The sequence below is a fragment of the Epinephelus fuscoguttatus genome, linkage group LG9, assembly GCF_011397635.1.
Source record: "Epinephelus fuscoguttatus linkage group LG9, E.fuscoguttatus.final_Chr_v1".
Classification (NCBI taxonomy): domain Eukaryota; kingdom Metazoa; phylum Chordata; class Actinopteri; order Perciformes; family Serranidae; genus Epinephelus; species Epinephelus fuscoguttatus.
This window is the reverse complement of record NC_064760.1, coordinates 23,586,824-23,731,002: the sequence shown is the minus strand read 5'-3', so window position 1 is coordinate 23,731,002 and position 144,179 is coordinate 23,586,824. Positions and strand designations below refer to the sequence as shown.

Here is a 144,179-nt window from a genome sequence, read left to right as displayed (position 1 = left end):
GTGTGCGCGCTCTCAGAGGTCGGACACGCTGTGAATGTGCAGCGCCTCAGACATGCAGACTCTGACACAGAGGCATGTCGACAACTCAGCGCCATGGCGACAGGTGTTGCCGCGGAAATGGTGCAGCTGCTGCATGGATATTTCAGGCTAATAAGCGTGCACCATCAAGCTCCTCTCGTCTCCCCTTCCCCTCCCCACCACTCTTCCCCTCTCTGTTCCCTGAACCAACACACCCCTGCCTGATACTGATGGCAGGAATGCAAACTCTGAGGGGAGTCCATCTTGAACATACAACTGTGTGTTTACACTGTGGTATTACATATTCAGCTGGCTGTTTGATATTATGAACCAGGTGCAGAGGCTGGGATAATGAAGTTTTTTTTAAATAAAAGCAAGGTAATGACAAACACATAGTAAGACTTGTAATTCCAGAAACACATTTTAGACTGTGCAGCTATCAGATCAATGCACTTTTAATCACCTTAAACTTGATTTAATATCATAAAGAAACTACGACATTTTTGGAAATACACTAATTTCCAAATACACTTATTTATGAGTTATACCCCCATAATGTGATTAAAGGGAAACTTCTGTAGTTTTCATCCTTGTCCCTGTTTTCTCATGTTTTTATGTCTATGTGCCCAGTGGAGACAGCAAGTTTTGAAACTGGTCCACTAAAGAGGAAGATGAGCTGCAATGTAATCCTCACCGTCAGTGTACATCCACTGAAAGTGCATGTTTTGTCTGTGTGTTTAATGTTTACACATGGACTGTCAACTGTCAATGTAGTGCTGACACTATGCAGAGTCGAACCGGAAAGAACGAGCTGACTGTTGCCTTCCTGATCTGACGGCTGTCACTCAGAGTAGGCCCACATTCCTTACCTTTTGCTTGGCAGCCGAACGCTCACTCTCCGGAAATATATGTATGAGCAGCCAAGCCCTGAAAGCCCTAACAAATTTTATCCCGAAGTAATAGTATCAAGTACTCAGCATTGTGTTTCCTGTGACATAAGTCCGTTCTCAGAACATGTTTTTATCGTCTGTACCCAGGAAACATACAGAGTTTGGCAAGTGTGTATTTACGTATACAGCTCCTTATATGTGGAATCTTCTGCAGAAGGACTTAAAGTTGCGCTCATTGGTGCCTCTCAGCCATTTCAAATTGTACACAATTTGCCTTATGTTTGATCCAGTCCATTTACTATTGTTTTCCTGCAACAACTCATCTCATGAGACTTCAGAATGAGACCTCTCCTTGAGTGAAACTAGGTTAGACACGGAGCCTGTCAGTGGCAAAAACACACATGTTTAGTGGATGTACATTGTACAGTGATCTTGGATTACGTTGCAGCGAGTTTCATGGCTTCCAGCTGTAGAACACTCACTCGGTGCTGGACCAATTTAAAGAAAATTTGTTCCCATTAGTCACTTAGATATAAAAACATGGGGGGGAAGGGTCGAGGTTGAAAAACACCCAAGTTTCCCCTCAAGCATGGAGCTGGAACCAGGAGGAGATTAGCCTAGCTTAGCTTAAAGACTGAAAGCAGGAGGAAACAGCTCTCCAGCTTCTGTTCAAAGTTCAAAAAAAAAAAAAAAAACCCCTACTAACACCTCTAAAGCCCTCTTATACTATCTGTTAAGTCTGTACATAAACAGAAATGTACAAACTACAAGTTGTGATTTAGGGAGTTGTGGTATAACAGTTTCTTGGAGGACAGTTGCTTGGCAACCTCATAGTGACAATATTTATATGAAAAAACAAAGATATGACTGAGAATTACAATTCTGCAGTCATTGAAAAGGTCCTTAATGAAAGACAATAAACAAATGCTTTTTAAAAAGTTTGAATAGTGTATCAGCCACCATCCATTCAAACACACCCTAAGAGGCTAAAAAGAGTGCACCCCAAGAGCACCTGAACGGACACCATCCCTTTATTTCTAGCATTGTTTGGTGTAACCCTCCAACATCGCAGCTCCAGTGAGATTGGGGCTGTGTCATACCCCATAGCTCCCACAGGATCAAAGAGAGTGTTACAGCATCATTTAATAGCCTTGCCTAGATCCAACTCCATACCTCATGCACAAACATCAAAGTGGTATCAAGCTTGGAAAGAAGCAAATAACTGTATTTCCCAAAATGTTGATCTAATCATTTGAGTATTTTCCAGCAGATCCACGCCCACCTGAATCAAGTGAGGAGAGCACAGACAAAAGACAAATACAAATATGCTGTATTTTCTCATGTGGAATAATCACTATTGTTCTACTTTTGGCAGAACATATGTTCATGTAAGACCACACTGATCCTGGTGAGAAATTAATGAGAGAAAACATGTTTTCAGGGCCTTTTAATGTTAAAGCATGTACACACCCAGAAACTCAGATGCTAAGTAACAATAACCTGATCAGAAATATGATGTCTCTATGGTGAATCAAAAATCCCAAAAAGGAAAATATTCTTGAAAGAGTGAAGTCACATTTATCAACAGCAAAATATGTCAAATATCTGTTAACAAACTCTCACACAACACACACAGTATAATTTAAGTGTCAATTGTCCAGGTGTATGTTCAGTACATCCCAAACAGACAGTGTTTTCCAAAAGGGAACTAAAATCAAAGTGAAACTGACCTATGCTCTTTTCAAAGCCAGACTCCATTGAAAAAAAACAGTAATTTTACCTCACTAAATACTGGAGCCGCTGGTCTACCACCGCCTTGATCAGTTGGTTTGTATGTGTTATTGTGTGACTTTGGTGAATCTGACGTAACCCTTTAAAACACAATGTCACACACAGTTACAAAATAACAAACTGATCTAGGCGGCAGTACACCAGTGTCTCTTGTGTTAAGTAAGGTAAAATTAGTGTTTTTGTCAATGGAGTCTGGCCTTGAAAAATGCATAGATTAATTTCACTTTTAGTTCAGGTCCCCGTTTGAATGAGTTGTCTGTTTGGGAAGTACTGAGCACACAGCTGGATAAATGAGACTTTGATTATACTGCACAAGTTGTGCAAGTTTGGAAAAAATGTTTTAATGTAGTTCTGCTGTTGTTGAACACAGTCCTCTATGACTTCAGTTAATCAAGAAATGTCTGGATTCTTCCTTCACCAGAGGCATGCAACAGTTTTCTTCATGAATTTAAGACACGGGATGAGTAACTGATACATAAATGGTCATTTGGGGGGTGAACTGAGACTGACATCAAAATCCACAGTGACCACAAAGCAGAATCATGCAGTAATGGGTCCAGGCACAACAACTGGAGATTATATGAGAAAGCTGCATATTTGTGGAACTCCAGGGAATAACAAACTGGGCATAAACACATCTGAATTCAACAAGGGGGACCATGGGAATATTTTCAGAGCCATATCTCACATTCTGACAGTGGTCAGCAGTGTTGGTTGGAGGGATACGAGGGACTCTGCTGCACATCAGGACCTCTGGGACAGGTGTTAAACCCATCAGCAGTGGAGGACGCTCACAAGGCTGGGAAGTTACTCTTGGACCATGGGAAATACTCAGATACAAGACATACCACAGGTTTAAGCTGATCATTATAACACAAAGATGTGGAGGGAAAGATACACACATTTCTTGGCCCACTCCTGCATCCATTATATAAACTACATGTATTCTAAGAGTGCATGAAAATCCATACGAAGTCTCATGACACAGAGCTGTGAGCCGCTGAGGATACAAACACATGAGCCATATTTGTTCTAGTTTCTGTGCTTTTTGACGCAGTGCAGTCAGACTGTGCACAATTAAACTTCCCAAGTCACTTCACAGTCTCATTTGGAAATCTGCATGCATCATGACTAACTTGTTTGCATGAATGTGTGAATGTGTGTGTGTGTGTGTGTGTGTGTGTGTGTGTGTGTGTGTGTGTATCAACAGCAGGCAGAGGAAACAACCCTCTGAGAGGATTAATTAGAAAATACTGCAGGACGTTCTGAGAAACGAGGAGAAAAAAGGAGGAGGGAAGAGAGAGGAAAAACAAGCTCCAGTGCCCCAATTTACTGCTCTCATGGCACGTCACCCACCCTCCCTCCATCCTTCTCTTTGTTCTCCCCCCTCCCATCACCTACTCCGCATCTCTGTCAGCACACACAACTCGTGGTCAAAATCCTCTCATTTCTTACATTTTTTTTTTCTATTCTTGTCTCCACATCCATTTCCTCATCTCTCTTTTACTAACCCAGATAGCCAAACACTCCCTGCCCTAGATAAAATGGAGGTCTGTCAGTCTCCCTTTGTGACCCCGCCTTTCCTCTAACCATCCCTTCCCTGACTCCCCACTTCTCCCCCCTTCAGTGACCTCTCTGTACTCTCCATCAGAGGTGGCGGTGAAGGTCCAGAGAGCAGTTTGTGTCATTCGTCTGTCCATGTCCATAAAGCTCAAATATTCATGTGCCCGCTCCGCACCGAGCAACAACAGATGATGTCGGCCGGCAACAGACTCCCAGTTTCCATGGCAACCTCCACCATCCATACCCCCTCCCCTCCTCTCCTCTCCTCTCCTTTCCCCTCCTCTCCTCTCCTCTCCTCTCCTCTCCTCTCTCTGACTCAGTTGGGTGGTAGAGAGGGATGGTGGCAGCGGTGATTGCCTCCCTGGTCACATGTAACAAAGAGAGGGAGACATGTTGGCATCACAGGGAGTAGATCACTTGGAGGTGAGGAGGGGGAGGAAAAGGGAAAGACTGCAATAATGTATGTTGATTGGAGAGAAGCAGACGAGAAAGGTCTGGCTATGCATTGCAAGAAAGACAAAAAACAAGCATCTCTCAACAGAGGGGGACACCAAGACAAGACTCCCTGTCCTCTTGCCCTCCCTGTCCTCGTCTCTTCCTCTGTGTTGCCTCTTTGTCTTTTCCCTGCCCCCCCCCCCAACACACACACACACACACACACACACACACACACACACACACACACACACACACACACACACACACACACACGAAGAAGCAGCCTGACACAGGGACTGTAAGCTGCTTACTGTAATACAGCTTCACAATGCCTCTTAATACTCCTCTTTTACCCCCCACCCACACAGCCTGTCTGCAAAATGGACTGTAATGCAGTGCACTACCCCCTATCCTCATGTACTCCTTTACAGTGGGATGTAGCTTTTCTGAACGGGAAGTCGCAGCACTTTACCCTTTCTTTCGGCACAGCTATAGCTCTGGAGTAGATTCTAATGCAGCACTTGACCCATCTGTCCTTTACCTTATCAGTATAGAGCGGACTCATACAGCCTGCGCGGTCCAGCTGTAACTGTCCACCAATCTCAGTTCAGTCATTGTTTACAGGCTTGATCTTTTCTTCTCATCGCCTCGGCTGCAATTCCTATTTTATGCCTGACTGAGTAACATTCATTGTGTTATTGCCCTGTGTGTAAGATGCACTGCCTTTACAGCTGCAGCTATAGCATGTTCACATCTGCGTTCCCTTTGTCTATGTAGGTCATCTCTACCTCTGCATTCGTCTCTGTTTTAATTCCCTATATCTTTCCTGCGGTAATGCCACCTCAGCCTCCATTTTACCGTAAAACAGAGGAGGAGGAAACCATAGGAGCTTGAAGACATGATACATTAAGCCCAGCATGCTGTGAGAAGAGCAAGCAGTATGGAACAGACGGGAAGGACATGAAAGAGAAGAGGGGGTTGAAAAAGAAAAGAAATATGAAGGGGAAAAGATGAGAGGAGAGAAAGAGACATGAAAGAGGAAACAAAGTGAGCTGGAGCAGACAGAGAGGTGAGGAAAGCAGCAGACAGGCAGGGAGGAGGAGAATAAAAGAAAAATCAGGGGAAGTCGGGTATGGGTGCTGATTTTTACCAGCAGGAGGTAAGTGTAACCATGGTTACCAGGCAAAAGAATGATGTCATTGCCTCTAATAGGTGCTTGGCATGGTGGGGTTATTTTTTGGGGGGGTGGGGGGCTGGCAGTGCGAGACTGTTCCCCACCCTCAGCAGTTTATTATCACACATCAGGAGAAAAAAAGGTGATAATCCTGTGACTGAGTTTGTGTTTTTGGAAATTTAGAGTTTCATTTAGCTTTCACAGATAATAAAAGATGTGCTCTGGCTAGGTACCAGACACTCCCAGCGTGTGCCAGCTTCATCATTACCTTGCACTTTCTCCCCTAAACTCCTTTTCTCAATCCTTTCCTCCAAGTTTGTTTCTTATCCCTCACATACAGAAGAAGCTGGAAGATTTGCCCTGATATTAGTGGCAAGTTTTTAATTTCTGTTGTTGTACTGAGAAAGATATTTAAATGGGCTGTTTTGTAGCAAATCCTCACATTCAAGAGGTGGAAACCCAAAAGACAGATTGGGATGTATAGACTCATACAAAAGTAATACCTCTCAATCATCACTTATGATCTACTAGACGTGTTTGGCAGTGACTCCTCCTGCAGAGACTCTGCCCTCTGTCTGGATTTTCTTACTTTCTTCTTATTTTCTGTTTTTGGGACATCCATTGGCATGTATCTCCACAGTGCTCAGGTGAGGTCAGGGCTTTATATATCAGTAGCGACCAGGTGCCAGACCATGAACAGCAGGCATCCACAAGACGCAGCACAAAAAATAACGCAAATACAGCGAGAGAAAACCAAGCAACAACCTCCGGGGCTGAAAAATTAAGCCAATACAAAAGCGCCAAGAACTGTAGTTCACTTAACGGCCACTTGAGGCTGGCTCCAGAAGCCAGTCAATGCCCATAGACCCCCATGTTAACACGCCCAACTTCACATAACAAATAAACGTGTACAGCCTGGTACAAAAATGGTTTCAGTCTCTTTATGATTCAAGTTTTTATTGGTTTGACAGGCTTGGCACATGGCATAAATATTATTTTCCAGGCATACAAGAATATAAGGCATGTATGTTTTACTATATTGAGGTGGACTCCAGTACATAAAGAAAAAATAACAAATAAGTTAAGAAGGAAAGAGAAGAAATCAAACATGTCGTCATACATCACTCTACAGGGTCACATAATCACAGAGCAAGTTTATAATTATGTAGGCTTATCTTCCATTTTGATATGAGTCCATAACCAGTCCCAGGGAGATACTTCTCTCTCCTGATTGCCAATTATTCTACTGAGTATACATTCATAAGATGCTATTTCCACCATTGCAATGACCGATTCTTTCAGTTCTGGGGCCTTTGTTGTCTTTCAGTGTCTTAGAATAACTCGACAGTTATTAGACCCACAATAACAACAGAAAATGCAAATTTGGATACATTTGGTATTTGCAAACGATCTCCGAATAAACACAGCTATGGACTCAGTCAGATCCACCCCTCGTTCCTCCACAGCTCCAGCCTCTCAGCCAAATATCATCACATCCGCTCCAAAAAAACAAGATAGCAACAGCTATAATGCTAAAATCAAGGCTTCAAAGTGTGAGTCCACAAACCAGTGGTTGATATCATGCTAGCTATGTCCATTATTGTCTATGGACAAATGAGAGTGAATCTGAGGTTGTTGTCTACTTCCACTTGAACTGGCGAGTGTGTTACAGTTACTGACAATCCATAATATACCTTTAATAATTAATCTGTTATTTAAATGGCTGTCCTGAGGATTTATTGAAGGGGTATTTGTGTGTCCATGTTGGTTTTCATGTAGATCACAAAGGTCAGCATGAAAAATGTGGACACCTACACTAATTTCTACATAATATTCGGCAAGAAACAGAGATTGTCAATAAAAAAGGCACACGAAAAGAATCCCGACTCAGATTCATCTGCAAAAAAAATTTGCAACAAAAAGCTTTTTGTGAGCTTTAAATGTCTGTTTCTGTTAGAATCTGCTCTGTTTAACCTCTAAATGTCACTGTGGATATAGGCTTGTTGTCTTCACCTCACATTCACCCTCATAAAACAGGGTTATAGCTTATATAGGACACACACATGCACGCAGACACAAATGAAGCCATGCTTGCAAGACATGCGTGCACGCACATCACACGCACGCACACACATACAGTAAAGACCACACCCAGATATTTAATGCTCCCAAAGGAAATCAGACTGCTGCAGGCTCAGCTAATGTAGGTCAATTGACTGACAACTGCTCTACCTTCAACAATCTGTATGGACAGATAGGGGGCAGGAGGGAACAGTACACACACACACACACACACACACACACACACACCTAAAGACAGAAAAAGAAACTCTTGATCTCTATCCCTCTGTCCACAAAGACATCAGAATGTCACCAATAACAACAAAATGAACCTACAAACAGAACGCATGTGTGTGAATGTGTGTGCACATGGACACACAAACAAACACACAAACAGTGACAGACACATGCACAAATGGGTCAGGGGCTCAGACCCCATGTGATTAGAGCCTGACGTAAGTCAACACAGACCCACCAGCCTCAGGGGTTCCACGTGGAAACCAGCATCACTTAGACGCCTTCACATCAGTGATATCATTCACTGTCTACTGCACCATCACAGTTTGTACCAGTTTTTGTCTCATCAATGGACTCTTATATCTGTCCATCTAAAAAGGCCCTGTTAGAATGTGGTTTATCACAACACAACGAAGCACCTTCAGGAGCAGTGATGAAGTCCACAAACAGGGCAGCATTATGATTTCATGGATGTTGAAGAACAAATCTGCTTCTTTTCTCTGAGTGTACACAGGGACAGAATCACTACTGTCTTTTCTATGAACCACAAACCGCACCAGGATCATCTATCTTCTGTTAGATCAGTAAGTGTATTTTTCTCTTCCATTTCAGTAACTGGTTGCTAAATACAGCCTGATAAAAGTTTAGCTATGATACTGTAACCTCCTTTATTCTGCCCCTCCCTACCTGGACCCATGTTGCCTTTTATAGGTTGGACAGGGGATCTTTAGGAGGCAATAGCAGGTAAACAGTATATGCTACATAGAGAGAATTCATTAGAACTGCCTGTGACTGCACAAACATTGTGTTTTGATTAGGTGCCTAAACAAACTTCCAAAGGTTTAGAGTGCATCAGGGCTTAAAACATTATGATGGAAGTGCATGATGGCTGTTACCATGTTTAATGTCATATGTCGTTACAGCAAATTTTTGGGTTGATACCATTTGTTACACAGATTTGGTGCTAAATGTAACTATATTTGACCACTCAAGAATTAAATGGTCAAAACTCCAATCCAAAAATGACCTTAACGAACACCACAAAGCATGTATGCTGTGATTTGTTATTAAAAGCTTTTCAGATTTTTCAGCAGTTAGATTGTTAACACTTCTGTTTTGGAAACTGCAAAAATATCCCCTGTTTTTAATATCTATCTATCTATCTATGAAAGCCATTCATCCTCGGAATGCCCCAGGTCTCTAATTTGCGGTTGTGAAGCTGTAAGCTGTGATTATTCTAGAGGTCACAAAAGGTGAGTTTGTACAGGGATGTCTGTTTCAAAACAATGGTCTCACTGCAATGAAATGACAACTATGGGGGCTGACATCATCACACATGAACAAAACTGGGCTCACTGAATCCACAAGAGTCTCAGCTTTACGGTCATACCAGATTTATGCAACTCCAAGACTGTTTAGTGACTCCAGTGCGCAGAAATATTAACAAATTTGTACTGCATGAGAAAAACTGCATGGTTTTTGCCTGAAACTGCATAAGGCTATAAAAGTTGGGAGGTAAAGGGACTAAAAAAATGAAGGTAAAAAGGTAAAAAAAAAAAAATTGCCATGCCAGTTTTTCCCTTTCCAAATTAAGTCTAACTTCGAAGCGTTATTTAACACCCTTCCTGACATGCTGGCTTGGCACTGTTGGTACCAGTGGATTCCTTCACCCTAGCTATAAAACTCAGCCCACAACAGCCTCTTCAATAATGTCAGCTGAGGATGCTGGCATCCTCGAGGAGCAGAAGAGGCTAATAAAAGATTTAGAATTGGACAGTACTGACAAACAGCTGAATGAGTATGGCTGGAGACAGAAAGATATGGCTGCATGTCTTAGGTTTTAACCCTGCACACTTACATGCACACACTGTGGTCACAGAAACAATCTGTCACAACCATCAACAGCTTCAGAACCACAGCTCACACGGGTCAACACTCGAGTGTGAGATTATGACACTAAACATGGCTACGGCTTGTCAACTTGTCACCATAAACTGGAGTGTCAAGTTTGTTGCTCCATCATTAGTAATTGTTTACTATACATGTGAGGACTCTGTAGAGGTGTTTCTGTGTGCATATGAAAGAAGGAAAAAGGGAGCGTGGTATGGAGAGAGAGAAAAATGGTCATGCATGTGGCTGTGCAACCCCTCGGTGCTTATTGATATTCTGTGTGCATCAGCCTTCAGCACAGCCTGCAGAGTACACAGACCCTCCTCTCTCTAAACCTCGCTCATATTTAGGGGAGAAATTCATCCCCAGAGAGACGATGATCCGCCGGGATGAGCCATGACATCATGGATTAGGGGTAGAAAATGCTCAAAAATGAAAATTGCAGGTGGTGGCAGAATTCGTGTGTATTTGTGTGTGTTGAAGTGGTTTAAGGATTGTCGGGTTCATGGGGAATTTGGGCAGAGGGAGATCAGCATATCTTAAAAATGTAAAGGCATTTGCAAAGTAAATAGATAAACAAAAGAAATGGTGACATAAACAAGTCTGTTGGTGCGTAAATACACGTTGGATATGATGTTTCTCGCAGTTTCATCATGCAACTCGACTGCAGAAACAAAAGCTAGTTTGCAAGGCGATGGATGATGACGAGGAGAGACAAGTGAATGAAAGGGAGGCAAGAAAAGGTGAGCAGGTCGAGGCAAAGAGATGAGAACAGGCCTAAATTTTTCAGTCTCGTGAAGTGCCGTCAAACTTTTGTACATAGCCTCAAAAAGTCACACAGAAGTCTGAGTCGTCTGATGCACAATTCTCTTAACAAAAGCCCCATCTGCTCTTTAATGGGATTTAATGCTTAGGTTGTCTCTCTATGTTGGACGTCTTCAGATCTGACACACACAGCGACACACACAAACCAAAGCACTTTGGAAAAGCAAGTCACATAAGTTCATGCTGACATGCAGGACGTGCTGACTGCGTTCTCAGCAGACACATCACATTGTTTTAGTGCAGAATATACTTCACTTCCAGATGAACAGACACACAAACGAGACGCAAACTGAGGACAAATAGGCAGAAAAATCAGATGACAGGCAGATGTGGGATGGAGAGATAATCAGAAACAAAAGGGATGGAGGAAGCCAGAAAGAAGAGGAAGCAAGACATAAAAACAAGTATTTATGGGCGTATAAGGAGAAACAGAATCTTATATACTGAAGCAACTCAACAGACAGGGATGTGTCTATATGGAGACAGAGAGCCAGACAGACTGACACAGATTTCTGCCCGAGACAGGCAGACAGTGTTTTTATCTCTGCACCCTGCTGCTTCAGGGTGATTCGGTCAGCTCTGTGATGATGGAGATGTCACTCAGCGGTGTGATGGCACAGCCAATCGGTTGACACTCAGTGGCCCATGTTAATTGTCCGCTAATTGTGTGTCACATGAAGAGTGTTATACAAGCAGCCGAGTAATTTGATCAAGGGGATATTATTAAGATATCATGACCGATGCAGGCAGAGACACATTTACACACCAAGAAGCAGGCGTGTGAATTCATGCACTCACTTGCAGGCAAATTCAAAAAGATGCAAATAAGCGCAGACACACATTCGGCACATATTCAAATAAAGATGCAGTCACACACACACACACACTAACATTCACAAACAGTTAAAGCTGTTCTTTTGGATTCTTCAGGAGTCACTCAAACCCTGTTTCTCTGGAGTTTAAATGCCACAGTAGTGTGTATTTCTCTCCTGAAGCAGCGGGGAAGTTGAGAAATGGCCAATCTAAACAAATGAAGTGAGGCTTTAATCCACAGTTCTCAGAAATGGAGACTGAGAGAAGCTGTGGAGTGTACAGCCAAGTTAAAGACAAATGAAACACATTTATTTCAGAGCCCTGGCAATGTGGATGCTAATAGCAGCCAGAAAAAATGCACACTCACACAAAAAGACTTCTGGGTCTGAGGAAAAGAGAAAAGAGAGAGTTCGATGTAGAAGAGAGCAGGGGAAAGGAAACATATACAAAAATGTAAAAGATAATATGTCGTGCATGTAAATCAACTGTTTTCCTCTCTCCACAGAGGTCACATCTCCTCTTCAATATCTACCACTCCCTCCCTCCTCCGGGAGGCAGAGGGGTGGCAGATACGCTCCGAGGTTCACTTTGCTACCTGGAGACCGACAGCCTCCCTCGGCCAGCCAATCAGAGGCTGTGAAAAACAGACTCCTGCTCCGCCATTGGTCCGCTGCTCCCGGGAACTCATTCCACTATCAATGGCTGTGTCATTGTGTCGTCTGGCAGTGCTGAAGCCAATTATACTGCCCCCTTTCTTTGTTCAGACCTCTTTTCTCCAGCAGACCCCCTTCACGCATATAAGGGCATAGACACACACACACACACACACACACACACACACACACACATGCATGCAAATCTCCTCTGGCTCCCCAGAATGTCACAACAAGAGACTGAGGGAGTCTGGGAATCAGGAGGACCTGAAACTCATAGTAATGAGACATCATTATAAATAAATCCACCCTATCTTTGACCTGACCTTAACCTCAACCACCCTGAAAAATAGACAGAAGCATTTTAAACTGTTCAATAAATTAACCTACAAACCTTAATCCTTGGCATAGTAGTTCTACTACTAGCTCAGGTGGCAATTATGCAACCTACAGGCTACAAATTATGTTCATAGCATACTTCTGTGGAGCTCCAATATTTAGCAAGAAGTGAAATGTAAGGTATAGAGTCTGATGCAGTTTGCCTTCAGCACTTGTTGCTTGCGTCCTGCTTCATATTAGTTGTCAGACGTTTTTATTATTTAATCCAAATCTGTTTTTGACTTTAATCAAGAGGTTTTATCCATCCACTTTCAACTGCTTATTCAAAGCCGGTTTGCGGTGGCAGCAGGCTGAACAAAGTATTCCAGGCGCCCCTCTCCCCAGCAAAGCTTTCCAGCTCCTCCTGGGGGGTCCTAAAGCATTCCCAGGCCAGACCAGATATGTAATCCCTCCAGCATGTTCTGGAACTACCCCAGGGCCTTCTACCAGTTGGACGTGCCCAGAACACATCTAATGGGAGGCGCCCAAGAGGCATCCTGATCAGATACCCGGACCACTTCAACTGACTCCTTTCGACACAAGGGAGCAGCAGCTCGACTCCGAGCTCCCTCTGGATGCCTGTGCTCCTCACCCTATCTCTAAGACTGAGCCCAGCCACCCCACAGAGGAAACTCATTTCAGCAGCTTGCATCCGGGACCTCATTCTTTCGGTCACTACACAGAGCTCATGACCATAGGTGAGGGTTGGGACGTAGATGGACCAGTAAATTGAAAGCTTTGCCTTCAGGCTCAGCTCCCTCTTCACCACAACGCCCGCATCACTGCAGATGCCGCACCAAACTGCCGATCCATCTCAAGCTCCATTCTATCATCACTCGTGAACAAGACCCAGAGATACTTGAACTCCTTTGCTTTGGGCAGTAACTTTCTCCCAACCTGGAGGGGGCCATCCACTTCTGGCATACTTTGTAAGGGTATCTGCAGAGCGTACTGATAAGTATGTCCAAAAAAAAAAGTATTTGGAAGGAAAGATAACAGAAAATGTTGGAAACAAGTATAGTGTTTTGGACAAAAGTCACAAAACCTGATGTGGTTGAAATGGGCTTGGTTCGTCATAGTGTGCAAGATGACGTCTGTAGTCCATGTGCCTGATCTTTACCATCTTTGACTTTTTTAACAATTTCACCCTGTTGAAACACTGCTAGCAGGATGATACAACAAAGTTTACCAAGCAACATGAATAAGTAAACTAAGGGGGTCTAATCAGCCATAATAAGTGTGTGGGAGTGAAGGACCTTCAATAAACAGATATAGAGGAACAGTCAGTGACCAAGAAGACATGCCTCTGTCTTGCTTACAGACACAAACATGAACTTTGGTACACTCTTCTACCCAAAATACGTTAAACTAACGTTAGACTGCTTTCTGCCTTCTTACAGCTCCCGGCCACAACAGCAAGTGTAACAGAGTTTTAACAAACACGTTCAGACACACCCACATTACACACCTGCAGGCATCTAGACATCTACTCAGGGATGCAAATGTGCAAACAAACTCAACAGAGACAACAAAAACACAGACACATGTAGAAACACAGTTTGCTCTCAGGCGCTGATGGCGTGAACAAAGTCCTCAAGTTTTTAATCCAGACACCTCCACTTTTGTTTGTCAGTTAATCACGTCATCACAGCCAGCCTTCTCTCCCATCTACTCTCTCTCGTTTCAGTCCCTCAGCCTCTTTCATTTGCTCCACTACAGTAAATGATCATTCCATTCATTCTCAAACCTTCCCACTGGGTTTAATTGCAACCCTCACCCTCTCCCTCCCTACTATAGTAGTCACTCAAGCTCTCTTATTCAGGATTAAGGAGACCTCTTTATGATAGTTTCCATTTACTTTGTAAATCATGTGATCCTCCTCTCTTTCTCATCAAGACATTTCCTCCCTTCACAGTGGACATAAGATCAAAAGGTTCATGTTTGTCTGCTGACAGAAGTTCCTCTTTGTGTGGAGAGATGTTGAGTGAAGAAAGACGATGTGAAGCAGGCTACAAACAACTGTGCCCAGAGGTGAAAGGGAAGAAAACAAATGTAAGAATCTGCATATGCATGTTAAAACCGGTTTGTGGTTAACATTCCTACATTTATCCTGTTAACGTTGGCAAAAACTCAAAAATTAAGTGAACACTCCTTTGAAAGACAACAGCTTTTGCAGTTGAGAATGAATGGCCTATGAAATTACTGCTTAAAGTCTAATTTCAACTTGGGCTGGGTCAATATCCCTTAGGTAATACCAATACCGATAGAGTACTTCATCTGATACCTTTTCTTCCCTTCTTAATTTAATAACCATCATGCCACCAGACGTCACAGTCATGTCGAATGTTTTGGTGGCATTTCAGGACGCAGAGCTACCATCTCCGTAAAACACACTGTGCTCGACTTCACCACACCACAGACTGTATGGGTTGTAGCTGCTGCAGCAGTGGGCCAGTCGTACGTCACATTAAATCAAAGAGCGCTTGTGGTGATTGGCTGCGAGCAAAACCATACAAGTCGTCGTTTGTTTCTAGATCAGGGATTTAAAAAAAGATTGAATGCAGGTATTGTTTGACTGGAAAAGTTTTGATACTGCTTGGTTCTGGGTTATTTCAGTCAACACCTTTAAGCCAAGTCTAATTTCAACTGCTGACAGAATTCTCTTTTACTGGTTGGTGCCATCACTCAATATTTGTTTATTTATAGGTCTCTAAATTGTAAAAAAAAAAAAAAAACTAATTCATGGAAGCACTTTCATCCAAGAAGCTTCTTCAGTTCTTCTTGGATGAGAGGCGAAACGTCTTCAAGAAACACAAGCAAGTCCAGTTGCCTACGATATAACACTTATGATTACCATGACCTGGATGAATGAGAATCTTCACCGACATAGTGCAAAAGCATTTAACAGTTAACCTTAAAACACAATTAAGTGATTAAGGTGAAATGTTATGCAAAAAACACATGTGAATTTGTTCCATAAGAGGCCCACCACTTTATTTGAGTACATTTAAAGGTATACCTGTGCCTGTATTTTATTATTTTCTACTTATTTTCTGTGTCTGGGACATTTATGTGCGTGCTCCCTGACAGCGCTCGGGTGAGGTCATGCCAGACTGTAGCAGCAGGCATCCAAGAGACATAACACTGAAAAAATGCAAATCAAGTGCAAATCACTTCCCTCTCGGTGACAGCTTAGCGGCTCTGAACTGTAGTTGGGAACACACTGGCTTATTTATGTTTAATTTATCTTGGCTCGTTATTAGCTGGTAACTAGCTTATAGCAGTCCGGACCACTCTGCAGAGGGAGGGATGGTGTCCACAACAATGGCTTTATTGCAGTCTTTAAAGCAAAACACCAAACATGGCCTTCTAATGAGGTTTAACAGCCCCGAGAGCTGCTACCCTCCACATACACTCTGAAGTACACGTCACACCTTCACAGGTTACCCACAAAGCCAACGCCCTAAGGGGGAAAAGGGTGTGTCAGTAACACTGGAAAGCGTGTTTACAAACAGTAACCGACAATCCTGCGTATTATACCATTAAAGCATGAAACAAGGGTTTGTTTAGATTTAAATATGTCATTCAAAGTCTCAAGAGTTTATGAATATTTATTATTTTTAATATTTATTTAGTCAAACAGAAACTTACACAGCACAGCTATAAAAGGACATCATCAGTGCAGCTCCTACACACAGAGACACACACAGCTCACTACAGGACGCCTTATGTGGATAACATAAGGAACACACGTGCACACAAATACTAGTGAGAGCCAAAGAGCTACTGGCCCCTCTATAGTTTCACTGATTAGGATCAGATGCTCCAGAACAACTGCTTATGATGATTATTTCTGTCTTCAAAGAGACACAGGAAAAGTGACGAGGACACACACATGGATACAAAGACATTAAATAATGCGCAGACATTTTGATTCAGTGTCAAACCAGAGCCATAACTGCTCTGTGGTCTACATATGAGGGTATGTGTGTGTGTGTGTGTGTGTGCCCAAACAATGATCGTAAACGATGAAAGGAAGTCGGAGCTTTCTGGTTAAATTAACAGGGCAGTTAATGAGGTGAAAGGACGGCAGTATAGCAGCTCGGGTTCAGTAAGAGCAGAGGCCTTCGTTCACAGCGCACAGGGAAGCTGGTGGGAAATGGATTCCTTATTCTCCAGGTGTTTGGCATGAAATGACTTCCAAAAACAGAACTCATTATTTCCTCTGTGACAACAGAGATGAGAGAACATTAGTAAATGCTCCATTTAAAATGAAGAGGAATCCAATTTTGTGCACTGACGGTATGTTTGAACATTTGGACACTTAGTTAAAAATTATTGCTGGCATGAAAACAAAACCTGAAATTAGAATGTAGTCAGAATTATTATCGTACCACCACACACAGAGCAGTGAATATCAGGTAACATGCTTGAAACCCTCAAACCATGCTTATGCTGGGGTGTATTTATCCATACACTGAGTGCTCCATTCAGCTTTCCCTGCAGAGTTCACTACCCAATAAACATCTTTCTTGGCTCTAACTGTGGCTGAAGTTTATAATCTTCACTAACATAAACTGACCCGCACACAGAGAAAGGGAGGCTTCACTTTTCAGGTGGATTCAACTTAACAGTACCAACAGAGAATAAAGGACATGATTGATGCTTCTCTTTTTCCGATTTAAACAAAAAGCAGATGCAGAAGTTTCAGTCTGAAGGAACAGCAGCCAGCGAGGATATCAGAAAGAGGATATGGAAGGAAAGATGATAAAAGACAGGAAGCAACTCACCTTACATAACAAAGCTGAGGCCAGGGAAACTTCTCCAGCTATTTTTGGGCCTGCATCCACGTGGCTGGTATGACACAGCGTATGGGGTATTCCCAGGACACGCTGGTAATGGTTCGACTGACCACTACAGGAAGGAGATTAGTGCAAGTCATGACTTATCATAGTTCATGTTAGGAAACATTTCTGAGTCAGTGCTGTGAAAGAGAGGAGAAGGAGTTACAAGAAAGGTGTGTTTCCTCTGCGTGAGCACAACATCTAAAGTGGGATAGCAGCACTCTGAAGGTGCAGGGAATCTCAAAGGCCTCAGTTAAACATTTTATTTCTTTGGGTGGCTTGAGGGTCGTTTGCTGAAACACATGTCAAGGTAGGAAATAACTAAAATGAGCACCTCGTAGTTGCATTCCTCTGTGAACCAGTCAAGTTGCAGTTTGCGTTCATGTCTTTCCAGACTCATCTGTAGCAATCACACTACACAATGCTTTAAACGTGGGTGTTGCTACAAAGAAGCTGCATATTCTAAAATGTAGATGCTTCACACACAACTTCAGCCTGGCAGCACAGATCTAATCATCAGTTTTATGGTGGACACCTCAGATTAGAGTCATCAATTCAGTATCTGACCAAATGTCTCCCCTTCTGTTCCTGAGATATGATGCTGAGTGATGCTGTGCGTTCCAATACCCATACTACCATACTTTATAGTTTGCCAAGAAAAGATTTAGTATGTCCTAATACATAGTATGTCAAATCAGGTAGAAATAATAGGAATATTGATTAAGTGAACAAAATAATCCCAAATATAACAAACAACAACATGGCATAACTGTAAAATAACACTGACTGCAGATTTAATTTCACTGGCAAATATAATATGTTTGAATTTACAATCTGTGCAGTTATAACTTTAAAATTAAGATACATACTTTGCAAAGTAACAACAGCAGAGCTCCACAGGTTGATCTCAGTCTCTGGGGAACTCAGAAAGCAGTGTTTGTCTTATCTCCAAGGTAACGGATACAAAAGCGAGAGGGTCAAAGTTCAGGGCGTAATGTTATGAGAAAGTAGATTGTGTGCATACTGCATGCAACAGTAAGTACTTTTTAAGGGAAGCTGCAGTACATACTAAAAGTTAAAAAAAAAGAAAAAAGGATGCGATTCCGAATGGCCAGAAGTGTTTTTGCAGAACACTGTGATGTCACAGTGAAGTTGGCCTTTGACCTTGTGGATATAACATGTCATCACTTCATCATTTTATTCTATCAGACATATTTGTGAAGTTTTGTCATAATCAGCACATGAATTCTTGAATTATGGCCAAAAACATGTTTTGTGAGGTCACAGTGACCTTGACCCATGACCACCAAATTCTTATCAGTTCATCATTGAGTCCGAGTGGATGTTTGTGCCAAATTTGAAAGAATGCCCTATGCTCACGAGAATAAGACGGACCAGGGATCTCATTTATAAAACAGTGTGTAAGATCCATAATAAAAATGTACATACCAACAAAAACCAAAAAATGGCATGCGCCAAAAAATGTTCTACAATTTCTACAACCAGGCTTCCACCTCACCATCTGCATCGCCAATTTCCCATCTCCAAAATGTTGGTAAGCACGTGTCAAAGTTTCTCCCATCAAGTCTGTTTTTATACATCACAACTTTTGCGTGGAAGGTAGCGTATGCCTCTTTCAGGCCTCATTTTGTGCATACACAATGTTTATAAATGAGACCCCAGGTCACAGTGACTTTGACCTTTGACCACCAAAATCTAATCAGTTCATTCTCGAGTCCGAGTGGATGTTTGTGCCAAATTTAAAGAAATTCCCTACAGGTGTTCTTGAGATGTTACAGTCATGAGAGTGCGACAGATGGACAGACAACCTGAAAACATAACGCTTCTGACCAACGCCATAGACGGCGTAGAGGCATGACAAGTAAGTTGAAGCCAAATTCGAAAACTTCCTATTTTAGTTTAGATATTAGTTATTGCATATGTAGAAATAGAGATGGCGGAGCAAAGAAGGAGGTCATACAGTATTAATGACAGCAACAGAAGGGTTGGGACAGAGATGGAGAGGTGACAAATAATGAGGAAAAAACAAGATCAGTGTGAGGCACAAAGTGTTCTCTCTCTCTCTCTCACACACACACACACACACACACACACACACACACGCACAGAGTTTATTGTGAGGGATCATGTTGTACACTGGCAATCAATGCTGGAAAATATCTCTGGAAAACCTGGAGCTGTGGAAAAAACCCTGGAATTTCTCTGTAAGAATATCTAACAAAACTGTTTATTCATTCTTCTGCTGTCCTCTGGCAATAAAAATATAGTTTGACTGCAGAGTGCACAAACTATCTGCTATTTTACTGCACCATGTGTTTACATGACGGAGAGGGGACGAGCGGGGAAGAGAGTGAGAAGTTTGGAGAAATGTGCTTCAAAAGGAATTTACTTTGGCAGAAATACAGGAATACAACTGCGCCAGAAACTCCCCCCCCACACACACACACACACACACACACACACACACACACACACACACACACACACACACAGACATCTGACCACACCGACAGACGACATGCACACTTTTCAGCGTGAAACAACGAGCCGGCCACATCATTAAATTACTTAAGACATTTTTAATAGTTCTGTGTAGCAAACAGAATGACTGTGTGCATTATTCTGTATACATCGAGCAAAGAAAAAAACAAAATCTTGTTTCCATTCAAATACATTAAAATAAATCAACCATAAAAATTCACATAGAAAACAATCTCTTAAAAAAAAAATTACTGAACATAAGGAATGCCTCAAATTAGAAAACAATTATTCCAGTGATGTTCTGATATCCTTTTTTAAACCTTTCTCTTGTTAACGTTGAAATCAGTTTGCAGTATCTGGTACACACAATCACCTGGAACTGTCCACCAGGGTAATAAATCAGCAGTTGTGTCTCAGGTTTTACAGCTACGACATATTTTGTGCTGGAGAGCAGGCGCAGCAGTCATTATTCTCAATGTTACTGGATTAAATTGCAGCACCAGCACCTCTACACCTACTGTACTTGACGAACCTCATTTCTTTTTAAGTGTCAGTGACTCCATGTACGAAAGCATTTAAATTTTAATTGAAGTTAATGAATAAATGCTGGTGTTGTTGAGAAAAGATGTGACTTTTTTAAATTCCTGAAAAGCTAAACTTTAGGGAGCTTTACAGATTTTCTAGCGTGGTAAGACCATCTTGATGACGTGAGCTCAACATTTTCTTTCTCTCTCTATCAGTCAGGACTCGGTGCCGCCCCAAACATTCCAGAAATTAAAATCCAATCAAGAGTCCGCACTATAGTTGACAATATAACTATATATAACCGTCCAGGCACTGTGTTGTATTCGATGACATAAAATGGAGGCTGCAGCTTGCAGAGCAGTGATGGCGGTTCCTGAAGCAACAGGCGCCACCTCTGACATTAGTGGAGCAGACACAGCAATATGGAGAAATAGAGTCAATGACGTCAATTAAACGGGAAAAGACGTTTTTGCTGTTCTTCCATCTGGATTTGGGAAAGCTTGATTTATCAACTGGCTACGTTGGTGATGAAGATGATGTTTCCCAGTGTTTTGTTCTGCTGATTGGCAGACAGAGGTTGTCTGTCAAGGTGAGTGCTCCTGCCCACTCAAAGTGTTTGGGGTGGCACAGAGTCCAGACTGATACAGAGAGCGAAACAGAATATTGACCGTCTCTCCAGGCCAAAGATTTTCCTCAATCACAGGCAAAATGAAGCACTGATCTCTAATCAGCGGGTTTACAAAGACCGCTGGAGTCCACCCAGTAGTTTTTACATCCTGAGGCTGGCTGGGTGTCAGAGCTGGAGTACACACACTACAGTATTGTGTTTGCATAGTTATAAATATTGCGTGGTACGGCTGACATCACCTCTCAGGATTCCTGTCAGATATTACACCACAACATCATGGCAACATGTTTGCTGATTGCTACTGAATACAAGTAAGAGCAAGGCCAGACATTCAGAAACTACTGCTGCAGTTCAGTGGGAGGGAAAGTGGGTGAAAACACACTCAAACACACACACACACACACACACACACACATACTTGTCTCAGCAGTTTTTGGGCAGTTTTCCAGTGTGCTATATCCTCAGCAGAAAGACCACAAAGCTGTTTATGAAACCTAGGATTTATGACAGCATGGTCGGTACCGTACAGTAATTACAGATGGTAACATACACGCATGCACTCAAACCTACACGCACAAACACACACACAGATATGTAGGAAGTTGAGCGTGCACATTAAACTAAATATAGGCGGCTTACTTCACACAGTCATTCTCATACACATCAACACACAGGCATGTAAACTGCTCATGTACAGAAACACCCTTTCAAAAAGTTTTTTTTGGTTTGACTGTGGAAGAACTTTCTCCTCCAATTTATCTCTACGTCCCTCTGAGGTTTATAGGAATGTTCGTGGATGTAAGCAGGTTGTCTTCATATAACTTTTGTGGGCACGTGTGGTAGCTTGGACAAGTTTTTGTTAATTATCTCCATTTATATATGTGAAATTTAACATATGCATGCACACCAGTGAACTAAATCCCTTCTCAGAAAACAAAACACACTGTAACACCCAGGTGATGACTACTGTTGGACTGGTCTGCACACAGCATCCCAGTGCAAACTGACTGGACTAAACCTGGGAGTGAAATGACAAGACTGGATTTCTATTGGTTGGCACTTTTTTTCAATAACACAGCAACAATGATTAACACTTACAAACAGTAACATACAGTATATCAGACAAATACAAATCAATATGTTTCATGAGTTAAAAAAAAAAAAAAATGTGAAAAAGCGCAAAGTGGTCTTGGCCTGGAACATCCAGAGAAAACTCTACGAAGCACCCGCAGGAGGTGCCGAATTCCAGACATTCCCAGTTCAAATTTGGGATTTGGAAATAACCGCTATAAAGGGGTGGATCCCTCCTGAGTAAGTCTTTGGAATCGTTTAAGATGCCCTTTGATGAGTGACAGGTGAAGCAAGTGAAACAGACAAAAATACATGAACTGATATGTGCACATGCCGAGGAAAGCAAATCTTTATGACACCGGCAAAGATCCAAAGGTTGACGAGAGATGTGCAGGGTTTGTGGCTGAGGTGACAGCCCCGCACTCATCCTCTGCCACTCCCTGTCCTCCCAGAAGACACAGACAATGCTACCCTAAAAGATGCTAAGACAAGGGTAGGAGACACAGGGCTTTTTTTGTCTTTGAGCTAATCTCAGGTTGATATTGGCCCCTGGAATGGCTATGAAATACATCTGCATTTGGATATCACTGACTCTGTGAGTAAAAAAACTTTCTGCCCTGGATGCCTAATTGGACCGAGAAGGAGCAGCGTCCAGTAACTCCTCTAATGACTCCGCTCCTTCTATTTTAGGCTCCTCTGTCTCCTCTAACTTTTTCTTCTTAATCTGCACTTTGCTGGATGAAGGCGTCTCTTCCTGCATCAGCTCTTTGGCCAGGATGTTGGTCACTGCATGACCAGCTCGTCGGTGGTTGGCTGAGAAAGAGACAGAAACAGACTGAGTAAGATAAACATATAAAGGGGACATTATAAATGTGTACACCATAACATAATCTATTCAGATATGTCAGTGCATGCCATGAAAAGACATATCTGATTGTGCAAAAAAAGGATGCAAAAATATATCAGTCAAACAACACATCAACAGGTTGATACTTAAAGGGACAGTTCACCCCAACATCAAAAATACATGTTTTCCCTCTTACCTGTAGTGCTATTTATTATTCGAGATTGTTTTCGTGTGAAATGCAGTGTTGAAGATATCGGTTGTAGACATGTCTGCCTTCTCTCAAATATAATGGAACTAGATAGCACTCAGTTTGTGGTGCTCAAAGCACCAAACACTACATCTGATAAACTCAACAGCAATGTCTCTTTCCAGAAATCATGACTTGGTTACTCAAGATAATCCACAGACCTTGTTGTGAGCAGTTTCATGTAGGAACTATTTACTTTCTACTGAACTACACACTGCCATCTGTATCACCACGCAGAAAGAAGTGTGCATCTACTCATGGACGAGAGGCATGGAGGAGATTCCACCTCCTGCCTAAAGCTCTGTAGCTGCCTTTCTGGCCTTCACGGCTCTTCACGACATTTATGCCTCCTGTCTAAACCCAGCATTCTCACCCAGATGTGCTCTCAGACACATACATTCAGAATGCATGTAACATTAATCGGTAGTACTGACATTATTCGGTCAGTACCCTTAACAGTACCGAGATCAGTACCCAACTCTGCTGATCTGTGGATTATCTTGAGCAAGCAGGTCATGATTAGGGTTGGGTGTCATTTGTATTTTTTCCGATACTGGTGCTAAACTCTTGGCACACTATTAACAAATTTACATACACAATCACATAATATATTTCACACTAAATGTCAGATACAGTACTAGGGCTGCCCCTTGAAAGTCAGAGAATCGAACCATCAGTTGGAGAGCAGTCGACTGAGATTGCTTCGAGTTGAGCAGTGTTGCTTTTTTTGGTTTGTTTTTTTAGCAGTTGTTTCAGTTTCAGTTTTCTAGTTTGTGTGCTGTGCAGTGTTCTTCTAGAGACGTTTTGAAACCCAGATTTTGCTGTGGAGTGAGCACTCTTAACTTTCACACTACTTTTTGGTACAGGCTGCTGCAGACATGATGCAGCAGCCTCACTGTAACAGAGACACACACGCTCCCCCTCTGTCTCTCAGCTGCACACTTGTTACGCACAAAATCTGGCACTGAAATCTGCGTTATAATTAGGTCCCAAAGGTATTGTCATAAAGGGATAGCACAGGGTTTCGGTATCCAACCCTAATCATGACTTCTGAAAAGAAACATTACTGTTGAGTTATTCCAATGTATTTTTTTGGCACTTTGAGCACCACAAGCAGAGTGCCATCTAGTTCCATTATATTCGAGAAAGGGCAGACATCTCTTCAGCTGACATCACCAACACTCAACAACTCACACCAAAACAATCAAGACAGATAAATAGCACTACAGGTGAGAGGTAAAATATGTATTTTTGGGGAGGTGAACTGTCCCTTTAACATTTTCATTGACTGAACACACGGCCACAATATGTGCCTTCAAGGACACCATAGACTTGTGCTTTGAATGATAAAACACAAAATGGATGCTCCCTTCATTTCCAACATACACATACATGCATTACCATGACACACAAATGGCTTAATGGTGTGTGTGTGTGTGGCTTAGTGTGACATCTGGAGCCACTCACTGCTGATGTCAGATTAGACTCAACTTGATCTTGACGAAGTGGGAAACATTAGGAAAAGGGGAGAGCAAAACGAGGCATGAGAGACATTTAGAGGAAGTGGGGCTGATGTGATGGAGGAATAGTGAGTGTGTAAAGCAGCAGAAAGAAGGGGTGAGACACCAGGAGGAGCGGGATGATTCACGCTGTGGGAAGATTACAGAGGCAGGGATGAATGAAAATGAGACGAACATGGGTGGAGAGATTGAGTAAGAGGAGGAAGGAGCTGTAGGGAATGACGGAAGGAAGTAGTAAAATAGATTGCACACAAACAGTGGATGCAGTGAGGAAGGGTAAGAGATGCACGGGGACGCAGAGAAGCAGAGCGAGTGTGACAGATTGTGCCCTGAGGATGCTGTCGTCTTTATTCTTCTACCTGCTTACTCTGTTATTTCCATCTCCTCCCACACACACACACACACACACACACACACACACACACACACACACACACACACACACACACACACACACACACACACACACCAGCAGCAACAGTCTTGCCTTTATCTCTCAATCCCTCCCTCCATCCTTTACCATTCTTCATTCTCCTGTGTGGGAGGACAGCTGTGCAGCAGCGGCCATTTTGAATTATATAGGTCAGTGGGAGATTGTGTTTGTGTGTATGTTAAGAGCTCAGGGGCTATGAATAAAAGGTTAACATCAGTACAGGACACATTTGTTATCATACACACACACATTGACGTAATGTGTTCCTGTGGCTACTGATGAGAAACAAAAAACAGATCAATCCGACAATGTCATGATGCAAACCAGTAGCAATACACATGCAAATGAACCATGGTAACACAAACAACAAACCAAGACCTGACACATGGTTCTGACGGAGAAGAAACAGACACACAAAAACACAAGTTACCGAACACGTTTCCAGAACTAGCTGTGACAAAGACACAATTGAGTCTGGGGAGAGAGAGGAGAGGGAGGATTTTGAGATTTCGAGTCATCTTCACAGTTGACTTGTGAGCCTCAGCTGGACTGATCAGCACAGACAGCTGGGGTGTCAAATAATCATTTCACACACTTTCCTTGGAGAGACACACAGATCACTCGTCATCTCTTATGAACACCAATATCTCTCTCTCTCAGTCAACTCTCAAATATGTCCTCCATGTCTATTTCTGTCCCCTTTCCAAACCTCTCTCCCTTACTCATAAACTTACTAATTAGAAATTATGCAAATGACCCAAAAACCGAGAGAAACAGTGCACGTCAGTGTGGGTGTTATTCTATGTGTATGTGTACTGTGCTGAGCTTGTCCTAAAAAAAATCCAACCTGCAGAGAAAAGCTCTTCAAAGGCTGTCAACCCAGCTCCTCTCTCATCCTCCTCCACTCCCTCTGAGAGAGAGAAGACGACGAGGAGGAAGGGGGAGAAGAGTCAGGATCAGAGGGTTGTGTCACTGGAGGCAGCATGGGAAAAGATGAATTTAGACAGAAACCTGCAGATTAAAGTTAACGAGCAGAAAATTCTTGGAGAAGATGTGCAAAGTTTCACTGGCTTTAAATATAGTTAAATTATGTGAACTAAAACAGCCTCAGAAGCAAATACATCACTGACAGACAGGTTTCAATGAGCATATCAAGTTACATTTAAATAGAACCTCATATAACCTCACCAGGAGAAGGCTGGCGATATAAACCCGTGGCCATAAACCTGTACAGCTTATCATGCACATAACTGTCCATATTTCTTATGTTTAATCTCATTCTATTCGTGTTTATTCTATTGATGTATATACTGTAGTTACGTTTCGCACTTACAGCATCAGCACAGTGACAATATATATTTTATTCTTTAATATTTTCATAGCTTACAATGCACATTTCTATTTCTATTTAATGTTACTGCTTTATATTTACGTACTTTTATTTCATACTTTTATTCTTACAACTCTCTGTTCTTAACATCGGAGCGACTGTAGCGAATCACAATTTCCCCTCTGGTATCAGTAAAGTATTTCTGATTCTGATATTCTATTTTTATTGTTAACGAGTCCCATGAAAAGACCCAAACAAACCACATGCAAGTCAGTCTCTCAGATGTTCCCTCAGGTCTAATTGTATTTGTTCCTACTACATATCTAAATCAGGTCAACAGGAAGATGTATTTTCATTTATAAAAAAGGCATAATTAGTTTTCTAAAACAGCCGGGCACTTCTGCACATCAGGTCTGAATTTTTAATCACACTAACTGTGAAACATTTGTCCGTCATTCCATTTTCTGCATTTTCACATCCATCAAAATCCTTGAGAGAGTTGTTTGACTGTGAGGTAGTGAAGAAAATGTGGCGTAACCTACATTCCCAACAAGAGAGGAACGAGGCGTACAGTATCATTTCATAACTGATGATGATAATGATGAGGAGGATGCAACAGCGGATAGGACTACACTCAGAGAGAGTGACAGTGTGGAGACAGAAAAGGGAGGACAGCTCAGCACTTTCAGCCAAAGTGCCAATTACCAGATGTGGGTAGAGAGTGGCGAAAGCCAGGGAGTTATTTTATTAAGAGACAGATTTAGATTTTAAAAAAGCGCACACTGAAAACATAAATATTTGGGGACAAATAAGAAAACTATAGAATATAACCAGACTTATACTTCAATGAATTACTCTGGGTTACAGCTCCAGCAGCCAAGTTACCTTTCACCAAAAATGAAGTGGAATGATCCTGCAGCTTGTAGCTTTCAGGTGAAACTAACGCAGCAAAGAAATAATCTTCTGTCCTACACAGTCAGATTGAAAACAGTTGTTAAATGTCATATGTGGCTCTGGAAGAAGTCGTCTAAAGCCTGAAAAAAAAACCAAAAAAAAAAAAACTGATGATGAAACGTAGGAGCCAGGGTTTTTGGAACTTGACCCACACTAGGGACTGAAACTCAGGATATCTCTGCCTCTGCTGCCTCGATTTTCAGCACTTGTGGAGTGCAATACTGAAAAAGCTGGAGTACCTCTTTAACACGTGGCACTACAAACATAGGAAATTCTCAGCATGTGTATCCTATCCAGAAACTTGCTGTGATGCTGTCTAAATGATCCATGCACTTGGCATGGAGCCTGGTGTGTGCAGCAGTAGGAAGTCAGACGTCGGGACTCACAACAAAGACTGCTTTTGGGTTTGTTTACTGGTGGGCGTGAGATTCAATGAGTGTGTTTGCACATCGAGGGGCAATCAGTCGCAGAAAGAGTGAAGTGAAAAGATCATCTGTAACACATTACACTCCAGGAGACTAAATAATGACTGCCTGATGAGGGAAGGAACGCTTTGTTGTACAGTATGTGTGTGTGCTGACCTTATGAGGGGAAAATACAGAAACAGGGAGAGCAGTGAGGAGATTATTTGCAACCATGCCGGTGTAGGGCAGCGTGAGATAGGAAGCTAAGCTTTGTCGAGGTTTACTGAGAATACCCACTTCCTCTGTGATCACAGTTAATGCCTACCCTATAACTTTATTAGGACAGTTTCTGCATGGTGTGATGCCAACGGCTGACAAGGAAGCAGCCATCTTTATTCTCTTAGTTTACTGTCAGTACGGCAGCTGCAGCAAAGCCACAGTCACGTGACAGCATGGTAGCAGTGCCACGACTAGCATGATGTTGTATTTGCAGATGTAGACTGAACCTCCATCAGTGTCTCCAGCTTAGCAGGGACTCATATCGCCCTCCTCAGGCCACACTGCGTAACACACTGCTGCTCTGCACTAAAGGACTGTGGGAAAGAGTGATGTCATCTAGCACCCCTATTGGCTTGTGTGTGTGTGGGTTAGTACTGATGTCCAGGCATGTCTTCCATGACACCGACTGGGCTCAACTGGTGTCTATGTGTGGCTTGCTGGCATATATTGTCACAGTGGGTGTTTAGTATGCATGTGACATCACCGCCACTTCAGTAATGACTTGATTGATGAGTGCACTCCTATTGGTCTAAATTATCACCTCCTGTGTGTTTGTGTGAACATCTGTGACATCACAAATCTCTATAGGGGTAGTTTCTTTTTTTTGTAGGAGCAGACTGTCTGCAGAGGCAGCGTGTGCCTCTATTGTTGCTATCCCCTTTATCTCCGTCTCTCTGTTGTGATTGGTGCTTTGTCAACTTGTTGCTACTGTGATTGGTTGCTCTGGCAAGGGTCGTGACCCAGCAGATGGGTCTATAGTGAGTGTTTAGGCACGTCATTCCTCTACACACGAGTGCCTTTGAATTGCTTTAAACACATACTCACAAATTAGGCTAATAAAATTAGCCTAAGCCGAGCTGACAAAAGGTAGATAGACCATACCTTACTATCTAAAACTGTGATAGTGTCTAAAAAACTATGCAAGGGTGTCTGTCCTCTGGAACGCAACACATCTGTTTGGGTGCATCTATTGGTATGAAAACATCCATGTGTTTCTTTGTATCAGTATGCAAGCATCTGGTGTGTGTGTGTTTTGTCTCTGTGTGTTTTTAAAGGGGGTGGCATGTGGGGGGGTAGACAGACGGAGGGCAGACAGCTGAGGATGCCCCATGCAGTCTGCCCATTCTACACAACCAGCAGCACAAACACACACACACACACACACACACACACACACACACACACACACACACACACACACACACACACACACACACACACACACACACAGAGCCGAGCTACAGGTCAAAGGTGAGGTGGTGTATAGCCTCTGCAGCCTCGTGGCTTTCCATTCTATCACAATGCTATGACACAATAAGCATGACAACACACTCAATAGGCCCTTAGAAGTCTCTAAACACAGAGTTGGTGACATCAGAAGTCGCCACAGCTGTGAGAAGACCAAAGAAAGAGGAGGGGAGGGGACTGACACACTTCACGTAATCAAGATGAAAACAAGCACAATGGAGGTCTGTAGCTCCAAACACAAACAGAATGTATGTGCCGTTTTACCATTTTATATCAACATATGGTAGATGGAAAAATGTATATATATAAAGTTGATAGCGGTTATAGTTCTGACAACTGACATTTTCAATCTAAAAAGGTTTTGAATGCTGTATGTGTGGCTACTAAATGTATGGCATGGACTGTGTAAGGCTCTAAACGAATTGCCCTTTTGGACTAATAAAGTTGAACTGAACTGAACTTTGTTGAGCTATTATTACAATGTCTGACAACAAAATAGATAAAAACATTGAAACTTTGTAATTACACCTCAAGCCAAGTTAAATCTACACCCACCACTCTGCTGTGAGAGGGTTGTTGTGTTCTCATTTATCTGCTCTGATCTTATCTGGACCAGCTGACTGTTATCAAACATGTTTGATAACGTCCTCAACAAACAGCAATTGAACAAGCTGAATTCTTACACTTGAGACATTACGTATGTCGGCACAGACCGTAATGTGAGATGTCCTCTGATGAAACAGCGTCTGGGTGCCCAGCTTAATAGAGTAACGGATCTGATTACATGTTACATGCTGCAGTGGCCTGATGCATACATTTGCATTTTGTTAAACAATTTCCCTGAACATACAATACCTTACATTGTCATTAAAGCTACTGCATGCTTTAAGAACTCCACCAAAATAATCATTACAAAAATCTCCATTCCATTCAGCATTTGCAGCTTAGCTCTGTATTGTTATTTCTGACTCTTAGAACTTGAAACTTAGAAATAGGAAGCTATGAGCAGAGCCTTAAAGGAGCTATTTACGACATTCAGAGCATATTGATCATTTAGAGTCTGATTCAGGTTTTCTGCACACAGCTTTTGACATGGAGGTGGCTAAGAGGCAGCTAGCAGCTAACGGCACTAACATCACTAATAACAGTAAAAGTGTTGAAGGGGTCAACGCTGCTAGCATGGGGTGGAACCGCAGGGTGGGCACTATGCATCTGCAATGACACCGTGAGCCAGGCTGGGCTTATCAGCTGTAACTGCTGCATGAGCAAAGTGCAAAGCTGTAGGAATTAGCCAGCCAGTGGGACACACACACAGGACTTAGATGCACTAACATGCACTTGCTGCCAGACTGTCTACTAAGAAAATGAACAGAGAAGCTCAGGTACAACACACAGATAGGGAGTGTGACTACATTCTCTGCTCAGGAGGCCATTACTCCACTATATCTTAGTAAATAGTTGTTTGCTGCTGTATTAATGCTCTGAATGTTGTATACAGAACCTTTAAGGCAGCAAGATTCTTCTACCAGATCAAAAATATGGTTGGGAGTGGCTCTTGGAGTGACTCTAGGCACTGGGTTATGTAGCACAACTTGTTTGAAATGAGTTTATGAAAAGTTTTACATTTCTGCAAGTAAAAGAAAATACTTGTAAAAGTAACTTCAAGTGTAGTGCATATTTATTCATGGCTTGATAGGAGCAGATACAGATACATTTGCAACACCTGTCTTAAAAAATAAAGTACAAACTTCACTGATGTTTTGACTGACATTAGAATAAGTAAATCATTTTTTCCCATTTGGGTAAACTCTGATGGAGTGCTTTATTTACCCCAGATCTATATCATGTGGAAAAAAAATGTGTCTTGACACCAACATTCTTCCTGATTATTACTACTGCTATCTCAAATGCAAACCTCATTATATATAATCTATTTTAAGGTGACCATAATACCAAGGTATTAAGGTGACTCTGTAGCTGTCACTAAGATGAGGGAGCAAAAACGTATAAAGCACTTTCACCACAAAGTGCAGGTTCAAGGAGTGATGTACATAAGTTGACCGTATAACCCAAGCTACTGCTTTAGGAGTCAGTAGAGAAAGTAAATGAGAAAGCAGATGTACCAGTGTTCCATTATACAGCTATATAAAAGACACATACTAACTTCAGGAACCACTTGCAGTGCAGCATGGTACACTGAAAACTGAAAAAGTACCTCAAAACTGTAGACTGAGTAGATGTACTTAGTTATATTCCACCTCTGGTTATTATATAACAGGCACGGAACAAATTAAGTGATTTATCCTCCTCCTGTACACAGTAAATTGTATAGCTATATTACACAGTATAGAGTAAACACTAAAATACTCTCCATGCCTACATAATCTGGATAGAGGAGTGTTTTTTGCCTGCTCATACAGGCTGTCTGTGGCCCCATTGGTGCCAGATATATATCAGCAGAGCCAGAGTCAGGATGTGCCTCCTCCCACTTCAGCTCCACTAAATTAAGACCTCTGACTCAACCAACCAGTCAAATACACACTCCCATTGTGTGTGGGTGAAAGACTTCCCGGGTGTATGAAACAAAGTGGGTAACTGGAAAGGAGCAGTCTTTAAACATGAAGAAAATTTAAACTAACAAAGATGAGATTGCCTAAAAGCCACAGCAGGGCTTCACACTCTCCACATCAGCCATGGAAAACCCTGAACTTTGGCAAAAGAAAACAAAAATGACAAGACGGAGGGAAAAGTGGAGACAGGGAGGAGGCACTGAGTAGAGATGTGATACACACAGACACTTATATTTTCCTTCTTCTGTCCTACCACAGACAAGTGTGCGTAGGGAGGAAGGCTCTGACTCTCCTCTCTCTCCCTCTGTGTCTCAAACACACATGTGAAGGTATTTCCTGTTAGGAGTGTGAGGTGGCCAAACAGTATTATGGGTGACTGACTAAGCCCTCGAGTGGGCCCCATTTTCTCTCATACAGTGCTCTTTTCCCCTGCTCCCGCTTCTCTCCCTCCATTTCCTCCTTTCACTGTTGTCTCTGCCAGTTTAGTGGTGATGAGCGCGAGCTGTTTGTGATTAGAGAGAGCTCGCTGCACTTAGCGATTTTCTCAGCGTGACTTAGAGGACCACTTGTTACAACCCCTGTTTAATTGCTGTGGACAATTACTGCTAGCAGGCTATATAAATGCATTTGGTAATTGAAAGTAAAAAGGATGAAAGTAAGATAAAAGACAGAGAAAGAAAGAGAGACATAAAAAAGAAAGAAAGAGTGCAGTCTGCCCGCCGGCTCTGAGCTATTCCACTCTGGAGCACCGCTTCACATCTGGCTTCTATTGAGGGAGGTATTGGGTTGCACACACTCTTCCCCTGCCTCTCTTATGTGTGAATACTCGACCCACACATGAGTGCATGTGAACAAACACACATACAGGCTCGCCCTCTCTCTCTCTCTCCCTCTCTCGGTTAATGGGCACTGGACACTTTCCCACTCACATAGTTACACACAACTCAAGGAATCATATTACAAAGTTACTATCCCGACTGCTCACACTGCCCCATTTTCATTTGCATGGTCTTACCATGACATATTAGCCACAGCATGTGGTATGAGTACAAGTTTAAAAACAGACAACAGAAAAGAGGGAGAAAAATACTTTAGTCTCCAATAAGTGAATGTAACTGGATTGGGCAGAGGGACACACAGCAGAATAAGTAGCTAACCAGATTACTGGCCTGAGCTTAAAGACTGAACAACATGGCCTGAATGAAAGTCAATACAGACTGGATTAGTGCTCAGGAGTATGTCCTCATATACAGGACATGGACCCAATAATGACTAAAACAGTGTTCCTACTTTTTGTTCAAAGAAAAATGGAAAAAAGATTTTGAGTTCTTACACTATAAATTTTATGATTGAATTTCGTGTATTCATACCAACCAGTCATGGTACAGGGGTCACAGTACGGTGAACACAGCTGCAAGCAGAATACACAGTTTGTACATTAATGCATGTAATGTGGAACCGAAGTCCACAAGCGCAAGTTCAGCCCGCAAATTTTCAGCCGTACGCTGTTAGCAACATGTGCTGAAGTTAGCACAACAAACTGATAGTCAGTCACACTACAGCGAGTGCAAATGAAACACCAGGACTGGAAGACCCGACTGCGGGTTCCTGGTCAGCATAAACTGCACCAGAGGGAGACAAGTGTAAAAGACAAGGACCATGTGTTGACACTTGTAGGAGAAATGAATAGAAACACATCAAACACCTATTTATGGCATCATGATGCGCCAATCATGGGGATGACAAATGTTTGGATATACAGTGGAACTAACTGAAACAATTCTCCGAAAGCACAAGTTTTACTTTTTAGTATTCTATGTACACTGGTAATTTCAATGTCATGGCCAAGTCTAATGAGTTTAGAATTGAAGTCTACCTTAAATATGCACTGTGGCCATGACAGGGCAGGAAAATGACAGCACCTATGTATGACCAAGGATCAGACTAATTGTGAGACAGGTGGAAATGATTAGATTTGTTAAGAAGCCACGACAGATGCTTTTACAGCCTGTGGTCATCTATTGCATTTTGGGAAAGTGTTCAGTGTTTATACAGTGTAATACAGATGTGGTGGGTGGAGGATTTGTCTGTCTTTGGCACTTGCACTACTGTCTGCTAAAAAAGAAAAAAGGAACTATCTTTTCATATGTATTTTTCTTTGTGTGTGAACCAAACTCTCACCAAACCCTGACTTCTGTGTACCACCCTAGTGTCTACAACTTCCATTTTCAGCATACTGTGTGTTTTTCAATTTGCACTTGTGTAAGTTGCATACTGGACCATGACTGGCTTCCCAACAGGTTGTAATGTCCACTCATACTTATATGTAAATGTCTTAAAAACTTAGATTAAGACTGAGCAGAAAAACATTCCTTCTTCAGCAGATACATTTGAAACAATGATATGCAAAACACATTTTTACGTGGAGGGGGGACTTAAAGTGAAAACAGACAACTTTACAAACCAGTTGGTATTATGGTTGGCTCTGCTGGGGCAAAGACAACTGAACAGCATTTTGTTTTCCTCAGAGCCTAGCAACTACCAACAACACAGGGCAAACTGCAATTTGTTTTCTAAAGTTACCACTGTTGTTCCACCGTCCGCCAGTACCACTACTGCGGATAGTAACTGCAAATAACTTACAATGATAAGGTTTGGTAACTTAAGTTAGCTACAGATAGCTACTGGGGAAAACAAAAGCAGTAGGCTCTTCCTCTTTTGTTTGTGCAATGGTTAACACAGTTTCTTTGTGTTGTAAATTGAGCCTTTATGTTCCTGGGAGATCATAACAGGTGGCAGTCAGCATTACAAAGTGAAAGCGAGGCTTACAGAGAACCAATCTAATCACTGGTGATGTCATTACTCTATAGACATTACATTGTGCAATCAAGGTTTACCTCATAATGATAAGTTAAAGCTAAAAACAACTTGTCTATTTCCACTTTATTTGTATTTTGTTCATACTTTTTAAAATAAATTGTGCCTATCATCCATGCACCCACTTCCTTTAACTTTCTACTCACACACTGGTTTATCCTCCTTAGCTCTACATTCATATTCCTCTTACATTTTCCTACAACCACACCCTCACCAGTTGTTCCTCTCTTAAGTATCCTGCTGTCCACACCCACCCCTTGGCACCCTGCCTCTTCTTTTGTTGTTGTGCCAACCATTGGTGGAATTGGCTTTGCCCCCCCTGCAGCCGTGGCCAGAGAATACAACCACAACCCACAGTCTCTGAGCCATGCAACAGATGGAACAGAGACATGGGGAACACAAACAAATCTGTTGTTGTGTATTGACAGAAACATAGAGACAGAGAGGGAGAGAGATGGAACAAATGTGTCTCATATGCTCCACATGTTTCAGTATAGTATGCATACCACAAATGTCGGTGAGTGGAAACAGAAATCTGTAAATCAAGTAAGACATGACACTTTGAAACATCTGCATGTTTGATGAAGATTTATGGCGCTGCTGGTGTGTGAGTACCTGCTTGCCGTGGTCCTCTCTTTCTCCTGAAAGCAGCGCCGGACTGCAGCGCTTCCAACAGGCCGTCCATGATACCAGTTTCATCACCCTCTGTAAACATCAAAATATAACATCAGCATCATCAAACACTGGATTGAATCAACAAGTGGAGTCACATTTTAACTTTTATTTATGTCTCACACACACACACACACACACACACACACACACACACACACGACTCCATAACCACAACCATGTTATTTTAAATCAATACAACCTTAAAATACACACTAATTTTGCTTCCCACCAACAGGGGAGTGATTGGTGGTTTTTCTAAACCCTCTACCTATCACTGTTTCTCTCAGACACGCCAACACACACGTGGGCAGAGAGGTTATTTACCAGCCACGTGGCCACGTTGGTAAATTAGCTACATTAACCTAGATAGCCAGTGACCTAGTTCAGATACTGTCTCTGCTGGGGGCTACACACCACGTTCTGGGAGATAACCTCTATAACACAAACACAGCCTTACTGGACAGACACACCCACTGAAACCAAACCTCCTCATAAACATTAAAATACTACAGAATGAATGAGTAATTGCAGGTTGCAGTTAAAAAGGTGCTGACTGGAAAAGGAACCTTGGATCTGTGCGTGCGTGTGTGTGTGTGTGTGTGTGTGTGTGTGTACAGGTACAGTTAGTACGGGTGGTCATATTGTTTGTGTTTGTTTACATCCACATTCTCTGCACAGACTCTGGTGGTCTGAAAAATAAGGGATCAGGGAAGGAGGGGGGTACTCCATGGTGACGCTGCTGTGTGTACAAGTGTGTGAGTGTTGTCATGATTGTTTTGTGGGCAGGATTCAGTGGCATAGCTCAGCGCTCAGGCAGATGGTTTTAATTATTTCTATTTGAACCTGAATGGAGACAGAGGGGTCTGGCAAAGGGGGCAGTGAGGTTGGGGGTTAAAGGTTTATGTCGTCACCTCCCCAACCCCCCAAACACCAACACACACAGCTCTGCTCACACAAACACACATACACACATACACACTACACCTAATCCTGCAGTAAGCCATGAAGCAGATGGCCTGTGGTCTTGCCTGTCACGTCAGAGAAACTCTCCCTCATACACTCCACAGGCCTTCCACAGCTCACATACACCCCTCAATGTTCATGTCGTGGAACTGCACAGACAGATCAGGATGATGCAGGCCTTGTTTTTCTCCTTCCGGGGAAACACATCTGGCACATTTCCACTCACACTAATCACATGGTTGGCTTAAACCACTGATGGAGGCACAGAAACACACAAACCTATATGTGAGTATGTACTGGAGGCTTGAGTGGGACCAAACAATGACATGGCTGTGTATAAAACAGGCGCGTTGATGACCGAGTGAACTCTCATCTAAAACTAGAATGTCCTAGGGCCACTGTACTGTGTAGCCTTATACATACAGCTCTGAAGTGCTTCTGTGTGAGTGTGGTGAAGGGTAACACTATTTCATGAAGCCATATGTGAGTCTTCTTTCTCAAAAGGAAATTTTACAATGTGTGGTTTGTTAGCGACTAGTAATGGGGCTCATTTTAGGGGAAAAACCCTGGTGTTTAAACACTTGTTGATGATCATGTGCTTCTGTTAAATGACATGATTTTTCTGTGAAACACATCTGACTAGTGGTGTCATTGAGAATCAATAGAGAATCAATACTGAAATGGTGTAAAAAAAACTGGGGTGGCAAAATCAGTATGATAGTGGCATGGACTGGGAGCAGCACAAGCACGCATACACACTTCACACAGACACAGCTATCGTGCATGATGATACAAACAGAATGGTACTGCTTGAAGCAAGTAAGAACATAAGAAGGATTAATTAGTGTGATAGCATTAGATCATGAGCTCTTAAAGATGTCTCTTTGGATCTGATTTACACTGGATGCACACACACATTGACAGATTCTATCTGGCACACAAACCCCCGCACACACACACACACACACACACACACACACACACACAGAGGGAGGACGGCATCTCGTGTGGAGCAGTAGCACCCCTAATGGACGTTCACACAACAACAGATGTGGACTTGAATGGAAAAATTTACAGAGAAGAGAGAAGCAACAACTAACACAGAGAAAAACATTAAAGGGGGAAAAGATGATGAGAAAGAAAGACAATATTCAAGAGGGAGACATAATTTCTATATTCCTAATGTGCCATAATCATGCCCCTCTTTCACAGTGGACCAGGGTGAGACAGACTACCCAGGCTTATCCCATCTCATCCCTTCTATCATCATGTGCTTTTCTCCTCTGCTCCTCTTACCTCCTTTTCTCAGAGACAACACTGTCTAATCCTTAACAGAGCATCTGCTGCCCTACTACCCTCTATCCCTACCCATCCCCCACACCACTCTCTCACTTGCTCACTGTGTGGAGCACGAGCACTCCTAGTGGCAGTTCCCAAGCCAGCATCTGAGTGGGTGTGTAAACCACACATGCGCACACCCTTTTGACTCATACATAAAAAACCCACAGCCTCACACAATCTTTTACAGGCAGTACTGACACCTAGCTGTGGAAATAAGAAAATATCAGCAGCTAAGTACTCTGGCATGTTTCCAAAGATGAGTGTATAACAGCCAGGGATGGATTTTTCATTACAGTAGTAGACAGTGTTTATCAGATGAAATTACTTTAAGCACAGATGGTGAATGTGGATATTTGGGTGTGGCAGTCTGGCTCCCTGAATCCTGAGCTTCCATTTTTTATGAGAGCCAAATAAAGCCAAGTAAAAGCACTTACTGATTAGATTATGAAAAAAAAATAAAACAAGTATTGATCTACAAAGAGTCTCTCAAGGATCAGTTATTCACTACAACCGACATCACATGCTTAGCACATGTGTAAACTGAGGCTCCACTGAGTGAGCGTCTGTCTGTCTGACTCACAGGGGAATGACAAGGCCACAAAATGCAAACACACACTGACCTTCCAGGATTTAACCACCAACTGGGATATTATGTTTACAGAGGGAGAAGAGGAACATTCAGAGAATTCATGAGATAGTGAGGGTATGTGAGCTGATGGGTGGGGAATTGAGAGAGAAAAGGGAACAAGGAAGATATGAGCGTGCGAAAGTGTCGCTGCTGAAAACAACCTTTGTGTAGAAAGCCATCCAGTATGATGGTTATAAGCAAATATGGAACAAAGACCAGGTGTGTGTATGCTAGATTTGTGTGTGGTTGAATTTAAATAGGGGGGTGTTGAATGACGCCGGGCTACAGGGGCAGTCAAATATGCCACCTGTATGTAAATGATCTCTAGCCCACTAGTGCACGCACACACACATCTTAGAAGCACTATTATGTTCCATTCACGCATGCCTCTAGAGGCTGAACATGAAATTTGACTACCTTACTTTCTACCACAAATGCCTGCTCTGTACTTTAAACACAGACACAAAATATTCCAAGTGGAGCCTCAGTGCTGGCTGTGCCTTTAAGTGCCCTTTAAATGATTTGACGGGGGGGAGGGAAAGAAAAAAAAAGAGGAGGCAGTGATGGAACAAAAGCAAGAAAGAGAGGAGAGGAGAAGCCAGCTGGAACTTGGAGCACTAGCAGAAAGGCCAGAGAGACTTTTTGTAAAAGAGGCTCACAGAATAGACACAAATACACATTCGTATACACACAGAGTGCAGAAACACTTTGGCCAAAACAAGCGTTTTCCAACTCATGGGGAAAGTAAAACACAAACATTCAAACGAAGAAAGAAGTAATACTGTAACACACATGCATGCAAACATACACAGACTGCATCGAGGCTGAAGCAAATTTTGACTGTGGAACTGTGGAGTCCCAGGAGAACATGACTGGAGCCAGAGAGAGGAGGAATGTACTGAAACTAGGTCAGTCTGAGAGAAGGAGGAGAAAAAAAAGTGCCTGTGCATAAATGTGTGTCTGCAAGGCAGGATTTGAGTGTTAACTGTGTGTATACGAGGATGAGCGAGCAAGAATGTATGTGTGTGTGCTACGCAGGACAATATGCTGCAAGCATTTCTCAAAGTATAACAGCATCTTATAGAAGAGTGGAAATATGTTTTTGGTGATAAAGAGATTTAGGAGCTCTTTCCGTCCTCTTTTATGGAAGCAAATCCCCCCGTTCACGAGAGGAGTGAAAAGAGGTCGAGCAGTTCCTTATATACATCCCACTGGTTCTCAGTTTCTGTGAAGCTTATTATTATTCTTCAAAACACAGGTCATCAACATTAGATTAACTCTAAATACTGATGGGTTGTTCTTTCTCTCTCACACACACACACACACACACACACAAATGTTCCACAGAAGCGTGGACTCTGACTGCCCCCAACTGGAGTCTGAAGGAAATACAAACTGAGACAAGTGGAGTGTTTCTCTCTCTTTCAGTCACACACAGGTAAACAGACATGATCCAGCAATTATGACCTGCGTTGATGTCGAGGAGCTGGCTCTTCTTGAGCTTCTCCTCCTTCTCCTTCTCTGCCTTTTCCCTGGCCAGCTTGGCCCTCTTTATCTTCTCCTCAGCCTCCTTCCTCTTCTGATTCTCCTTCACTGCTTGCTGGTGGGGGAAGAAAGAGAAAATGATATTAGACTGTGTGTGTTTGCAGATTAAATGTGAGCGTTTGGTGTGGATAACTTAGTGTGAAAAGTACCAAAGTGATTCTTAGACAGGTGCATGATGGATGTGATGGATATCTATGTATGTAAACATAACTTCAACACCAGTGGATGGCAGTTATGCTCAATAACTGGTAAAACAAGTTATCTCCTGTGGGAGCCCTCCCAAACGGCACATTGGCAGTTGATATATAAACTTAAAATATAATGGAGTCACTTTCATTCGTTATTATGTCAATACAAGCAGGTGTGAGGCCTTTTGTCTTTTTCCAGGTTTGACATTTGTCTTTCATCTTTCCCTCTTTCAGCTACTTCACTTTTTTCAACTCCACTTGTGTGTATGTCTTTATGCTGTATGTGTAAGAGTTTGATTTGGTTGGTGGGTTAAAACTGAAAACCACACCTGCAGATAAGACTCAAGTCAGTTCATTCACGTGCACAAAAACACACCTGGAACATGTTTTTAAAGTTGTTGATGTCCCCAAAGAATTCCTCTATTGACATCTTTTTCGGGTCAAAGACAAAGTACTCTCCCAGGTCATTATATTGCTTCTCCATATTCTTATGTAGCAGATCCAGTTTCTCATGCTGCTCACGAGCGGTACCAATAAAACTGTGGAAACATGGTGTTAAGGAACACAGGGCACACATAATTTTGTACCTTAACAAGGCATAAAAATGTAATTCATGATGGCAAGAGCTGTTGCTTGAATTTTCATATAAACAGACTGTTTCAGGCAATTGCTTAATAATTAATTAAACATATAACTGAATAAAAAGGATATGGACATTTTCTCAGCAAACAGGTCCTTGTCATTTTGTGGAGGTGGGAAAGTTTCCAGATCTTTTTCCAGGGTCTTGATCTGACGGCCCATCAGCTCAAGGTTCTTCTGAATGGTCTCTGCAGAAACTGCAGGGGGAAGAAAAATGATGCCGAGCACTTACATACACAGCCTATAATGGACTGTTGTTCTGTCACATGACTATAACAATGAGAGCACACTGTATCAATAAGAACCAGAGGGTTCTAACGGGTGATACTATTTAGGGATGGATATGTATAGAGATCAGTCAGATGTCCCTTGTACCTCTGCTGGCCTTTTCCACATGGATGAGCTCATCTGGGAAGCCCATGATATCAGGATACTGCTCCTGGCACACATCAGCGAGGAAATGGAGCAGCGTCTGCTTCAGATCAGCTGATTTGGTGTCTCGCAGCTGATTGGGAGAAGAATTGATTTCAAAATGGTACACTGAGATGGCAATCAATCAAAGTATTTAATGTCTGCATGCACTGTCAGTGTTTTGCACTTCTGTGTTTAAAGATATGTAAAAACAGCTGTTCAAGCCAGCTTATCAGAATCCAAAATTCCAGCATCTATGCACTCATTGTGTGTCCATGGTGGCTTTTCAACAGGTAAGAATACCATAAAATGAACAGTATAGTGTAGACATCACTGTGGTTATACTTATGATGTAGCATCACCGTACTGATGAGGGATTTATGAGACCATCTGTGCATGTTTATATCTGTGTTACTGCACACCTAAAGCTAATATTGAAAAGGCCTTGGGGAAAGCCTTTGCATGTTATTGTCTATGTACATGTGTTTCATGTCATTTAGTTGTGTAAAAATAAATACTATGGCACAGGCACAGATTCTGCTTTGTTTTCGTTAAGTATGACGCCATAATTCAGTGTTAAAAATATGTGAAGCTATAGACATGGGCAGTGAATTGATTTAGTGCTTTCTGTGATATTGACCACACTGCAGGTAGGGCACTGTTACAAAGACAGGCTACTGCAAACCAAAATTGCTTTTTTTTTTTTTCTACCTGTAGTGCTACCTCGACTTTTTTAGTGTGAGTTACTGAGTCTTGGAGGTATCGGCCTTAGAGATGTCTGCCTTCTCTCGAATATAACAGAACTAGATGGCACTCCACTTGCAGTGCTCAAAGTGCCAAAAAATACATTTTTAAAAATCAACAGCAATGCCTCCTTCCAGAAATCATAACCAAGTTACTCAAGATAATCCACAGATGTTGTTGTGAGCAGTTTCATGTAGGAACTATTTTCTTTCTACCAAACTACACCCACCTACTGTATCCCCACAAAGAAGGAAGCCTCTACTCACAGTGTTAGGGTATAACTAGTTACATGTAATAGATTACAAGATAAATGTAAATTACAAGAGAAATGTAATTGTGACACTGTTAAAGTTACTGAAAAAATATGGAATTAGATTACAGTCATTAATCAAAATGTTGGTGATTACGAAGGGGTTAAATCTGAATATATTTGTTTTGGTAAAAGCTGATAATGTAGAATATAACATTATATATACTTCATTACACTGAAGGGCCTTCAATAAACGTTTGACAGTAATCAGTGTTGAGTACCGTTGTGAGGTTCACACTGCCTGGTTTAAGAGTTACGTTTTAAGGACTTTTCAACTTCATTGTCCAGTTTAAAACAAATGTATGAAAGTAACTGCATCTCTTAAATTACATTACTTTGATGAAGTAATTAAAATAGTTATATTAATCTGTAATCAATTTTATTTAAAAAGTAACCTTCCCAACACTGTCTACTCACGGACAAAAGGCTTGTGCTTGTGACAGTACAAGATGTAAACATTGCTTATGTACTCCCCGGCTGAACTGTAACATTAGTTAGCTCATTGATGCTAAGTGAGCTGGCACTAGGTGCACGCTTCCTTCTGCCTGGTGACACAGTTGACAGGTATAGTTCAATAGGGAGAAAATAGTCCCTACATGAAACTGCTAACAGGTCTGTGGATTATTCTGGAGAGAGACATTGCTGTTGAGTTTTTTAAAAATGTATTTTTAGGCAATCTAAGCACCAGACGAGTGCCATCTACTTCCATTATATTCAAGAGAAGGCTCTCTAGGGCTGATATCTTCAACACTCAGGAACTCACAACAAAACAATCTAGACTGATAAATAGCACCACAGGTAAGAGGACAAATATGTACTTTAGATTTTGGGTTAAACTGCCCCTTTAAGGTGAGAGCTTTACTCTTGTGGGGCCCAGTTTAATGTAATTTATTATATATCAGCATTTCCACCCTTGACCTCAAAGATATATACAAAAGGTTAAGAGTAAAGGCTGCTCCAGTGCACTGATTCAGTTTTTACTGTGTATGTGTGTGTACATCACGTCTACACTTTATTTTACCTTGCACAGGTATGATATGGAGAAGCCGAATGCCTTTCCATTGCGGGAGCCCGCATTCATGTAATTCCCGACAAGTAGGATGATCTCTAGCAGCTTGGCAAAGTTCTGGCTTTTACTGAGCTCCTCACAGGCTGCAGTCACAGACACCACATCTGGCTTGATGTTGTTCAGCTGCTCCTCAAACTGCAGCTTGAACAGGATGGCCTGAAGCCGAGGCATCAGCCGCTTCACGCCGGACATCTGGAGAGAGAAAAGAGGGACCCATTCCTGGTATATCTGATGCCACATAGATTGTGTGTGTGTGTGTGTGTGTGTGTGTGTGTGTGTGTGCGTGTGTGTGCAGTTGTGTGTGATAAAAAAGGGGATTTCATTCATTACTCACATCTTCCACAGTTGAACAACGCAGTCTGTGTTTAACAGCAGGAGGATTTTCTGTGTCTAATATGTTGACAACGGTATGACCCTATCTCAGTGCTTCGACATTTTCTATGCCTCATTTGCCATTAAAGTGATTTTCCCGCTATGTTTGTGGTTAGTCATGTCCAAGTCAGCTGACAATTTGAACTGCACACATTTTACAAAAGCAATTGTTTTGTGTTTGTTGGTGTGTATGTTGGCTCACCACTACTCCAAACTGCTCCGACTCAGCCAGGTCATCATATTCATCCTTCATCTCTCCGAGGGTGCTCAGCTGCTCTGCTGGTGGCAGCAGTTTGATCAGGTTCTATGTGACAATGAGAGCAAAATATAAAGAACTATCAGGATGTGGAGACATTTGTGTGATGGAACCTTTAACAGAAAATCTTCTGTGGGTTATTCCACTGTGAAGGACAATCAGTGTGCAGGGTCAGTAGCTCTGAAGATTCAGTGTGAAGAACCTTAAAGCACATGTCTTCTTATGCAGTTATATGACGCCCATCTTAAAATGCCCAGTCTGTCTTGTAAGAGGGACAATGTATCTCAAAGGACTTCCTGGTTAACTAAAATAAAATTTAATATGTGCTAAAGGACACAGAAGCTTGCTGTCACTAGAATATACTATGAACTCAATACATTTTCTCCTTCTCGTTACAGTTGCTCATTATTCTAAAAAAACGAACAACTTTTCAGCTTATCCCCCCCCCCCCCGGTATTTCCAAGAAGTATTATTGTTAGTGTTGCTGACGCAAAGACAGCCGGATCGCTTCCCATTTTCCTAAGAGCCTGGCAACTACCAATAACACATTTTGTTTTCCACAGTTTGAGTTTCTTCGGTTGTTCCACCATCTGCCATTTCTGCTACTGCAGACAGTAATTGCAAAGAACTTGCATTGAAATTATTTGGTAACTGGGGGGATAGTTACTGATGGCTACTGGGAAAACCAAAAGTGCCATTCTCTCCCTGTTCTGACTGTGAAAGGGCTGACACACTTCTTCTGTGCCATAAATTGAACCTTCATTTTTTGGGAGACCGTACCAAGTGGAAGACAGAATTGCATGATGGAAGCAAGGCTTATGGGGTGTAATGATTCTACAGCCAATTCATTGTTCAATCAATATTTACTTCACAATTGTATGTTAAAGCAAAAAACTTGTTTGTTGCCATTTTAAACCAATCTACTCTGAAAGACACAAGAGAAAACAATACAAATAAAACTAACTTTTCACACCCAACACTATACTGTTAAAACATGCATGAGTAGTTGCATACATAGAACCTTGTACACCAACAGTCGGGCAGATCTGAGCTCTGTACCTGAACCATGGACTCTGTGATGACCTTGTCATTAACCTCCAGGATGGCACTCTTGATGTCTTCATAAGGGAGACGGAATGATCCCAGGAAAATGGCTGTATGAGCAAACACAATTAAGAGCGCTTATTGCAAGCCAGTGAGGATATAGTTGAACACTTTAGTGTGTTGGTGTTTACTGAAGGTATGTAAAAAGCAGTGTCATTAGTACATGGGTATCAGTGTGGACTTACAAAGGTTCTGTGAAGACTTGGAGTCAAGAATCTTCAGCTCCTTCACCTTCTTCTTCTGCGTCTGCTTCTTCTCATCTCCACCGTCCTGTTCCTTTTTGGCTGGAGAGGTGGATAGAAAAATGTGGGGATCAGGGTGGGGGGTGGGATGGGAATATTCGGAGGATAGAAGACAGGAGAGACTTTGTTAGAAAGTGCATTTCTTGGTAATTTTCTTAACAAGAGGTGACTGGTACAGCTAGATAATAGAAAAAATGTTGGAAAGGACGGTGGTAAATTCAGTGGGTTCTTTAACAGAGAGAGAAGTGGACAAGAGGGATGGATAGAGGGCCTTTGTGACGGCTATGAAAACTGACAGACTTGGCACGGCCTTCACTTTTTTCATTCCCTCCCAACTGTATGGTGTCACGGAGGTGTTAGGATTATTGTATCACTGGCCTTGGGTATGATGGAACTGCTATGAAATGGCTGTAACACTGGGGGTAAGACATCCCTGGCGTGTGTGGGCCTGGTAAATACGGTCAGACGTTTTTCAGCTGTAAGGCATTTAAAGTTTTCAATCAGCTTACACATATGCACGTACAGTACATTTCATCACACATACACACACACACACACACACGCACTTGACAGGAACACTTCACATAAACTTGTTCTGACAAGGTCAGGATTCTGACTGTAAGGATGTGTCAGTGTGTGGGGGGGAACGTGCGCTGGATGAGAATTAGGAGTGAAAGATGAACAAGCACATGGGTTTGACCACATGATAGCCCACTGTACGCAGGCACATCAGACCTGAGGTCAGCAGAGTACATGATGTCACAGCTGTTCATTGTTTCTGCCAATATTATCTAACCACTCTTACTCAATTTAACATTCATGTGATAGTGCAGTACAAAAGTCTTGTATCATGATTAGTGCTGGAGTCATTAGTCCATCAACCAAACATGTTCTCTTTGTCAAAACTCATCAGCTTTTCCTGCTACAGATTCTCAAATGCGAGGAGCTCCTTTTATTTAGGACATGCCTTATAACTGTGGGTCAAAATAAGTAATTTTGTCAGACAGTTCTGGCCTGAGGTAACTTGAGATGAGCATTTGGCATGCTTATGGACATTTCATCAAGAAAATCTGAATATTAATTCATGATTAAAACAATTGCTAGTGGGGGCTAGGCCTAAGTATCAGTACTTGATACCCATATAAGGCATATTGTGATGTGGTGAAGAAGAGTGCAGTGTATTTGATGGAGTTGGCAGCTCAGCGTGCCGAGATGCCATCTAAACATTTGAAAATATGGCTATACTACATGCATGTGGCATTTACGCAACTAAATTCTTGTATTCAATTTATGAGTATCAAAGAAAGTAGAATTAAAAGGCATCAACTGAATTTCTCTATTGGTATCGATTCCACTTTAAGGCTACTGGTAATGGCACTAGTATTGTCACTTTTTAAACAATACCCTGCCATAGTGGGTGCCTTGGCTTTAATTAAAATAACAATGTAACAGGTACTGGAAAATGCCGAGGAGTATATCTTGGTGTCAATACCACAAATATTCCAAATTTTCACTCAACGGCCTCAACCATTTCTCATTTTTACGTACTTTCTGTATAGTGATAAGTCGATAAAAAACTGGAGGATCCGCTCACTTTTTCCTCTGCCACTCCTCAGTGTGGCCTTGCCTGTACTTTATCTTTGTAAAACCCAGACAGTAACAGGAAGCAAGAATCACTGTCTGGAAAACAGCCAGGAGTACTGGCACAGAATGTACAGTACAAGCATGCTGTATCTCTTTGTCACTTTCTGTCTGAAACACACAGACAAACAATACAAATAAAAAATAGCCCCATGTGCGATGAGCAGCCCACCTGCTTCCACTGCCTGGTAATTGCCTCATGTTATGACATCAGAAGCTAAAATTAAATGTTCACGACAACAGACAAGGCTATCAGGACTGAACCTCTGTAACCATTGTAAAATAATGACTTGATGTTGTGGAGACAGACCTCCCTACAGCTGACTGTTACTAACATTTATTATCGATTGTAATTTAGGTTAACCTAACACCTAGCTTCCTCAATTCAACCATCATTTCCCACAGTCTGTCGCTATTTGACTGCAGTTTATCAAAAAATAGTCTCATTCAAACAGCAACACTGTAAGTATTCTCCACACAGACACAGAGACAGCCACAGCATAACAACTCATTCATCCATCTGCCCATCTTTCCATATGTCCAGTCAAACAGTGCTTTGTCTCTATGTGAGAGACCAATCAGTCGGACAGTCTGTCAACAAGCCCAGGCCTCTTAATGAGCTCCTCATTTCTCCATTTAGAACACACACGTACACACATAACAGTGAGTCAGTCAGTCAGTGGACTGTGGCCTCAATAAGTCCCATTGTTTCATTCAGCTTCAGCTGTATTAAACTCCTCTCTCAGAATCTACCATGACTTGTGTCTAAAGTTTGACTCAGACTTTAGGGCAATCTGATCTGTTTCAACTCTGTTCTTCTACCACTTGCATACAGTACACCGTATATCAGTATAATCAGCTGTGTATCTCTACCATGAATCAATAATACTATTGCGGGTCCAACACTCCAGCTATAGTCCCTGCTGTGAGCAGGAAACCAAAGCAGGAAGTCAACCATTACCCACATACACAGTAGGAAAATCCACCCGGACATCTGAGAGGAAAAAACATAAATATCTTCACACAAGCACATAAACACAGCTGAAAGGTTAGGAAGAAACTCGAAGGAAGTGACAAGCATCTACAAATAAACATCCTGGGACAAGGACACAAACAGGGAGACGAATGACCTAGAACAATACACAGATAATGAGAGAAATAAGATAATGTGGAGAGAAAGAGAGATCAAAATATCAGTAAAAGGTTGGACCTTGGAATACTGTGTGTGCACATGCAGACTTGTACAAAGACAGAAGTAAACATGCCACAGTGCAGTCTGATCTCAATAGCATATAATCTTAAGCAGCGACAATCCAGTTAGTCTGGGACAAGACTAGTGACGGCATCATGTCACTAGGTCAGTGGGCGCCTCTGTGTGTGTGCATCTCATAGAGATGGAGAGCCGATGAGAGTGCGTGCGTGTGTGTGTGTGTGTGTGTACATCCGTGCTATAATAGCTACAGTGCCAGCTGCGCTCCAGCCAATGGAATCAGGCTGAGCAATGTTGACATCATGGCTGATTCATAAAATGGGGTATGGTGTGCAGATTGTAAAATGGCTGCTCTGTGGTTTCCACATGCACAGCCGGCTCATTTCATTTATGAGCCGATGGCACCCCTAGTGGTGGCTATGGAGCACTGCACCATGTTACACTTAGTCATTGTGGGGGAGGAGAGGAGATGACAGAGGCAGAACACATGTGTGGCTACTCACAAACATACACACCCATACACAAACACACCAGTGGAGCACAGGCATCTTAACATCCACATGTTTTATCGCCCCAGCTGCCTTTTTGTTACAGCGGCAGACAAAGTGGGCCCTCTTTTTGTGGAAACAAATCACTACCACCCCGACTACCAAACACACACACACGCACACACTTTCCTGGAACACTTCCCCCTCGTCTCCCCAACAGCTGCTTGGCATGGAGAGATGATGTGTGTGTGTGTGTGTGTGTGTGTGTGGGGGGGGTGTTAGGTCTGTGTGTGTGTGTTCCTGAGCACGCAACCATGCATGTGTGCGTCATGAAAGAAAAACTAAATTCTTCCATTTCTGACTTCTGTTTTTAATTAAGTGGAGAGACAGAAGAAAGCAGAGCGATGGAGGGGAAGAGGAGGCTCAGGAGGGGTGCACAGAATCATGAGGAGCCAAGTCATGCAGAGGTCTCTGTCAATATATAACTAAGCGTGTGCGTGTGTGTGTGTGTGTGTGTGTCTGCCTCCATCTGCACAAAGAGGAGTCTGTTTATCAGTCAGCAGACCTGAGTGTGTCCTTCAACCCCCCTCCCTCCTATTCCCTTCCTCTCTCATTCCCTCTCTCCTTAAAAGGAGAAAATGTGTGGTAGAGAAGGCGATGAGTAGTCAGGCTTGGAGAAAGGAAAGAAAATAGAAAAAAGATGAATGCAAAGAAAGAGGAAGAGATGTATAGGACACTTTGATCCTGGACCACTCTGAACTAACTCAAATAATAGTTTCAGTCTCCTCCATGAAAACATAGCCTCTTTTCTTTTCAATCCCTTCTCCTGTCTTTTCATGTGGTCTATTCATCCTCTCATCACCACTCCCTGTTTGTGGAGCGCTGCAGTTTATTTTTAACCCACTAAAAGCTTTCAGATGATGTGCCCTATTGTATATCTGTGGCGCCCAATGTGTTTTTCCATGGGCCCTCTGGTGGCGAGATAGGAGTAGAGCACAACATTAACTTTATATAACTTCAGACTAACTTTTTTCCATTCAGCATTCCACGGCTGGAGATTGCCTAAACTGGAACAGAGGAGAGGGTTTATAGTTTCAACATCAATATCTCCGGGGTAAGCTGTTCTGTGGAAAATGTTGCTGAGGTTGCCCAATTGAAAGAACCACACAGAGACACAAACAAATCTTTTGCCAACTTTCAAAGTCATCGTAGACCAAACACATTTCAGGGAAACTTAATAAGAACATCTTGTGTTTTTGGTTTAAGAAGGCTTGCTTAAGAATACTAATGTATTAGTACTAGAAGGGAATGAGACAAAGAGAAAAAGAAAGGGGAGGGGGGCATAAAGTTCTTTGTCCAAACTAAACAGGAGGCCAAAACTATGGCAGACAGAAGGACAGCTGTAGCCTTGGTCCCTTTAAACTTTAAATGTCCAACATTCTGTCACTCTCTCTATGTGTGTGTGTGTGTGTGTTACAATGTAAGCAAGTTTGACAGAAGAAGAATAAGGGGGTTTCCACGGTAACCTCGAGTCTGAAAGAGCCCCTTCATCCTGTTTTTCACTGTGAAAGGAAATGAGGAGAGAAAAAAATTCCTGAGTGTGTGTGTATGTGCGTGTGTGAGTGTGTGTGTGTCTGTGATTGTGTGAAAAGGACCAGATGGCAGGGTGGGGCAGTGGGGAGGGGGGACGGGGGCAGGATGTGGGAGGGCCAGGATGCAGGGGGAGGGCTTGTGGGAGGGGCTTGGGCTGTGCTCACTTGCGCACCCCTGGCGCATGAACAGTGTAACTGCAGCACAGATTTTCTGCACTAAACTAAGTTGGATATAAACAGACTACATTCGCTTTAGAAACATAAATCAAATTAGTATTTATAACTAAAAACATCTAGATGATCTCAACTGCATAATTTGTTCTGCTTTACCATCTACTCTTCAGACTTAAACTAATAAACGTTTAATAAAGACTGAAGGGCACCACACTTCTGAAATTTTGTTTTCCAAAGGTATCAAATATTTTTTAATCTCAAGACTATAAGAAAAAGCTTGTTAGCATCTATTAAAAAAATATTATTTGCTTATTTAATGGTCTTACACAATGCACAATTACAAGTGTAATAACTTGTATATATTCTATTTGATAACATTTAAAATTAACTTTAAATAGCTGTTTTGTGTTGTTAAATATTGGTGACATGGCATCTTGTACGACTCATTTAAGTTTCAATAAGTGATGTTTTAACATATAAACTGAAGGCATATTTGAGAATTAGATTGACTGTTAAATTGTTAGTGTATTAAATGGCTTGTCAGTTAATCTCGTGGTGACAGGAGGTTGCAGTTGGCACTCTGAATTTTAATTATTTTCTTTATATTTGGATGAAACACAACTTCAATACTTTTAAATGACAGAACTCTATACTTACAATAATCTACCACAAATGTTCAGTGTTAACTCCTTGGAAATTAATTTTTCCATATCAGCCTTAAATCGCAATTTGAGATATATTTGAGATATTTAATCTTTCACTTCTTAAAAAGTATTCAAGTGCAGTATAATATAGAGTGGCATGTTTTTTTTCTATCTAAATGTATTGACAGGAGCCACAAAGTGTGGGTCCTTCAGTGAAGTGACTGTTTATGTGTGGAGTCACAGTGCCCTCCACTGGAGAAACCAGTGTACTGCAGCTACATAGCATAAGCCTGGCAAGCCCCTACACCTGGATGCACTGTTTATTACCTTCACACTCCATCTCACTCACCATCCAAGTTGTGTGTGTGTGTTTGTGAAAGTGAGAGACGACAAAAGCCAAAAGAAATAACTTTCGATTGTGTGTGTGTGTGCATGTTTGTGACAGTTTAGGGGGGTACAAACGGCAGAGACAGAGGTGGAAGTGAAAGAGCGAGCGGACAGAGGTTTGGAAACAGTGGGTCTGTGTGTGTGTGGGTGTGTCAGTGTTGTTCTCCCAGGGCCATTCTGACCTCTCTATGCTCTTCTGGCCATGAAGGTCTTCAGCGATGACGCACACACGGCACGTAACGGCATCGCTGATGAGACACACATACACACACACACAAAGTATGCTGCCTGCATTGCTGATAAGGTGCACTACTGTCGACACACCGACACAGCACTACCTTGAACTCGAATTCACACTTGCTGAAACCACACAAACAGCCCATAAATCCCCATAGCAAATAACAGAGGACACAGACAAACCCCCCCACCACACTCACTTACACACACACACACACACACACACACACACGCACACACAGGGAGAGGTGAGCTGCTGGTGTGCTTATTAAATCAGTCCTATATCAGCCAGTCTCCTTGGGACAGCAGAAAAGATTTACTACAGCAATTACACTGGCTAATTACAAGGAGGAGAGAAAGAGGGAGTGCGGGAGAGCTACAGAGTGTAAAGGAGAGAAAGGAAATCAAATCAAAAGGAGTGAGAGCAAATAAAGGTGTGAAAACTGAGACGATGAGAGAGCAAATAAAAGGGAGAGAGAGATAGAGAGAAGTTAGTTTAAAGGACAGAGATGATAAGGATGTGACCTTGGAGCCAGCCACAACACCTGAGCCTTGAATGGGGTGTGTGGAGACAACGCAAAAACACAATGCCTCAGTGTTCAAACTCACAAAGTAGCTGTGTATGTGTGTGTGTGTGTGTGTATGTGTGCCTCACTGACTAACTGAGTGACTCACTGAGTATGTAAGTAGTTTTTCTGTGGTACTCTGGTAGTCTGTATGGCGCTCTGGTGTTTGTTATTCACAGTGCGAATGTCCTTGACGCCGCACTGGCCTTCACAGCACAGTGCTCCCTCTACGGGAAGGAGAGTGAATTACATCATTAAGCAGGATCGCTCACTGTTATGCTGGGTATCAATCAACCCTGATCCTTGCTCCTGGTGCTGTGGCTGACATGCAGTGACATTTGCAGACACTTGCATGCTTCACGTATGTGTGCGAGTGTGAGACTGACTGATGAGATTAGTGTTCTTACAGACAGCCATCTGTGAAGGTCTGACAATCTCTCATATTTGAATGCAGCCTCGGAGAGAAGCAATTAAGAACAGCTAATAACTTGATACTTCATCATTCCCATTTGAGAAAGATGAGTTACCACCCCCGTGTTACCTTCATTAAACAGGAGGGGGGGTTCACAAGCTTTTGATCATGGACACTTCATCCTGTCAGATACATGAACTCAGGTCATGCAGCTGAATGCTACCCGCTCTATGTACAGTGCCAGCTGCCTGCCAAATGTACTGACATTTCCCTGCTTGTCAAGTGTACTGCCCATCCTGACCGCTTCTATGACATATGCACCACCATGCAGAAAGTCTCATTTACATGAGCACAGAGGTAGAAATGAAAACTTAGAAATTGGGTTTCTATCTCAATTAAAAAGTTAGATGAACTGTAACACACATGCACCCCATGAGGCCCATTTTGCCCAGGGCAAAAAGGATTAGGTACTGCGCTCCTGTCAGCCCTCAAATATTCATTATTACCTTATGGAAAGATAGCAGACAGAGAGCGAGTGGGAGCAAGAAGGAGCAAGAAAAAGGGAGAGTGCAAAAAAAGAGCATGAGTAAGTGATAGAGAGGCACTTTATGAATACAAGCAGTTCTGACTTATGCAAAGCAAAATAGATGAAAGGAGGACAGAGAAAAATGGAGGTCTACACGGTGTCATGCCATGGAGGACAGTTAAAAGCTCGTTGCAGGGCTGGAGCACACACTCATCCTCTGTTAATCCCTCAGTTTCTGTCCTCTCGTCTCCAACCATCCATCCCTTCACTCGTCTTTATCTCTGCTTCAGTGATGAGGACAAAAGAAAGCACTCACTCATTTGCTCCCTCCCTCCCCAGTCCTCTCCCCCCCTCCTTCCTTTTCTCCTTTTCTTGGTCTCTTCAGGCAAGGCTCGCAGGCCTGATTAGCAATTGTGACTTGACCGCATGGTGGAAAGATTGGCACGCATGCACAGGCACACACAGGAGCATGTACACACACATATGTACACGCATACACACATATGTGGCAAAGAGGAGGACAAGGGCCAGTTTTGCTAGGTCTAATTACCCCTCCAGTGAGGCCCTGAGACAATGAGCAGGCTGGAGAGGAGGAGGGAGTTTTGCCTTTTCTAATGTCAGCCATCGCTCGCAGGACATGTACACTCAGACACTTGAAAAAGTGTATCTGACTCCAGGCAAAAAGATTGGGCTGTTTTCTGGTGCTTGTCACTATGGGTTTTTTTCAGCCAACACGTTAATATGACCAAGCCAAGGAAACTAGGGAGGGGAGGAGAGGAAAAATAAAAGGAAAAAGATATGTGGAGAGCAATGCTGGAAGAGAGATACAGGGGATGAGTAGCAAAGTGGAGACACTGTGAGGGGGAGCAGTATGGTGAGGGAGAGGCCGTGGTGCAAAAGTGATGAGACGAGGCTGAGGAGAAAGACAGTGTGATATCATCAACAGAGTAAGAAGAGAAAGGTTATGAGAGCCCAGTGTCAGAAAGAGTTCGCTTCAATCATGATGATTAACACACCAGACAGACACGTAGTCATTTCCATATACATACAAACCCAAAGCTCCCTCTTTGAACTAGAGTTTAGTGTATTTTATTTACCGCTTTGAAGCATTGCAAAACTGGGAAGTATACCGATCCTGCAATCCACACCGCTGAGAACACAGCAAGCACTTCTTTGCATTTGTGTATTGTGAACCTTTCTCTTTGTTGCAAAAGCTTTGGGAAAACTACTGCAGGTGTTTGAAATACATCAATAACGCTGGATCATAGTCAAGCTAAGTAGCTGGAGGGGGATGACAACCATGATCTGGCAACCTCCACCTCTGCGTGGGAACCTGGGGAAAAGTCTCTCTCATCAAAGATCCGTTGGGGTGCTGTAGGGTTTCCAGTTTGTGAAATCAGCTTTACCCCCCTCCCCAAAAACAGAGAAAAAACAACCCAACCCCCCTCCAATCAACTAAACTAGAGAAACGGATATTTAAACAGAGAGATAGACCTGCAAATCCTCTCCCAGAACATCTGTCTGCTGGCCTCTCTCAGGAATTGGCTGTAGTTGGGGCTAGACAAAAAAGACACACATGCATGCACACAAATACACAAACAAACAGCACACATACACACAAAAGTACACACCTAATCCCACCATGTGCTTAGTGAGCCATCAGGGGACGTGTTGCCAATCAGACAGCTATGTGAGGCTGGGCGAATGAAAACAATCAAGGAACAACACACAATATGGCAGAGAGTGTTTGTGCGAGCGACGAGAGTGTGCGTGTGTCTGCGTGTTTGTGTGATTGAGTTCACAGATTCATACACACATAATGCCAACCAGAGACCAGCCTCTGTGCTCACCCAATGCATTCCTAGAGGGACTATGTGTGGAGAGACTTTCTGGGTCTTCTGTAACTAAACATGGTTGATTGTAAGACTGGCAGGGGAAGAATCACTGTTTTAGGATTCACTGCTGCTGTGCACATATCTGTGGACAAATGCGTCTGCAGGATGAATCTAATGTGAGGAATATCTTTGCACTGCAGAGCTGCTTTGTTTGACCTGCAGGCTGACCTTGATGCGATTTGTTTACTACTGGACAGTAGAGCACTCGTATCCTCAATTTTTACAATGGTAGCGAGTGCACTATTATGCTTTAAAGTCTGGGTAAAGCAAAATCTCTGGTTTCTTTTAAAGCACATTATGCATGATAGAAAAAACTTGTTGAAAACGTGACAAGACTGGGGGCTGTGTAGTACAGAAATGTGGAGTTAGACCGTAAAACTGTATTTCACTATTTCTGTGTCAGAGATTTTACTGGCAAGACTAAAAGCATGGCTTGATGACACACTGGAGCCATCCTTATCACACCCCCCTTCCCTAATATATACATACTACTGACGTTAGAGTGCAAAGCATCAGTGTCATTTAATTTGCCCCCTAGTGAGATCGCTATGTCCCTTGAGCTCTCTTAGCTCTTTCAGTCTTATGAATACATGCAGAACAACTCTGTTACATGCCGCAATCATATGAACACAAGCAAAATAGCCATCACTACCATACCTGTTTTTGCTCTGTGCTAACGTTAGCTGCTGTTAGCAGCTGAACAAGAGGCTATCGCCGTGCTGCAGCTCTAATTCCCTGGTTCACTGGGTGTGTGCTGTGCAACCATGGATTGGCTTTGCTCCCGAGTTAGCTGCTAACGAGAGTCTGTCGCTACACTCGAGGGTCATGTATGTTACTGTGCTACTGGGTTAGCTGCTAAGGATAGTCTGTCTTGTTTTAGCTCCTTCAATGGACACACCCCCAGCGTCTCTGAGCAGAGAATACTGCTCGTTTTTTTTCAGAGTTTTGAAACCTAATTTTATGTTGGCAATTTTTTTATTCATTCAAATTCAGTGGGTGGTGAATAACACATTTTCTGTGATGTGAAAACATCACACATAAACATACACATACACATAAACATACACATATTTATTTCTGCTTTTCCCAGACTATAAATATAGTAGTGGTATGACATGAGAAACAAGTTGTAAAAACACTAGAATTTGAATTTTAAGGTTTGACAGTAAGTCAGTGGAATGCCCCCCCATATACTGTAACACAAGCCTGTGTGGTATTTTCTTTACTCTACCTGTTGTTTGTGCTGTGGACTTGTTAGCTAGCATGTGTGTGTGTGTGTGTGTCTTGCAAGCTATTGCTCCTCTTTCTGTCTTGTCTTTTCTCACGGCTCAGTGAGTATGTCAGACTGCATTGGCCCTCTTTCAGAAGCTACTGAGAGATGGCAGCACCATTAAAATTTAACCCACTATCTCACCACTCACCACACACTGACAAGAGAGGAGGGGGAGAATGGCAGAGATAGCCAGGCAGGCATACAAGGATATACAGGCATGTATCTAACCACAGATATGCACACACACAAAACCGCACACACGCGCTCATCCAAAGGAGTGTGTGTGAGATGTGATAGCACAAGATGGGGAGCGACGGAGCGAAAGATCCTATACAGATGGAAAGTAAAGAATAAGATGGAACAGATTACGGCTAGGAAACCACACACGTACACACACATATCTGATGCATAGACGACTGTGGAAATGAGTGACATCAATTCAGCAGGGGAAATGGAGAATGTGTACGGGCCTTGTGTCCTACCAGCCTACACTATCCCTCTCTCTAAATCCACATTTCCACACTTTCTATTACTTTCTCCCTCATCAGCTCTGGCTTCTCACTCCTTCACAGGCAATCCTTCTTTTACTTTCCCTCCCCTTCTTTCTAAATCTATCACTCTTTCTGTTCAATATTTTTTGACACATAGCTTTTTCATTTTTCTGTCCTCACTCTCCGTCCCCGCTCTCTCTCTCCCGTTCTGTTCCTGTCCTTTTCTGCCCCAGTGGAGTGTGGGATAGCAGGCAGTGCTGGGAGGCCTACGGTCCCTTAATTAAGAAGCAAGGCGGAACGAGGCCACAGTTAACAAGGACACACACACACAGACGTTTGCAGTGCTTTACTTGTAAGGACCTGCATTGTCTACAGTTAATCATCAGCGCTACATGCATGACCTGAGCCTGTACTTCACCGATTCAAATCAGTGAAGTCCTAACCTTAAATTTGTACCTTGAAAAAACTAAGGAATAGACTAAATGTCCTCTCTTTACGATACCGTCTTCAGTCCTAAGGTCTTAAACTCCAATTCTGCCTAAAAAAGGACAGAAACACAGGAACAGACATAAACAAGCACTCAGTACATGCTCTCTAAGAAACAGACCAACAGACACTGTTACAGACCACTGAGCTTAGGTCACACACACTCACACGCACACACACACACACGTGATTTCCTCTTTCACACATCACAACACCTAATCAGAGGCTGAGGACCAGGGTTGAAATCTGCGGGGCTAGGACTCAATCAGCCAGTGCAATCAGACACAGGACACACACTCACCCACGTTCATTCACAGACACACACACAGAGCTACAATTACACACGGGGACGACACACACGTAATAAGCCCTGAGCTGACGGACGAGAGGAAGGCCATTACATTATTCAGTCTACCTCATCACCACTGTAACCAACACACATACACACACAGAGGAGGCGGGATGGAAGTAGCTATTTTGAGAGCACGTGCGTCCGTTCTCTGCGAAGGTGACTTTGGGCTGGCTGGAGTGGTAATTGGGTACACATACAAATGCCTTTTTCTTTCTCTTCCCCACGTTCGCTTCAAAGTCTCTCTTTTTTCCCCCTCTTTTCCTTCCACCATGATCCCCCTCTTTCCCCTCACCGCAGCCCCGAACGTGATTACATTTCCGACATGAGTGAGGGGTGAAGAGAGAGAGCAGTGGAATGAAGAAAAAGTGAGAGAGACAGATGATTGACTTGGAAAAACAAAGAGAGGGTAGGAAACAGCTTTTGCACTGGATGGAAGAATTTAAAAAAAGCAAATGCGTAGACACACACGCACATACATTAGCATTTGCCCTCTGCACGCAAATACGTACACCTATATACATATATATCATTTACTCGGCAGGGGAGCGAGGAAAAGCGGAGGAAAAATACACGAAATGTCAGTCAGACTGTCATCCTGATCTTTTCTGTTAAGACGCACACAGACACACACACAGTGCAATGGCCATCTCATTTCCTCAGACGAGTGACATTTTCTCTCCCTCTCTTTTTCTATCCCTTCTCCTGCTCTCCGTCGCTGTGGTGATAAAATTAGCATTCCTTTCCCTCCTCTGCTTCTCCCTCCCTCGACGGCCGGACAAGAGGTGAGGACCACAGGGACGAAAGAAAGGAGAGAGAGAGACAGAGAAACAAAAAGAAAGATGGGAACAAAAGAAGACATTAAGAGAAAGAAGGGGAAAAAACGCCTGAGCGAGACGTGAAGACAAAGGAACAAACAGAGAGCAGAGTGTGACAGACAGAGAGAGACAAGTGATAGTAAGACAAAAACGGCGAGATGCAATGAGAGAGAGCAAAAAGAAAAATACAGCAAGTGGACAGAGAGTGTGGAGAGAATGAGGGGGGAAATATACCCTCAAGGGATTCTTATCACCATGACAACCCTCTCCTGTCTCCTTTGCTGTCCAGTTGCATGATGAACTCCTGCTACTTTCACAGACCTTGGCACGGACAAAATATCCAGTCACTATTGCAGCCCGATAATCAACTTGTGGTTATAATTACCTGCAATAAGTTCAATCATACTCTTAATAACTAACTTCAACCCAGATGTGTGTTTGAAGTAATGACAGCCGGACAATCATGGTTGAGCTTACTTTATTTACTCTGTGCAAGTCTTCTCCTCGTCCGCTTGTGTGGGAGGGTGCATAAACCCGCATGTGTGCATGTTTCTACAGGGGACAGGGTAGAGGGCCCACAGAGTATAATTAAAAGCCAGAGACACGGAGTCCTTGGGAGCGACTGCAGCAATAACTTTATGGGGAGAAGGGGGGAAAAAAAATGAGGCAGGGAGAAACGGAAAAAAAGAAAAGGAAAACTGACCTTTAAAAACACAGAGTGAGATGGAGAGAAACGGTGAGAGATGAGAGAGGTGTAATGGAAGATGGGATAGTAGGAGATGGACTGAATTAGATTATGCTGAATTGAATGCGGCAAAGAAAGACAGAAAAAAGTGAATGCAGGAAAGGAAACATTATTGGACTGAGTTGTTTGTGGGGAGGGAGGGCTGGAGGAAGAAGAGACAGACAAAGAGAGGGAGAGGGACCGAGACCGAGAGAAAGAGAGGGAATCCTAATCAGAAACCTGAAGAACAAAATAATAAGGCTGCCTGACAGCAAATGTCAGCTCAGGGAGGGTAGCAGATGGAGGGAGAGAGAGAGAGAGAAAGCGCGAGACAGAGAGAGATGCAGGAGGAAGGGAAGAGGGAGGAGAGGTAAAGAGGAGAAACATTCAAAAGGAGACAGGTGGGGCTGGAGTGATGGAGACACTTCCCCATCATTGCTCCCTCCAGGAGGAAGGAATACAATCTTTCTGATGCTAAGAAGCAACACATCGCTAGGAAAGATATTCCCCATCTCCCACTGGAGGGAAACAGAGCCGCCAGGTCAGGCGGGTGAATCCTCATATGATGCCGTATACGTGTGTGCGTAAATGTGTGTGCTTGTACACTAACACATTCACTGCCTGGCTGAAAATGTTGCCCTTGAGCCAACCTTGACTGCTGTTTCACTCTCGCTAAGCTTTGCTTTAATTCCCAAATCAAAAGCCATCTATTCCTCTCTCCCATGTTACTTCATCACGTCTTGATGGTGAGACAGGATCCCGACGGTCTCTTGCTATTCTATTGTAGCTTTCCTCTTTAGCTGTTCTGTAATAGTACTTCAGCTTTTTTTATCCTCAGAGATGCAGAGAAAAAAACAGGAGGAAACAGACCCATGGATGTATCAAGTATCTCCAATTAAAAGGAAACAATGCCTGTTAAAGGCGCTTCTTTTGTTTCCCACCCAAATTAGTGGACAAGACAGTTTAATAAATATGACAACAAAACTGAAAAGAACACACTCGGTTAATTTAACTTCACAACAACAGCTACTGCCAGGAGTACACACACGGCAGCAACGAAGAAGTGGTAATATAACCAACCATTAACGTTGACTAAAATAAAAAACAGAAATATATTATGCGTTTCTCATCTACATTTCTATAATTCTACGATTAAAGTGTTGAACTTTGGCCACAGTCTTTAAAATTTAAACACTCAACAGTGTCAAAAAGCCAGGCAAATGTCAGTGGCAAATCAGATAATATATGCATTCTGTCAGGGTGTATATGAGCAATGTGAATCTTAAAGGGAAATCAAACTTTAATGAGTTAAACAGTTCTTTGAAGTTAACCTAAGGTCAGTGGGGTTGAGCCAGTTATTCAGATGCAAGAATCACAGACTCCACTACAGTGAAACAGATACTGCACAACATGAAGTTTTAGCCATGCACTGGTCAAAGATGTAATGTACCTGTTGTAAAACAGAACTGGCCGAGTATTATCAATTGCTATGCCAACTCTGTTATAGATGAGTCACTTTTAGATAGCAGCTATTAAGGTAATAGCAAAGTGCAAATGACCAACAGGTGGCAGATAATGAATGGTAATACTTTAAAGCATGTCAAACTAATGCTTAAAATGGAACTGTGTTCTCCAGGATTCAGAGCTGTGAAGCAGCTTGTCCTGTCAGACCATGCAGCTAATGTTATCTCATCCTGTAAGAGTTTAGATCTGTCAAAATCATTTACCGTCTGTCAGTCATCATTAGCGATTACTTACCAGTCATTTGTTACTATCAGGGGAGAACATATGTAGTTGTCACACATAAACTTTTGAATGACACGATGGTATTTTCTCTTTGAAGTCGAGTAGAATTACACAACAGGCTTATACTGGCTTTATAATTTTCTATATAATAATCTTCTGCAGTTTTTTCCTGTTTGAAAATAACAACCATGGGAGCTGGTTCCCTTGTTTTGTCTTTAGAATAATGAATGTATTCCAGTGGGCCAAATAAGCATAACAAAGTATGTTTATTTGTTTCATGTTTAATGATGTTAATAAAAAAAATACACCCACAAATTCTGGAGTTTCCTCACGTTGCATGGAGAAAACAAAAATCAGTAATTACACAGATAGGTGTAAACACGATAAAAGTGCTGGGGAGTCTGAGAGGAAACAACATGATGTTTGAGGATAGGTTAAAGAGATTTTACTGGGCTCTGCATACAAAGTTTGTATGTAAATGTCGAGTTAGTTAACTGGTACATCTGCTATTTCAAACACCACCATCACAATGTGCATGCCATTGCATTACCATTAGAAACTGAAATGTCTGAAGAGCCACAGCACTCACATTTCGTTTATATCTGTATTGACATATTATAAAACCTATTTTGATTTAAAATTAAGAACTGTAAATATGAGGAAGATCTGGTTGTCTTAATCCAAATATGAAAACGGTGCAGTATATGTTCACATTTGGATTATGCTTTAAGGATTAAATATCTACAGGTATTGCAAATTTCAACTAGGGATGGAAATCTTGACAATTATCTCAACTTCCCCTGGGATAATAGCAGGCATTCATCCCTGAGCTATATCTATATAAGAAGGTCAAAAAGAGATAGAGGTTATCATCGACTTAAAAAGCTGTCCCTGCATTCCCCCATAAACCACGGTTTCACCATCGCACCTAAACCGTCCTCCTCAGTAAGGACATCTTCCCAATCACTTGTTCTCCCGTTCTCTCCCTCCCCTCATCTCTCTCTCTCTCGCTAGCTACACCCAGTGAGTAATGGCGGGAGCAAAGGATAGTGGCAGAGAGCTATAAAAGTGTAATTTGCTCCATTTTCCTTGGGAAACCAAATTCACTTTCTGTCCCGCGTTACAATCTGTTAACATTCAGATGGCCAGCATTGCAGACAGCGCATTACCCGCCTACACTCGCTACTAATGACCCTCACACAGAGTGCACACATACACACGCTCGCAAGCAAGGAGAGCAAGGACACACAAGCAATGAGGGTATAAAAAGTACAAAGTGTATACGCGTACACTTGCGTGTGCACACACCAAGACACAAAGACTCATATTCTGGTTGTAATGGACTGAGAGAGGGCAAAAAGGGGAGGGAGAAGGGAAAGAGAGAGGGATTATAAAGAGGAAAGGTAGATGGGATGAAACTCTGCGTGGAGACTAAGTATGTTTCTCTGAATTAAATTAAATAACTTGTTCCAGCTCACTTTTTGCTCCTAGAGGAAGAAAAAAGAGCTCTCTGTGCTGCCCTATAAGCTTTTCTCCTCCTGTAATCTGTCTCTCCTCCTCTAATTCTCCCAAAGACTTGTTCACATGTTCTTTCTCTAGCTTTTCCTCCCCTTCTTTCTCCTCCTCGGTGTAAATCTCCCAAACTCTCGTTCTCTAACTCCATCCCTTTGTCTCCTTGTTCACTTCCTCCATGCCTGTCTCTCTCCTTCCCTCACTTGTTCGCCAATTCGCTCTCACACTCTCATCTCATCATCCCACCCTCACAGCAATCCTTTCTCTCCTTCTCTATCCCTCTCCTCCATTTCCACCACTCCTCTCTCAGGGAGCTAATAGCCTCCTCCTTTGTTCTTGGAGAACAGCGGGGAACAATGGCGGAGTGGGGCTTGTCGTTGTGGCAACAGGCATGAGACAAGAGAGAGAGAGGGAGGGAGACAAAGAAGAAAGGCAGAGAGAGAAAGAGCAAGCACAGAGGGGATGCTGGTTGTTAGCCGGGCGGCAGGGAAGCGAGCGCTGGCTAATTACACTCGTTTCTATGCACACCGCAATTAAACTCTGATGCACACACATACGCCGCCCGCGCTCAGAATATCCACAGCCAGCCACACATACACATCCATACACACACACACACTCGCTCTGCAACATCAGAGAGAAAGAGCAAGCAAGAGAGGAGGTGGCAGAGAGGCAGAAAGGGGGAGTCTGGGAAGGAAAAGAAAAGGAGTGACAAGAAAAGACTGAGGCTATTTTAAATCAATGCTACTGTTCTCTCAAGTAGCACAGTAAAAGTTCATTAAACTTGGAGCTCAGCTTCATCAAATCTATTTAAATACTGCAAATTGACATAAGGTTATGAGATGGCTCAGAGACCCCTTCACACCTAGACATTCTCTACCTCCTATCTATCTAATCGTCTAACACCACACACCGGCTAACCAACAGTTGCTGTACTGTCACCAGCTGGCCTCAGCTTCAACACTCCTATCATATTAATCCCCCCCCATCAGTTGTATTCCTCCCACTCTTCATCTACCCTCAGTTAATCAGCTCATCTGGCTCCATCTCTCCACAGGATGATCTCGCTCTCTCCAGAGATGAAGAGCTTTAACTTCACACAAATTAACAAAGCAGGAATAGTTGAAGGAGTGAAGGAGAGGTTGGCATAAATGTGAGAGAGAAAGAGTGAGAGAGAGATGGAAATTGGGGGGGGGGGGGCGGCTTACATCCAGGTCACAGCACCCTGTAGGGTGGAACTTATCCTGTGTCTCATAAACACCCCTTCCCAGCTTCCTTCATCCTTCAATCCGATGCCCTAACACTCTTTTCCATTAACGTACGTCTCGGAGAAACATGTGTTCCACGCTGTCTGCCTGTCTATTCTATTATTCATGCAGTTTAATGCTTGCCCAAAGTGTGTGCATGTGTGCATTAAAGAGCAGGAACGTGTCACTACATGTCTGAAGACCAGCTGATGTGTTGGTCACATTGAGCTTTCGGTGTTAACGGTGAAAAAAAAAAGAGCAGCCAAAAGAATGTGCGTGTGTGCGAACACACGCATACCAATGTGCACACAAAAAGCACAACTTCACACAGCAGCATGAACACACACACACACACACACACACACACACACACACACACAAATGCAGGGTGCCAATGAGGCAGATGAGGAGTGAAAGGAGTCACATTAAACAGCCAAACTTGTCCTGTTTCGCTTTCATAGCCCCAGTCCATTTTCATAATGCATTAAAACCACCGCTGAGAAGAGAGGGGGACATGGAAAGGAGAGGGGAAAGATGAGGAGGGGGGTAGAGAGGGATGGAGACACAGAAAGAGAAATGGAAAAGAGGAGAGAGGGGACAAGAAACATTCTCAAAGTAATCTAAAGCTGGTGGATGTATGGGGGTGCGAGGAAACAAGATAAGGATGAAGGGAGTGGAGGAGTAAGAAAAGAGAGCTCGTCTCAGAGGCAAGATATGGGAATAGAAAGTGTCTGATAGAGGCACAGACAGATTAGGGAGGTGGATAAAAGAAGATGGGATGCACTGATAAAACAAGTAAGGATGACGGCGAGAGATGGGGAAGAAGATTTAGTCACAAACTTTGATTGTGTGTGTTATGAATGCTAGTGGGTTTCTTTATGTGTGCATGTGTTTGTAGTGCTCCTAATGTGCGTGTGTGTGGTTGTACAGTGGCAAGGGGCAGAAGGTTCTCTGTTTCAGCACCAGCAGGCTGATGAGAGTTTGGGGCCAAACAGCCTGGAGGCAGAGCTGGCCTTGTTACTCACTCTCCCTCTCTCTCTTTCACACAAACAAACACACAATCTCGAATTTACCACAGCTACAGCCACTGTAAGAAGCTGAGCATTTTGAACGTTGAACCTCAGATAATAACAATGTGGCTAACACATGAAAACAGATGTTAAAATATTTACAATGAATATCCACTTGTTTTATGAATACACTCCATTTTAGTTAAATATGTCTTTACATACCTACAACCAATTACTATACCAGTTGATTCCCATATACATGGGTTTGCATGTTTTAGCCTGTTAAAGGAACAGTTCACCCCAAAATCAAGATTGCATATTTTTCCTCTTACCTGCAGTGCTATTTATTAATCTAGATTATTTTGGTGTGAGTTGTTGAGTGTTGGCGATATCAGCTGTAGTGATATCTGCCTTCTCCTGAATTTAATAAAATTAGATGGTACAGATGTCAATTATTAGCCGGTTAATTAAAACAATAACAAAAGGTATTATGGCGTGAAATACAAAAGGCACTTTCCTTTTGGTCCAGCGCTTCATTGACTCAGTGAGAATTTGTGCCACATTTCAAAGTGCTATCCATTTGGAATTGGTTAAATTTTTATGTTTTGGGATGTAAATGTCTTGCCTATTTTATTTTCTGTTGGCGCTGACAGGCAGCTTGCTGTGTTAACATGTAGAAACATGATGCCAAGTGCCCACACTCTGGTCTCCACTGGTTAGTTAGCTGCTCTGCAGTGTGCACCAACTGGGTAGGACCTGGCTATCATTTGGCGATTAGTGCTGGTCACACCGTCCTGAGCCATGGTGGCAAGATGGCATTGCCAGAGAAACATGGCGCCCACCATCCAATCTCCCTCTCAGTCGCCAGTGAGTAAGCAGCTTCATTTTGAGCCGCAAAAGTCCTTTAGAGTTGTTGTCGGTTAAGTTCAGAACTGAAGAAGCCTCTTGGATGAGAAGTGAAATGTCTTCAAGAAACTCAAGAAAGTCCAGTTGCCTACCATATAGCACTTATGATCTCTACTGTTGATAACCACATAAACACCATTAGCCTTGCTGACCCTGCACACCATGCTAGCTGAGCAAACAAGAGCTAACAAAGTTAATTATGGTAACCATGCTAAAGGTGTGTTGTGGCTCAAAATTAAGGCGCTTACTCACCAGGGCAACCTGGGGAACAACCGTGGGGTGGGGACAATGTTTCTGCAGCAACACCATCGACACCACCATGTGCTGGGACCGCTTTACCAGCAGTAATTTTGTCATAGTCAGGAATAGCACAATTAGACTGTTCACCAGCATGCATAACTGGTCAAAAATACTCTGAAATCCCTATTCAACAGCGATGTCTCTTTCTACAACTCAATCACAGGCCTTGTGAGCAGTTTCATGTGGGAACCACATTCTACCTAACTACAACTACGAACTGTATCAACGTGCAGAGGGAAGCGTGCATCTACTCATAGAGATTCGTTTATAGCAAACTAATACTGCTAGCTCAACTAGCACCACTGAGCTAGCTCACGTTACTGCTCAGCCAAGGAGGATACCATTAGTGTCTACATTTTTTAGGCGCTTTGAGCACCTCAAGCTGTGTGCCACTTTGTTCAATTATTTTCGAGAGAGGGCAGACATCTCTACGGCCTACATCTCCAATACTGGCAACTCACACCACAACAATCTGTACTGATAAATTGCTCTACAGGTTAGAGGAAAAATATGTGTTCTTGATTTGATGGTGAACTGTCCTTTAAAGCTCTATTGCATCAGATTTGAAACATTAATACTGAATCACATGATCAAAGGTTTTCAGGTACTGCTGATCCAACATAGAGTTGCAAGACGCTGCTTTCAGCTCATTGTTGTGGTTTACTGGGTTGCACCAATGTGTCCTAAAAGCTCTCAGTTTAAACTGCGGGCAGCTTGCTTATAAAACAAACTACGAAAAGGCAGTTGTATAGTATCAGGTCATTGACAATATATGATTGATTGATACAATAGGTTCATTTTTGGAGTAAGTGGTCCTGGGGAAAAAGGTGAGTACATTTATAACATACACACATCCGGTAGCCAGAAATGTGACTCCAATAAAATTCCTGGGTCTCTCTGAGTTTTCTGCATATGGAAATATATGCAACTGTTTATCAACCCCTCAGCTGTAAGAACTTGATAAGCTGATGGTACAACAAGGTTTGCAGCTCTGAGTTGGTCTTGGAAACTTTTTTGATTCAGTACAGAATGAACGTCAACTTGCTAAAACTTGAAACTTGCTTGAGGTACATAATCCATCACAGCTAACTCTATGCCTGCTTTTTTCCCTCTTTGACAAAGTTTCTTTATTGTCATCAGTGAAACTGCCATGAAACTGCAAGTGTAATGTGTTTATCACCTAGAGAGAAGTTATCTAACTCACATTAACTCAAATAATCCTTACATTATGCTTATTGCTGTCTCAGAAGTTTGACTTTCTGACAACCTCACATATGTCATGAATATATTAATGTGTAGCAGCTAACTCTCAAACCATCTTTCTTTACATTATTATACAAAGGCAACTTTGGAAAAAACTAAAAAAAAAAGTTCATCAAGTTTACTGATGGATTACTTATCTAAACTACGTTTAAAATCTTTACAAATTGATTTTATACCATGCTGAAATGGGCAGAAACAGATGCCTGGAGGGTAAGAAAAAAGCAATCAAACATTTAAAAAAAAAAGAAAGAAAAAACACGGACAATTGATGGTGGCAATTTATGTTACATGATTTGCAGTGGGCTAAAACAAGCAGTGCCCCCAGTAGGATCTATTAAATGTCTAATAACCTTCAATCAAATCTACAGAGACTGACAAGAACAAGTGATTTCTTCTTATCGGTTGGGAAGGGAAGAGTTAAGGAACGAGTCGAATTGGGGCTGAGGCATCCAAAAGCCTATCTCCTCCAAGTCAATGGCGTGAAGGCTATCTCACACGCACCTGACAGAGACAGAGTGCTGCCAATAGTGCCAGAGGGAACAAGAGAGAGGGAGGGTGGCAGACAGTGAGAAAGAAAAAGGGAAGGAGGGAGCAGAGGAAAGCTAAAGAAAGGAGACAAAGAAAGAGAGCATAAAACAAAGGCATTAAAAGAGAGATGGGTGGACAATGGTGAGCACAGTGGTCAGTGGATGACTATGGCTTGTTTTGATCTGAATGCTTGTTTTTTATTATTTATGGGGAAAAACTGACAGACAGAGCGTTGGAGAGGCAGCATTTTGTATTTGTGTGTTAAGAGGACTGACGACTGATAGAGGCACTGTGTTATAAAAGCACTAAGAGCCCCAGCAGCCACACGCTAAAACTTTAATCAGGCATTAATAAAAACAATATCATTACTGTCTGCCTGAGGAAGTATCAACACACACCTCAATGAATCTGGCAGGCAGGCAGGCAGGCAGGCACACACACACAAAATTATAGTCTAGGAAACATGCAGACATAAACAACCTCATCTCTCATCGCATTTTTCTTGTTTTTACGTCGTCTCCATTCCCCTCCTCTTCATCCTCCCGCTTTTTTATTGCCTTTCATCTATCAATCTACCTTTAAAATCATTGTGTAAGATGAAGCACAAACAGAGTATGGGCATACAAGTGCACATACATCCACAAATGAGCATCTAGAGGGGTGGAGGAGTGAGAAAGCAGGAAGACTGAAAGCATCGTCTCAAGGACAAAGGTAAGCCACTCAACTCTTGTCTGAAAGCAGAGCTGCTTCATGCAGCAAAGGACTGAGACTTGAGTCAAGCAATTGTAAGTAGTGCGGCTCCCCAGTCGCACTATTCACCACGGAAATAAAGACAAACTATGAAAAATGGGAAGCCAGACACAAAATGGACATCCAGAGAGGCACACCTGAATGCCGTAGCCTTCTTGAAAGAGCAGCAGAGCTATAGAGATCTCTCTCACACTCTTTTTCTCTTTGACAAAGCTAGGCTGGAAGGATGAAAGCACTGAATGAAAGCCTACACAGGACCTTAAGGGACAGCATAATGGTGGCACAGAAAGCAAAAAGGAGTAGCAAAAAACAAGGACGAAGAGAAGACTGATAAAGTCATTTTATGGATGTTCCTAGAACATATGATGGGAAGGAAGTTGAAGGGAAAAGAGTGTGAGGATGGATGAATTGTAGGGGAGGGTAATAAGTAACAGAGGATAATAAGTAAGGCAGTGAGAGAGGGCGGTAGAGAGGGTGGAGAGAAAGTGAAAAGAGAGGAAAACTGAAGTAATAAAGTCAGAAAAATCCTTAAAAAAATACTTTACTTTTCTTTCTCAGTTCTGAATGATCCTTGGCCTATATACACACTCAAACAGCATGAGATATGTGTATGTGCACAGACGTGCACGCATGTGAACGGATCACGCACCGATAACATTACACTCCTTAATTCCTAATTAATCCTTCTAAACTGGATTACGGCGCAGAGCATGACAAGCCCAGGATTCCACCCTTCACCCTGATGACTGTGTGTGTGTGTGTGTGTGTGTGTGTGTGTGTGTGTGATGTCACTTTACTGTTTTTCAGCCTGAAGTCTCAGAAGGCCGGCCTGTCCTCGGTTACATGATGTTGGGAAATGAAGCTGACAGTGTCTGCGGTCCCCTATGACACAAACACACTCACATACCCTCTTTCTCACACACATACAATGCCTCTCGTGCACACACACAAGTGTACACACACACACACACACACACACACACACACACACACACACACACACACACACACACACACTAACACACAAGGAGTCCCTTGACAACAGGTCTTGAAACGCTTATGAATTATTGTAGTGAGTGGCAAGAACTCAAAGCATTACTTTACACATTTTAAGTGAGGACTCATGGGGGATATGTGCTTACTCACATAACAGACACAGGTCCCCTGACACACACACTTGTCCTGGTTTGAAAGCTGTCACACAAACTGTCCCATGTGATGTATTCTGCATTACACTAAAGTCTGAAATAAAACCAGAGGGCTTTATAGACACCAGTACTAATGAATTCATTTCATGTTCCATAGCACTTTGTAGACGAGCTGAGAACTGTTTTATAGCAGAAAAAGCTTCCATTTCTATTCATTCCTGTCTGTTTGGGGGGAAAGACTTGAGTTACATACCACCAAGAGCAGACTCTATGAGGTTCATGTCATAAATATATGGAAAGTAGGGCATGTACACAGTTTTTTGATAGTAAAGGGGATGTAAGGCTGGGCAATACATTAAAAATCATGATACGTGATACGAGACTAGATACTGTCTCAGATTTTGGATATCGTAATATCGCAAGTATATTTTTTTTCTGGTTTTACAGGCTGCATTACAGCGAAGTGATGTAATTTTCTGAGCCTACCCGACTGTTCCAGCTGTTCAATTATTTGCCTTTCCCCACTTAGTATATCCACATATCGTCTACCCATAAGTGGATTTCATAATGACTGCAGCAAAATGTCCTAATGTGTGGTACTAACACTAGAGTACACAACATATGTCATGACATAAGCCATTTAACCACAACATAGTTATGGAGTTTGAATCTGGCCTGGGCCTTTGGCCTTTTTCTTACTGACAGCCCAAATCATGTTGTCAGCATCCATATTTTATCCCAGTTGATTTTAGGAAGTCTGGACAAATGTGGAGGTGGTTTGAAATGCGATTCCTATCAGATTTCTACAGATGTGCCTCAGTTCAGATGCTCTGGCTGCTCACATCTGATTTCAAAGTATCTTTGAACACAACACACAACGATGAAGAGCCAGAGTGACGGAAGTACTGAGCAGATCCATGCTGCTACTAGCAAAGCGCTAAAGAGGACAACATGAGGAGCAACAGTCCATGGACAAATGTCAAAATATGTAGTCTGAAGGGCAGAATGACGAAGCTCTGTTTTTCCATACTTCCCATCGCTCTCCACAACCAAATCTGGACTACTACTATCATCTTAGGCAGAAAAAAAAAACAAACAAAAAAAAAAACAAACCTAAAAATTCAACAGCAAAATTCCACAGCTTTCAAAATCCTGTGTGACAGGACGGGCAGAGTTATAAGAAATCAAACACTATGCAACAAATATGCACCAGTGCATTTTGTTCCTCTTAAATAACCAATAATACACATTTAATAAATGAATAGGCTAAAACGTTCGGCTTTGGTGTACTGTAGCTATTTGATGATGTCATAAATCTAAACTCTAACCTTTACCAAACGGTACCAACAGTTTTGCTGTAACATACAATAACCCATTAACTTATTGTAAACCAGCTACTATAATGTTCCGACCTAATGATATTACTGTAACTGTGGTCAGCTCTTAAGGTAGTGGAGGACACTTAGGTGGAGAACACGGCTGTAAAATGCAAACAGTGACCAAGCTGTTAAATCTGTTAACTTAAATGGACTATCCTCTACACATAACAGATAACTGTATTTATCTTTATGTAGCCACTGATGGAATTTCATCATATAACAAATCAAGAAATGTGAACTTCAGCACAGTAGAAACATAATAGCCTACAGAAAGTGCGAGTTGATTATGAATGTGTTGAGAGAAACGAGCTACATTTGGACCCCAGTATGAATTAATAACATGCAACATATTGCATTCCGTGTTACTGTGCGCAGTACTGTGTTCTCCGTGCTCATTAAACCATGCTGGCAAAGGAGAGGATTGGGGGTAGAGAGGGGAAGTAGTGTGATGGATGGATGGAGAGGGGGGTCACAAAGGGATAGATGGAGTGAGTTGGGGGGGAATTAGCATGCTTTCATGCGTTCTTCACCTCAGTGGAGCACCATGGGGCTTGTTGATGCCTCTAAGTGCTATGCAGTATTAAGCAGACAATCTCTAAGGAAGCCTGTTGGCGAAGTGCGTGTGTATGTGGTGTGTGCTGACTGACCGCTAACTGTGTACAGTGAAGTACTAAGCCCTAAATAACCTATTTGGAGAACAGAAAGACGGAAGGGAAGTGGAGAGATTCAGTGGAGAGCCAAACATTGTCAGAAGAGCGAGGCATTAAAATGCTCGCTGTGACGTTGTTCCACTCCTGAGAGGGGAAAAGCAGAGAGGAGAAGAGAAATATTAAGAAGGCAGGGAAAGGTCTCTGTCCATCTGTTCTCTCACATTGTGTATGCTGATGGAGAAAAAGGCAGGACGCACATGTTGATTGAGTCACCTTTTGTTAAGAGCAGCAGAGTCATCTCTCCTGCAGCGTTCACAGCAGCCAGCAGAGCAGTACGTCACAATGACCAACCTAAACACCTTAACTCTCTGCCTGGCTCTCTCATTTCACCTTTTCTCCCTCACATGCTCTCGCAGCTACCCTTACTCGGCTTCCTCATTTTACCTCACCTCAATCTCCATCTCCTCAATCACTCTGGTCGCTTCATGTCTCTTCACCTTTTGATCATTCGTCATTCCTTCATTCCCTCCCTCAGTGCTCTCTTCAGTCGTACACAGATCACTCCTGCCTCCATTCGTCCTTCTCCGAGCCTCATTCATTCTGTGCCTCTCTCCTTCACTCTAACTTCAATAACGCCATCCGTCTTCTCGTCTACTGAACCAAGATTAGTCTCCATCCATCTGCATCTTTGACAGTAATCTCTCCTCCTCCTCCTTTTTTTTGAATAGTACCTGCAGCTTTCGAACATCATATTAATATTATGAAGAATAAACTTGTGAATAATTCAACAAATACACAAAAGAAAGAAAGGAGAGCTGACAACCTTATTACTGACCCTTACTATTTAGAAATACTAATATATATTGGGTTCTCATAGAAGTCTTGACTTTCAGAATTCAGGTTTAAACCTGCTACTCTCATCCATCATTGTATATAACATTTTTGTTTTTTTCCTGGCAAACAATGCAGTGGCCTTCATGTTTGTTTCCTTCAACTGGCTTCAATCAAGCAGCATACTTGTTATCATCAATCCAGCTCCCCAAAATTTGCACTTTTCCCATAGTGGTGGCAAGCTTTTATCTTTCTTGGGTTAGCCAGCTACCTCGTGAGCCAACAAACAACAACGTTTTTAGTAACTTTCTCCCATAAAAGCTGCAGTGCTGCATCAAGTGCTACTCACATTTTTCAGAGTCTGGAAGAAAGGGAAAGCAGCATGTTTGTAGTTTCACGCAGACAGCTTTACAACTCTGAATATCCTTAAAACTTAACTGCCAATAATACTGTGTAAATTTAGGTTTTTATCACAATGAAATTCCCTAGATAAGAAACCTGTCTTCATACAGAGAATACATCACTTTAATGACTGAGAACTGTTTTCAAGATCCGCCAATATCTGATGTATGGTTATTTTATTATTAGTATTATTTGCAATGCTGTTGTGGTCTGTAGCTCTTGCCGTTTTTAAACTGTTATATCCTTTGAGGCTAGATACAAAAAAACAGGGAGAAGGTAAAGCTTTCAGAGCAAAAATCAACATGAAACTTTGAAAGGAAAAAAACTCTCTGGGTTCTTCAAAAACTTTGCAGAACAGACTTTAAAAAAACATTCTTGGAGAGATCTTTAGAAGTCTCTGGCGTACCACTCCATTCACCCAAACAGACTTGAGTTGCTGCTGATGCCATGTGCATGCACAACAAGTCCTGAAAGGTTCACTCTGCTCGCTGCGCATCTACAGTGTAACAGTTCTCGCAGACAAAGCACTTCCAAGTACAATACATCGAAAACAAAAGACAGAGAGAGTACACATGCAAAACATGGGACTGGCATTAGTTATGGGGGCCGCATGTCTCGTGTACTGTAGCTTGTTATAGGAGGTGTAATTTAATCTCGGATGAAATGACACTGCTTCAAGTCGTCCTTCTGACTACTTTCTGCCATCACTGCACATCAAAGCTGTACTGTGTCTACACTGATATTTCACATACATGCCCCAGTGACACAGGCGGATCTGGGATGGTTTTGTCTCTGAAAGTGGTCAAAAACAAGTAGAGAAATTATTAAACAATTCAATTGAGTTTTTTTACTCGCACCACAGCCTTTGTTTGAGCTGAGATAGAACTTTGGGTGAAGTCTGACTCCAATTTTCAGGCCCAGTCAAGCTCTACAGCCCCACTGAAATAGTACAACTTCAAAGCCCACTCACTCAGATCAATACTTAAAGTGGTAACTCCATTCACACGATGACAAATTACTCATCTGCCTTCCCTCTCTCTTTCTTTTACTGTTAGTCCCTGATGCCCTGCTACCATCACCCTGCTTTGCCAGTCTCAGTTTCACCCTGCAGTTAATCTGCTGGGTGGAGTGACGAGCGCTTGGGGAACCAACGAGAGGAAGATGAAGGAGATGAAGGAAGAGGGGAATGAGAGGAGGGGGGAAGGGTAGTGAGCGATGGCCATGCATTATTGAGCATACAGAGTGGAGTTTTTAGGGGATAAATGTGAAAGCATGTTTAGGGACAACCTTTTCCCTTCTGCTTCCCCCGCCTTCTCCCTTCCTTCATTTCTTGCCCTCCCTCCAACTTTCCTTTCCCCACGAGGATGGCCACATCTCTTATTCAGTGGGGAGGTTAAAAATTCAAAGCTAGGAGGGAGGAGGTGCGGGGAGGAAAGAGAGTACCTGAAAATGGTCAAAATGAAGGAATGTCTTTAGGGAGTTTTCTCAAGTGCTAATCTAGAGAGCTCCTTGCTTTGATTAGGCGCGCGTGTGTGTGGTGAGGGGTGGGTGGTGGCTGTGGTGGGAGAGTATGAGGACGGGGGAGGTAGATGAAGAGAGTGAGAGAGAGAGGAAGAGAGAGCAGGAGAGGGTGTAGATGTACACTTTCATGCAGTGCAGTGTAGTGTAGCACACAGCGTGGTGAAAAATTAAGGTGCCTGCGGGGCGAAGCAGAACCCACGTCTCGCAGAACACGACACATGCAGATACTGAGTAATGGAGCAAGGGCTTCAGCATGCAAACACACATACAAAACAGGCATCTATGAGCACAGACACACACCAACTGTGACTGACCAAGGAGCACATACACAGCGTTATTTTGCTCACATTAACTATGCGTACAAGTCTGAATTCTTGTGCATCCATGACACATAAATTTTAGTCCGCACACACACAGTCGCACAGTTACTGGTAGCAAATTAAGGTCAGAAAGTGGAGCATGTCCTGGTCCACCAACCCTTGTAAATACCATCGGTGTCAGGTGTAAATGCCACTGGGTTATCCACATTATACACAGCCTCCACAGATAGAGACCAGGGGCCATGCTACACCAGCGGCAATAAAAAATGGGCAGGTTACAACACAGACCACACATACACCCTTGCCGAAGTGCACGCACAGACACATTTGCGTACACACACATGGAAATAAACAAGATAATGTGTGAGTTAAGAAAGTTGGTGAAAGTGTGGGCAAAGTTTGGGTGAAATTGATAGTTTTAATATGTGCGATTGTGCGAGAACCCCGAAGACATGGTCTAAGCCATCAGCATAATGGGGAAGATAGTCTAATAGCACCCTAATAACTCACTAGCCTGCTAACACCACATCAGTAGCAGCTTAAGGCTACTGTTAAACAATTCGACTGAGATACGGGCTCTGGACTTTAAAGGACACTTTCAAATGCCTCTGTTTCTGCCATCTATCTTGCCTTTTCTCATTTTACAGCTTGCTTTATCTTCACCCCCCCACCAGTCCTCCATCATTTTTCTGGTTCCATCCCTCGTTCATTGTCTCTTTTCATAAGAACCCCTTTATCAGGCAGAGATAAGAGAAGAGAGATGAGGAAATCAGGAGAGAGAAGAGGAAGAGGAAAAGGAGGAAGGGAGATGGGGGTTAATGCTCCTATCTTGTCAACTCCATCTTTGAAGTTGTTGCACTTTACCGCTGCATTTTTTTTATGTATGCTATCAGTGACATCAAAGTGGGCTAAGTCTCCTGCATGTGTGTATGTGTGTGTGTGTGTGTCACTGCCCTCAGGGATAGGTAGCTAATATTGCAAAAAATAAACAGATAGGGAGTTGCTGAGGCGGGGAAGCGCAGCCATCCACAGTCAATCTGCACTTTTAGCAGCACTGCACTTTGACTCTTTCTTCTCTTCTCTTTATCGCTGCCTTTCCTCATGATTAACATGCTTTCTAATCATAGCTGCAGCCTCGGTATGACTTCCCTTCCTCCTCCAGCCATCAATACAAAAATTAAAGCACCTCTACCTTCACAAACACTTTGACACCTCAGAGGCGCAGGCACGCGCCCATGTAAGTCTGCACATAGACACACACAAAGCATACATATATAAGAAATACAGAGGGGGAGGAAAAAGAGTATGCTGCTGTTACCAACAGGAGCAAAACAGGAAGGAAGAGTGGGTGGAAGGAGTGTAGGTGTGCATACATATATCCCTTCATCCCCACATCCTTCCATCTCTGTTCATGTTTTTTTCCCTCTTGGCCTGGGTGAAAAGAGACAGAATCATGAACACTGGGGATACTTAGCATCTGTAACAAGCTTTTGAGCTTATCAGCCAATCCCTCAATTAAAGAAACACACTCAAAAAGGTTACGTACGTACTCACAGGCACATACACACACAGAGAGGTTCTCTCAGTCCCTGCACAGCTGTCATATCACTAGGAACATTTAAATGGTAATAGTGTTGGGATGAGACATTGGAACGCTGGCTGGCTGGCTGGCTGGCCGACTGGCTGGCTGGTTGGGAGAGAGCCGAGTGAAGCGAAGAAAGCCTATTCCGTTTAAAAACAGGATAATCTCCAGGAAAGAGAAAAGGCAGCAAGGAGATTAGGCACACACAGCGGTAATGCTCCGGCATGAGTACACTTAGCTCATTTGCATGTAAAACAGAGGAGAGAGATATAACGAGGGAGGGATGGAGTGAGGGATGGAATGAAGAGAATGAGTGGGACAAAAGCGTGTGTGAGTGTGTGTGTGTGTGTGTGTGTGTGTGTGTGTGAGATCCCGCTTACATGTGTATGCATAAGAGTATGTGAGTGAGCTGTTGCAGTTGGCAATGAGAGCCAATGTGAGCACACACAGATGTGTTTGAACCTGATAAGGCCTGATGAATGAGCGGCGTTTTGCGGCTGTTCCTCAACCATAAAGAGATGGTGAATGAGGGAGCGCTTGCTATTGCCGCACTGAGAATACACACCGAGGCTTAGAGCGCGAGCAGAGCCAACCTAATGCACCGCTACTGTTGAGGGCTTAAGAGGTATAGTTAGGATTTCAACTTAAGCACTGGTGCACATAAACGTACACGCAAACACAACCTATAAACATCAAATCTTTCATTTACAGGTCATACCTGCATACTGAAAAGCTAGTCTATATGTGGGCTATAGGTGCCGTTTCGATTTATGCCTCTCACAGACACGACTGTGCACAGACCCATAGTTATCCAATCGTGTGGTCATTTGTTGTTGGCAAAAGGTGGTGGGGAGAGAAAATAGGGATTACAGATATGAGTGGAGAAATGGCTGCATCCAGAAATGGAACGAATAAGAGAGAATAGAAGGAAAGAATAGTGTGATATTTTTCCCAGCTCTTTCTACAGCATTAGTGACCCTTGCATTAACCTGCTTCTCTTTCTGCAGCCCCAGCCTGAACACTGCATGATTTATTAACAAGGCCGGCTTCTGTGGGCTACACAAGTACAAACATACACACTGAGATATACACACGCACACACACACCCTCAACAGAGAACTTAAAACACATTACACACAAGCTTTTCAAAGCCAATACTAATTTAGCACAATCGCGCACAAACACTCTTATGGCTTAATAAAGTGTGCCCGTTCCTCATTTAGTCATCTAAGTGCTTTATTAGTACATATTTTAAACAGTCTCGGGAGACTGCAGCTCCGAGTCTACACTCCCCATAAACTGTTATCTAAAACTCTCCCTAATTATACACAATCATACACACAAATGTACGCGCTAACACACACAACTCGCAAATGTTTCTTGGCTGTGACCTAGAGGGGATCCAACAGTGGAAAAACAAACATCTTGGAGAAGTGGGTTGTGTGGGGATTATGAAACTGGGATGGAGGAGGAGGAGGAGGAGGAGATGGAGGAAGGCAGGAAAGGAGACCACTGAAGTGAAAAGCAGGGTCTTCACCTTCTCACCTGTAGCCATTTTCAGCAAAAACTTGCAGGTAATTTATCAGGCCTGTCAAATGTGGAGCAGCAACTGTGCAATCATTGGGTACAGAATCCGAAGAGACATTAAACTAGGGGTGGGCGAGAAATCGATTCTTAGATGCATTATGATTCTTTTTGGAAGATGCAGAAAAGTCAATAATCAGCAATTTAAAACCCATTTCTCAACATTATGATCGGCTATTCCAATTTTGTAATGACAGGCTGTTTCTTACGGCTGAACCAATTGGATGCTAAAATGAATCGGATGTAAGCCTGTGTTGCGTTTACGTCCTTCCAATTCTAACTACTATTGTGTTTAGGGTTTCAGCGGTGGGTCATTGTCACTGCTAGTACTACTACTACAACTAGTACTACTACTACTACAAGTACTACTAGTCCTACTACTACTACAAGTACTACTACTTCTACTACTACTAGTACTACTACGACTACGGGTACTACTAGTACTACTACGACTACTACTAGTACTACTACTACGAAGACTACTAGTACTATCATTGCTACGACTACTACTAGTACTACTACAAGTATTACTACTTCTACTACTACTAGTACTACTACTACTACAAGTATTACTACTTCTACTACTACTAGTACTACTACTACTACTACTACTACGACTACTAATAACAAAAATAGTGTAATACCATATGACGTAACACTGTGATATTTGCTGAGATACTTATCGTACTGTGAAAATTTCATAGTAAATTCATCTATTTATTTTTAATACAAATATGGATCATTACAAATACGCTATATTTTTAAAAGTTACAGTAAGGAAACATTTTTTGATGCATTACGATGCATCAATAATCACACTGTGGCCCAGTGAATTGGAACAGAATCATGTGGTGTCTAGAATCTCATTGTAAATGAACTGTGCCTCATGAATGACCAAAGGGTAAATCTACAGTGTCAATATATCACACAGCTGACATTTCAACAGCCATACAATCAGTCTGCTGTAACGTAAAAATTAAAACAGTGCCAGGAGACATGTGTTTGCTTAAGTTATTTCATTAGTATTAAAATGTTCCTTTGGTTGACAATGACCTTGAGCCAGTGCACTGCAACAAAAACAAGTCACCAAATGTTGCGATCTCTGTTTAGCAGCAGATGTAATGACCTAATCAACAACACAGCGCAATAATTCTCCATGCCTCTTGGTCTTTTATTGCTAATATATGACATATCTCATCCCTTTAACTGATTGTTTTACAACCTGACAGAGGCCCCAGGCAAATATGAGCGCACACACACACACACACACACACACACACACACACACTTCCTTGTTGATTGGTGGCTCATTAAGGTGAAAAGTGAATGGAACAGACCTAAGAGGAAACTCAGCAACACTAATACACACACACCTACAGAGAAGGAAATTGATTTCTTCAGAACACAGGGAGATCAAAAGGCTTATTATAATTGGTTTGTAAATGTGGTTGAGCTCACCACCCACTCTCTCGAGCACGTACACCAGCATACAGGCATCCTTGCGCTAACAAACACACATTCGTCTGCAATAAACTTGTCGGGATTTTATAGGAGGCATGTGTGATGCGGAAAGGTGCTGTTGCATGTGTAGGTGTGCAATGCAGCGATATATATATATACAGTGGATGGCATCACAACGTGACTCCTCGGTCTGGAGTTGAGGGGGAATCTCCACTGGAATAAAAAAAACAAGGTCGCCGTACTACAACAGACCACGGAAACACAGCAACAGAGACTGAGACACAGAAGAAGAAGAAAGGGTGTAAAGGCTGGAGAATTGGGATATGAAAATGATCCTCACATTATGAGGATTAATAATCATATATGCTCCTGGCCCTTTTCTCTCCTTTTCTCTCCCGAATCAAATTAATCACCAACGTTCCCCCTAGCCCTGCCTTTCCCTCTGCTCACTCTTCTCTTTACACCCACCTCCTCCTCCTCTTCTCTCCATCTCTCACTCTCTCTCTCATTCTTTTGCTAATTGGGCTATCTGAGGTGCCGACTTCAAAAGGCACCTGCTATCAAACACATACTAAAAAAAAAAAAAAGTGAGAAAAGGACAGTTCAGTATATCTATACCCATATTAGATGAGCAGTGTTTGAATTCTAGCTGTGACACTGTCCTGCACTTCCCAAAAAATGGGTAAACGCATAAAAATACTGTTTGGATTCTGTTCACTCATTAATATATAATTATTATTATTATTATTATTATTATTATTATTATTACTATCATTAAAAGAAAACAAGGAGAAAACCAATACTAAAAAGCAGAAAACAGACACAAGCACTTCAAAGTAAGTAACTGAGAACCAGTAGCTTAAGGGAGAATGTGGGGATAAGCTTTGCTGTCCGAATCCTTATACACTCCACTAACTGCTCTACAGCCACACATACTTGCTCATCTAAACAACCTGGCTTTTTGCAATTGCAAATAGTCATATCAGGTTTTTATATACAGGGCTTTATTATAAGCCCTTACACTTGCAAAGCACAATAATGGCAGGAAATAATAACAGGCTTTTTCCAGACGTCTACAGGAGGAAGATGGCAGTATACTCGTACAGTTTCTCTGCTACAAATATTGCAGTGGAATTTGGCTAGTTTCATCATAATAAATTCTTGTGAATACCGAGCTGTACCATCGTCATCAAGCTGTACAGATGTACAGTGTAACAGCTTGCTATTATCTCAGACTGGGCATCAGTTCAACCACATTCAAAAGCTCAGTTACGTAACAAAAATGCAGCATGTAGTCTTATTAAGAATATATCTTCCCATATTTTCTTCCATAAAGTGGTGCTTAGGTAAAACAAAGCCACCCACCACTTAAAATGTAGCTGAACCGCAGCGAGAAAGCCAGCAGGAAGCCTGCAGCTCCCAAAGGTGGTGTACTTTCTGAAAACTTTGACAGTCTGCATCCTCAAAAAGCCAGACCTCACTCGATTTATTGACTTACTATATAATGTATACTTCTCATTTCCCATGTTGACAGCTTAATGTTGTACTTCAATCCTGGTGAAAAAGATATTGAGCAGCACAGCACTGCTAACGGTGGCCTTGGCTGCAACGGCTGTTCGCAAGGCAAGTTAAGTAGTTTGAGAGGAGAAAGGTGAAAAGTCTTGAGGTAAATAAGCCTCGACTGGAATAAATCCAGTAAGAGGAGCTTTTCTCACATAGTAGTCTGGACATGTTGTGCTCTTGCCTGACCTCAGACCCACTACCGAAAACATGTAGCCAAGTAGGCTCAACGCTGAAGTACAAATTCATCAGGCAAAAAAAGGTCTGTGAGTGTATGTTAAGTCAAAAGCAGCTAAATGAGATCAGATGCATTACTACAAAAAAAAAACCTATGAAACACCACACAATATAGAAAACATTTAGAAAATGCTCTGTGATGGATTTGCTGTAGATGCTAATAGATTCATCACACATACATAAACAAACTAGGGATAACTGATGCTCAGAGTCTGACAGCAGCTTCTGTGGCTTATGGGGATGCCAACTATAAATAGGATTTAAAACAATCTGCTCTTGTTAGGGCAAAACTCATCTTAACATAACAAAAGTAATATCACATTGACTAATACAAACAAAAGGTTTTAATTATCATCTCTGCAGTTTCCGAGACTGTTTCAAGATTTGTTTAGTCAAATTCTGACATGCTCAGCAGCAGGAGGGAGACAGGAGGAGGAAGGATACCTGGCCTGAGCTTAACTACTGAACTTGACCTTATTTTCAATGAGAGATAAGGCAGATCGAGATACATGGATGGATATATACAGACTGAAAATGGAAATAACCACAGATAAAGAGCTAAAGATAAAAAAAAAAAACATGCACACTTGAGTGTGTGTCAAAGTGTGGAATTGTGTCCATGAGAGGCATATGCAGCCAGAAGGCGTGTCTCCCACCATCAACTCTCTGCTCTTCCACCAAGCCTCAGAGGTCAACACCCCTGACCCTGCCCTGAGCGCACTATCCCCACCCCCCCGCACGTCTGTTTTCTGTGTGGGTGTGTGCGTGCGCGCAACCCCTGGCAGCACTGCTGGGCAACTGATGGAGAGGAGGAAGAAAGGTCAGAAAGGGTCAGCGGTGGCTCGGTGTGGTGTCGGTCTGTTTGCTGGGTAACGAGGAATGGGGGGTGCAGGAGGAGGAACAGGAGGATGAGGAAGAGTGAAGTCGAGCTTCCAGAGGTGAGGGATTAAGAGAAGGATAGGGAGGTCAGGAGGAATGTATTACGCCTTGAGCGGTGTGTTTAAGCAAGAGAATGAAGGACAAGGGGTGAAAGGTCAATGTGCATAAGCAGAGCTGGTTGTTTATTGGGTGTGTGTGCATGCACAGACACACAGACATGTATACACAATACGGACACGGTGTGGATTAAATCATAAGTGCGTGCTCACAAAAACATACGATGCTTACAAAAAAGCTCCAAAAAAATCTAAAATTTATTTTAAAGAATGTTTCATTCTGAGCTACCAAACTTCAACAGATCTAAACAGACTGGGCCTGGTCTCTCTCTCTCTCTCTCTCTCTCTCTCACTCTCACACACACACACACACACACACACACACACAGAGTACATCTGCACAGGCAGACATACAGACAGGTGTGGGGCTATGAAAAGGCCACGGTGTCTTTATAGTCAGCTCTCAGAAAAGGTTATTAGACATCAACCGGAACAGGCGGCTGTCTCAGCCAATAAAAAGTGGAGGCGTGGGTGTACGGGCCAAGGGGGTGGAGGGGTCAAATCAAGGAGTGACAGGCGGACGTTAGGACTTGCCATACAGGTGAATGCAGATGGGACAGCTGCCAACACTGACATTTAACTGACATCAACAGCTAGCATCAGCCATGTGTGCATGCGCACTCCTGTTTATGTATATGACATGGGCAAGAGTCGGTGTGTGTATGTGTACCGAGACTGAATCTGAAGGTCAGGTAGAATTATATACACACCCACACACACTGTCTGTCTGTGATTTCCTGGTGTCCTGGTTATGATATGAATATGGAGGAGTTAGAGCAGAAGGCTCAGTGACACTGGGACAAGGTGATAGGAGTGGACAGGTGTGCGTGCTTGAGCGTACGCCTGTGTGTCAGCGCTTTGACAGCAGGTGGCTAGTCAAAGGACATCAGTGACCTTCTCCTTATCCCTCCCTCTACCCTACTCTCTTTGTCCATCTCTCCCTCTGTCCCCAAGTCCCCATGCGTCTCACCCGGTGCTCTGTCTCCGCACAACAAGTCATGGGCACGTCGAGGAGATGAACACATACACAAACACAGGTGTGGGTGGTTTATTCATGAACTTGTGCGAGATGCTGTTTTGACACAGTGTTGCTGAATAATGTAAATGTGCAGTGTGTCCTCCCAGCAGAGGAGAAGGGTGAGAAAGGCTGGAGAGGATGTGTGAAAAAAAAGAACTAAATGGAGGTGTGTGTGTGTGTGTGTGTGTGTGATATTCTTACCTTTAGTGGCTGATGGAGGCAGAGCAGGAGGATTGAAATAGACATGGAATCAGGGAGAGAGGGGAGGGATGTGGGAGAGGTGAGAAACAGGGAAAAAAGACGTTGCTCATTACTGTGAAACAACATGATAACAGCAGTAGTAAAAACACACACGCCACACACTCACTCTTCTGTGAGGAGAAGGTTAAGGTGAGTTTGGCAAAGAGCTCATTGTTTTCGAATTTCTCCTCTTTCGCCTTGGTCCAGAAACTCTTCTCAGAGAGGTCCTCAGGTCCGATCTAAGAGAGAGAAAAACACACAAAAAGACAAAGAGAGAGACATGAAATGAAGAAGAGAGCGAGATGCATTGTATCCGTTAGATAACCATATCATCAAATTGGCTCAATTTTCCAAAAATGGTCATCTGTGCACCTGGCAAACAATGAGATGAGCAGATAAAGAAGTCGGCAGAACAAAAGAAACAGCCGGGCTGTAAAAGGAAGAGGCAGGGGTATGATAGTAGAGGGAGTAGAGAAGGGTAGAGGAAGGAAGGAAGGCACAAAGAGGAAAGAAAGAGGAGGAAACAGGTAGTTATTTTCTTTAATCTTCGCACACTGTCTCTACCACAAAACATCTTGAGCTTCAGAGCTTCACACACAGAAACACAAAAAATACAGAGGGTTCCACTTTCCTTCCCCCCATTCTTTCATTTACTCAGGAGCTCTCTCTGTATCCCTCCCTTCTCTCTTGGTGCTGCTCTCCCTTTCTCTATTCCAGTCACAAGTCACAATTAACTTTGTATGTTTTTCCTCCACTTTCTGAGTGTTCTCATTAAAGGAGAAGAGAAAGAGAGAAAGTGAAACAGAGAGAGCGGGAGAGAAAGCAGTGGTAGTAAATTTACAGATATCAGTCCTTTCATTATGGACAAAGCCTCGGGGATGGGGGCGTAGGATGGAAAAGACAGACAGTAGGGAAAGGAAATATGATATGGGGATGAGCTGAAGGAGCAAGAAAGAAAAGCAAGAGAGCACGCAAAAAAGGACGATGAGACCAAGCCAGGAAAAAAAAAGTTAATTTAAATTACAAAAGAATACTGTCCTTTCTAGCAGCAATTTAATTATCTTTCACTGGCGCAGTTAAAAGAAGAAGGCTTATTAAAAAGCAATTTCTGTGACATCCTCGTCAAACACTCTCACCAGCCAGAGAGAGACAGAGAGAGAGAAAGGAGAGAGAGAGAGAGAGAGAGAGAGAGAGGGAGAGAAAGAGAGAAGCTAAATGCTGATGAAGTCTGCTGAAGCCATTAAACAGTAGCTTTAGGCTAAAGAAAGACAGAGGGCCGTTTTGATGTTTTAACCATCACAGATGAGAGGGTGGAGAAGAACATGAAGCACATAGTCATGAGATACACGTGTGCATGCAAGTCACTTTAGGTCAGAATCTCACTGTTAAAGCTCCATCTCACACTACAGAACGCCCCGAGCTATTTCCAACTGTATCGTAGAACTCAGCATGGTAAATTACATACAAACTTTAAATTGCTCCAGAATTATTTACAATAAAATCCTTCCCCGTTTTTACATGAGGATTACACTAATGTGGATAATGAGGAGCTGAAATACAATGTGTTATATTGGCTGTCAGTACTGGCGCCATTTTTGGCAGATTGCCACAATAACAAGCAAACACAACTCCATCTAATTGTTGGGGGGGGGGCTTGAGCCTATCCCAACTGACATTGGGCGATATCACACCCTGGACAGATTGCCAGACTGTTACAGGGCTGACACATAGAGAAAGACACCATTCACGCTCACGGTCACACCTATGGGCAATTTAGAGTCACCAGTTAACCTGCATGTCTTTGGACTGTGGGAGGAAGCCGGAGTACCCGGAAAAACCCACGCTGACACAGGGAGAACATGCAAACTCGGCACAGAAGGGCTCCCCCACCCCGGGTTCGGCGGCAAGGTGACAATGCTAACTACTGCATCACTGTGCCACCCTAGTTAAATCATATGAATCAAAAATTGTAGACCATGAATGTCAATAATACAGAAGTGTGTGTATCTTTTTGATGGCAATGTTGAATAAAAGTTTAGCTTAGTTCAATGGCTGAACTTTCAATGCCCTTTGTATGGTGCACTGAGTGCTTCATCCTGCATAGGTTTCCCACTCTCATAACAGCCTAATTAAACCTAAAAGTTTGTAAGTGTAAGATAATATCTCATACATGGGAGATAAACCTTTAGGCTTAATTGGATTTTTGGCCAACAATGCCCACAATTTTTAATTTTTTTTTACCTTGCCTCTCAGGGCCTCTGTACAATGAGCTATGCCAGATTTCAAAATTTCACATAATCTCTTTGCATCAACAAATAAAAAACTAACATTTTACAATCAGTCTTTGAAAATGTATAATATATCCATCATGCATCTCAGGTCTGACCTTGCTCCAGTTGGCTCTCTTCAGCTGGACCTCAGGCTTGTACTCCTTCTTAGGCTGGAGTCCATAAGGCAGCGTGGGTGGTGCAGGGGCCCCCCAGCCAAATGGTGGAGGTGGAGGCATGCCTGGACCCGGCGGCGGAGGAGGGACACCGGGAAACCCAGGAGGTGGTGGGGGTGGTGGAGGTCCCATCCCAGGTAAGGGTGGAGGGGGTGGTGGTCCTGACATGCCAGGGAGGGGCGGGGGTGGCGGAGGTCCAGGCATGCCTGGTAAAGGAGGTGGAGGAGGAGGAGGAGGAATACCGGCGTGACCCGGTAAAGGAGGAGGGGGTGGCGGGGCGGGGATGCTTGCGTGGCCTGGAAGGGGTGGAGGTGGAGGGGGCATACCTACATTCTGGCCAGGGAGCGGAGGGGCGGGAGGTGGAGGGGGCAAACCTGGTGTTGGCACAGGGACAGTAACTGTGACAACTTTAGTCTTGGCCTCTTCCAGATCTTTAGAGAGCTTTTCAATCTGCAGGGGAGCAAGGAGACAGTATGTTATCATAAATATTGATTAAACTATAACTGGGTATACCACTGTAAATCTTCACATCACATACAGTCATTTATCATATTGGCTTGACTTCACTGTGTATTGTTGGTTGTTTATTATTTCTGAATTGACATTAATTTTGTATAGCTTTGGCAACTTCCACCATTTCCAATGAACAGCCATGCCAACAGAGTGATTAGATTTAGGGGAGGAAAAAAAGGCAGAACAAAAGAGGGGAAAGAGCGACATAGAAAGGGATTAAAGCCTGGGCAGGATTGAGTTTTGGGAGAGATGGTAAAGAATGGAGGACAAGGCGCAGAGAGAAAAACATAACAGGGGGGAATTAAGTCGACAGAGGAATTCAAAAGAAAAAGTTTTAAGAGGAGGACAAACTTCTAAATTAGATTGGGGTGGGGGTGGGGGGGGTGGGGGGGTGAAATCAATTTTTTATTTCAACAGTGAAATACTAATTTCAGTATTTACATCAGTGAGGCGACAGTTCTTGAGAAAACTGTCCAAGTCGTGAAAGTAAGCCAGCGAATACTGGCCAATGAAAGAGGACTAGGCTTTGAATGGCGACATCCTATATGTGCTTTAAAGTATAGAGAAGATTATTTACTCTATGTGTTCGTAGCTGTGATTAAAGTGTTAACAGTGTGCAAGTGAAAGAGTGTCTACGTACGCAGCATAACTAATTGTTTGTGTCGTTTTCTCGGACTTTGAAAAGAAGACAGTAACAGACATAAAGGGCCTCCGAGGCAAGCTTTCTTAGTGAGGCAGCAGATGAAGAGTTGGGCACAGCATCACACGGAGGGACAGTGAGAGATCTCTACATGTGAAGAAATCTTGGATGGGCAGTGCCTCAAACACAGAGGGAGTGAGCCATCTTGGTATGAGAAGCTTGTCTGATGCCTGGCTGGTGATGCTGTTGATGCGTTGGACAACTGTGTGTGCATATGCGTGTTTGGGCTTTCGCGTGGTGAGACGATGACTCTGTTGGCATCAGCCACTTTGGATGAAGCTCATTTTGGAAGCTGTGTACTTCTCTTACTGACAGACGCGCGCGTACGCAGACACACGCGGAGGAACATCTTCATGTGGCTATGAGCACACATTCACAGAGGCGGACTGTTCTGGGTCACTTGGTGTGTTTGTGAGTTTGGGTGTCACTGTGAGGCAGAGTCCAGCTGGTGTGGCAGCAGGATACTGACAGCTAAACAATCCTCATCTTTGCCTCCCTACTGTATGAGTGCACACACACACACACACACACACACACACACACACACACACACAGAGACACAGACACACATATACAGACACACACGCACATACACAACACCCTGCATGTGTATCTTGGCCTTAAAAATTCTGTTTGTCCCATCTCCATCCTTTCCCTTTCTTCTCCTTTCTTCTCCCTTTAGTCACTCTTTATACTCCCATTTCCCCACTATCCACGTTTTTATTGAGTTTCTTAATCTCTAAAGGATTTGGCTTCTTCTCACGATATCCTTTTAGTTTTTTTTTCTTCCTCTTTTCATGCCATGCTAGCAGTTGGCTAAATCATTTAAGGCCAGAAGGCTTCTGTGTTTGTGTGGGTGTGCATAGATGTTGGACAACTTTTTGGTGCTTAGACTTCTGCAATATTGTATTTTGCTAAGCCTCAAAATATTTTTCCTTCTTGCAGCTTTAGAAACAGAAACTTCTGTTTTTGTGTGTTTGTGTTTCCAGAACATTAAACAAGACTGATTCCGTCACCTGATTCGAACTTTATTGATTCGGTCCTAATGTTCTGGCTCTCTTATATTGACAAAGGTATCAGGCACTGATGGCAATACTGTATGAAGTCTGTTTCAGCTGATCAGCTCGCCACAAAGATTTTTGGAAGTGTCATAATGGATTCAACTCATTTTTATTTCAGTGATTTTAGATGTTTACTTTAAGATTTATTCACATTCATTCCAACACATATTCAGAGACGTTGTCACATTTATCTTACTGACTCAATACTCCACACACACTAAAATTTTAACAACACCGATTTAGATTTTAAAGTTACTTGAATTAAAAAAAGGCATTGAGCCAGGTGGGTGTATGTGTTTGTGTATACCTGCTGTTGCAGAGTGCCTAGCTGTTGTTGTAGTCCCTGGTTCTCCTTTTCTCGCTCCAGCTTAGAAGTGGCCAGCTGTTCCTTCTCTTGGCTCAAGTCCTGCAGCTTCTGCTCATAGTCGCCCTCCAGTTTCTTCAGCTCCACCTGCAACTCGTGGCGTGCTGTCAACTCTGTATCCAGCTAATACAAATGCAAAGGGTCATAGAGAGTTAGTTAGAGTCGGTTTCAGTATCCTAAAATGTGCAAGGCAGACATTTTGTGTCGTGGTGAACTTCAAGAAGCGTTGTCTTGAGCGAAGTAACGAACTGTCCCACTGCTACCAGGGCTGCACAGATACTGCACCACTGTTGTGAAAATGTTCCTGATATGTTTCTGTAATGAATATTCAGCTAATCCTGTGCAGCATTTTCTTACACAGTGCAGCCTCATCCACCTTGCAAACAAACTACTTCTCCTGGACCGGAGGAACGGACTGAGTTGGCAATTATAAGGTACCATGCACACAGTAATATTATACTAATACCATATGAGGAAAAACAACAGCAAACATTTATTTTTAATATCATTTGAAAAATTAAATACAGAATAAAATTAATGTCCTAAATTACCATAGAAATATCTTAAGGGTTTATTGTGCAGGAATTAGGAGGATCTATTCGCAAAAACTTTATTAATATTCATAAAAACAAGACACAACGCGCTTACTCAGGATTAAACCTCTAAAACTGGATGCATGATCCTTAATGTAAATGATAATAAAATCAAAATCAGGACAACACTCCAATTTGCATTTTTTAATATTGCCATATGGATGTTTCAGGCAAGATGCCCTTCTTCAGATTATATTTTGGCAATGTCCAGAATACACACTGTCGAAGGGCGCCCTGCCAGAAACGTCCATGAGGCAATATTAAAATGCAAATTGGAGTTCTGTCCTGATCTTTACTTAACTATATAATATGCAAAACAATGTTTTCATTAGTTTGTAATCACCTAAAACTAAGTTCAAGTTTTTGTTACCTCATAGCCAAAATACATGAGGCACGGTCGTGACGCAGTGATAATGCAGGTGTTATTGCAGTGTTTGGAATGGTTGGCTATATTGTACTGAATTAATGAACTGACTGGATTGTGTAAACTACAGGATGCATTGATTTGAGTGTAAAAGAACCCACAAGTTGCTCTGCTGCTTTGCATTGCCTCTGGTACTATGAGGTATGCGTCATTTTTAAATAGATTGTACATGTTTTGTTTTTTTACGCAGTTCTATGTAGTCTTTTACCTGTTGGAAGGCAGCAGAGCCGTGAACGAAAATGAAAAACTAATACAGCCGCGAAAAAATAGGCAAGTATCGCGCCGTGTGGTCAGTATAGCAGCTTTAGTTGGTTATAATGGACACGCTATGCTGCAGTCATGCTGGGCAGACATGTTGCACCACGTCCGTGACGTATGTACTTCGGCTGTTAGGCCAGAGCAAGTCCTCTTCCATGGAGTTCACCATGCTGTTCTACAGTAGCCGAGAACGGACAACACTGGGTCTAGATAGGGCCATTCATGTATTTGCGTCAGCCATTGTAGTTCTCCTACATGCTAAGCACATGGAAGGAAGGTTTAGATCTGCAACCTCACTGTTAGATACCGCTAAATCCTACACACGAGACATTAAAAATATTCTGAAGCATTTGTTTTATAAAATAAAGGCTGTATAGAATGACCAAAGAATGAATATAGTTTTGCTACAATTCAGAGCTGCTTGTTGAGCTCTTCAAAGGCTAAATCACTTTTTTCAAACAATTTCCTTTAACAAACGATTAAAAAGCAGTAAAATAATCTGAAATACACCACATAAATATCATCCCCGTAGCTACCAAAACACCAGGGTTCTCCAATCAAACATGTGAGTAAAGTGTATCTGCGTGCACAAGCTTTTAGCCTCCCTCTTGAAGCTGCAGCAGTTTCCGTATCTCAAAGACCTGCACAAGCCATTTCCTGCAGTCTAGTGCTTTCAGTTTCATTGTATAATTTACACTGCAAATTAGTGTCAATTATTGAGTTAGGATGCTTCAGTGCACTTGTATGAGCTCACTTCTCACTTCCATTTTAAAGCCTTTATATCCATAAAAAAAAAAAAGAAAGAAACATTTTACCCCCAATTCTAATTTCCTCACTTTCATACATTTTCAAGGATTTTTCTTCTAGGACACTTGACAAACAGGATAAGAGCATTCAAACATATGACTACATGAACACACAGACACACATGGCCGTTTAATTTGCCGACAGCAGATCCGTTACTCTTGCTGTCAGCGTCCTGACAGCCTCATCCCTAATTCTTGCCAAAGAGACTGCCTGCAATTACCCCATCATAGACAACTAGCAATATGGTGTGTGTGTGGTCAACGAAAATGAATCCAAGTGTGTGCATGTAATGTGTGCTTGTGTGGACGTGCGTGCGTTCAATGGATATGATCCCATGTGAGTGTGCGTGTCTTTATGTGTGCCTGAATGAAGGCTAGTTTCAGCTCCCTCTTTGCAATTATCCTGTCACTGGGACAGAAACATCAGGGCAGCAGCACACCACAATCAAGGCATTTACCCCCTTGTGTGAATGTGTGTGTGTTGCGTGTGGTTTTTGCAAGCCTATAAGCGTATTTGTCTGTCGGGCGGCTGTCAGACATGTGTATGCTCATTCACTTAGTCACCCTCTGTCCATCTCTTTTTTTTCATTTGCCATCCCATGTCAGACAAAAACTGGTCGGACAGAATTTCATTACAGTCGCAATGTGTCTGTGTGTGAGAGGGGAAAATGTTAGCTTTTACAATGAATGATTTTCTTTTGTGTCTAAATGATTGTAATAGCTTGTATGCTGCTGGGATGACATGTAAATATGTCCGTGTGTATGCCGTGCTGCTGTGTGTGAGTGTGAATTTATGATTTTCAATGTGAATTCATTATTTGTGCGTATTTCACCTTCTTCCCCAGCTCAGTTGCTTTCGCTTCGCTGGTTTCCACCTTGGTCTGGTCCACCATGTTGTCTGTGGCCAAACAGAGAAGGCAGAAGAAAGGAAAAGAGAAAGAGGAAAAAAAAAAAGGTGGTGGATAAGATAAGGGTTTCAGACAACGCACCTGCACACGTCTGGGTGTGAAAACATCGCACCCTTCAGTCTGGCACATGCTGTGCGCACACATACATTCACAAACAGATGCGTACACACAGAGCAAGCATCCGATCTGTGTCCCTATTTTTTTCCCTTATCACACTACTCAAAGTCAAGATCCGTGAGAAGATTGTGGAGGCATCTCATTACAACAGGATGCCATCTGTTGCATGCTGCTTCTACACATCATTACCTTTTAAGCCTCTAATACACACACCTTTGTCTGACTGTGTGTGTATGTGCGGGAGAGGTGGGAGCACACTAATTTCCCTCCGTGCGAAATACATCTCACACTATTTCATATCAAATTCTTATATTCAAAAATGAAAGCCCATATAACAGTCTGGAAGTAATGCATTATCAGAGGTTCTGCTTGGCGGAGGACAAGGTGAGAAGGACACGGGCTGACCAACGGGGTACTTTTACTGAATAATTGCTGGGCCTACAGGTGGTTCAGTGCCCAGGGGCTTAGCGAGCATGTGCAGTAAAAGAACTAATTAGCATGAAGATGAATGCCACAAAGTCACTGGATCAAAGACAGCTAATCATGATGCCCAGGAGAGGGATCAAACAGATAGATAGCAGAGATAGAAGCGCTGCGAAAAGCTAAAACAGAAAATGAAGAAACTGCATAGACATATAGGGAGACAATTATACAGACTGCGAAGAGATAAAGTTGGAGTCTTCAGCTGCAATGAAAATATAGCTGGTGGAAAAAGGGAGTTAAAACTATGCAGGATTCCTTATATCTAGATAAGCTAGTAAGCAAGGCAGAGCAAAAATGAGAAGTCTATTTTGTGAAAGAGAAGATTTTGCCGGATGAAAGAACTTATAATATGCCAACCCACATACAATTTCAGATTGTGCATTTGTGTATGAGTTTACATGGTTATTGGATGTGTAATGGAAGGGGGGGGGGGGGGGGGTTACTTCTGTCATGGTGGCTAGGCTAAATGGGACAAACTTCGAATAGAGCACTAAGGGAGCCAGAATGTAGGGGGAAAAAACTGTGCTGAATTTCAGAGTTCAAAGAAAAACACTAAATAATGCATGCAGGGCAGAATTGGGCTGCTTTCCACCGATAATAACTCTGGCAGCCTTAAAGGAGGCCAGCCAGCCTGTGTGTGTCAGGACGCATTTAGAAGCAGTGCAATTAGAGCCTCCTGCGGTGAGCAACGGAGACCTGCCATAAAGGAGTATTGAACTCTTGAGACATGGCCTGCACCTCCATTATGCTCTGGTTTAGTTTACTACAGTCAGCAGGTGTTTCCTAGTCAACATTTAGTGCTGTCACTCAAGTCCACAATTCCACATGTGCGTACACAAGAATGCACCACTTTTCATCAAAATTCAGCATTTCATGTTTGCATACAAAGGAGGGTGACATGAAATGACACAGAACAATGGCAATCAGAATACTTTCATGATCCCGCTCAAAAGTCTGTGTTAATCATGTGGCTGGTTTGGACTCGGTGTTTTGCTCACAGGCACTTAGACAATAGGTTCACAAATGTTCAAATCTGTTTTAAAAGTATAGTCAGGTGCCCAAGTGTATGTCAAACCAGTTTTTGCTTGCTGTATTTATTCGTCTTTTTCATACTGGCCATTAAAAGATCCTTTCCTAATGTGTGATGAAGACAAAAATCTACAGTCCTAATTCTCTGCAAAAATGTATTCCAAAGTTTTATCGCAAGCTAATATGTGGCTTCAGCAGTCTGAGTTAATCAAATCAAGTAGTGTCCTCCAAAGTCTTTTTGTGTTTTCCCGGACACTATTTTCTTGCTGAGCTGCAGCGGAGGCATCGTAACACAAAGAGGGAAAGATGTGCTGAAAAGAGTAACTTCGAAAGGTACTCAACTTGATTTGATTAACTCAAACTGCTGAAGCCACATTTTAGCTTCGGATAAACTTCAGAATGTATTCTTGCACAGATCGAGGACTGTGGATTTAGTTCCCCATCACTCCCACTGGCAGCACTTTAGGAAAAGGATCTTTTAATGGTCGGTATGAAAAAGAGGAAAAATTCACAGCAAGCAAAACCAGTTTCAATGACTAAATTTACATGCACAAAAAAATCTTTTTTTGTGCTGTTATTCCAAAAAGACAATTTACCCACTAAGCTGTTTACATGGCTAATGAAAATGAATGTTCCACTAATGTTCCTATTTATATGCAGCCGTGCACACTCCAATTAACGTGCCCTAACTTGTTGTTTATCACGTCAAAATATGAAAAAGTAAAATGGCTGGAGTTGTTTGTGCCATTTTGCAATCTTTGCTTTTTCAACTGTGGGAACTCAGCCTCCTTCTTTTATTCCTTCAACCACCTTCTTGAAAAAGTGGTGATATCTACACATATCCAAAAACCTGTTGATATTCGAGTTTCTTATAAACAAAAGTAGGTGTGTTTCTCCTTTTGGCCTGAAATATGGGCTTCTCTTTTGGGCATGCACCCCAGTTGAGACAGATATTCCTAATGCACTGTATACATGTCAAAGAATGCTCCTAAAATTTGAATGTTACCGGCATATCCCACATGTCTTAATTGGAAAATGCTGCATTAGGAAGAAGACTACTCGGACTACCCAAATGGAATGTGCTGATGTGGTTTAACGGAAGCTACTGGATACAAAAAAAATTCCCAAGGGGTTGAATAAAGTATCTATCTATCTATCTATCTATCTATCTCACTGTTCTCCACATCAAATTCAGAATTTTGTCATATTCTGAATAACAGAATTATATTAGTGTGCATGTAAATGAAGTCGATATTCATATGGGCATCTGACTTCTGCATTAAGACAGACCTGAAAATTGTGAACTTATCCTTTAAAGCAGTAGTGGCTTGCAGAATGGGCTCTGCTGACTTTAGGTATTTAATACGTTCCCCACTAGTGCCTGAGAGTAACCATCGAACCAATCTATCATTGCGTGTCAGGGATCAAACATTGGAGGAGGACAAAGAAATCTCACCTACAGTACTGTAGAATCAGAGTCTGGGATTGCTTAGTTTGAGATAAAGCTTTTATCCTCTTGATAAAGTTCTCTTTATACCACTGACCTATGACTGTAAAACCTGTGGCACAATTCAGCCCACACTGCCACACATTCCCTCTCTGGCTCCACCCTGTGGCACTTCTTGGCAAGTACACATTTGTCAACCACGTAAACACACAATGTAATATGCGTTATGACCAAATTAAGGTTAAATTTCATAGGGCAGATGTAATGACATTGCCAGCAGTGATTGGAGTGGGGCAGGCCAAAAGTGAAATATGGTTTTAAGTTCAACCCGCACAGCACTGCACCACAATGTTTGACTTTCCTGGTCTGTGTGAATTTTGTGTCGATTTGGTAATTGCCTGTAAAAGTGCATGGATATAAATCGAAATTTTAAGGGTGTCGGTTGATGTGCAGGAGGTCCCATGTACACTTGGACAGAGGGCGTTCTGGTCTGAAAACTCACCTATCAAGCTTTCAACGTTGAGGCTGAGGTTACGGCATTTGAAGTCAGGGTCCGCTCCATTTCTGTGAAGCACGATCTGAGCGATACACTCGTCTATCAACTTGTAGTACTGAGGCCTGCAGGAAGGAGGAGTGACAGATTTACAGAGAGATGGATTAGGAGACAGAGGGAAAAAGAAGTGGGGAGAAATGGGAGGAAGATAAGATGAGAAGGATGGAAAGAGGGTAACAATGGAGAGGGAGAGTCAATATGTGGTGCTGGAGGGGAAACAGAAAATGCGTCACTCTATAACACACTTTGCATGTTGTATCCACAGCGTCCATTGTTATAACAAATGTATGTGTTGTGCAGTAAGTGCAGTCTGCATTAATAAAAAATCTGGCACATACGTGAGCAGAGGACCGCACTGACAAAAAGCAAGCAGGTTCATTTGTTCAGACAAATGTGTGAACACACATGCTTTGTCACTTTGTCTTTGTCTGCGACTGAGATTGGCTGTCTGTGTGAGCATGACAGTTTGAGTTTCTTGTCACAAAGATTGATTGTGTGCAACTGTGTTCCTGAGAGTGTGTTGGTGTATGTCCAGCGCCCCGTGTCTGATCAAGCCAGCTTCACACAGACACTCAATTTTGGAGGTGTCTTATTCCCTGACCCCATTAGATGCTGCCAGAGTCACAAACTCAATACTTTATTTATTCTGTCTCCCTCCCTCCCTTGTCTCTCTTAGTCACTCTGCCTTTGTCTAACACTTATTCCACTCCTTCACTATACTTCAAGGTTTGTTTTTTTTTCCCTAATGCTCAGATTTATCCGTGGAGCGAGAGAGACATCTAGTGACATTCTGGAAAATGGAGACAAAGTGGAAATAGATTTGTATTTGGCTACATTTTAAATCTGGCATTCTTTATGAGCCTGAACATATTAAATTTAGACATCAGGTATATTAGGGAAACGGTGGTTGGAAGGCCTAAAGCTATAAACATTTTGATTAATCCTTAAATTCATGTGTCATTGGATTTGTTAAACTACATCTATTAAGCCTGTACAGTCTGTGTACATGCACAGTAGGTGCATGTCTATAATGTATGACCATTCACAGACTGCATTTCTGTATTCTGATAAATTACCAGGCCTCCACCTCCACTTGAGACTGAAACACAGTGACACCAAAAATGAAATTAGACCAAAGCGGCAGGTACTCTTTCGTTCATTCCCACACAAATGCCAACCCTTCCATTCCCTGTACTTCCCTCCCTCATTCTCTCAACATCTATCTAGCAATTTACCTCCACTCTCAATTTCATCTCCATTATTGTTTCGCCCTCCACCTCCCTTCTCTCTTCATCTCTGTAATTATCAAGCTGTATTTTCTGCCACTCTTCAGTTCTCCCTCCCACCCTCACTTCCTGTCTCTCTGAGGAGTCCATTACAGACCACCTCTATTGTGTTTCACTGGATCACCTGGATGGAGAAAGCAGGTTAGGAAGGAGAAGGGAGGTAAAAGAGACCTCAGCTGGGACTATTTGTTTGAGCCAACCTACCTTTTCCATTCTCACAATTTATTCCCCAAACGGTGTTAAAAATAAACTATAATATCATGCCTGTCCGATACCTTTAAGGCACCAACAGAGACACAACTGACTCAACTCAAATGTGTGCACACCTCCATGTGTTGTTGTGTGTTTGGCCAGTAATTTTAGGTAAAGCAAAGCATTCTTCCTTTCTTGTTGCTAAGTGTGGAAGTGGACATGCATGTGTAGATGTGCACATACTGTGGCGTACAACTCTTGACTTGTCCTCAACATTATTCTACCCCCGTCTTGTCATTCAATTATTCACTCCTCCTTTCTCCTCTGTTTCCCTAGCTAAACCCCCAAGGGCTTTGGGAGACACAGGGAGAGACATTAGCATATTTCTGGTGATAAGAGGTGATGGCGTTCATTTCTATTAAAATGGAATTGGACTTCTTTGCATGTATTAATTTCTCAGCCTTTGAACGGTGCTCTAGAAAACAAACAGCAAATGGAGGACAGGGCTGTGAGGAGGGAGAGGAGAATGAAGAGAGGGAATTGAAGAAAAGGGAGAACTATTCCTTCTTAAGTTTTCCTTTTGTCTACGTTATTTGGGCTTTTCTTGCACTGGTACTGTAAAATAAACTCCCAGAGACAGTTACATAAGTACTCTCCTGTACATATATAATATGGCTGTATGATGCTGCAATAAGGAGTCCAAATTCTGCCTCCTAATTCTAATTCTAGAGCGCACTTCTGCATATTTGCCTTGTGCTGCATGCAGCTATTATCTGCTCATCAATCATTCAGAGCATTTTAACAATTAGCCTTCTTCTAGTTTTTCTTACCCATAAAAGACAATTTATGTGTCACAATAATAGAACAGCAGTGATATGTAAATCTCAGGTGATACAGTATCTAGCTACTTGTCACAAAACAATACCCTATCAACATATCAGCTCTAATATGTGAATGTGTGAGCAGGCGTATGAGTGAGAGAGTATCAGCATGTATGAGTGTGTCAATATTCATGTGTTACCTAGCCAAATAGTCATTACGGATCAGCAGCAGGTGCTGCATCAGGGACAGGAAGTGGGTTTCGGCCTTGGAGTCCTTCACAGTGTTCACTATGATCTCAAACACTTCCCTCACATCGGTGAAGCAAAAGCAGTTAAGGTTTAATTAATACAACAAAGAAGTAGATATTAAAAACTCAATACACAGTTGTCATTAGTGCACTCAGTGTTCATACAGTGTTGCAGTGAGGAATGCAGACTGTGTTTACACTGCATTGGTTACTCCTGGGAGACACCTGGTGCTGAAAATTATAACTGCATGTCAAAAGCTGAATTAACAGCAGTTAGTTAGATTCCTTTTTAAGCTGTTCTTAAAAGTACACTATTACAGTAAGGGGGGCTTTCTTCTTGTGGAAATCTTGTCCATCCTAGATGTTTCCATTTTTTCCTGTAAATATGTATTTTTATCAAGCAGGACAAGATATTATAGACATTCAGATTTTACAGGGATAAATCATATCTGCATAGAATAAAGTTGTTAAAGATCCAGTTATCCCACCATGAAAGTGGCCAGATAATGTGTTCACAATATATCATAGTTGTAGAAGCATGATACTAACTTTAACTACTGCTTTTAACTAACTGTTACTTTTTCTTTTCTTTTTTATTCATTATGATTATTTAATTGTATATTTTTATTATCTTTTTTTCTCTATCATAAATGATTGTCGATTGATTGTCTTATATGTTCAGCACTTTGTGTTGCATTTAATGCATGAATTGTGCAATATAAATAAAGTTATTATTATTACTATTATTATTAACTGATATTCTCGCAGTCCCCCACCCATGTGTGATTTTGTTGTTGTTTTTTAACCCAGTCTTCTCAAATAATGCTGTCAACTGAAAGTTTTGGATGGCAGTTCTAATAACAATCTCCTGTCATATATGTGTTTGTTTAATATAAAGGAAGCAAAAAATAAAATAATTATAAGAAATGCAGTAGAATGAACCATCAAGTCCACATATAACAGAAGAAACTGACACTTAACTATGTAGTTTTGTTGTTGTGAAGCTAATTGGCCTGACTCATCTCTGATAACAAAAATAGATACTTAGGAGCCAAAGTCCACCAGTGGCTGGATGTTTGATGTTTTGCTGTTCTTTACTGCAGTGCAGATGGGCAGCAGATGTCTGTGACATGCTAATTGGCAAAGACGGATTTTGAATGTTAAAAAAAAAGTTCACACAGGGTTACAATGTCCCTGGAGCCTAAAAGATTATGCTTATCAGTATGAAAATATTCATTTTGCATCCTTTTTAGAAGAAAGTGAGTGGTCAGGCTGATAACTGGGAAGAAAGGGAGCGATCTGATTTTATGTCAATTCATTCATTAATTTTTATAATGAAGGGAATAAATGCATATAATTCTACATCCTATCTGTGTGAATCGTAGTCATTCTTTTATTATAAAGAAACATTATGAAGGTTATTCCTTTCACTCAGTAAAGTGGCAAAGTAACAAAACCATGAGTGTGCAAAGTTATGTTGTAACCAGGTAGATAGATTTTCAAGGTCAAAAAGCAGACCCCGACAATTTCTACAGAGGGGCAATTTTGCTCAGTGAAAGGATATTCCATCTCAATGCGGATGTCATCAAGACGTGCTTTGAGGTCCTCAGAGTCATCTTCAGCCTGCTCATCAAACACCGTGAGTTGCACCCTCAGCTCTTCGTTTTCTATCATCCGCACCTCCTGCCGGGAGAGTGATGGGATGTAGGCGGAGGGATGAAAAGGCAAGGGGGAAAATGACAAGAAGAGTGTGACAAACATTGAGTTTGGACAGTTGAGAAAAAAGTTTTCACAGCATATGAGCGTGTCTCAGCCAGTCAGCAAGACAGAGGCATCAAGAGTGAGAGAGACATGAAGAGTAAGGATTTGCAAATGTGTGTTGTTAGAGTCGCTTTGAGAGAAGATCAAAAGAGAGTGTTTTCTGTACCGTCAGCAGGTCTCTGAGTCCCAGTCTTAGCAGTTCAGAGCGAATATGGATCCTAAAGTCCAACTCTTCTCCCCGGCTGATCAAGGCGTTGATTAGCTGCATACAGCCACCCTGCCAAAAGAAACACACATCAGCTTTACGATTTAGACTAACTGGATACATAATAACGGTAATACAAAACACAATATCTGTAAGCCAATGCAGATTGCAACTATCGAATGCGACTGGGTTAATGTAATTTGTTAACAAAAACAAACATGGGGACTCATAATTGTTAGCGTGTGTGAGCATGTGCACCTTAAGAGCGATGTTGTGGTTTTTCATGCCAGCAAGCAGAGGCTGGAACCTCTCGATGTCCCGCCTCTCTGCCTCCTCTGTAATGGCCTCCAAAACACGCTCATGACTGCAAAAAAAACAGACAGTTATACACATCATATATAATGTTGCTACATGTTGTTAAAAACACATAAATACAAAAAATATACTGAATTAAAAAGCAAATTCTGTCGCTTTATTTGACAGCTGCAGGTGAAAGAAGGAAAAAAAAAAGATACACAGTTGTTCATTTACTGATGTCAATGGTAGGTTTCTAGTAGCTGCCAATAGAGCTGTTCAGAATATAACTTCGTGTAACACTGCAGACTTTAACTGTGGGGACAAATTGGTTGCCCAAGGCCATAATTGCTGTGTGTTCAACTGGTGTCAGCGTTTTACTAATGCTTACAGGTTCTCAGGATGTTCCAAAATTGAAATGGCAGAGAGCAGCTTGACAGCATCCACCATCATATGAGGCACCCTGGGGTTGATGGCTCTGACCAGCAGAGGAATTCCCTCATCTGACTCCAGCATGGATTTAAGACCGTACTAAAGGGGAGAGAAAGGAAATAGGAAGAGAGAAAGCAAAATGAGGTAAAGTCCATTAAGGTTTATTTTCTGCAGCAAGAAGCTCAGGCTCTCATGGTCTCAAATTATAGTGGTAATGTCGGAAGAATCAAAATCAATTTGTCTCTTGCAGGCACCACACCCATTATGCTAAATTACTGATGTGTAATGATTAACACAGATTCTGAAAAGATTTCTTCTAATTACCTAAAGTTTCACCCATCACTACAAAGAAAACTTAAAGCACTCTTAAAGGTTACAGATGACTGCATTTATTGTAATGAACTGACCAAAGTTGCTTACATTGAATTCATAACCCCCTCTAGTGGAAGAATAGCTACACTACAACAAGGACATAAAATGGGATGAATATTATTTTATTACTGGATCTATTGCTTACAACTACTTGCGACAATTATGTGTACCCATACCAAAGAAATTACATTTTGATGCACATAAAAAAAACAGTCAATGTTTCTTACCTTGTTGTTCATAAAGGCTTTTAGACAGCGAATGATCTCGTGTTGACATTTCACTCCCATCATTCTAATTGGGGAATGAGAGAGAAGAAACAAACAGAAGGACATTACAAACACATTACTAAAGAGTACAACTGCCTATTATGTGGTTTAAACTACTTACGGGTACTCGTCTTTGTCTTCCTGCAGTCTTCTCAGCAGATTCAGCAACAGGGCCAGACCCTCATCTCCAAAGTTCTGCACCCAACTGGAAGTGACACACCGTGATTAGTCCACTATGCTTTTTTACATTTTATCACTTTGTCGTTCTCTAAAAATATATTTTGTTTACAACATTATTTTCCCATTTCCGTTTGAAGATTTTATTTTGTTTTCTTGGTATGCCTTTCAACTTGATTAAGAGACAATGGCCGCATGGACAAGATAGCCATGTTTTATAGCATGACCTACTTGTAGTTCTGGGGTTGAAATAAATTTTGCAATATTAGAAAAATCTGGGTTTTTTTGGTATGTGACTTTTTTTTTTGTTGCCTTAAATAAGACATAAGGAATATTCACTCTTATTGGAAAACAGACTACCACCAGATGACTAAACATAAGTTATTTAAGTTTTCAGGTGCTATAACGTTTGAAACAAAGGAGTAACTGCCAGATGTTTTCAGTCATAATAGTCCAGAAATCTGAAGGTCAAACTCTGTAATGTAAACCGTGAAAACATTACTGATTGAGCCTGTTATCGACAAAGTTGTCAAATGCAATCAGCACTCGAGTATGAACTGTATTTCAAAGTCATATAATACAGTAGGCTGAATAGAGATCCCCTGTGTGAGGGACTGCATAAGGATTTGTCTCATTTCAGTCAGTAATCCATAGCAGCTTTTTCAGCAGCAGTTGAAGCATATTTGAAAAGGTCTATCACCTTTGCTGTGAGATTTTTCTTTGCAAAATGGCTTACATGGTGATCATGAAAGATCAGTGTCTCTAAAGCTCAGCTCAGAGCCAAGATTTGGAACTTGGAACTACCTGCAATGTGAAAACCTGACAGTTTACATTAACGCGACTAGACAATACAATGCTTCGTCTCCATAGCAATGACTCTCTGTGCTTCCTTTTTAACTTCCCGCTTTTCAGATATAAGTAAACACTGTAGGTGCTTTGTCTTCTGAGTATGTGTGTGTGACATGGGCCCATACAGCGAGCAGCAACAGCTACCCAACGTATGACACTAACAGACCATGTGGACGGAGACCAGGATATGTGACAAGCACGGGGATGTAAATAAGATGGACTCAGCTTAACGGGGATGGAGGGCTGTTGTCAGAGAATGCCATAGCAAGCGAACACGCCATCTGCTGACAGTTTGTACCTGACTTTACCAGCTGACTGTAAACAGATGATGTGTCTTACATTCTAAAACCAGCCACTGGCGACTTGACAAGCTGAGTCGCAGGTGACATCATCAGCCAGCTTGAGGCGAACTGAGATGGGCAAGTTCACACCGCTGCAACTTTTCCCTGCTAGTTCTAAATGGGATTTGTCTTGCTGTGAATCTTTGGTCTAAACCGAGCTTAAAAAGACTTCCCACAAAGTCCCACTCGCATTGAGGTCTGGACTCCACACCAGGAGAATGAAACATTTCATTTAGAGCAATTTTTTAATTTATCTGGTTCAATGTTTTATCTTTACAGGCAGTGTATGTATTAGGGCTGTAACAGTTTATGTATTTGGCAAAGGGGTCAAGGGTCAGTACATGCAGCCGCACACAGAATGCATAATATTTAGATCGATGCATGTAATATGGAACCAAAGTAACCTTTAGACACAAAAGCAGAACGGGATAATGCAATTACTTGGGCAACTGGCATTTACACTGGCATGTAGCCATGGTGGAACTTATTGAAACACTCCTCCTAATGCAAAAGTTATATTTTTTATTATTCTATTTATTTTGTATTTCAGTTTAATAGCACAAGAGCTGCTTCTGAGTTTTATAGCCTACTGTGACCTGTTGCACTTTGGAAACATGTACGTTCAGTGTTTGTACAGTGTAATACAGAAATGTTTGACATGTTGCTCGTTTTTATGATAAAAATAGTTTACTAAAGTTGTCTTGGTGCTAAATGTTTCCTCAGTTCCCAGCTGGTGGATACTGTCTGTCGTTGAGACTTGCACTAATGTCTGTTTTAAATTAAATGAAAAGCAACATATGCATGTGTTTTTTCCACACTGCACCAAACCGTGACTCCTACAGCAGGGTATGAGGTGAACCGTGACCTCTATGCACCATTACACCCTTATCTGTATGTAACTATATGTGTGTTTTACCTGACGGGGTTGTTATTGAGTGAGACTCGCAGAGATTCCAGACAGCTCAGCAGCTGTGTGTCTCGGTAGTCTGACTTCAACTCCTGGATGTACATCATGGCTGATTTGGAGCTCTCCTTCTGGTTCTGACCCTAATCGACAAACCCAAACAGACAAAATGAGCAAACAAACCCAACATCGCTCTGTGTTCTGCATTTATATTTGTCTTCTTACACGCTGTAATTGGTGTTATTTCCACAAGAAAGCACAATGACAGGGCACCGAGGGAGACAGTCAAGCTTAATCTGAAATTTTGATTTGCAGAATTAAAGACTATTGCGTGTAGGATTTGCTCTTAATAGGCTTGTTTCACAGTTAAATGAACTGTGCTAGCAACCATCTGCGCTTGGTTATGTAGGTCCTTTGAGCTACTCGCTTTCATAGATTTGATTATATTACACCTGCTACTTGGAGGGTAGCTGGTCCTCCAAATGATGGTTGTAAAATTTCATTTACTCTGCATTTCACCAGTGAATACATTTGTACAACATCTATAACAATCCAGTCAAAGCGTTTTCTTTCTCAAGCATTTGGCTTGACTAAGGACACACTTCAACTGCATAAAAAGGCAATCCCTGAATACAGACAGTCAAGGAAAAGCCTTTGTCTGCACATTTGTATGAGCAATCATTCTGAGATAATAGTGTCACTGTATGATCTAATCACTTCTTTAAATTGGCTTTTAAACACTTTAGTCTGGCTGTGTGAAGTGAATATGACAAAATTCATATGTACTACAGCACTACATGTTTAGTTTACTGGATGATATGGCGTGTAAAGAAGAAAACGCTTTGTAACTGGTGCTGATTTTAGCCAGTGCTGAAAAAGGCCCTACATGAAGCTACAAATTCCCTGCAGCATACAGTATTAGCAACATTTATTTTGGTACTGACAGCTTTAGACGTGTGGAGGTACTGGGAGACCATCTCTCGTTTGATCATAATGTCTTTTTCCCTCAGCGGCTGCTGCTTCTCCTCGTTCAGGTTCATATCCACCTGGAGAGTCAAGAGGAAGGAGGAAAGGAGAAACAGAAAGGAGTGGGATTAGAGGGGGAAAACAAAGTGTTTTGAGACAAGGAGATAGCTCGATGAAAAATCTGTAGACTCAAGCATTAACAAACAGAAAATACACACCGATATGGGAATCAAATTGTATTTATAGCTGTGAAGAGTTACCCTTGGGTATTTCAACTAGTCTCTCCTAAATTGGAAGTAAAGCCCCCAGTGAGATGCTGACAGATGCTCAGTTTAAAAGTTTGAGCTGGAGTGGTTTTGATGTGCTAAGACACTGAGCAGAATTATTAGATAATATGACATTACTTAGAGGAACTCTTAATATAGAATATCAAACATTGCAGTTTCAAGAAATACGTAATGTGAGGTCGCTTGTCACATTTTGTCAAAGCATACATATTTGGAGCAAACACAAACGAAAAATAAACTCTTTCACAATTATAGCTGGGTTTTTCTTTTAAAACATATTGGTAATTCTACATTAAGTGTAATTAATCAGAGAGTGATTAAGAATGAGTGGAACAAAGCTGCAACCATTTATCAATTAATCGATGAGTTGTCGACTATTAAATTATTCATCAACTAATCTGATAATGTCTGTTTGAGTTTAAAAAACAAGTATTTGGGTTGTGGACAAGACAAGACATTTGAGGACATCATTTTGGGCTTTGAGGAACCCTGCTCGACATTCTTCACCATTTTCGGACATTTGAAAACCAAACAATTCATCAATCATTTGAGAAAAGCACTGACAGATTATTTGACAATGAAAGTAATCATTAGTTGCAGCCCTAGAGTGGAAAACACCAAGTACAAGTTTCCATGTCTGTTTAGAGGAGATACTGAAGAAGTTTCTCCAAAAGTTTAATATTTCACTCACACAAAGACACGCACACTGACGCACACACTTTTACTGTCTTTCTCACCAGCATCTGTTCAAAGAGTTCCAGTACGTATTCATCAGAATGATCATGCAGCATGGCACTCTGAGGGTTGATCTCATAGCTGGCAGCTGAAGAGTGACGCTGATTTGGCACATGGCCAGGCTTCTCCTTGTCCTTTTTCATCCTCATGCTGGTGAAACGCTCCAACTGGATTAGCAGACAATATGACACAGGTTAGAGGAAGGAGGTCAGGGAGAAAAACTGCAATGTGTGACCATCACTGTAAGACCACAAAAAAGGTAAAAATCCCTCATCAACTCACAGTTTGAATTCAGGCCTACTTTCTTAATACCAACTTATGACTGAAAAATAACAAAAATCAAAAGGGCTATTTTTCCCATCACTTTGGGATATCATATTTTCTACAACAGTAGAAACCTTTCAACACTGTGAGATGATGATTAGGGATTAGAGACGTCAGAGGTTTTTGCCAACAAACATTGAGACACAAAGTCAACATGCAGTCAACACTGGCAGGCACAGAACATAAGACTCAGTTTTGACAAACAATAGGGGATTTCCTTCCCTCTGGTTTTAATGACTTTATGTGGTAAATTGCCAAAACTTGTGTTTTGTATCATTTACTGCCAAATAAAAAAAAGAGTGTCAACTTTTGGATACGTGCAATCTCGGCATATTTTGACATAGTGACCCTCCACAATGATTCAAAAATACTAATCAGTCATTGTGTACGAGTGTGGCATCCTCATGTGGCAGGCACATGAGGGCATCACTGGTCTGTGTGCCAATCATTTCATGCCGTCAGTGTGCATCTTCAAAGCATGCACATCCAACGTGAGCACAGCACACGACAAAACACACATACTTAAAAACATGTTATGGTGGATTAGGCTTGTGTGACGGACAGTGATGTGACATTTAAAGGACAAAGGTGAGTCGGTTTATCGAAGATCACTACGACAGAAAGTCAAGTGCACAGGTGACAGCTGAAAGCAGTAACAAACCTACCTCATCAGGAATCAGGCGTTTGAGTTTCTGTAAAGGATGAATGGATGAAAGGGAGAAAAATGGAATGGAAGGGTAGGAAAAAAAAAATCAAACAGACGGCGGGGATCAGCGGTGACAAGAGGGGAGACAGATGGAGGGAGAGAAAGAAAAAGAATCAATTAGACAGAAATCCTTTATGACAGGAAACAGATCCAGGAAACTGTCTATAGAGTTCATAAGTGATTCGCAGCAGGAAAAAGGGGCACACTATAAATAAATCAGTGTTATTACCCAATGTAGTCATTGAAACATATTGACAGAGAGCTACATTTAAATGAGCTGGAATCAAAGTTGAGGTAACCAAGGCACCTGGAGGGAAGTAATTTCATGTGTGACCTATTAGTAGCAGATCAATAGTCAAACAGTCAAAGGCAGAGAGACATCAATACATTTTTAACGGCAGAAAAGTGGCACCAATATAAATGAAATACACTTGCATGTCTTGACCACTAGATGTCAGGCTACATTCAATAATGTCCCCCTAGGAAACCCATTGTTGGTAGAGCCACTTTCAAACTGGACAAACACATGGCCTGACAAAGTCCATGCAGAGCAAGTAACATGACAATGTCTCAAATAAGAATAGACAGAACTAATGAGGGAAGGGGAAATGGAGGTGAAAAATACTTTTAAGGACAGTATCAACATTCTGTTCTTAACTGCAAATTTCCCTTGTAAATTAAAGGCAAGCTGTTTTCCATGTATTTTGACAGGGTAGAGCAAAAGTCACAACAACCCACAAGACAACAAGTAGCATGTAACCTTGAGGGTTAGTCTCAGCTGCAGGAGTGTGAGGGTCAAAGGATCACAAGATCAAACACAGAATAGCTGTTCTTGAAGGCCCTTCATTAAAGGACCACACACAAACAGACTAAATGCATAGACAAATGTTTCTCTTCTCCTGTGGTGCACTGGCCTATATGTTTAGCTCAGCTTTTAAGACAAAATCTACACTCAACAATTCAAAAGTCTCACAATACTCTGCAATATAGATTTCAAAAATCACGAAAATTTAAATAACATAATATTATTATGATAGAAAACACTGATACTGTATGTAAGAATTTTGGTAATTTAGGTATGGGGTAAAAGAAAGGAACTTTTTTGTCCACAATCAAATTATTACAAGGTAATAACAGGTTGTTCCTGTAAAGCTACATTCTCCCTTCTTCATCCCATCTATCAACTATCTGTTGTGAATAGAGCTTCAAAAATAATACGACAGTCACCCATTTTGATTGTATTAAATTAATGTAAATTGAATAACATTTGAATGAAGACAAAGTAGATTTTTATGTCTATATCAAAAGTGAAAACAATAAATACCATGACTTTAATAATTCAAGACACTGAACTTTTCCAGTCCCAGATAAAGAATATTACATCGAATTCACCCACAAATAAATGAGCCTCACAGTAGTGTGAAAGCAGGGTTTGTCAAAGTTGTAAAGCATTACTTTGGTAGGCAGTATATAGAGGTAGTTAATATAATGTTGTTACTTTTCCTTCAGTTCCATATTACTGGTAAAATGTATGAACCAAGATTGTGAAAAACACCTTTCAACAGCATAAAGTGGCGCCATCATCTACTCAGTAATATATCTGGTGACCACAGTACAGTATCTGTACCTTGGATTTTCCATTCCATTATTTGTATTTCTAGAGAAAGCTCCATGTACTTTTTTGGCTATGAGAGTGAGCCTGTCTTTTTTTCCTTTCTCTTTGACCTCCACGTGTTACCCATTGTCTCTGAGCTCTAAAACAAAGCGTGTCGAGTGATTTACAGTTCATGTGAAAGACTGCAGAGCAAAGTAACTGTGGGACAAATATAATTCAATTGTAATATATTGTGTTAAGTTTGCTCTGTCTCTTGTTGAATGTGCTGGTGTGAGTGTACATGTCTCGCCTACTAGGTGTCCGGCTACACCCAATAATGCCCCCCTAGGAGACCCAGCAGGGATGCTTACAACTGCCGTAAGACAAACAACATCTCCACACATTCCTTGCAACATTTTACTGTCTTTCATTAGTATAATTAGAACTCACATTAGAATAATAAAGGACTCACGTTAAGAAAAAAGCCACACAGTAGCTAAGACATGTTTCCCATGCCATTAATAAATCTGACAGGACAATGTAAAGACAATCAAAGTTTAACAAGTCAGAATGTTTTGCCTGATGGTTTACAGTTCTGTGGCAGCAATCGAAATGTTAAATGCATGATGCACAATGCCACAAACACAACACCACCTATTCAGTACCTTAGGCTGAAAGACATTGCAGAGAGACAAACTAGTGTCAGATGGTATTAGTATCAGGAGATACTCAATATAACAGTTACCAAGCTTCCTCTAATATTTGCCTTACAGCTGAGGCTTGCACTTCCATCAGAACAGAAATTTTTACAGAAATAATTCAGGATCCAAAATTTGCCAATGATTTTTTCCATCAGTAGTTTTCCCTAGATCCATGTGTGTGTGTGTGTGTGTGTGTGTGTGTGTGTGTGTGTGTGCGTGCGCGTGTGTGTGTGTGTGCGTGTGTGTGTGTGTGTGTGCGTGTGCGCTTAAGCCTGCTGACAGCGTTCACATCCAAATAAATCAGATCAAATGAATGAAGTCGAGGAAATGAAATGAGTCAAGGCTGCGGTGAGCTCTGCCGCTTGCAAGCTTTTGTTCCAGTTGTGCTGCGTTTGTTTCATCTTTTAGTCACCTGCTGCTTTTACATGGCACTGAGTTAGGGGTACATGAAGCAAATCTGGCTTATTGTTTCAGTTTTACAGCTTTTTACAGATGTTCAATGTAGATAATTGACCTTTTGTACCTATTTTTTCACTGAACATTTACTGTATGGATTTTGTAACAACATTAGTGTAGTCTTTAGGACTTCCTGTCCCCTTGTCAAGGGACGTCTTTTAAGAATGCCTACAATAACATGGGCGGCCACAAATGGACGAGTTAATTGAACATTTTTCTGTAGCAGGAGAATAGGTAAAGAGGAGGAAGAAAGACAGAGAGAAAAAGGGCAGTCTGATTATGGGGAGACTAGTCAAGAGACGGAGGTTTCCACTTGCACAGCTGCCATTAAATAACAGACCCTCAACCCATGCACACACACAGACATGGGCAGAAAACAAACGCCCACAAATGTGGTGGTGCGACTTAGCCCACAGAACGGAAGTAAACAGCTGACAGTAGGCAGAGTGGATTCTGGGTAATCGCACGGGAAACTGAACACACAAATGTCAGGAAGACAGTGATAGAGATAGAGGGTAGAGGAAGAGACAAAAACCATTTGTGAATTTGTAAAGTTCCGCTTTTTAACCCACAAGTACATTTATATGCACTCATATACAAAAGTAACCACGGTGTTTGAGCAAGGATTGTCTTTAAGGGGGTGAAATGGGCCTATAAGTACTGTCTTTCTGTCTGAGGGGAACCATAAAGGCAACAATGAATCACTTCAGAACCACTTTCTGCTCTGAGTACCAACAAAGCCTCTGTTAAATCAATGAGACAGTGCCAGCTATGATCCAAGAACTAATTGGTTATTCACACGGCTGGGAGATATAGCCGAAATTAATACCAAAATACTATACAAATAATTTTCAGATACACAGCATATCACAATATGGCAATGAATGCAAAATTATGTGTCAAATAACCTAATTGTTATTCAGTGCAATGAGCTGTTTTTCACTGTCCAGTACTAAACAAGACAAAACTCTTTAAACTCTTAAACTTAATTGCTTTAGTGTTATCTTTTAATTACAATCAGCCTAAAATCATTACGTTAAACGGCGGTTTTGCAAAATGATTACGTGATATAATCATATATCATATAATCCACTGACAGTCCATGCGCTACAATACTGAATTACTCCCAAACCCTGGCTTTTCATGCTATTCTCAGAAGTATGATGCCAACATAAAAATCTCCCTGAATGTGTGTGTCGGCTAAATTGATCCTTAACACAACACTGAAAAATAATCAACTCAGCTTGTGGTGCGAAAGGCTATGCCTCAACAAACTGATGCTATTAAAGTTGACAGAAAGAACTGAGTAACCTTTGTAGCAGCATACCAGCATACTTGTGAATGACAAGGGGAAAACCAGTCACACAAGTGGAACAAAAGTACATAATCTCATTAATGTTTGGCAATTAATCTACAGATGACCACTTTAGTCTCAGTAGGAATAGTCTGCCGTTTTCTCAATTTCATCCTAAGCCTAAAATAAGCAGCTAATCGATGAATCGAATTATGACTGGCGATCTACCAAAACAATTACAACTACTTTGACGATAATACAAACTGCAGATCGTGTGCTTACTCCAGCTTCTCAAAGACATCTCTTTGGGATCTGTGAAACTGCAATTGGATTTTTTTAACCATTCTGAGACTTCTTACAGACCTAATGATTAGATAATTATTACGTAAAAGTATTCAACATAATTGAATAATGAGAGCTCCCTCCACTTGGGCTCAGAAAGTTTTTCGCTGACTTTGTCCAAATACCAAACCCAGAAACTCAAACTCAATTATAATGCAGAGGGGTTCCACAAGAACAAACTGCCAGCTGAATGAGCCGATTCATCTAATCAGCCACAATGAGCTGATTAGTTGAAGTGGTGCATGCGACAGGCTCCCTCTTACTACAGTTTGGGTGAAGATCAAGCCACCAACACCTCAAAAGAGTAAGCAACTTTTACATAGTGGCCATAGGTGGCTTGAGATAGCAGCAGGCTTGAAACACTAGCTAGGTTCAGCCAAATGGATGTGTCACAGCATCCAAAGTTACTAAAAAAAAAGGAGTTTAATCTGACACCACTGGGGCCTCAGAGCATTAGTGTTTTGTTTTTAATTCAATGATATCATTATTTTTAAGATAGGCATGTTCAACTGTACTGTATTGTCTATAGACTTGTCCAATATTACTTGGGGTTCCCACAGGAAATTGGTAATTGGAGGTCTAAATCCCAACAAAAGCTTCCCAACATTAAAAGCTAGTTAAGTTGTGATATGCATAATCGTGTTAATAAGGGCTAAAAGGTTTAAACGAAAATTAAAACTGCACAACTGCAAGTGAGGTTTACAAAAGTAAGAAATCAAGAGTGGTGCACTGATTGCTGCTTTGTAATTTTCTGTGTGGGGAAAAACTCCCTCCAGTGTCCCAGTGCAAAGCTCTTTACAAAACACCCACACAAACAGCCACACATACAATAAACACTCCAAAGGGAGCATTATTACGCAGCCTTGAAGGCAGCACCAAAATAAGGAGGATAGGAAATGGGCTCTGTCTGTCTTCTATGTCTGCCTCTACAACTAGACAGCTGAAGAGACCGCGAAATCAGCAGATGCATTTGGCTTGTGACAGCGATATAATGAGACAGTCACACGGCGTTGCCGATGTTTCTCTCTGTGTGTGCGTACCTGCACCTGTCTGTGCATACATATTTAAGGAGCGGGTCCTTGGAGTGGTGAGAGATTATGTAAATCAGAGCAAGAGTGAAAACTAAGTAAATGCAGACTGGCAGAAAGCAGAGTGGCCACTTTTACAGGCAAATGAGTGAAGCACCGACAGTTCTGTCAGATGATCATTTGACTGATGCACACTAAGGTAATGGCTGGGCTGCACATTAGGTGAAAAATATGATTTTTCTGACAGATATTGCAAATGTGATAAGGATGTGACATATTCTGTATTTGTCTTAGGGCTAGATTTATCAATTAATTGAATAGCATCCCATCATTATTGTATTATGTCAATCTTATATAGGCTCTGACAGTATGGATTTTTTTTCTTAACGCAGCGAAAAAACAACATATCACCTCAGTACGGCAGTTTACAGTATAAGACATTGTGGTGTTTATTAAAACTTCAGTAATATCTGCCATCTTAAGTTCGACAAACAGGTCCAAGTTGGCTCACTCACCAGAGCAGTTCCAATCTCCGTCTTTGCCACCTGTGGCATGGCAGCCATCAGTGTTGACAGGCTATTACTTATGCTGTGCAACCAATCAGATAGTGCTGTGGAGGGAGGCTACATAGTTCTGAATGTAGACAGTGGGGCTGCATCAGGCCCTAAGTAGCACAATGTTTCATTGACTTATTGTATCAGATCAAAAACAAACCAATAAAACAACAAAAAGGAAAAAAAGAATGCAGTGATGACGGTGATGACCTCATCACGGTAGCGTCAGATGACCTTGGCACTGTGGTGATTTGGTTATCATCACAGCCCTAATCTCATATCCTGTATTATCTTCATTCCTGAGAGATACCAACACTGGTGTGTCCACAGATATTTGTATATTTGAACGTTCATCGTCACAAAAAAATCTATTAATGTTTTATGGTATACAATAATGTAAAGCAAGTTTGTTTAAGTTCTGAATATATACAGTAGGTGAAAGCTTTCTATTAATCATATAGGCCTATACAGCAATGGCACAAACAAACTAGAATGTATGGTCATGTCAGTACAGAGAGAACTGAGATCAGCTATGATGCTGACCAATTAAAGTCTGTAAGGCACTCGTAGAGTTGGGCGAATTTACATTTTCTATCCAAGTCGGATTATAGCTACCGGATGGTAAACTATCCCGGAAGAAGAAAAAAAAGGCCCGAGCAATCAACTGTGTTCAAATGAAAGGACCGGAGGTTTTAAAAGTAAAACTTAAGCTGGATTTACATATATGTTTGTTTGTCAGCATTAGTCACTTATCAGAGATCTCCAGGCAAGAATTAGTGTCAAGGACTGTCTATTAGCGTACCACATTTGAGTTGTTCTGATTGTTTCTCAGCCTTGCATGCAGTTTCACTTGGTTGTCATTTGGTCTTACTGTGTAGCTTCACACACATAAACATCCACTGTCCAGTACTTCGAAAGAAAGGGATTTTTATGTTAAAAAAAAGATGAACTGCAATATGACAGAAACGCAATAAATCTGAATCTAATCTGCCAACCTTTTGTCTCCACATATCAAATGTATAAATCATAAGAACATAGAAATCACTATGATCTTATGCCTTCACAGAGTATTTATAGAAATTAAAAGAAAACCTGTCTGTGATGGATGTGGGGTTACTGCACTCATATTTCTGTTTGTGTTCTCTTATTCGTAATGGGTAAAATGCAGAATTGGGGTTGTAACATTTCTGGATGTTAATACCATGTGGAGTGGGGAGTATAGGTGAAAGAGAGGGATATGATGCTGACATGAATGTATGGAGGGAGCAGACGAGGTGCTGAGCGTATGGAGTGTGGCAGTGGAAGGAAAATAAGGTGAAGATGGAGGGTAATGGAAGAATGAAAGAATGCATATTATTCCTACCGTGTTTGTTTCAAAGAAAGATGGGTGCAATGTTAAGGCCCCATACATGAAAACCTCCAAACACTGAACAGTAAAAGTTGTGGAGTTACAGAGCAATGTGCTTGTCATTGTATTGCTTACCATGTTGCCGTGGTTACACATAGAGTGTACTCATGATATCACACAAGGGGAAGCAGTACATGGGCGGACACACCCAGCCACAGCTGAAAAGTTTCCTATGAATAGAGCCTGAGCAGGAAATGACCAACAACCCTGACGTAATGCACACACACAAAGCTGTGTGGAGAACAGGGTTCTTGAGTTAAAAAAAACACCTTCCTTTCCATTTTTAAGAGTTTAGGTTGCCCTGAACCAAAAGCAAAACATACAGAAAAAATGGGATGACCTTTTTTGATCCATCACAGATGCTCATTTCAGAGCAGGGTGTAACAGTGTTGAAGTCACTTTTTCAGAGGAAAAAGTGCCTGCCTGTTGACACATGCCAGGTTAGTTACAACTTCCAAGCAACCTGTGACAAGGAGAAACGCAAACCCTCACATAAAGAGGATGAAAGAGCATAGTTAAGAAAAAGCAAGAGTCCCCAAAATAGTACATGCAATATTTAACCAAGACTGTGAGGTCTAACCCTCAGAGGCCAGCGTCTCCTCTTCGTTACCCCACACTGATTTGGAAATCTTCCAATTCTTGCACACTTGATCTTCTCTATGCTGCACGCTCCTGCACGCCTCACTGACCTACTGACTCAAGGTGTATTTGAGTGCACTGACTGTCTATGTGTGAGAGACATTATGATTGTATGTCAGTCCAAGTGGGGCATGTTTGCTGCATGACTGCTCCCCATCCTTGGTCTGCTGTTGTTAGTGGAGAGACAAAACCCAACCACCCCCACCCGCCTCTGCTTGAAACAAGAGAGGGCCTGTTGCCATGTGTCTAATTTTGCACCCTGTCTGTCTTCTAAAACTGAATAAACTTTAATGAAAGGTCAAATGAATAGCATTCAATTAATAAACCTAGGTCCCAGATTGGTTGTTGTGTTCACAACAGAATAGCAATTGTCTCTTCAGGAAAAAGCTGATTTAACTGAAAACATCCCCTCCCATGGTTCCATAGACTCATTTTGATGGTCCAATTTAATTAACTGATTGCTAATACAACCAGTAATGCACCAAGCCGCACATGCAACACCTTTCAAAATGCCAATTATATCCTACAAAAGGCCACTTGTGTTTTACCAATATCTTAACAACTCATAGCTGCCCACAGCACAGATACCCCATCATATTAAGGAAATGTAATAGCAGGGCTCAACAATAAGGATTGCCCGATTGCCTGGGGCAAGTAAACTTCACGGTCGGGCATGTAAACTAACAACTCACTTGCCCGATCGGGTAAGTTGCTAAAAATAGTAAAAGTTAATAACTAATTGATAAAATAAATGTATTTTAAAACGTGCTCTTCTGCTCTGATGCAGCGGTCTCTCTGCCTGAAGTCACAGGCACAGCTGTGTAATGTCCTGCCCACAGCCCCCATTGATATTATTTTGCGCGACGGACGCTTCATATAATAACATAACAATAGACTATTTATGGTGTTATGCCATCGTGTCATTTCTGTCTCTACATGGTCACGCGTTAACAATTCTCCTCTCCTCTCTCATATGTAAGCTAGACAGACATTTCACCTGCTCATTACTGTGCACACATGTACTGTATGTACTTAGTCCTAAAGAGCCCTTCTGGTGCCAGTAGATACATAGAAACATCCCAGCAGGCTGTGCTTTGCAAGCAAACAAAAAAGTTTCACGCATGTGAAAATTATTTTTCATGCTTCACCTCCGCTGCTACAACTCCATCCTATGGGAAACACTGCTGTGTGCGTTTTGTGCAACAGGTGGATGTGGTAGTCTACTGGTAGAGTAGAGAGAGAGCTAAGTAGCGTTGAAGTACAATAGAGCAGGGCAGAGAGATGGGAAGCAAAATATATTAAACCCAGTGTTAATACAGCAGAACTGGAGAGAGGTGTGAAAAATAAATAGAGGTGGGCATGGCTCAAGTAGGGCGCAAAATTATAGAGGGAGAACAATTGACAAATTTTTCACTTTAAGCTCTGACACTGTCATTTTTGTGTAGGAATTAAGCTACAATACATGACATATGTTGTTTTAATTAATACATACAGTGTAAATAAAGATTACATAACATGAAAATAACTGCAGTCTTTGTTATTTGATAGCCGCTTAAATTAAACAATTTTTATAGGGCAAGTAAAAACTGACTTCGGGCGAGTAGATCTCTGGCCAACTTGCCCGACCGGGCAAGTGAAAAAAAACCCTTAGCGTTGAACCCTGAATAGTAGTCAAAATTTACAGAGCAGTGTCTAGTCTTGTTTGGTTAGTATTAGTTGAAACTGCCATAAGAAAAAAATCAGTTTTACTGCATCTTTCAAATTAATGTGATGCCCTAAGTTTTTATTTGTTGAGAAATTAGACAAAAAGGCAGAAGGCCGAAACATTAACGACAGCTTGAAGGAGGAAAAAGGCAAAAGCCGAACAAGCCACAGTATACAGACCTCTAGTCCATATTTAGCTTTGAGATAATTCAAGCAGTACATAAAAATTAAAAGAAATAAAATAGATAAACAAAACAGACATAGGCACTTGGGCGCTATGTTAAAACTGTCACAAAGACGTAAGCCAAGAGACTTACTGATGCATCTCAGACGCTCCCCAGATATCTGGCATGCCAGGTATTTGGTCTGAGACTTTGCTGGCAAGATAAAGCCAATGACAACGCAAGACACTGGTTGAGGACAGGGACAAGAGGACCTGCAGCACTTTCCAAGGTGTATGTATGTGTTTGAGAGGGAGAGAGAAAATGACAGAGAAGAGAGGAGAAGGTGGAAGGTGGACTATTTCACACATTATTTCTGTAGGCTATTACCCTAATAACTTGTTCAGAATGCTGCTTTGTCACTTATTGACTTTGATCATTTCTAGTCACACCCCCCCGACACCAGATTGTGGATTGATCCACGTAGAAGAAAGATTCTGAAGTGTGCAACCCCCTGTCACAGGTCAGTCATGTTATGTGAAAACCACAACCACCTCAAGACTCCCGATTGTAAGACAAGTTGTGTTACATGAAAAGTTTAGAGATCTAAGGACTCTGAAAGACTTGTAGTGTGACCTGAACATAAACCCACCGCCACCAACATCCTGCCCCACTTCCTAACTACAACTGGCCACTAAAGAAACTCAACATGTAAATGCAATGTCTTCTTTGCAGAAATTGGTGAAAGGCTATGAGCTGTCTCACTGCATTGTATGCAAGTGATGTTGGTGTCATGCAGCCAACCTTCAACCCAAAAAACTACTTCTTCATTAGATTCCAAAACACAACACTGGAGGTTGTGCAGCATCTCTCTTTCTAGATATTTTTGTGTCGTTCCACTTGGAGCCTCAGTAAAAACTAAATACAAATATTATGTTTTTTCATGCCTCATTCCTCTTCGTGTTAACATCTGCAAATGAACTGACCTGTGTATCATCAGAGCTGTCAAAATTGGCCAAAATTGATGTTTAACTACCACTTTTAAAAGAAAACATATGTTTGAACCAATCGTATATCCTTTTTTTGTGCCTGATGTCCATAAATGGGCAAACCAACACAACAAGATACATAACTACTTTAACATAAGCATGTCCTTAAAAATATCTAAGCTGCATACCTACACATTGCAAATTAAACAAATACAATAATGTCCTACACCACAAAACATTATTGAAAGAACGTCGATATATCTCTCTCTCTTTTCTTAATTTTGACAATTGATTGTTTTTATTTAATTAGAAAATATAATCAAACTTAGAATATTCGTTGGGACCTGTGTCCACATAGCATTTTTTCTCAGTGCTGGTGTCTTTTTTCAATTGCTCCTGATGAGGAGAGAGCATAGAGAACACACCACCTTTTTCTTGCAGCCACTCAGAGTGCTTCTAGTTGAAAATCTCAACTTTTCAGAAAGGTGCTGGTGATGTCATGTCGCTTCTTCAGCTAGGCAACTGTCACAAAAATGACAGAAAAACATTTGTGGGAGCAGACCGGCCGACAGATACTGCAGGTTGCTGGTCAGTGTTGTGTTTTTATCACTGTACCATTGTAAGGTTTTTGTTAATCGTGAAATCAACCCTCTGTTGATGTAGTGTCGCCTTTGCTACCTAGCAAACTTTAATGTCACAAAATTGTTGTCATAGAAACAAAATCCATACACAGCGCGCCATTAAAAAAAAGGGCTGGGGAAACCTTTTTTATGAAGCTCTGAGATAAAGCACTCTGTGCCCTGCAATCCCTTTTTGCTGCTGAAGACAAACGCTATGTCCTTAGTTCTACATATCACTTTTTATTATTAAATAATCTCAATAACCAGCACCACAACAACAAATGGGATGTGAATTCATTTTATGCATACTGAATGGAAACAGGTTCTGAACCTGTCAACCACAAAGTTCCCCAGTACCTATCCAGAGCTTCAGTGGCTGTTGCTATCACAGACACCAGCCACAGCTTTAGCCAATTCAGAAAACTTCTCCAAAACAATGGGAAACAAAATGTTGCATCACAATGAGTAGATTACAAATGCTGGATGTATTTACAGAATTCTAACAAGTGTTGCTTGACCCCACTATTTTTTTTTTTTTACTAAAAGAACAAAGAATTTTGCCCATCGATAGTACTAATGAGTTTTTATGCTGATCCAAGCCATAGAAGTGATCCAGCAGCTAGTCACAAAATATTGTTGAAGAAAATGAAGAGGGCTCTTACTTCCAGGCTCCTGGACAATCACACATTTCACACTTTCTAACTAGTACAGCAGGTGTCATTAAAAATGGACTAAACAGCACACACATGCACATACACTCACAGATACACATTTTGCTTAGCTGTATGCCGTCTGTTTACCTTTTACCTTCCACCACATATGGTGGAAGGTACGCCTTCAAAATCACTATAAAGTATATATCACTGGTTCTTCACCCTCAGGCACTATGCAATTACAATCACAAAACCTTTAACTGCATTTCAGATACATTCTGCTTAAATTATGGGAAAACAAGAATTACTAGAATTACAGCCGTGTAGTTGCATGCCTTTGCAAACCTGCCAAGTTGCAGTTATCTTTTACATTTATGTCTGTGAAAACATGGATGCCTCGCATACATCTTCCACCAGGCAGCAGAGAAGATCTATACCATTAGCGCAGTTTCAAGGTGGGCAACTAAGATTAGTGTCACCGATTCAGTATCTGACCAAATGTCTTCTCTTCTGTACCTGAGTTATGATGTTGAATAATGGCCAGAAAAGTGTTTTGGTAGAACATTATGATGTCACAGTAAAGTTGACCTTTGACCTTTTGGATATAAAATGTCATCACTTCGTCATTTTATCCTATTACACATCTGTGTGACATTTTGACATGATCAGCATATGAATTCCCGAGTTGCCAAAACATGTTTTGTGAGGTCAAAATGAGACGGACGAGGTCGCAGTGGCCGTGACCTGTGACCACCAAATTCTAATCAGTTCATCCTTGAATCAAAGTGGATGTTTGTGCCAAATTTGAAGAAATTCCCTCAAGGTTTTTGAGATGTCGCGTTCTTGAGAATAGGACAGACAGACAACCCGAAACATAATGCCTCCAGCCATAGCTTTCACCACCACGTAAATATATTTTGATAAATACCTATATCCCATAATAGCCTCTATGATATAATAATGAATAACACAGATTAAACTTTAATGTAATACCACTTAGTGTGGGAGAGCAAATAAAGATAAATCATCATACACCAACAACTGTGAAAATCTTTGTGTTGGAAATGAAAGGGGGGAGGGACATTAAGCAACACCAGTCTAAGACACAACAACACAAGATTAAGCCTATAATTTGGAGAAGAGCAGGATTTTACAAATGGGTTTTACAGAACACTCACAGAGATATTTAAAGGAAGTCAATCTGAATTACCAACACTTATAGTACACAATTCAATTATGCCCACAGATGGCAAGAGAGAAAGGGAGTTATGGAGGTTTTTATTAGACTTTAATAGTTGTAACCCACAGAAGACAATCCACAAATGTGTCCACAAATATCTCATTATCCACATTTTATTTGTGTTGTGTAAAGTCATATTCACAAAAACTGAGAGCGCTTTGCAACTATGCATAACTTACTCTGAAAACATGCATTTTAATTTCACAGAGAAATGTTCTAGGTTTTACAAACATAAATAATTTCACCAAAACAAATGCATGTAAACTCATATTTACTCACTCGTGGATGACTCACCCATATGTTTACATGGGTCAGGAAAAATCAAAAGCAGCACTAAAATAATATGGTCAACCCACAACTCCCACCTCCATCTCTCTGCAATACCAACAGCACAGGTCATGTTAGTTTATCATCACCAACAACAAAGCTTGAAAGAGGTTGTTTGATCCTTATCATTCACAACTGTAGCATCAGTAAACAAAAATGCCAATTACAAAACATTTACTGCTAACATCTGATATTTACAAATCGTTCTATCGGCTATATTCAAAGTCGCAGACAATCATGATGTTAAAAAGCACTTCATCAGCAATGTCTTGTCATAGTTGCAACACCAGAGTCTAACAGGAAAACTTAATACATTCACTTTAAATGTCACCACAAAATACAAAATGATGAAACCATCAATACAAGCAGACTGGGTGCAGTTACTCTATAAGTGCATTATGCCACAGCCATTTTCATATTTCTTGACATTGTCATTTCTGTTTGAGCATTAATAAAGTTTTCCCCTGAATCACTGCCAGTGCTGTCACCTAATCTGACACTGTAACGCCTCCAAACAAACTTTACCTTTGTAAGCCGTCTTGTTTCATGGCTGCACGCTTCACAGACCTCAGGTTTCTTTGCACTTCTAACAGTCATCTCTATACAGATAAAAAAAAATAAACTGGTAGTGGGGTGTTGGGCCTTCAGAGTCATTTAAATAACGGCTGTATCCTGAAGCCTAGAGTCTTACAAGTGATGTGGCTTCCACAGAGCACATCTAAACTTCCACCTACACACATCGCCTGCTCACAAGTGAAGTGCAGCATCCATCAGAGTGCTTTGCAGTATCATCCCTCACACACAAGCACAAGTTCGCATACTGTATATAAACCTCAAACTTTCACCTACATATTACCACAAGAACTGGTAAGTGTCTCCACACACACAAATTCTCACTACCTCCCTCATACCCTCACATACTAAGTCCACTGTAGCAGCACACAGAGACTTGGCTGATATGCGTGCATCATCAACTGCTCCTACGGATGACTGCAGCCCTCTGAATCAACAGAGACAGAGACAGGGTTTGTTCCTACGGTAGCTTAGAGGCCCACCAACAACTAGCTCATTACATACCATTACCTAAGACAGGCTTACACCACAAGTAATGAGAATTGCCTAAAAAAGAAACTGCACGAAGCTACGGAGCAAGAGCAAACGAAGGTTCTCTTTGTCTCTTTAGAGGTTTTGGTGTGTCACTGTCTACTAAAGCCACAATATAAACTCAGGCAGGAGCTTAACACCTTGAATCACAGACTTGCATGTGTAGCTGATTAAAATAGATGTGAGTGTACTGTAAACTATTAATAAATATAAGCCATCACCTAAATAACAACTGAGGCTGTGAAGTGACCACATACAACCTGGGTAAAAAAAAAGGGAGGTAGTAACAAAATAACTACATGTACCTACATTACATTAGCTCTCATGTCAATGTACAATGTAATTTTAACAACATTAAATCCATTTTGAAGTTTTTCTTTTTAAAGTATTTCACAGCTGGAAAATGGTCTTTTCACAAAAGGCTTTCATTGCAGCAGAACGATTCATATACTTTCTCAATTGGTGATATATGACCAGAGAAAACAGAGGAAAAGGGCTGCGGCATTCACTTTTGCTCAAGAGGCAGAAAACCTGCAACTACCAGAATGCACTGCACCAAACCAACTAGAGGTGGGGGAAATTTCCGATTCTTAGATGCATCGCAATTCGGACGTGGATGAATCTGAATCGATTCACAAACGTCCAAATTTCGATTAATTAGAGTAATACAGAAGGTTCTAAATGATGCGGAACTAAGAAGCGCGGTACGCGTCATCTCCGGGACACTTTGGGATGCGCACCTGGAGCGGACACGCCGACACGTGCACAGAGGAAAACAAACATGGCTGACCGCCACCCACCTCGCCGTGAGATCCGAACAGCTCCTTCTAATTTAAAAGCAGACATGTGGAAATACTTCGGCTTCTACAACGTTGATGGTGGAAGCGAACTGGACAAGAGCCACGTCATATGTAAGCTGTGTCGTGCTAAAATAAAATACTTTGGCAACACAACAAACATGAGAAGCCATGTAACTCGATTCCACCTGACGGAGGAGTCAGGGAGACGGCAGGCTGTTGTTGCTGCGGCTACTAGTGGCGCTACCGACCAGAGAACAATCGAGGAAGCAATTAGAAAGCTGCCACCCTCATCAGAAAAGGCCAAGCAAATTACGAAGGCCATCGCAGCATTTATTGCCAAGGATTTGCGTCCTTATTCTGTCATGGAAAATCAGGGATTTCGAGCACTGCTGCATACATTGGAGCCCAGATACACCATCCCATCCCGATACTATTTCACCGACACAGCCATCCCGACACTCTACCATCAAACCAAAACAGAAGTCATGGCCTCGCTGTTGAAGGCAGGTAGGAACGTAGTTACATGTGATGCATGGACGTCTGTCGCCACCGAATCATTTGTTACTCTAAGTTAACTGCGCATTTTATCTTGTGATTTAAGATACCTGTTGTTACCTTTGGTACCGTACAATGAAGTTGTAACTTTCCAGTTTGCACGCATTTCCATTTATATGTTTAATAAAATATAATGGAAATGAATTCAACTGTTTCTTATTACAAATGCACTGTTGTTAAAAATTGCAAGTGTTGAATGCTTATTCAGTGAGACAAAAAGAAATGTGTGTTGTGAAAAAGTGCATCAATATACATAAATTAAAGATGCATCAATAATCGTTTTATAATTGAATCGTAGCCCCTGAATCGTAATCGTTATCGAATCGTGAGGTGCCCAAAGATTCCCACCCCTAAAACCAACACATTCTTACTCCGACCTCTTCACATATTGACATTTTGGTCATGGTCGTTCCACGTTTACATACGATGTGCAAGGTACCCTGGGTGCTTGGGTTGCTGGCATTCATGGGACACCATGTCAAGTTCTCTTCCTTCATGTTACATGTCCGTTTTCACAGGAAATTTACCATTTACGTAAAGTCTCTTTCAGAATAAACGCACTATGTTATACAACAATACAAATTTACTTTTTTTCCCCTTCAACAACAAACACACATGGTTGGGTTTAGGCAACAAAAACATGTAGTTAGGCTGAGGAAAAAAGAACAGGTTTTGGCTTTAGAATCTTAAAGGATGCAAACACCGCTCTCTTGGGTCTGTGTTTGTCGGACCCATCCACCACCCCTCCCGCCCAACCCACTCAGACTTTCACAGCCATAACTTTCATCCTTGTCCTGCTGCTTGTCCCGCTGCTTTTCCCCCTGACGCCGCCAGACACCGTTCAACTATAACGGCAACCAGCTGCGTATCATGCCGACATTAAAGGACGCCTTTTTTTGTTGGTTTCTGACACCACAAGTCACTGCCCAAGTGCTGGATTTGGACGACTTCAGAGTGCACTGGTGGGTGATGTAATGCAAGCCGCCTGTCTGAAAACAACGTGGCTGCCAGCTGGTATCCAACAATTTTATATTAAACAGTAAGCTGAAATAAGTTTCCAAAAACATTTCAGGTGAGAAATAGGCAACACATGTACACATTTTTATGCCTCTGTTTTCACAATACAGGAAACAGAATGGTGCCACTTCCTGTTCACAAACTCTAACATTACGGAATCTTGGTTTTTATTTGATCAGCACTGCCTCGTGTTATAATTTAATTTGAGTTTGACAGAGAGAGGGGGCAGCTCTCTCTCTTAATGGGTTTCTATACTCTTTGTGTCTGTAATGGCAGCAGGTGTCCAAATATTAGGAAGTCCTGTAGTTCAAGCATCAGCCCAAGAGTGCCCCCACGCATCATCCAGAAGTTTTTCGCTGGCAAATGAGCAAGGAAAGCTGAGTGCTGACAAGATGAAGGGAAGTTTATCATAGTTAATTTACACATACTACACACGATAAAAAGCTTGGTTAAATTTAGCAAAGTATCCCTTCAACAGCTGTTGCTTTTTTGGATGTGTTTTGTGTTAAGGAAACACATGGTGACTTAAAATTCATTCAAATTACCAAAGGTTTATCTGAATCATTTCCTTTTAACATTTTGGTATTTCCAGCAAAGATACTCACAAATTAGCTTTAGTCAGTTTTCTACTTTTTTATGTAATTTGAATATTTCCCATTAGCTGTTAACAGATTTTAAAAGATGTACATGAGTAAACGGATTTGGAAAAACTCAAAACTTCAATACACATTATAAGTGACACATTTTGCTCTGACAGTGATGTCCCAGCAACCCCCAACCATACCTGTTAGGTATGTTCAGCTGATGTTAAGCCATGAAAAATCCCATATTCTGTCTAAAATATAGTGAATTTGACCAAGCCATTATCTCCAATCCTTACTAACTACAATACCCCCAGCAATTTAACAAGCCAATTTTGGCAATAGACTGTTCATCCAGTGTTATGGACTTATGTGTGCAAATGTTTCTGTAAAATAGTTCTATTAAAAAAAAACAGTGTAGAGACAAAGCCACAGAGTTTGGATTAAAGGAGAATCTCAAATATTACTAAGCTTTACTTGGGAATGATTTAACATTATTGCTATTGCCTGTGGTCTGACACCGTTCCATCTACTCATTACTGGACTACAAGCACTAAAGCCTCTGCTATACATCAGCTCACACAGTGATTATAATGTGAAGTAATGACAGATTTCAGGTTAAGCTTAGTTTCCTACACTCCTCGCCAAGACACCGCAGGGTGTGCACGTGTGTCCAGCAGCTGAATTTCTCCCACAGCCTTCAATGTGTTAACGTCTTGCTCTGCTCCTACAGAAATAGACTGCTGCCCTCCAGACACTCGGTTGTGACTGCGAAACGTACACCCATGCTGTTTACAGTCATAGTGTTGAGATACACAGACCAGTCTGAGATTAACTGTAATCTGTCAAGGGTAGACTGGGGAGAGTCACAGAGGAGGACTGACACTGTAATCCTAACTAAGCCCCCCATACACAGCATAGGAAACACAGTCAAGAGCATTCATATCTGTGAAGATTAGTCTCCAGGTCTGTCTATCCACCTCTCTGCTTACTGGTGAAGGTCTTGTTAAACAGACAGACAAGGGACTAGTGCATATATACTGGGAAATTCCTGTCACAACACTGCCCTCTGTCACTAACTGGCCGACTGACTGCAGAAAGATTACCAGAATAAGAGCATCACTATGTATGAGCTTGCCTTCCTACACACTGAGGTGAGCCATGATTTGTGTGACTGTAAAAACACTATCATTAATCACACTGTCATGCATTTGTTGTCTTGACCACTGCGAATGTAATAACTAGCTTAACCCAACTAGTATTTCTTGTTCTCTGATAATCTTTTCGTAGAAGCAGCAACCTTGTGATTTATCTCACGGGAAAGGAGCCAATGCTATGTGCCACTATGGAAAAAGTGGGTTTGAAACAAGCTGAGAACTCTCTACATTTATAATAATGCATGCACTTTTGTTAAAACTAGCCACTGAGATGATCAAGAGACACCTGATAGAAAAAGAAAAAAATCCTCAATCAAAATTTAGAGGGTTTCTCATCTAAATAGCCAACTACTCACTTCTGTTTGGCTACTATGTTTTGATAGAGTGGGCAGTCTTATAAGGTTAAAAGGATGCAGCCCTCCCATAATCCAACATTGGAAAAGGATTGGGGGAGGGGTTTTTCGAAGCTATTCAACCATCCCACAAGCACTTCTGAAGAAGCATACTGGCAGCTCAAGAAGCAACATATCTTAGCCAGCTCAGTCAGCCTTATTTAACAGCATGAATACAAAACATCAGTCTGATACACACACAGAAACACAGGTAAACTGATGACCGACTGACTGACTGGTCTAGTAATCATAAAACTAGAGACAAAATGTAAGATGCTTGAAAGTAGCAGAGAAAATTGCATGTTTTAGAGGGGGGGGGGGTTAAAGCTATTTTTTGGGCATTTTTAAGCCTTTAATTGATAGGACAGATGAGTGTGAAGGGGGGAGAGAGAGAGAGAGAGAGAGAGGGAGTGACATGCAGCAAAGGGCCACAGGCTGGAGTCGAACCCGGGCCGCTGCGGCAACAGCCTTGTACATGGTGCGTCTGCTCTACCACTAAGCCACCGACGCCCCGTTTTAGAGGGTTTTAACATGAAATCAGCAAAACACCCTGACTCACTCATGAAGAACAAGAATGATAAAAAGCACTATGTTATGATGATGGTGCCATGATGAAGTCATAGCCACCAAGCCAGAACTCAAAAACCATATGCTGTTTCAGCAGTTCTGTCTTTCCAAGCAGCACAGTAGAAAGCTAATCAGAGATGCTTCAGTTAAAAAGCACAAAGCAAAGTCTGCAGCAGGCGTCAACATTAAAAAATGGGGAAATCAAACTATAGTGTGTCCAGTCAGTGGCATGCAAATCTGTTAATATAGCAGGGTTTAGAATAGACAATTACCTTTTCTGCATTATTTTTTGTCATTTTTGTCTTTACTGGAGAGATGACAGTGAAAAGGCAGACAGGAAACAGGGGAGAGAGAGAAGGGCATGACAATAAAGATCCCCATCTGGAATCGAACCGGTGACAACATGGTATTCACTGTAACCACTCAGCCACCAAGGCAATCCAGTCTGTGACTTTTTTTTAATCAAAAATGCCAAATTTTCCCTTGTTCCAGTTTCGCAAATGTGTGGTTTTTTGCTTTTATATTTTATACATAATAGTGAACTTGTGATGGACAGTTTTGTTGACCATCATAATCATGAGAGGAAGTGGAAGTCCAACTCAGTGCTGAGGTCACTACACTAAAACAGAGACGACCACCACCATGGTTCCTGTTTCATCTGAAGTTCTGAGGGTGCCATCTGAGATTTCTGCCACTACCCTATTACAGTAGAGGTAAAGGAAATTTGTGTTATTCAAAGTGTAAAACTAGAATTACTGTCCCATTGTTGTATGCCTCTGCAAATGAGTCAAGTTTTTCTTAGAGTTTACATCCATGCCTGTGAAAACACGGATGCGTCACACACATCTTACCTTCAGCAACACAGAAGATTGATACAATCAGCACAGTTTCAAGGTGGACACCCAAGATTAGCATCACCAATACATTATCTGACCGCTTCTGTTCCTGACGTTAAGTAATGGCCAGAAAAGTGTCTTATGTAGAATATTATGAAGTCACAGTGAAGTTGACCTTTGACCTTTTGGATATAAACGTCATCTCTTCATTTTATCCTATTGACATCAGTGTGATGTCAATTAGGAGTTATGGCTAAAAACACATTTTGTGAGGTAACACTGACCTTGACCTAGGCCTTCAACAACCAAATTCTAATCAGTGGACGTTTGTGTCAAATTTGAAGAAATTTCCTCAAGGTGTTTGTGAGGTAGCACATTCCCAAGAATGAGACGGATGCAAGGTCACAGTGACCTTCACCTTTGATCATCAAAATCAAATCAGTTCATCGTTGAGTCTAAGTGGATGTTTTGTCAAATTTAAAGAAGCTTCCTCAAGGTGTTTGTTAGATATTGCATTCACAAGAATAAGACAAATGCAAGGTCACATTGACCTTGACCTTTGACTTATGACTACCACACTCTAACCAGTTCATCGTTAAGTCTGACTGAACATTTGTGTCAAACTTGAAAAAGGAATCCCTCAAGGTGCTCTTGAGATATTGCCTTCCCAAAAATGAGACAGATGAGGTGAAAGTGTCCTTGACCTTTGACCTACAACCACCACAATCTAACCAGTTCATCATTGGGTTCAAATGGATGTCTTTTCCAATTAAAAAAAAAAATCCCTCAAGGCGTTCTTGAGATATCACGTTCATGAGAATGAGACAAACAGACGGACAACCTGAAAACATAATGCCTCCAGCTACAGCTATCATCGGCGCAGAGGCATAAAACTCCATTTAAAAGGTCAACAACAGAAACAATGTCCTGATTTATTCAGGAGAGAACAGATGTGATATCCATCTCCAGCCTGGAATGTTTCAACCCTGTCTATTAGGCTCCAATGATACAACCCTGCTGTATACTTTAACATCAACCTGACCTCAAACAATCTGAGAACAGGATGTATGTAAACATATTTAGTGGACGACTGGTACGTCATTGTACAATGGATGGAAAGGAGGTAAGGAAAAAGATAAGGGTAAGCAATAATGGGGACGAATACGGAAGCCTACTGTTCGTTATTTTTGCACAACTTCCTGTCACAGCCCTCAGAATTTGAGAAATAATAATAGGGTGGAAGCGCTGACATATCTGTGTGTGTGTGTGTGTGTGTGTGTGTGTGCGTGCGCGTGCACATGTACACAAACGCAACTAGAAAAAGTAAGAAGGAGAAGTAAAATTTAACAGCTGACAACATGAGCATGTGAACAATAGGTGAACACCCAGGAGGTCAGAGTGGTGTGAACATAAAATGAATGTGGTGCTTCATATTTCTTTTATATCTTCCCACTGAGGAACAGACAAACCCTGCTGAAAGGGGGAGCCGCATTTCTCTGACTCTGCCATAAAGTGCCAGAAATGCACAGAGGTGGCAGCTAATTTTAAGTCAAGGACCCAAAAGCGAACAAAGCAAATGAAACACCACTGTCTGGACTAGCCTTTCAATCCTTTTAACTGAGCGGACTTTACACCTAGTGAAGGCCTCCAACAAACATCTGAGCAGATGAAACTGACAGTGGTAAACATTCAGCTCCAGGCAACACATGCACACAGGCATTTGTTGAAAGCTCAGCTGAGTAGGGGGAAATGAGCATGACAAAGAATGACATGCAGAAAAACAGAATGCCGTTTCCTCTCCAGCCTCCCTGTAACACACTTAACAACACATGCATGACCCAATACAACCCCATACTACACAAAGACAAACTGCAAGGCATGATTTTATACACAAGCAACCCAAAAGTAACACAAAAATAGTCAGTTGCACCATCTGATAAGGGAGAGTTTCAACATTGACAGTTTTTCCATCGGAGTATAAGTTAGGTGTCAACTGGCCTAACTCTTCTCTTACTCTCTCTTCAACAATCATTCATCATTCCTGTCCAATCGATGTCTTGCAATGCCACTGTAGGACTTAACTGTGCACAGCTGCCCAAAAATATCATCTGATCAGTTATCTTATTAAGTGAGAGTATGACAGCAGCCAAAAAAGGAAAAAGAAAAGTTTCCTCCTTGAGCAAGCAGCCTGCTGTTACAGTGGTTCGGATTAATTAGACAGCAACACCAACTCTGCCCTCATGAATTGTTCATGATGACATGAAACAGAAAAGTAACTGAGTGGCTGCTCATTTAGACAGTGAGTTAGTTAGTCTGTCAGGAGCACAGCTTAAAGAAAGTACAACAGCTGCTGAGAATTAGCAATATGGATTAAGTTTTCTATCACAAAATATGGAATTTTACAGGGGCTCCACCTGATAAACCAGAAACGCTGCATCAGACAGACTGACTTGCGCCCCCTGGGCAACACACCTAGTGCGCTCTCTCATCCTATTTCTACAAGGCTTTGAGCCTCTGGGTCTGCTATAGCAGCATATCTCACTCGCATATACTGACAGGTTTCAGCGATGTGAAGTTGAAGGCATGCAAGCATGATGGACCACTGGCGGAACGTCAAAGGATGAGCGCAAATGGCAGTGCCATCTTCAGGATGCTCAAACATGTAAGCCTAACGGTATTGTTACTAAGCCAATACAGCAGTCCAAAGACAAGTTTCAAGCTAACTGGCTCATTATACATCTGCAACTCAAACTTAACAATGGTGAAAAGAGCTACTCCATTAGTAAAATGTACTGTATGCTACGCCTTTTACCAGCTGATGTTACAAAACCTCAACTTTAAGTCACCACTCAAATAGCATTTCTCATACAGCAAGGAAAGAGAGAGAATAGAGCACGGAGACAAGAGACAATAGAGAGCCACCAAAAAGAATGACTAAAGACCCTGATGCAGCTCAAAGAGATGGCCACTAGAGAGGAGAAGAAAGGGAATATAAATTACAGCAGTGTATATACTTCAGAGAATCTCAAGGAAAGCAACAAAATGCAATGAAATGTAATCTGAGGAGAAATAGGACAAAGTGGTCCTTGTGCCCCATCCCCTTCAAAAAATGTATAAACCGCCTCCCTATGTTAAGCATTTAAGGGAGGAATTTACTCCCTATTTTGAAAAATGAATTTCAGGCACTGCATATGTATATGGAGAGTGACTCAGAAAGGTTAATGTGACTCTATCTATCCGAGTAGGCCCATTAAAGTGGATATTCTGTGACAGTCTTGTTACTAGGAAATCCCTAGTTTGTGCTTGCAGTGGTGGATGGCTTATCACTGAGAGCATGGAAACACTTACCTGAAGCAACTTGCTGGGACCACCACTATTACATGGACCTTGTGACTACCCATCTGAGAGATGTCTCAACATAGCCACAGGCACTTGATGTATCGTAATCAGAAGACAAAGGACCACAAAGTCGATTATGAAGGCTGATATAATAAAAACAAACACATCTGAATGAAACAACCACCCAGGTGAAAGTGAGATTCCATTCTAAGCATGGTATCCCAGCAGTGCAGTGACTCTGCATTCCTCTGTGTGCCTGCACAGCATTTTTATTACACAACTCCACTCTTACATCCAGTCAGAACAAGCTTCAGAGCAATCAAACCTCAGTGCTCAGCTGGGCCAACAGCTGTATCTTTTCAATCTGTAAAGCACGGCGTAGATAGAGCAAACAGAGACTACTATTCACGTTAATCGTTATGCTCATCCTTAGCAGATTATCCCAACAAGTGCCTTTATTCCATCTATTCAGAGATGCCTGAACAGCATATTAGTCTAACTTGAGAGTGAATAACAACAGCTGTGAGCTGGGTATTTAAAACTGCCACCAGAAATCAATTCCGAAGTATCTAAGAAGACAGTCTCTGCATGTTAATCTAGCATGTGTCTCTTTAGCAGTTTATACAAACCATGTTGAATCAGAATGGCAGACTTTCACTCATGATGCACATCTCATCAGATATGTCATACCAAGATTGTTATCTTTGACAACAGGCTTGAATGATTCAACCATAGAAATGCACACATAAACTGTGTTTTTAGACTCAATTCAGTTATTTTAGCTTTCCTTACCCATCACGCCAACTGTAACTTGCTACTATCGTTGACTGCACCACCACTCAAGCACATTTTCTACCTTCCTTAATCTCCTTACCTGCATTTCAATTTACTAGTTTCTTTCACACTTTTTTGCAACTGCCACACTCCCCTCTTTACTCCCCCTCCCTCTCCGTCTCCCCCTGTCCCTGCTCACTGAGGGCTCACTTGCTTTCCTTTGCTCAGCCTTGCTCTCTAAAATACTCCCGTTCACTCTGAGCCAAGAGGCCCCTGCCACTGGCCGTCCATTAACCACTCCAGTTTCACGCTGGCACTCAGTCATCCTATTCTTCAGCTCACAGTATGCTCTTCTTCCCCTGAGATGCAGAGAACAGGAAACTGTGTGTCTGTGTGTGCTTAGGTGTGTTTGTGTGTTGGAGGACTAGTGCAGACACACATAAGAAGAAAAGAGGGCAAAAGAGACCAACTGTGCACCAAAGCAAATTTTTAACTTCTCTACTTGACTCATACTTCTTGAGTCAGACTGTGACTGAAGAGTTGTGACCTGACTGGCTTAATTCATGGCCTTAAATTAAGCATTTGCTGAGGTGGTTCCCCCAGGAAGTAGGTGCACTGCTGCACAAAGGCACATGCAGGCACGACATTTTATGCTTGAAGGAAGGAGCACTTATCCTTGCTATTAATCATGATAAACACAAATACTTTAACCTGCGCTCAACACCTAAACACGTGCCCACTGGCAACGACTTGGGGCACCATCCCCAGATACAAGGCTGCATATAAGTCAGACAAACACAGAGAGAAAAACTGCCTCATAATTTGAGTTTTTTTGGTTGTTCTTGTCGTGACTGATATTGCTTGAGTGTGTTGTGGTTTTCCTCAGAAGCTGCAACACAAATGCATTGCTTCAGTTGAACTGTGGAGCAAATGATCAATACCGCAATATAACGTGATAGGTTTTATATCAAGACACTCATCCAGGAATCGGTATGCACTTGACAATTTGATTTAGATTCAGGGTGCTACAATCCAATTGTAAAGCAATTCTTAATTCATTTAAGTCTGCATTCACAATATACACATCATTACTGTCACAGAAAAGTCAGATGACTTTAATTTAATCTTTAATCACTTAACATGACAGAAGTAATCCATCTGGTAGGTTCAGGTCGCATGCATGAGCAAGTCGCATATTTTCCAACTCTGTGAATATTCAACTATAGAGAAAAGTATGCGCTGCTTTGTAACTTGCTTCAGGGTTTTCTGTTTGACATCAGCTACAACTGGTTTTCTTCCAGTTCCAGGAAAAAGTTTAATTTGCATCTGCATGTCTGTATTCTAAAGATTATTTTTGGCAATTTTGCCTTTTATTAGACTGGAAAGTCTAGTGTGAAATGCGTGCACAAAGAGGGGAGTTGACCCCATGGCTGCTGGGGCAAGGACACAGCCTAGATACATGGGGTGCCCGCTCTGCCAGGTGAGCTGGTGGGTTCCCCTGCATGCTTGTTTGTTTTAATGCTTTAAGTTATACAAGTTACAAATGACATACTGTCATAATTGGCAGCATTTTTTTCCAACTGGACTGCGATCTTAGGTAATGCAAACCATCCTCTGACACAACTTCAAATCTCTGATTATAATTCTGGCTCAAAGTGTAACCCATGGTATCAGTGAAGCTCTGCGAGAAATGCCCTAAAAGGCCAAAAAGAAACATGTTTACAACACGCCTAAGTATCAATGTATCATCACATATTGATTGTGATTATTTGAAATGGTTTTCAACACTCATTTTCCATCAATCCAGTACCAGCTGTAGTTTCTCGCTCTCTCTTACTGTTAATGTTTCTGCAGTCACTGTACTGTTCTCCTCTACAAACCAATAAAAGAAAAGAAAAGCCAATGATGTCATGCTACAGCTTTGTTATATTCATTTTTCAAAAAAATAAGAATATTTTTAAAGGTATTGTATCAAAGCTTAAAAGCCCAGTATTCTGACAACACTATCAGGACCTTATAAAAAGTTGACTTGTGCTTGAGAGAATTCAGCAAACCTTTCACCTAGGAAAAAAAAAAAAGCTAACCTGCCAAGCTCAACAAGATGTCCCAGAGCCTAAATCTGTGATCTACAACTCACCTTGTATCCCAAACAACTGTCCAAGGCAGTGATCCCTGGCTAATCCACACTGTGGCTGCCTGCTGGGTTGAGCCAGCCTGTTTATGTCAACAGCATTCGTGGATGCTGATCCTTTCTCTCTGGGCCTGAAGAACACAGATAGCGCTTCTGGGAGCACGGCTAAAATGACCTGCTTTTGGCTCTAAACAAAATACATGGATCATGCTCAGTTGCAGGGGTACCTGTAAGTACAGCGAATCCTGTTAGGCATTCCTGTGAAGGTTACATGTGTCAAACAAACAAAAACAGTGTGTGAATTGGGACACACACACACACAAGGACTCACATGTGCTCAGGGCAAGCTTACAGGCATGCTTACACACTGCAGGGGAGCATTACATCAATAAAGTATGGTTTTGTGGGGTAGAACTGTAGTAAACATTACAGGGGTTGATGTTGGGGTTAAGCAACATTTTATGCGCTGAATGGTGATTGGGCAGCTGAACCTAAAGCCATGTATTTGGTGATTGAAAACAAAAGTACAAAAATGTCCATCTATCCTAAAATTTTCATGCTGCAAACAACCATAGCATTGTTCTTAATGCAAAACCTAGTTGATGTCCTTGGCATTATTCCAACAATACACTGTAGAAAAAAAAAATCAACAATCCCATCTCACAGTCGTCCAAAAATAGTGAACATGTCTAGAAAAACAAATGATGACTTAAACTGAATAACCCACCCACACTGCTTCATTCAGTCCCAGACAGCCCAACTGAGAGACTTTCACACAAGAATGACTCTGGCTTGGTAGACCGAATACAAGGCTGGCTGGAGACAATACACAGATCGTAGTCGTATATCTCATCTTGTTATTATCACTGGTATGTCTGAGAAGAAGCAAAAGCAGAGTGATGAAGTCATAGATGATTTAATGCCACAGTCAAGAAACGTTAATACCACAGACAAGGTAGTTGAGACTTGAGAGAGGCAATGTCACACTGTCGAACAAGTACATTACAAATAATTCTACACCACTTAACCTCTTTCTGAACCCTGCCTGTGGTGTAATAAAAATCCTGCCAGAATGGGTTCGAATTTCAGAGTTAGCAGTGAACTGAAGTCAAGGGCACAGCTCTGTCTAAGGTGGGCAGTCTGGCCGCACACACAGGCATGCACTCACACCATCTGGTTGAATGACGCTCCAACACAAACTTGTGTATGCAGTGTTATCTAAGGACATTGCACAATTGATTTCTGTCTGTGACTAATATTTGCTTATAGCCCTACCTAAACCTGTGTGCAATAGCTGTACTGCAAAAATATGCCATTTATCAAATACTTTCCTCATTTTCATCCACTTCTATCTCTGTTTTCAAAAGCTAAAAAACAAGAGCATACCTTTATAATACAACATGGACAGCTGACTGTGTCTTAGGGCTTCACACTTATTCCAAACATTACCGAAATCACAATCAAGTGCAATATCCAAATCACAGGAGCTGCAATTTTTTGATGTGGCAAAATTTGTCACAAAAATCTATTATAAATGAAGCATTGTGGTGCTGCAGAGATGCCACGGCCTACAATTCATATTCCAGACGTAAGGGTAAATGCTTGTTTGGTAGCAACCAAAGCTAAAATCACATCATCATCATTTTTTTCTGTGAAAATTAGATATCGCAATCACAATATCTGTCAAAATGATCACAGTATGATTTTTTTTTTTTTTTGCATATATTGTGTAGCCATATTGTGTCATGTCATTAAAATCATGCCAGTGACAAAGACCACCTACTACTGCTGTCACTTCACTAAAATTTCTTACTTCGATCCAATGTTGTTTTAGATTCCACTGGGAAAACTGATAATGAGGGCATAAATTTAAATATTTTATTAAATGCTAACTACAGCAACAGCTTTTCTTTTCTTGGTTAGTAGCAGAGAACAGCAGAATTACTGTAATAAACATTACCAAAGAGAGAGCAAGAAAACCTAGCTGGTTCTGGTGTATCGATACTGCGGTAAATGAGTGTTCAGAAAAACAGTTTCAAATATTCAGAATCATTATGTATCAATAAATCAATGACAACATTCGTGGATGTGTTTTCAAAGGCTGAAAGAGCCATTTACAGTACAGCAAGGACAGCTTTTATACTGCTACTACCACTCTACTTCACTGACTGTGTCCTGTCATCTAAACCGTGCTGGTAACAAAGACCCACCTACAACCTCCTACTGCTACTACTTGGCATACATGCCACTGGGTTCATGCCCTGGTGGTACTATCAACATGAAAGAATTCCTCACAAAATTCCTGAACAAAGTGTTCGGTATGTAAATGTGTGTTGTAAGAAACAGTTTGTGTTCAGTGGAATATAAATCATCTTGCTGGTTAAACAAGAGGGGACCAGTAGAGGACCTGAAAACTCTGTGACAATAAGTGTGTTTGTGTGTGTATTCAAAGTGTTTACTTAGTGACCAGATGTGTCTTCTCTTCTGTGCATCCTCTATGGTTACCGTTTGTCAGTGCGTACAATATCAGTTTTCACCTGCTGCTAGACAGGGCCAAGGGGTTATGTTACGCAAGAGTTTGTACTGGCTGATGACAGGCATAACTACTGGTGACTCTTACGGCTCTGCTCCCATCAAGACACCACAATGACTCACACATGCTGCAGCAGACACAGCCAGGTAGACACCACATGATGTCATCAAAATTAAGTCACCTTGAGAAAACTCAACGTGCCAATGCCACACCTTACCATAAAAAGTTAGGTCATTCATTTGACACAATTCTAGTATAGTGTTTAAAATACAGGCAGTCTTCTTTGTACACATTACAATCAAGTGTGAGTGTTACTGTATAACTAGATGTCTTTATAGTTTTATAAATGTTGTTGGAAAATAAAAAAAACCTGTGAGTCATTTGTTGACATGTTGTAATTTGTGAGGACTGCATTACTTAAGGTTTATTGCACAGTACAAGTCTTCAGAGTTGGAGAGCCACCTACTTCCTCATATGTTGACTCTTACTTTGACCTAAATCATAAATCCAAACATTTCAAGCTCTGTTGTCAGCTGCACAACATTGGATTACAGTAAATACAGGTAGGATGAGTTTGTTGCTTTGTAGCATCACTTGAAACAGAGGAATCTGTGAAGTTAGGGGCAAGATCATAAATATCTAGTTCAACCTGTGGGATACTCACAAATTTCTTTTTCCCATCTCCATCCTCAATGCTCTTCTTTGATTTCTTGTCCTTCTTGGGACCAGCAGCTGAGGCAGAGTTCCCCGTGTTTGGATCCATATTTATAGCGTAATCCGTTCCCTTGAATTGGGTGTCAAAATAAACCCGTGTGTCTTTAATTTCCCGGTACTCAAACGTGAAAAAACAAAGTAAATGTTTCTCCCGTCGGTGTTTCCTGACTTTGCGAAAAAGCAAACAGTTAATTCCCCTGGGCCTATGCTAGTGCCCTGGCTAACTTAGCAACAATTAGCACAACGGTGCTAATGATTTGGTAGAGAGCCAACTGTTACACCGAACGAGCCCCTAGCTAAGCCGCCTGTCTGTATCACTGAAGGAGGGAAATTCAAAGCACAGCCCCAACTCCTCGGGTCGAAAAGTACAAAACCAACCTGTTGCGTTTGTAAAACACAAATGATGACTTATTCCACCAGCATTAACATGTAACACAAGCCGAAGATTTAAACAATGTGTATTTCAAGTCTCGAAAGTATGCGGTACTAACTAAGCTAACCGTTAGCTTGCTAGGCTAGCTCGTCTGACTACAGTAGGTAAAGTCTCAGGAAAGAAAAAAACTCCGCTCTTCCCACTTCCACGAGTTGTTAAAGCGACTACAACACGGGCGACGAGTTGGTATTACGGATGACTTGGCCCGACCGCGTATCCCAAATTAGTTTCCATGACTGCTTACAAGTTTGGTTAACTTTTTAACCCCTGAATGACAGGGGGAAGCGACTAACGTCTCTAGCGCTGAAGAAAGTCTTCCTGTTCTTCTGACAGTCCGGTCAGAGCTGGTTGGGGAGGAGCCTGCGCTCTGCAGCTACACCTGAGAGCCTGAGAGGATTTAGCTGGCAGTTTTTCCACGACTGCACAGAGCTCAGGGACCAGGGATCAAACAAATAAGTGTAATATATTTTAATGAAATATAACCTAACTGCTCAGTTATGCTGTAAAAGTTGACCAATTTGTGTTTCCATGGCATCACCATTCATGACCTATGTTTAGAGCTGCACAGGAAATGATGTAACAATGTACTGCGTCTTAATCTAGAATCTAAAATCCAAGAATAAAACACACCCACGATTAGGCCTAATTCAAAAGTCAAATGAGCAATGTAGTAGATTAACCCACCACCAGCAGGCAGCACAGGCCAGTTACCAGAATATTAAAACAGCTTGTTTCCAAGTTTGACAGCTACTGGTAGGTACCACCATGGATGGATTACTGAATGGGCCTACTGGGCACACATCCAGGGGCCCAAAGCATAAGGGCCTCCACTGGCCTTCACCTGCAAAATGTCACTTAAATTAAAAGGTAGTGACCAAGAAGAGACTCAAAATGCCTACAAAGACACACAAAATTACTACAGACATACTCTTTAACTTATTCAGAATGAGGCTGCTAGAGTCCTGACAAAAACTAGGAGATATGACAACATTACTCTGGTTCTAAAATCCTTATACTGGCTACCTGTCACTCAGAATTGATTTTAAAATTTTTTTGCTGCTTATGTATAAATTACTATGTGGCTCAGCGCCCAAATATATCTTTGACATGCTTGTGACATATGAACCTATAGGACCCTTAGGGCATGTAGGGCCGGCCTACTGACCGCCCCAAAAGTTAGAACAAAACATGGTGAAGCAACGTTTTGTTATCATGCAGCACAAACCTGGAATAACCATTTTTAAGTCAAAGCTAAAACATTCCTTTCTTTAGACTGACTCCATCCTGTAATGACTGCAAACTTATTTTTAAACTCGATTTTAAAAAAAAATGTTTTCATCTTTGCTCCACTTGTCTGCTTTTTGTTATTGTGTTGTTTAACTGTAAATAATTTAGTAATTATTTTCTCTTTTCTCTTTAATCTTATTCTGTAAATCTGTTTCCTTTATTATGTTTTATATTTCATTGTTCTGCGAAGCACTTTGAATTGCCCTGTGTATGAAAAATGCTATAAAAATAAAGCTGTCTTGTTTTGCCTCACAAAGAAATACAACACTACCAAAAGAGACAAAATTACCACACAGAGACACAAAATGACTACAAAGAGACACAAACAATCAAAAATGAAACAAAATTACCACAAAGAGACACAGAACCACAAACTATGCATAAAGACTACAACAATAAAAGAACAGTAAAAAAACAAGAGGCAAAACCATCACACAGTCTGTGTGTCTTGCTTGTATGGTGATAGGGCCTTGTGCATATCTCTGCCCAAGGGCCCATTGTCTCATAATCCATTCATGGGTACTGTGGAGTTATCAAGGTAACAACTTAAATCACAGATGTTTGAGTTCAGCAGTAACCTCTGGCATTCCACAGAACTTAAACCAGTAGTTCATACTGGAAATAGTCAGGTAGTTTTACAGTTCTGCAATAAATCAGTTTGAGAGAGGCAGGGTTTCATCGGGCAAATTGAAGAATATATTCTATTTCTCCCTGTTATTTTATTCATGTCACATAGAGCTATATCTCTATAAGAGAGAATGTATTGCCTGTAGTTAAAGACCCCTGGAGTGTGATCTCTCCTTCAGCCCTCGCCAGTGTATCTGCTGTAACCTTACCACATTATAAAAGTCATCTCTCTCTCAGTGACACAAATGTGTGTCTCCTTGACTCTTAAGTTCAGATGTAAGATTAACCGGAAAACCTCTATTCAAACATCTAAGATTGCCCTCACCTCAATATCACACAGGCAATTAATCTTATCTCACCTATCTGCAAAGGAATTCAGCTGATGTAGCTGAGCAAGATCTCACTGGCGCGAATGTTACAAAGATTATTAGTTTATAATGAAGGTCACCCTTAGTAACCTTTCTCTACTTATGGATCTAATAATACCAGGGGATGTTGCTTCATTTCAGTCAGGTGTTGTATAGGTGAAGTTTCAACATGTGTGGCTTTGGCACTTGGCCATTTTGTACTGTAAACATATTGTGCAAACAAATAATCGGACTTGGGGCGCCACCAAGTGGTGACAGGCGCTGCAGTGTCACCAGTGCTAACACAGCATGTACAGCAAAGTTAATGTGCCTCTTGGAAGCGATTGAGGTGCAGTAGCCTATTTTATATTGTTCTCTAAAATGATTTCTTTGCATTCACAGATGCAATTTGCACTGAGTGGAGGAACATTAGAGACAACTGCAGCAAATGATTGACCCAGGAAGGCACGTATTGTTCTGAATATGCTGACTAAATCGACCCAATTCTTTGCTGATTGTCTTCCCAAAAAAAGCATGTAGGCTACTTGGTCGGTCATTTTAAGTTCAGCACCACAGAGAGGTGGCCTTCTGCCCCCCTGCTTGCAATGCATTATATCAGTGCTTCTCAGATTCAAATAAGATTATGATTACGCACGGCAATAATTACTGCGTTTTTGTATAATGCCCAACACTTGGAATGCAGTGTTTCTCTTACCTCTGTGACGTACACAAACCTGTGCGCACACACGACCACACATACACACACACGGGCACGGGATTACAGAGATAGGCTCATCTAGCTGTCTTGGTATGTGAGAGATGTTTTCTAACAACAAGATTGGAGAGGATTTGCGCATCACCGGTGGCACTGAAACCGACAATAGTGTGGTTTATCGCGCAGGTCTCGTCATAAACTTCAGCCTCAAGTCTTCATTCTCCGGGATATTGGCGCTATAAATTGCAGGGGGAGAGGTTAATTAAAAGTGAAAGTGCACGATAAGGCTAGCAGCCCTATGGCACTCGTGAAAACACCTCCACGGACGTATGAAATGATTAACAGTCGGCCCCTCACACCCAGCAGCTGCAGCATCATCTTCAGCCATTCATAAACAGATGCATAGACGAAGAGACTGCCACTTCAAAGTACATTTGAATATCTTTATGTGACGATATAGGCCTACGGTTTGTAATTTAATCAGCATTTTTACAATGGACAAAAGGATGGGAATTTTGTGTTGATTGCATCAGTTCACAAGACAAAACAGTTAAGTTACAGTCATACAAAATATTTTATATACAATCTACTGTAGACTCTTTCTATGTTACCATAAGTCACATTTCCATGAGAAAAAAAACAGATTAATCTTGTCAGGGCCAGTGTCGAATACTGTGAATTTGTGAACCTAAACTGCAGGCTCCAGATCAAATTTATAAGCAGCTAGATGAATTAGTACAAGCTCGGGAGTATACTGTAAAGGAATGAACAATTTGTTTCCAAAGTGCAGCACAGGGACCACATGGGGGTTGCAGGGGATGATGGATGGCTTCACATTTTATTCATTCATTACCAGAAAATACATGAGTCACCAAATTGACCAGGAGTTATACGGTTATCTTTTTTCCACCTGCAGTGGGCCCATACATACCATTCATCTTCTTAATGGTACCCCATGGTCTGAAGTGCTATTTTGGGGGGATGGGGCTGTGGGCCTTAGAGTGAAATGTGTGGGCAACATTTGGTCTAATCGGGGCCCTGGCTACTCATGTTAGGCGTGGGGATTCTAGGTTATTTAGGCCTTCCAATGTGTCCAAGGCAACAACTTTGTGAGTCCAGTGCGTGCAGCAGCAGTTCAGGGGTGACCAGTTAGTCCTTAAAGGGACAGTTCACACCAAATCAAAAAGACATATTTTTGCTCTTACCTGTAGTGCTTTTTTATCAGTCTAGATTGTTTAAGAGTGAGCTGTTGAGTGTTGGAGATATTGGTTGTGGCGATGTCTGCCTTCTCTTGGATATAATGGATATAGATGGCACTCGGCTTGTTGTGCTCAAAGCACTAAAAAATACATTTGAAAAGCTCAGCAGCAATGTCTCTTTCCAAAAATCAGGACCTGGTTACTTGAGATAATCCACAGACCTCGGTGTGAGCAGTTTCAAACAGGAACTATTTTCTTTCTAACTAACTACACCTGCCAAAAGTATCACTGCACAGATGGAAATGTGCATTTACTCATAGACAAGAGGCTTGTGCTATTGACAGCCTAAGATGTAATCAATAATGGCGTCCTTGGCTGAGATGTTACACTAGCTAGCTCAGTGGTCCTAGCTGAGCTGGCAGTAGCACACTTGATGGTTGACAGGTGTAGTCATTTTTTGATGTAGGTACTATTTTCTGTCTACCAAACTACACCCGTCAACCATCAAGTGTGCTACTGTTAGCTCATAGGACCACTGAGCTACCTCATGTTACAGCCAGGCTGAAAAGGACACCATTATTGATTACATCTAAGGCTGTCACAAGCACAAGCCTCTTGTCCATGAGTAGATGCACACTTCCATCTGCGCAGTGATACAATTGGCAAGTGTAGTCAGTTAGAAATAAAATAGTTCCTGTATGAAACTGCTCACACCAAGGTCTGTGGATTATCTTGAGTAGCCAGGTCATGATTTCTGTAAAGAGACATTGCTGTTGAGTTTTTCCAAGTATATTTTTTTGTTGCTTTGAGCACCTCAAGCTGAGTGTCATCTAGTTCTATTATATCCAAGAGGAGGAAGACATCTCTAGAGCTGATATCTCCAACACTGGCAAGTCACACCAAAACAGAATAGACTGATAAATAGCACTACAGGTGAGAGGAAAAATACGTACTTTTTTATTTTGGCGTGAACCGTCCCTTTAAATCCCCACAAGAGTCTCACTAAAGACCCATAGTCCCAGAGATTTTTCCTGGGGGTCTAGCCTACTTGTAGGAGGTCCGGGCCTCTCTCAGCGACCTGTCATATGGCATGGAGGCGAAGAAAGAGTTCCGGAGCTGGCAGTTGATGAAGAACACAATGAGCAGCACCAATAAGAAGAGCAGTAGGCACATGACTATGTAGGTGATCAGGTCCGGTTTGTGGAGCTCGCCCTCCCGGAGCCCTCCTCCCCCTCGCCCCGTGGTGGGTCTCAGGAGAGCGGCCACGCTCACCGAACCGCCGTGGGAGGCGTTCAGGGAGGAGGGGGCGTGCGTGGAGGACTGGGCCATGAGCACCAGGTCGAAGTCTGGGGTGTCGGTGGAGTTGAGGAGGATCTGTCTCAGCATGGCGCCACGCGTGCTCACCGGCTGCGTCGGTCGGCTGGAAGATGTAAAGACAAGGAGAATCTTATGTAGCCTACTGACCCCGTGTTTGTACAGTCTGTCCTATCTCTGATGTACCAACAAAGAATGTGTGACAAATTTGGGAACAGCCTGTTAGGATAGTTAGGATAACAAAAAACAGCCATCCCATTGCAGACAAAATACCTACATGTCTGACAAGGTCACTGATAAACATCCAGTGACAAATATAATCTGCACTGTATGTACAAATAGAGTCACAGTGATGCCATAAGTGATATTTAAAACAATACAAAGTAAGCTGGAATCACTGTTAAGTACAGATTCCTCGAAAGACCACAGAACCTTGTGAGGAAATTACTTACTTTGGTTTGCGCTGCGAAGAGTTCCGCAGGTGAGCTGGAAAAGACAAAATCCCGGCTCCGCATTCCTCAGCGTCCCCAGCTCTGTCCGCTCCAGCCCCGCCGAGGACGCGCTGTGGAGAAGCGGCGGGTCGGTGGCTTCAAACCTGCACCCACTGACCATATGTAGTGGGATATGAACGCCACGTCTCCCGCAACATTAAACTGATCAAATCCACGTGTCAGCGCAGATCAGGGTCCCGGTGAAAGAGCCCATTTCCAATTCCACTTGTTGGCGTTTAAATCCAAAATCGTCCTGCCACGCGTGTGTTTAAGCACAGATTGCGACGGGCTATACTGTAGCGATATCCAAATGACTCAAGGGTCTGTCAGAGGTGGCGAAGTTCAGCGGCGATCGCCGGTGCGCATTCACGTCCTCTTGCGCGTCTTGGGGAGCAGGCTTGCGCAGCAGGCTTCAACAAGATCTGCTTTTGCTTGTGCGCACAGGGGCGCAGAGGAAGGGCAAGTCGGATCCCCCGCTTTTCCAGCCCCTCGCTTGTTATTTTATCCAGTAAAGGGTCGATACGTGTCAGATAGAAGCTACCGAAGGTCTGCCCTTATGGGAGTATCGATCCAGTATGGCTAAAAATGAGACGAAAGGAGAGATTAATGAAGGACAAAACACAGCAGCACACCGGGTCGTGAACAGCTTCCCATCTTCGCCCTGGGTTTTGTGTGTGTGACAGAGAGTGGGGAGAGAGGAGAGAAAGAGGATTGCAGACTAGGAGAGGGGAAGGAGGGCGCTGGAGGCACGTCACCAGACAGGGAAATGTGGATGTGTGGTACTGTAAAGAGAGAGACACCATATCTATCTATCTATCTATCTATCTATCTATCTATCTATCTATCTATCTACAGTACCCCTCACAATATTTTCAAAGTGATGAGACAAAGTTGAATCAGAGCCATTTCTGGTTCAGCATGGGGAATGTGTCACACTGGGGCGAGATTGGTGAGTGTGTGTAAGAACTCAGAGGGGTGATTGCATTTTAGAAAAGGTCGACCAGGTAGTCCTTTGTCTGAGTCTTAGTGCCTGACTCATCCGGCAGCCCATTTCCTCTTGGAAAGACTTAAAGAGCAACAAAACTGCTCTT

The 144,179-nt window shown here is 41.9% G+C and overlaps 3 protein-coding genes across 3 annotated transcripts; all 3 read right to left on the bottom strand.

The window, feature by feature from the left end:
- Positions 1–20,155: 20,155 nt before the first annotated feature.
- On the bottom strand, positions 20,156–72,448 carry LOC125895029 (protein diaphanous homolog 1). The gene is made up of 11 exons (XM_049586799.1): positions 72,294–72,448; positions 45,441–45,619; positions 45,211–45,305; positions 44,098–44,199; positions 43,476–43,715; positions 41,365–41,494; positions 41,063–41,186; positions 40,727–40,892; positions 40,085–40,217; positions 35,626–35,715; positions 20,156–23,114 (listed from the first exon to the last, which is right to left on the bottom strand). Exons 1-11 carry the CDS (start codon positions 72,446–72,448, stop codon positions 22,927–22,929), a joined length of 1,602 nt encoding a protein of 533 aa, XP_049442756.1. The 3' UTR covers positions 20,156–22,926.
- Positions 72,449–82,178: 9,730 nt separating this feature from the next.
- Positions 82,179–137,461, bottom strand: LOC125895028 (protein diaphanous homolog 1). The gene is made up of 19 exons (XM_049586798.1): positions 136,626–137,461; positions 106,425–106,451; positions 105,438–105,602; positions 104,392–104,493; positions 103,460–103,590; positions 101,298–101,381; positions 101,138–101,201; positions 100,498–100,637; positions 100,071–100,176; positions 99,774–99,884; positions 99,411–99,529; positions 97,799–97,915; positions 95,249–95,364; positions 91,596–91,660; positions 88,625–88,804; positions 85,987–86,493; positions 83,728–83,839; positions 83,562–83,570; positions 82,179–82,276 (listed from the first exon to the last, which is right to left on the bottom strand). The coding sequence occupies exons 1-19, from the start codon at positions 136,722–136,724 to the stop codon at positions 82,179–82,181; spliced, it is 2,352 nt and encodes a 783-aa protein (XP_049442755.1). The 5' UTR covers positions 136,725–137,461.
- Positions 137,462–142,130: 4,669 nt separating this feature from the next.
- Positions 142,131–143,753, bottom strand: LOC125894478 (small integral membrane protein 32-like). Its single transcript, XM_049585881.1, has 2 exons — positions 143,050–143,753; positions 142,131–142,703 (listed from the first exon to the last, which is right to left on the bottom strand). The coding sequence occupies exon 2, from the start codon at positions 142,667–142,669 to the stop codon at positions 142,328–142,330; it is 342 nt and encodes a 113-aa protein (XP_049441838.1). The 5' UTR covers positions 142,670–142,703; positions 143,050–143,753; the 3' UTR covers positions 142,131–142,327.
- Between the last annotated feature and the right edge of the window lie 426 nt (positions 143,754–144,179).

Excerpts from the sequence above, each read along its gene's own strand:
- LOC125895029 (XM_049586799.1), bottom strand. The coding sequence starts at position 72,448 with ATGAATGAGGCTCGGAGAAGGACGAATGGAGGCAGGAGTGATCTGTGT. Across the intron at positions 43,716-44,097 it reads CGGAGCAGTTTGGAGTAGTG|ATGTCCGGCGTGAAGCGGCT; the intron begins GTGAGCCAACAT and ends TTCTCTCTCCAG. Across the intron at positions 40,893-41,062 it reads CTGTTTGCTGAGAAAATGTC|CAGTTTTATTGGTACCGCTC; the intron begins CATATCCTTTTT and ends ACCATGTTTCCA.
- LOC125895028 (XM_049586798.1), bottom strand. The coding sequence starts at position 136,724 with ATGGATCCAAACACGGGGAACTCTGCCTCAGCTGCTGGTCCCAAGAAG. Across the intron at positions 103,591-104,391 it reads ACCTCCACACGTCTAAAGCT|GGTCAGAACCAGAAGGAGAG; the intron begins GTCAGTACCAAA and ends TTTGTCGATTAG. Across the intron at positions 99,885-100,070 it reads ACCACAACATCGCTCTTAAG|GGTGGCTGTATGCAGCTAAT; the intron begins GTGCACATGCTC and ends TTCTTTTGGCAG.
- LOC125894478 (XM_049585881.1), bottom strand. The coding sequence starts at position 142,669 with ATGCTGAGACAGATCCTCCTCAACTCCACCGACACCCCAGACTTCGAC.